Source organism: Mobula birostris, chromosome 6 (assembly GCF_030028105.1).
Source record: "Mobula birostris isolate sMobBir1 chromosome 6, sMobBir1.hap1, whole genome shotgun sequence".
Taxonomy (NCBI): Eukaryota; Metazoa; Chordata; class Chondrichthyes; order Myliobatiformes; family Myliobatidae; genus Mobula; species Mobula birostris.
This window is the reverse complement of record NC_092375.1, coordinates 45,255,169-45,399,347: the sequence shown is the minus strand read 5'-3', so window position 1 is coordinate 45,399,347 and position 144,179 is coordinate 45,255,169. Positions and strand designations below refer to the sequence as shown.

The 144,179-nt window shown below is 42.7% G+C and overlaps 2 protein-coding genes and 1 pseudogene across 3 annotated transcripts; 1 reads left to right on the top strand and 2 right to left on the bottom strand.

Moving 5' to 3' along the window:
- Positions 1-45,660: 45,660 nt before the first annotated feature.
- On the bottom strand, positions 45,661-86,101 carry LOC140199012 (peroxidasin homolog). 2 transcript variants are annotated; one of them, XM_072260388.1, is made up of 7 exons: positions 85,801-86,101; positions 66,860-67,165; positions 63,823-64,095; positions 59,639-59,740; positions 54,860-54,931; positions 50,529-50,565; positions 45,661-46,319 (listed from the first exon to the last, which is right to left on the bottom strand). In XM_072260388.1, exons 1-7 carry the CDS (start codon positions 85,838-85,840, stop codon positions 46,316-46,318), a joined length of 834 nt encoding a protein of 277 aa, XP_072116489.1. In that variant the 5' UTR covers positions 85,841-86,101; the 3' UTR covers positions 45,661-46,315. The 2 variants fall into 2 exon arrangements, with proteins under 2 accessions (XP_072116489.1, XP_072116488.1); XM_072260387.1 differs by having other exon boundaries at positions 50,533-50,565; positions 85,801-86,100.
- A 5,809-nt stretch (positions 86,102-91,910) lies between these two features.
- LOC140199771 (T-cell surface antigen CD2-like) lies at positions 91,911-109,024 on the top strand. Its single transcript, XM_072262258.1, has 6 exons — positions 91,911-91,985; positions 94,573-94,678; positions 94,785-95,102; positions 99,006-99,269; positions 104,642-104,760; positions 106,925-109,024. Exons 2-6 carry the CDS (start codon positions 94,621-94,623, stop codon positions 106,934-106,936), a joined length of 771 nt encoding a protein of 256 aa, XP_072118359.1. The 5' UTR covers positions 91,911-91,985; positions 94,573-94,620; the 3' UTR covers positions 106,937-109,024.
- Positions 109,025-140,876: 31,852 nt separating this feature from the next.
- Positions 140,877-142,985, bottom strand: LOC140198683 (piggyBac transposable element-derived protein 4-like; annotated as a pseudogene).
- Positions 142,986-144,179: the final 1,194 nt, after the last annotated feature.

Genomic DNA, 144,179 nt, shown 5'->3' with positions numbered 1-144,179 from the left:
CAATTAAACCATAGCACTCCAGCCTTGTCTATTTGAATCTAAAGCCCTAAGGAAAACTCTCTTTGTCTGAAGCATGGTCTCCTTTGACTTCCTGAAGAACTGTTTTTGAGTGACACTGGCTATTATAATGGGTGACTCTATTACATTGGTGGCATTTCACTTCTTGTGCTGGACAGAGCACTTTAATGTGAAATGGAGACTTGCCACTTCTCCTGTAGTTGGAGATTTTACCTGCTCTTTGTTTTCTTTGAGTTGAGCTGTACTGTCCTCTCTTTCTGTAGTCCTTCTGACTGAACCTTATTTCCTCTCACATGTCACATTTTGTATTCCTGTTAAATATTCTTTGAATTTGTCCTGCACTTTGTACTCCTTTTTCTAGCTGTCGGTCCTAATCTGCCCGTGATGTCATCTGCTGTGTCACTCATGCAGTATATCAATGTGCTTACCCGATGCTCTTCTGAAGCTTGAGATTGGTGGCAACCCTAAATCCCTCAAAGTGTCTGAGCCATCTTTCAAAGTCTCTTACAACCAAAGTCCCCTGGTTTAGAAAAATCAAGTATCCCAGGGTGCTTTATTAGGGAAGTAGATATAGGTACTGCAGTTATTTGCTCCATTTTCCTATTTGTTTACTGATTGTTTTAATTATTAGGACTACAAATATCTTCTTTTCTCTCCATGAGCGTTTGACTGACTTGCCTGCTCTGTCTGTGTTTCTGCGTACTTCTCCAGGCTAGCGGCCCACATATTATTATAATGCATCCTCTTTTAGGTGCAGTTTGAAGGCATTGCCTAGCAATCCTGGTCAGATTCTCAGCTCACTTAGCAAACTAGCATAGACAGTATAGGTTGATAGGACATTGGATATTTTTCTTTCTCTTTGGCATGTGTATGCGTGCGTGTGCATCTGTGCGTGTGCGTCTGCATGTTTGCGTGCGTCGATGCGTGTGCCATGTTGGCGGGACGATATCTTTTTCATGCCTTTCACAAGGTGCGAAGCGAGAAAGACTGTGTGGCGCGCCACTCCTCACATAGACGTTTCGCAGTATTTTTCCCTTTTTTATTTTACGAGGTTGAGTTGCAGTCTCGACACTCAGCCTGCCACGGATAGAAAGTGTACTCGGGAGCGGACGCAACTGGGTTTGAAGTCAGGAACCTCCGTTCCAGTGTCCTGCGCTGCTGTCATTGCGCCACAAGCCAGCCCAACTTTGGATATTTTTCATAGATATATACAAACAAGAACAGCCTTACTGTAAGTTCTTTCTTGCTGGGATTCTCACTTGGTCTGTAACACCAATTCATTGACGATCAGCCACTTCTGACACCATGTTGTTTTCATTACTGAGGGAAAGTGCAGAGCACACTAGGACACCAGCATGCAGGATACACAACTGAACTTTATTGATAACACTTCTTGTACAATTTGTGATCTCCTCCCATATGGGAGTGGTATAGGATTAACCAATTAACTACCATAACAGATTCATGCTTGGTTCCCCTCAAACACAATCTCAGAAGGAGGATACAGGACAAACAGCTGAGACAAATTGAAGGCTCCTCAAACAAGGAAGTTCGATGTTTCACTTCAGGACAAGCAGTCCTGGTTAGGCACTACAGAGGCAACAAAATGTGGGTACTTGGAAAGATTAAAGGTAGAACTGGACCACTCTTCTACACAGTGGGGATTGTGTCTGATATCATGTGGAGATGATACATCGATCAGTTGAGGAGAGCAGAGTCAATTGGTAGAGAAGAAAGTTGGCTACTGCTACCAGAACACTTCCGGCAGTCTCAGAGTCAACTCCTATGACCACCACAGAGGAGGCTCCAGAACCTGAGATTGTTTCACAGCCACAAGTCTCACCTGCAAAGCAGAGTGATTCCCCCTTGTCAAGAAAGACACTATCCCACAAGAGTAAGAAATCATCCACGGCAATTAAATCTTTAGTCCTAAATGGGACATTTTAAAATAAACTATGCTGTGTATGTCAGTAAATTAGTTGTATTATAGAGTATACTATGTATATAGTGGAGATGTTAGACCCACATTTGCAGACTCCCGTGTCTTCCCTAGATTAGTTTAATGCTTTAAAGTTACAAAACATAACATTTTTCAGTAGTTCCAGTCATGCCACTTATTGGTTAACTGTGTTACCAGCAGTTTCATCTGAAGTGAGCCTCCATTATATAAAGGCAGCCTGCCCCTTTTAAAAGGGAGGTATGTTGTGGCCGGAGAAACCATTCTGGAACCCAATCTGATCAGGAAGGCATGCAAGAAGGAAAAGTGAAGGGAAGAGAAATGCTCGTGGTTTCACCTGCTGAATAGAGGCTTGGCACAGAGGCACGGAGGAGGAGGGTTGGCTTGACTCCATGAGAAGTTGGGCAGATGCTGACCTATGCTCAGAAAGTAGGAGATAATTATTATTGGTAATAACTCAATACCAGAAGTTCTGAGAACTTAGGAGCAGCCCCACATGAGAGGAATGAGATGACCCTACCAAGAAGACGGTGAAGTGAAATGCAACTAAAAATGGGAAAATATCAGCAGTCATTGTTTATACATTTTTTACGTTAGATTTGTCCTCCTGCTTTAGGGACTGATCTGTTCCCATAATCCGAGTTTGTGTTATGAATTCTGTGGTCACTTCTGTTCCACACGCATAACTATTTTGGTGTTACTGCGCCTGAGAGTTTAAGTGCTTTGTCTCCATAACACTACTGTCTCTGAGTTAGGTCTGGTTCATTTCCACACACTGTATTAAGCTGCTGCTCCCGTGCAATAAACTACTTACTTAATTTGACTGAAATGTTTGCAATCTCCTGTCATCAAGCATCAACCGGAAGTATTCCATTTCTAACAATTACAGAATTGTACAAACTTCCTTGGCAGTTAGCTCTCTACTTCTGTATCAGTTCATCTAAACATCAAAGACATTTGGTCTCAAAGATTGAGGGGTAATTTGTTTTGCTTTTGAAATTATCACAGGAATAGATAAAGAAAAACTATTTTCTCTTGTGTGAGTATCCAAAGGCCACAGCTTTACATCAGAGAGTAAGGATATGCTCCTTCACACAGAGGGTAACGGAAATCTAGAATTCTCTTCTCCAGAATGTTGCTGAGGCTTACCCGGCAGAAAGTTCAAAACTGTGATTTTTAGGATAATGCGAAGTATGGCAGAATCATTGTTTAGATAGAGTTAAAACCTTAGATAACCGATGATCCCATCGAGAAAGTTTCAAATATTTCTTATGGAATACATATTCTGCAATGTTTATAGAATGTAATAGTGCATATATCTGGCGTAAAATTACTCTCCCCATTGTTATTAGACTAAAATACATCTTGTTTAGAAGCTTCTGTGCCCTATAGTTATTACCCCAGTTTAATGAAAGTCCACTCAGGATACTTTACAACTGATGGCTTCAGTGGCAGCTCAAAATGGCACAGGCAGCAAAATCTGTTGAGAAATCTGCTTGTCATAGTACTCCAGGGGAATCTATGTGATTATAAGGGAAATGCCAGGGAGATAATGGGGACAAGCTCCCTCTACCTATTAAATACTGAGGAGATAATGGGGACAAACTCTCACTACCTATTAAATTCCAAGGAGATAATGGGGACAACTTCTCACTATCTATTAAATGCCGGGGAGATAATTGGAACAAGCTCCCACTATCTATTAAATACTGAGGAGATAATGGGGACAACTTCTCACTACCTATTAAATGCCAGGGGAGATAATGGGGACAAACTCCCACTATCTATTAAATGCCAAGGAGATAATGGGGACAACTTCTCACCATCTATTAAATGCCAGGGAGATAATGGGGACAAGCTCCCACTACCTATTAATTGCCGGGGAGATAATGGGGACAAGCTCCCACTATCTATTAAATGCCAAGGAGATAATGGGGACAACTTCTCACTATCTATTAAATGCCGGGGGAGATAATGGGGACAAGCTCCCACTATCTACTAAATACTGAGGAGATAATGGGGACAAGCTCTCACTATCTATTAAATGCCGGGGGAGATAATGGGGACAAGCTCCCACTATCTATTAAATGCTGGGGAGATAATGGGGACAAACTCTCACTATCTATTACATGCTCCCAATGGTGTGTGCCTCAAATAGCCTCTGACAAACAAATCCAACTCCTGGCGTTCATTTGTGATTTAGCTATTAAGCCCATTGGAACCATTTCTATTGACAGGAGAAAAGGCAAAGTTGGGTTCCTGGTGCCTTAAAACCAGTTGCTTCAGGCAGATGGGGCTTGTCAGTTCATCAAGGAGAAGGAAAACTCTGATCTCAAACCTCCGCTGCCTTGCAGCCATACCTACTCATGGGGAAGGTTTCAGGAGTAAGCCCCAAGGAAAAATCAGGAGCTGGAGTCCCTAAAGCAGTCCTATGTTGAGCTCAACACTGTCTAACAACTCCTGTGATGCTGTTGGTGCCAAACAGTACTGGTCTCGGCCATTCCTTTGTATTCATCAGCTGCGTGGAGAAGGACAGCCTGCTGCATGGGCAACAGCTTGCTCTCTGTATCATACTAGCCTGGTTTGCTTGCGTACTGGCACACCAACTTGCAGGAATTGTGTACAGGACATACCGTGTTGGGTACGGATTGGACACTCCCAAGTCCAAATGGGAAACACCTGAGAAGGTAGAGGAGAATAACAGAGCTAAGATCCCGTGGGACTTACAGATACAGACTGATAAGCAGGCACTGGCCAACCAAGCAGACATAGTAGTACTGGACAAGGAACAGAAAAAAGCAATAGTAATACATGTGGCAATCCTGAATGACAGTAACATCAAGAAGAAAGAATATGAGAAGTTGGAGAAATACCTGGGCTTGAAAGAGCAGATAGAAAGAATGTGAAGGTTAAAGCCAGCGTAATGCCAGTGGTGATAGGAGCACCTGCAGCTGTGACACCTGGCTGGAAGAGTGGCTCCAACAAATCCCAGGAACAGCATCTGAGATCCTGTTCCAGAAGCGTGAACTACTAGGAACAGCAAGGATACTGTACCAAACCCTTAAGCTTCCAGGACTCTGGTAGAGGACCCAAGTGAGAGTAAAATGCACGTACATACCACCCATAAGGGGTGAGAAAAGAAAATATATATACAGTATATATACACATATATACACATGATGTATGCTATACAGTACAACTACTATATGGACACCCACAGTAAATATTAAATCGTCTCATTCAGGCCTAAACATTTAATCGCTGTTGGGGCTTTCTTACTATTGTGGGAGAGCATCTTTTCTGACAAGGGGGAATTACTCTGCTTGGCAAGTGAGACGTGGCTGTCAAGCAATCTCAGGTAGGGTCTCATGTCCCCTCCATGGTGGTTGTTGGAGTTGACCCTGAGACTGCAAGAAGTAGTTCTGACAGCTCTAGACACCTTTCTTCTGAATGTGTTGGCATCCCAAACAGTGCATGGCAAACATCACTGGATGGTATGGATCACGATGTGTGAGTACAGTGCCTGATGTTACCACTTCCTTTACATTCTGGAAAGCCACCTCACACTTCTTTGTCCATTGCCATTTCTTGCCAATCTGTAGTAATTAGTTGAAGGGGTGGAGCATGGAAACCAAGTTTGGCAGGAAACTGTTATAGTAATTGACAAATCCTAAAAAAGACCGCAAATATGACACATCCTTTGGGCTGGGGTGGGGCATCCACTATGGCTTGAATTTTCTCAGCATGCTTGTGTAAATCTTGCATGTCAATGTTGTGACCAAAGTAAGTGATGCTTGGTTTAAAGAATTTCCTCTTGTTGCGTCACACTCTGAGCAAATAATCTTCTAATCTTTTGAAAACTGTCTTGAGATTTTGGAGCTGTTCCTTGTCATCCTTACCAGTAACAATGATGTAATCCAGGTAACACTGAGTTTCTGGGCTGTCCTGCAGTACCTGGTCCATAGCTTTTTGCCAGAGTGCAGGTGCAGATGCTACTCCAAAAATAAGCCTAATATAGTGATAAAGCCCTTCGTGAGTGTTTAAGGTGAGAAACCCTTTGGACATTTCTTCCATCTATACCTCTCAGTAGTCCTCAGCTAAGTCGACTTTGCTGTAGTGTTTCCCTCCGGAAAGGTTTGCAAAGGTATCCTCTATCCTGGGCAGAGGGTATTGATCTACTTTCAGTAATGGGTTGATGGTGATCTTAAAATCACTACAGATTCTGACAAACCATTCGTCTTGGCTACTGGGACCACTGGTGTTGCTCATTTAACCTTGGAAATAATTTCTTTGGCTTCCATGTGATCTAGCTCACTAGCTACTTTATCATGGATGGTATAAAGGACTGGATGGCTTTGTAAAATTTGGGTGTGGCATTTTCGTTTAATGCTATTTTACCCTTAAGTTTTGAGTTTTCTGATTCTTTCCTTGAACACTGCTGTGGCATCATCCAGTACCTTTCTTAATTAGCTTTCAGTGGACTCTATTGCAGGAATTGTGGCAAATAAATGGTGGATGGACCTCCAGTCAAGTTGTAGTTGTCTCAGCCACTCATGACCCCACTATGCCGGTCCTCCTGTTTTTACCAAATACAAGCCCAATGTGGTATAGCATGCAGATTAGTGCTCTATTTGAAATTACAACTTGACTTTTTATCTTTATCTCTTCACTGTGCAGTCCATTTATTTACTTTTTATCTTTATCTCTTCACTGTGCAGTCCAAAATGCTCTTTGTCTGTATCCTACTTTGTGGCATTTTCTGTAAGTTTCACCTTTAAATCTGCTTTGGTCAATGAATTGGTCTGCATTGGTGTATGTGAGCCCCTGCCACAAGAGTACTATGATTTGTTCGGCCAGGCCAATTTCAGTTTATATGTTGCAATTTTGTTCATGCTCACTTTCATTCCTGACTGCAACTCAGTTGTGCCTCTGTCAGCTGTTTCCATTGATACAGCTATTTCAACAGCTTTTTTAAATGTAAGTTGTGCTTCAGTTAGGAGCCGTTTTAGTATGCATTCTTGTAAGATTTCACAAAGTAAGCGATCTCTCAGTATATTACTGAACTGGCAATGCTCAGACAATCTCTGCAATTCAGCCACATACACTGAAATGGCCTCCCTTTCATTTTGATTCCGCTTTTGAAACCTAAAGCATTCTCCAATCAATAAAGGTTCAGTTCTAAATAGTCCTGCATTATTTTCACGATATCAGCAAAACTCATTTCAGTTGGTCTGGTGGGAGCAGTCAAACCTCTAAGCAAACTGGATATTTCCACCCAATACATTAAGCAAAACTGCTACAGTTTTCCCCCGCCATCTGAAGGTAGAGTATTCCTATGAAACGGTTTGTAAGCCGGAATGTCATAAAGTGAAGAATCAATTACCATTTATTTATATGGGAAAAATTTGTGAGCATTTGCAGACCCGAAAAATAACCTACAAAATCATGCCAAATAACACATAAAACCTAAAATAACAGTAACATAGAGTAAAAGCAGGAATGACATGATAAATACACAGCCTATATAAAGTAGAAATACTTTTCTACAATCATTGCTGCACTGTCCACCGTAGTGAAAATCTCATGCAAGCGCTCTCGGCAGAAACACTCTCTCCAGTAACCTATGAAGCTGCCAAATCATACCAAATAACACATAAAAATACACAGCCTATATAAAGTAGAAATAATGTATGTACAGTGTGGTATCACTTACCGGAATCAGGAAGACAATGCCGAGCACACTGATGATGGTGTGTTAGGCTGAGTCGTCGGAGGGTGGGGTGGTGCAGTGGTCCCCAACCTCCAGGCCACCGACTGATAGCAATCCGCAAAGCATGCAGTGGTGTAGCGGTAGGCGGGACGCACCCAGTACCTCTTTAAGAAAAAAGCTGAAATAAACAAGCTAATTAATTAGGTGCTGCCCGGCATGTAAATGTCAGCCCAGATCAGAGGCGACGCAATTGGCAATCGCTTCTTCGCAGCAATGTATCAGAGGTTGGGGACCACTGGGGTGTCATCTCATCGTTGTCTGTTTCCATCGGGGCAGGCAGGTCATTTGCTTTTATGTCTGCCTGCCTCGATGTCGAAGGTCGAGGTTCGTCGTCTGCTGTGGCTGATGTGGAAGGCTTGAAAAATGACAGTATGCTTGACTGCTTAGCCTCGTGCATTTTTCTATCATACAGTTCTTTGTGAGCACACAAACCATCCTGCAAATATGCCCTAAACCTACGTAACCTTTCAAAATTAAAGTCGTACTTTTCTGCAATCATTGCATCGAAAATCTCACGCATTTGGTTCACGTTCAGTTCCTGGACAAATTCACTTTCGGTCCGTTTGCTACTGCATTCGGTCTCGATTGTTATCCTTTCCTCTTCCAATTACATCAGCTCTTCATCTATCAGTTCTTGGTCATGGGATGCGAAAACCTCTTCAACATCATCTTCGTCAACTTCCACAAGCCAAACTCACTTTGTCCTTACTTCATTCACCACGATCGAAACGCTTAATTATGTCTAGTTTTACACTAAGTGCAACACCCTTACGAGCTCTTTTAGGCTTTTCCAATACCTTGGAACTCATCTTGGTACCGGATGCTCAAAATAAATCGACATAAAGCAAGATGCTCACAGGCATGTGTTTAAACAATGCCGGCTAGAATGCAGTTCCAGGGGAGCAGCTTGGCTGCTCAGGGCGCGCGCTGCCTTTTTTCATAACAGTGAAAACATCTTCTGTTAGCGAAAACAAGTAAATAATGTAGGTCTTTCGTAACAGCAAGGTTTCATAAAGTGAGCGTTCAAAAAGCGGGGGACACCTGTACTTATCATTGGCTATTCCATTGGCTTTAAAATACTGCTCAATTTGCTCAGTAAACATGTTTCAATTATTGTTTGTGCAATTGAATGCATCTATCTTTCAGGTGTCGCCAGCCATTCTTTTAACTCAATGTCTCTGTCTCTTGTGAAGAAACATGTGCTACACTGTTTTTTTAAAAAAAAATGAACGTCTTGCTGTGTTTTTTTAAACTCAAATGTCTTACTGTGTTTTTGTTATCTAGAACATCTTGCCGCACTTCAACAGGTAGGTAGTTGACTTGGCCTCATTCAACAATTCCTTGTTGCTACTTTTCTGTTTTGTAAACCCAAAATATAAAAACTAATTTAAAAAAACACAGAGCAGGGAGATATCTCATGGATACTCATTTTTAATGTCATGATGGCCGTTCACGTACTTTTACATATAACCTGTAATGAATTATTTAAATGAACAAGAATACTTAATCAAACAATATACTTATAATACTACTCAAATACCACTGAAATGTTACATACACAACAGCTTGTATAATGGCTTTCATTCACTTAGATTTCCAGAAGGCATTTGATAAGGTGGTGCATAAGAGACTTATCCATAAGATAAGGATGCATAGAGATGGGGGTAATGTATTAGTATGGATAGAGTTTGGTTAACTAATAGAAAGCAGAGAGTTGGAATACATGAGTGTTACTCTGGTTGGCAATCAATGGTGAGCAGTGTGCCACAGGGGTTGGTGCTGAGCCCATAACTGTTCACGATATACATTAACGATCTGGAAGAGGGGACTGGGTGTAGTGTATCTAAGTTTTCTGATGATACTAAACTGAGTGCAAAAGAAGATATGGAGATTCTTCAGAGAGATATAGATAGGTTAAGTGAGTGGGCAAGTGTTTGGCAGATGAGTAAAATGTTGGTAAATGCGAGGTCATCCACTTTGAAAGGAAATATGTAAGAGCAGATTATTAATTAAATGGTAAAAATTGCATCATGCTGCTGTGCAGAGGGACTTGGGAGTGTTTGTGCATGAATCACAAAAGGTTGGTCTGCAGGTGCATCAAGAAGGCAAATGAGATATTGGCTTTCATTGCCAGAGGGATTGAATTTAAAAGCAGGGAGGTTATGCTGCAACTGTACAGGGTATTGGTGAGGCCGCACTTGGAGTACTGCATGCAGCTCTGGTCTCCTTACTTGAAGAAGGATATACTGGCTTTGGAGGCAGTGCAGAGGAATTCACCAGGTTGATTCCAGAGACGGGGGGTTAGACTATGTGGAATGATTGAGTCGCCTGGGACTGTACTCGCTGGAATTCAGAAGAATGAGAGGAGATCTTATAGAAAAATATAAAATTATGAGATAAGATAGAGGCAGGAAAGTTGTTTTCACTGAGAGGTGAGACTAGAACTAGGGGACATAGCCTCAAGATTCGAGGGAGTAGATTTAGGATGAATTTGAGGAGGAAATGCTTTTCCCAGAGGGTGGTGAATCTGTGGAGTTCTCTGCCTAATGAAGCAGTGGAGACTACTTCAGTAAATATACTTAAGATTAAATTAGATAGATTTTTGCATAGTAGGGGAATTAAGGGTTATGTGGAAAAGGCAGGTAGGTGGCGATGAGTCCATGGCCAGATCAGCCATGATCTTATTGATGGCCCAGATGGCCTACTCCTGCTCCTATTTTTAATGTTCTTATGTTCTTTCAGTAAAATGATTGGCAGGAATGCTAACATATTTTATGCTTTGCCAGTTGCACATATAACAGTAGCCTACATTTAAAAGGTGAATTCTAAAGCTCTGAACAATGAACTTTGCCAGCATTATGTGACTGCTAGTGACATGAATTGATATTCCAGCAATTGTTCATTTCACATTTCTTTATGTTCGTATTCAAGTACGGTTCATTCAAAATGAGTGAACACCACGCAACAGCAGTCTGAATCAAAGCACAAGGCAATAGATGAGCCCTGATGTTCTAGTGTAACACTAAGGAAAGAACAGACTTCTCAGCAAATATTAAAAATGAGTTTGTCCATTACCAAAGCTGCTGCACTTGCCCACAATTTATTCTGCATGGCAGTGAAGCCTCCTGGAGCCTCTGTGTGAGGCAACAGGACTTCAAGGTCATGCTGCTGACTGAAGGCAAGTGGACAGTAATGTAGATCTAAAGACTTCATCGGCTGATTGGTCCTAATTCTGCTCCTGCAACTTATGATCTTATGATAGCTTGTGGTTGTGTTATTATCATCCAGTAACACCTATGTGCACTGTGATGAAGTGCTTTGAGAAGTTGGTGATAAAGCATATCAACTCTTGCCTGAGGAGTGACTTCGATCCACTCCAATTTGCCTACCATCACAAAAGGTCAACAGAAGATGGCATTTCATTGGCTCTTCATTCAACCCTGGAACATCTGGGCAGTGAAGGTGCATACATCAGGATGCTCTTCACTGACTACGGCTCTGCATTCAACACTATCATCCCCTCAAAACTAACCAATATGCTTCAGGACTTAGGCCTCAGTATCCCTACAAATGGATCCACAATTTCCTCGCTTGCAGACCCCAGTCAGTTCGGATTTGAGCAGCGGTGAGAAGGTGTAGCTCACTCAGGTTTGCCGATTGAGTACATAAGGCAGTGACACGTGGTCATTTGGTGTTTTGAGCAGTAGCCAATCAGGGATTGGGATTGATTGGCAAGAACAAATTAAAGTAAGGCAGGGGCAAGCAGAGTGACCTTTGTTGGAGAGAGCTTTGTTAGAGTGGGGTTTTGAGGCTTTAGCTCTTCGAGACTTCAACGAGGAGGTGTTTGAGTAAGAGAAGGTGAAAAGCTGCAGGTAGATTCCTCCCCCCCCCCCCAGTTTATTTATTGCTTTTCATTTTTACATTTGCTCAGTTAGAACAGTAGGGATTCCAGGAAGCATAGTTGAATGCGGTTCTTGCAGGATGTGGGAAGGCAGGGAGACCTCCAGTGTCCCTGACAATGACACTTGCGAGAAGTGCATCCAGTTGCAGCTTCTAGCACTCCGTGTTAAGGAAGTGGAAGAACTCCAGATCATTCAGGAGGCTGAGGGGCTGATAGATAGGACATATAGAGAGAAGGTTACACCCAAGGTGCAGGACACAGGCGACTGGGTGACAGTCAGGAAGGGGAAAGTGAGTAAACAGACAGTGCAGAGTACTCCTGTGGCCATCCCCCTCAACAACAGGTATATCACTTTGGATACTGTTGGCCAAACAGAGGAAAGTCACAGCAGTCAGGTTTCTGGCACTAGTCTAGCTCCGTGATTCAGAAGGGAAGGGGCGGGAGGGGGGGTTGAAGAGGCGAGCTGTGGTGATAGGGGATTTATTAGTTAGGGGAACAGAAAGGAGGCTCTGTGAATGAGAATGAGATTCCTGGATGGTATGTTGCCTCCCCAGTGCCAAGGTCAGAGACATCTCAGATTAAGTCCTCAGGAATCTTAAGTGGGAGGGTGAAAAGATAGAGTTCATGGTCCATGTAGGTACCAATCACATAGGTAGGAGGAATGACGAGGTCCTGCAAAGTGAGTTCAGGGAGATAGGTGCTAAGTTAAAGGGCAGGACATCCAGGGTTGTGATCTCAGGATTGCTACCCATGCCATTTGCTGGTGAGGCCAGAAATAGGAAGATTATACAGTTTATCACATAGCTAACAAGTTGATGTAGGAGGAAGTGAATCAGATTTTTGGATCATGGTCTCTCTTCCAGGAAAGGTGGGACCTGTACAGAAGAGTTGGTTTTCTCCTGAACTGAAGGGGGACTAATATCCTAGAGGGAGGATTTGCTAGTGCTACATGGAGGAGTTTAAACTAGAGTTGCAAGGGGATGGGAACCAGCGTGCCAGAACAGATAATGGAGAGTTTGTGGGGACAGATGTTGTTAAGGCCTCAGAAAAAGTCAGGAATCAAAAGGTGCAGCCAGTGTCCTGAACCACGTATATTTCAATGCAAGAAGTATCGTAGGAAAGGCAGATGAGCTCAGGGCATGGATCAACACATGGAATTATGACATTGTAGCCATTAGTGAGACTTGGTTGTGGAAAAGGCAGGACTGACAACTCAGTATTCTGGGGCTCCATAGTTTTCGACGAGAAAGAATAGGAGGGATTAAAAAAGATGTGTGGTTGTCCTAACAGATAAGGTGAAAGATAATCCTGAGGGTTTCTACAGATATGTTAAGAGCAAAAGAATTGTAAGGGACAAAATTGGTTCTCTGGAAGACCAGAATGGTAATCCATGAGTGGAGGTGGGGGAGAGTCTTAAATAAATCAGTATTAGTAAATGGACATAGAGTCTACAGAAGTGAAGCAAAGTACCATTGACGTTATGGACCCTGTACAGATTTCAGGGGAGGAGGTGTTTGCTGCTTTGAGGCAAATTATGGTGGATAAATCCCCAGGGCCTTACAAGATGTTCCCTTAGACCTTATGAGAGGCAAGTGCAGAAATTGCAGGGACCCTAGAAGAGATATTTAATCATTCTTAGTGAAAGGTGAGGGACTGGAGGATAGGATAGCTAATGTTGTTCTGCTGTTTAAGAAAGGCTCTAAAAATAAACCAGGAAATTATAGGCCGGTGAGTCTGACATCAGCTGTGGGAAAGTTATTGAAAGCTATTCTACGGGACCAGATGTATGAGTATTTGGATAGACATGGACAGATTAGGGATAGTCAGCGTGGCTTCATGTGTAGTAGGTCACGTCTAACCAATCTTACAGAGTTTTTCAAGGAAGTTACCAGGAAAGTGGATGAAGACAAGGCTGTGGATGTTGCCTGCATGGACTTTAGCAAGGCATTTGGCAAGGTCCCGCATAGGAAGTTGGTCAAGAAAGTTCAGTCACTCGGCATTCAAGATAAGGTCGTAAATTGGATTAGACATTGGCTTTGTGGGAGAAGCCAGAGAGTGGCAGTAGATGGTTGTCTTTCTTACTGGAGGCCTGTGACTAGTGGAGTGCTGCAGGGATTGGTGCTGGGCCCGTTGTAGTCTGTCATCTATATCGACGATCAGGATGATAATGTGGTTAACTGGATCTGTAAATTTGCAGATGACACCAAGAATGGGGGGGGTGGGGCGGGGGATGGTAGTGGACAGTGAGGAGAACAACCAGGATTTGCGGTGGGATTTGGACCAACTGTAAAAAGATGGGCTGAAAAATGGCAGATGGAGTTTACTGTAGGCAAGTGGTAGGGGTTGCACTTCGGTAGAACCAACCAGTGGTGCATGCAAGCTTGATTTCAACACTGAAGAGAAGTTTGGATAGGTAAATGGATAGTAGGGATATGAGGGGCATGGTTCCTCATTCTGACTGTTCTGCTGTTTAAGGCTCTATAAATAAACCAGGAAATTATAGGCTGGTATAGGTTGTGGGAAAGTTATTGAAAGCTATTCAAGGGACCAGATATGTGACTATTTGGGTATGAGTGACTTATTCTGATGGGGTCGATGGAAGTAAGCAGGTTAAATGATTCGGCATGGACTAGATGAGCTGGGCCTGTTTCTGTGCTTACTTTTATATGACTCTGTGACTCTAACATCTCCTCCACAATAGCCATCAGCACTATTCCATATTTACAACGCTTTCTTTAAATGACACACCACAATTCCAAATCTACAATGCTTCCTTTGAACACACCACTTTCACAATTCCCTCCTTCGCATATTGAAGATTAAAACTAAAATGCAACTCTGAACAGATATGGATATGGATTTCAGCAAGGCAGTTGATAAGGTACCCCATGCAAGGCTTATTGAGAAAGTAAGGAGGCATTGGATCCAAGGAGACATTGCTTTGTGGATCCAGAATTGGCTTGCCCACAGAAGGCAAAGAGTGGTTGTAGACGGGTCATGTTCTGCATGGAGGCCAGTGACCAGTGGCGTGCCTCAGGGATCTGTTCCAGGACCCCTTCTCTTCGTGTTTTTTATAAATGGTCTGGATGAAGGAGTTGAGAGATGGGTTAGTAAATTTGCTGATGACACAAAGGTCGGGGGTGTAGCGAATAGTGAGGAGGGCTGTCAGAGGTTACAACGGGACATTGATAGGATGCAAAACTGGGTTGAAAAGCGACAGATGGAGTTCAACCCAAATAAGTATGAGGTGGTTCATTTTGAGAGGTCAAATATGATGACAGAATAGAATATTAATGGTAAGACTCTTGGCAGTGTGGAGAATCAGGGGGATCTTGGGGTCCGTCCATGGGACACTCAAAGCTGCAACTCAGCTTGACTCTGTGGTTAAGAAGGCATATGGTGTATTGGCCTTCATCAACCGTGGGACTGAGTTTAAGAGCTGAGAGGTAATGTTGCAGCTGTATAGGACCCTGGTTAGACCCCACTTGGAGTACTGTGCTCAGTTCTGGTCACCTCACTACAGGAAGGATATGGAAACTATAGAAGTGGTGCAGAGGAGATTTACAAGGATTTTGACTGGATTGGGGAGATTGCCTTATGAGAATAGGATGGGTGAACTTGGCCTTTTCTCCTTCGAGTGATGGAGGATGAGAGGTGACCTGATAGAGGTGTATAAGATGATGAGAGGCATTGACCGTGTGGATAGTCAGGGCTGAAATGGCTAACACGAGAGGGCACAGTTTTAAGGCGCTTGGAAGTAGGTACAGAGGAGATGTTAGGAATAAGTTTTTTATGCAGAGAGTGGTAAGTGCATGGAATGGGCTGCTGGCGACAGGGTGGAGGCGAACACGATAGGGTCTTTTAAGAGACTCCTGGATAGGTACGTGGAGCTTAGAAAAATAGAGGGCTATGGGTAACCCGGGGCAATATCTAAAGTAAGTATATGTTCAGCACAACATTGTGGACCAAAGGGTCTGTATTGTGATGTAGGTTTTTCTATGTTTCTATCTTCAGATCTGAAGGTTGGTCACCGAAGTCAATATTCACTTAGTGCCATAACGCAAGAAAACGCCCTAAAAGTCCCTCCTCTTGGCTCTCCTGGCCAAAATAAATTTGTACCAGGAAAAGGCCAACCTTAAGGAGGACCTAGTCAAACAGGGCCGCAGAGATGTTCTGCTTCAGAACCCTCCCAATTACTCTATGTGCATCTATATCTATCCTAATGGCTACCTACAAAATGCAAAGCAGAGAGATTGTTCCAGAAATTTGAGCCACGGTCTTTAGAAATGTAGCTTCATTTGTATGCCTGTTGGCTCTTTCTCTGCTGGCTGATTGCAGCTTTGTCACATTGCCTGTCTTCATCCCTTCATTCTCTGGTTGCTAAAACTCTTCTCCTTCCAGGGGCACCAGCAAAGTAAGTGCATCAGGCTCACAGGCCCTCTCATCGATGTACAGGAAGGGGTTTGGGTGTTCTCTGTTTGAGTGACTGCAAGGACCTCTCTCCAGTGGCACCCCTTCTGAACTGTCCAGTCGATCACTGGCCTGACTGCTGAAAGGGCCCAGCTCATTTGTATTCACTCCCCATTCAGACTGGGGGTGACTGCCTTCAGATGCCGTGTGCAATCTTTCTCAGTCTACCATGCCATCAAAGTTGTGGAATCTGATGTCTCTGTTCTAACTTAAATCACTCCCCATCTATTTCCCCAATATCTTTTCTATTCTATGCTATTTGGCTAATCATCTGCCTTCAGCAACCAGTCTTCATTACAGAGTACCGTTACCATTACACTTTAACAGTTTATTCACGGGGTTCTGTCATGCTCTCAGTGTCCTCTGCCTTCGTGTTTGCTGTGGGTCTGCTTCCATCAGCTGTGGTCAGGTCTGGTGTGGCTGGCTGGTGTTCTTCTCTCAGGTTCTCGTAATTACATGGTTACTGGGTACACTTGATCTCCCACTCTGTCTGTGGGGGCAACAAGAACGTGAGTCATATGGTTTAATCGGAGTCTAGTGTTTCCCCTGGCTGTCTCGTTGAGTCTGCACACAGGCCCAAGTGTCATTTGTTAAAACTACCATCTGTGGTCCTGTCCATCTGGGAGCAAAGCCTGCCCTTTCAGACAGTACCTTCACCGTGACTTGCTCACCCGGCTGTGGGAGGACTATCTCCTTTTCCTCTGGCTCTCTCTGATCACCAATGTGCTGCTTGGTCCTTCAACACTTTAAGTTAGTTACAAAAGGTCTTTCATATGCTGTGTCATTCTATCGCTGTAAGAACCAGGCTGTCCGTAACCTGTATACCCCATAAAAGAGTTGCATTGCTTGCCCTGTCAATAATTCGTAGGGACCTAGCGTGCCATTTGGGATTTCTGGTAATATATCAACCCATGTCTTTCCTGTCTCAGTTATAGTTTAAGCAAAGACATTCTTGATTGTTTAGTCATCCTTTCCACCATTCCTGAACTCTGAGGGTGGTAGGTTATGTGGAACCTTTCGCGAATCCTTAATGGTGGAGATATTTCTTTCATCACTTTCCTTGTGAAATGTGTTCCCTGATCCAAGTCTTCCTTGTCATGTACCCTGTGACGGGTTAAAGAACCAGCAGAAATAGAAAGCACCTTGGAGTCTGGTATTGCTGTTAACTAATGCTATTTATTAGTAACTATTATATTATATAATGTATATAATATCATATATATGTATATCTGTGTGGAAATATAGAAACCAAGCTTCTTCAAGCCTCGGGGTAAATGGATACAGTCTTGTGGTGATAAGTAAAGTCCAGTTCAGTTTGTGGTATTGAGTTGAGTAGTGATGGAGAGAGAGGGTGTCTAGTTCTTCAGGTGAGCTGATGCCGTCGATCTTCCCATTGTCCTCCAAAACTTCCGAGTTAGCCAGACTTGACCAACTTAAGAGCACCGTCTTCAAGTGATAGTCTACCAACCCCGGCAAGGGTTAATCACATAGGTAGACTTCGTAGGGTCGCTCTTTCACGCACTAATAATCACAGATCGATACCTCATAATCAATCCACAGTCCCACACTCATGGGCACCTAAACAGGGTAGTGGTAACTTCACCACACCTTAGTGCGTCTGTGTGTCCTGTGAAACAAGCAATTACGCTGGTTTAAATACTGTTGTGCTGAACACCAGCTGTCCATCCAGTAGCTCCTCCCTTCTCTCTCTGTAGGAAATCAGAAGCTGCCAGTGTCCTTGCAGAAGTGTAAACATGCTGCAGAGAAACCATAACACCATCTCAAAGCAGTCTTTGCCTCTCTCTCTCTTAATAACAAGGTGCTTGTATTGAATAACTCTCTCTCTCTCTTTTTAAAAGCACAGTTCATAGGGATAATTCAAGATCCTGTCACAACTTAGACTGGGGTTCCCCACCTTGGGAGGATTTCCTAAACTCGAATCTGTCCAGTAATGCTGGTGGTGTAGTCCCTTGTTGGGAATGCCTTGACCCACCGGTTGAAGTGATCTATAATTACTAGCTAGTGATTTCTCCTCCCGTTTTCCCAGGGTCCCCTGGGCTGTGGCTGGTTTGCCAGCTGTAGCTTTATGCCCTTGTCAACATCACAATGGCAGTATAATTTATCAACATCCCTGCCCATCCGTGGCCAGCACCAGTCCTGCTGGAGGGTCATGATCATACTCTGCTCTCTTGGTACATCACATCACGATACAACTCCAGTCATATCTGCCTAATACATAGTAGGGCCACAGCGACTCCATCCTGGGTCCAGCTCCCAACTGATCCTCCTTTGCTCCCTTTCTCCTTCCCTTCTGTCTCCACCCCTTCATATAATTTTACTAAACTGGCTTCAGTCGTTTCTTCCTACACACTTGCAATCTCAATTGCCTCTTGTTCCTCTGCTGCCTTCTTCACACTGATGCCTGCCCACTCATTTCCTTTCTGCTCCTTACTCTCCCCTTTCTGGTGAGCTTTTCCTTTAATCACTGACACCTCTGCAGCCAGACTCTCTGCTTCCAGCAGTAGTTGTATTAGGTGCCTGTGCTGAATACCTGCCCCTGTTGAGGTTACAAATCCTCGTCGTGCCAATGCCTTCAGGTAATCATGCCCCACCCCGAAGGCAACTGGCTGACTGTATATATATTTACTAGACTGCCATCCATATAAAAATCACCCCCGCTTCCCTTTCCAGAGGTGTCTCCTTCACACTGTTATCTTCTTCCTGTTCTATTTCCATTTGGCACTCGCGTGCCTCCCCCCGTTAGGATGGTGTTCACAGGATTCATTCCAGTGTCCCTAACTATGGTTACTGTCTTGTGAGTAGCTGTCCATGCGTCAGTTTTTATAGGGTTTATGTAGGCTCCACTCTATTTTAACTGGGTTTATCGTTACTCGACCACAACCTTGCTTGTGTCTCGCCCACACTGCTGGGAACTGTTAACAAGGTAACTGATACACTGTCCTGGCTCCAGTCTCTGATGACCGGGATGGCTGCGGCTATGCTTGCTGACTACGTTGTGTACTCTGCTGGTTGTACGTGTTCGCTGACCCTGGCTTCCCATATTATTTCTCCCTTTCCTGAATCTATAATGGTCCCTGCTTCCCTTAGAACATCTATTCCAAGGACAGTACCCTACTTACCTGGACTGAGCCAGAAACTGGAAATTGCACCCCGCCGATTTTGAGTATCTGCAACTCCCTTTTTTTCTTCATTGCTTTTCCTCCTACAGCCGGAATACAAGTAGCCTGTCCGCTTGTTGGCAAGGGTAGGTCAGTTATTGATACAGGTGCCCCTGCATCAACTAACATATCGCATTGCCGTCAGCCCCCCCAACCCGACAATGCTGTTGTGTACATCCGTGGGTCACCAGCGCCAGCAGTGGGAGCCGCCGTCACCGAATTTTCTAACGTAGAAGCCGTCTTCACCAGCTGTATGATCTGATCGGCAGTCAGTTTGGTCAGACTGGGTACAGACAGAGTGAGCGATTGCGTGTCTGCATGACCAGGGCCGGATTTTAGGCAGGGCTAGGCTGGGCTGCAGCCCAGGGGCCTGAGCTGTAGAGGGGCCCAAATTAGGGAGCTATCATCATGGCGGACAAAAAAAGTACGAGAGTGGAGCACAGAAAAGAAAAAAGAGACAAGAAAAAGAGGACCGTGAGAAAGAAGCATTAAAAAAGACATTGAAATTGACAGAATTTTTTAAACCTGTTCTCAATGATGCAGCAGTACCATCGCTCTTGTCACAGTCTGAGACCGGTGGACAAATGGAGACTTGTTCAACAGCTAGCGTTAGCTCCAGCGTTAGCACAGGACCACCGTCCTTGCCACAGTCAGCAGCTAACGTTGAAGAGGCAGAGAGCATGACTTTGGGATTCCCAACTACAGAGGCCTCCGAACAACCAGGTCGGGCCGCCATTAATGTTAACGTTACTGCTACTGAGGATCCTTACAGCACTGATCCTGCTTGCCGGGGAAAGGAAATGTTAGATGATTTGGTCCAAGCATATTGGGCTAAGAAAGGGCCGGAGTCCTGCCAGAGTAATGATGTGGATATCAAAGCTTTGGAATGAGTATACAAACAGCAGAGATGTTTTTTCTCCAATTTCACTTCAAACTCAGGCTCATAAATGGTGAGTACGTATCAAGTCAATGGCTCTTATATTCCCCTCCCACCGGCTATGTGTTTTGTTTTGCACACTGCATCTTCAGTGATGGTAACTGTCAGTCCATCTTCGAAACTGGCTTTAGCAACTGGAAACATGCCGCTGAGCGCATAGGAGAGCATGAAAATAGCAAACACCGCAGGAAAACGATACTGACCTACGTTACACTAGCGTCTGACAGCAGAAGAATAGATACAGAACTGCAAAAACAGTTCGAGTCAAAGTGCGTCTACTGGACCGACGTATTGAGAAGAGTGTTGGTGGTAGTGAAGTTTTTGGTCGAGAGGGGACTGGCTATCCGAGGCTCCAGTGACATATTTAGCAGGCCTGATAACGGCAACTACATAGGCTCAGATCCACAAAGGGACAGGACAGGCTGAGTCATCTTACTCTGATGTCACTTGAAAGTGATCTTGTTCGGAAACTGGACTTTAGTGATCTGATCAAGGATTTTGCTGCGAAGAAATCCAGAAGAACTAGGCTTTGATTTTGAAAAACAAGCATCTGACTTTGTAAATGTCTAGGCTTGTGTGTCAGTGCTGTTCCTGTTTTTGTGGCAATAGGCTAATAGTTGACTGTTTACAAACTTATGAAGTAATAAGTGGTCTTTACTCTGCAAGCCACACAGCACGGCAATAGGTTAGTATGTGCTAGATCTCATTTTTCAAAAAGATTATTGGAGTATTGTCAAGTTTCCTAGTTTGCCATAGTGCCATCTCTCTTGGCCTTTTTGTCTCTCATTTCCATCTTATTTTCTCAGAACACACGGTTGAGAAAAATACCTAGATAAAAATGCTTTGGCATTGTTTGAGAAATAAGGCCTATGGTATGTGCAGCAATAGCTAAATAAAGATTTAAGATTGGGTACATCATACTTTGTCTCCCTCATAACTTTACTAAGCCAACTAAGCCTAGGTCAATTTTTGAGTGCTTTAGATGCTGTCCTTCAAACTAGGAATCTGCATTACTTTCTGTCCTCCCTCTTAAGGCCTGTAAGTTTATAGCCTACGTATTGTACTAAACCAATGTCTTGGTCCACAGCTTTGATATTTAGACCAGTACGACCTTTGCTCTTGTTCTTGCCTTTTTTTTGCTTGGTACAGCAGCCTCTTACGGTGTCGGCAGGGGCCTCTCAGGGCCTCCAGCCCAGGGGCCCTGGCCACACTAAATCCGGCCCTGGCCATGACTTTCACATATTTTTCTTTCCTCTTTTTTGGACACTGCCTCCAACCATGTCCCAATCAGCCACAGCTGTAGTGTATCAGCTCATTCATTGTTTTATGCCTGGTCCAGCAGTCCTTTGCTTACTGCCCTGATTGCTGGCACACACAGCAAACCCCCTGTGACGTTACAGCAGCTACTTTACTTTCTTTGACCTGTCTCACTGGCCCATGAAACTATTGCAGAATAGGTCAACCCCACCGCTATCCCTAAGTCTAAAACTTGGACCCTGAAACCATAAGAAATAGGAGCTGAATTAGGCCATTCAGCCCATCGAGTCTGCTCCGCCATTCCATCATAACTGATCTTGTATCCCACTCAATCCCATACATCTGCCTTCTAGCCATACCCTTTGGTCCTGACTGATCAAGAAGTGATCAGGAAACTTCTGCCTTAAATATACGCACGGAGTTGGCCTCCACCGCAGTCTGTGGCAGAACATTCCACAGATTTACTACTCTCTGGATTAAAAAAATCATCCTCACCTCTGTTCTAAAAGGTCACCCCCCAATTTTGCTGTGCTCTCTAGTTCTGGATATCCCCACCATAGGAAACATCCTCTCCACATCCACCCTATCTAGTCCTTTCAACATTCAGAAGGTTTCAATGAGATCGCCCAACATTCTCCTAAATTCCAGTGAGTACAGGCCCAAAGCTGCCAAACGTTCCTCATATGTTAACACCTTCATTCCCAGAATCATTCTCGTGAACCTATTCTGTACTCCCCAATGACAACATATCCTTTCTGAGATATGGGGCCCACAACTGTTGACAATACTCCAAGTGCGGACTGACTAGTGTCTTATAAAGGTTCAATATTATCTCCTTGCTTTTATATTCTACTCCCCTTGAAATAAATGCCAACTTTGCATTTGCCTTCACTTACAGACTCAACCTGTAAATTAACCTTCTGGGGTGCACGAGGGCTGCACTGCAGCTCTGATGTTTGAACCTTCTCCCCATTTAGATAATAGTCCGCACTATTGTTCCTTTTACCAAAATGCATTATCATACATTTCCCAACACTGTATTCCATCTGCCATTTTTTGCCCATTCTTCAAATTTGTCTAAGTCCTCATGACTGAGTGTTCTCATAATCTAAGTCCTGCTGCAATTGCATTGCTTTCTTAGTGCTACCCACTTAGAAACATAGAAACATAGAAAATAGGTGCAGGAGTAGGCCATTTGGCCCTTCGAGCCTGCACCGCCATTTATTATGATCATGGCTGATCATCCAACTCAGAACCCCGCCCCAGCCTTCCCTCCATACCCCCTGACCCCCATAGCCACAAGGGCCATATCTAACTCCCTCTTAAGTATAGCCAATGAACTGGCCTCAACCGTTTCCTGTGGCAGGGAATTCCACAGATTCACCACTCTCTGTGTGAAGAAGTTTTTCCTAATCTCGGTCCTAAAAGGCTTCCCCTTTATCCTCAAACTGTGACCCCTCGTTCTGGACTTCCCCAACATCGGGAACAATCTTCCTGCATCTAGCCTGTCCAATCCCTTTAGGATCTTATACGTTTCAATCAGATCCCCCCTCAATCTTCTAAATTCCAACGAGTACAAGCCCAGTTCATCCAGTCTTTCATCATATGAAAGTCCTGCCATCCCAGGAATCAATCTGGTGAACCTTCTTTGTACTCCCTCTATGGCAAGGATGTCTTTCCTCAGATTAGGGGACCAAAACTGCACACAATACTCCAGGTGTGGTCTCACCAAGGCCTTGTACAACTGCAGTAGTACCTCCCTGCTCCTGTACTCGAATCCTCTCGTTATAAATGCCAGCATACCATTCGCCTTTTTCACCGCCTGCTGTACCTGCATGCCCACTTTCAATGACTGGTGTATAATGACACCCAGGTCTCGTTGCACCTCCCCTTTTCCTAATCGGCCACCATTCAGATAATAATCTGTTTTCCTATTTTTGCCACCAAAGTGGATAACTTCACATTTATCCACATTAAATTGCATCTGCTATGAATTTGCCCACTCACCCAACCTATCCAAGTCACCCTGCATCCTCTTAGCATCCTCCTCACAGCTAACACTGCCACCCAGCTTCGTGTCATCCGCAAACTTGGAGATGCTGCATTTAATTCCCTCATCCAAGTCATTAATATATATTGTAAACAACTGGGGTCCCAGCACTGAGCCTTGCGGTACCCCACTAGTCACCGCCTGCCATTCTGAAAAGGTCCCGTTTATTCCCACTCTTTGCTTCCTGTCTGCTAACCAACTCTCCACCTACACCAATACCTTACCCCCAATACCGTGTGCTTTAAGTTTGCACACTAATCTCCTGTGTGGGACCTTGTCAAAAGCCTTCTGAAAATCCAAATATACCACATCCACTGGTTCTCCCCTATCCACTCTACTAGTTACATCCTCAAAAAATTCTATGAGATTCGTCAGACATGATTTTCCTTTCACAAATCCATGCTGACTTTGTCCGATCATTTCACCGCTTTCCAAATGTGCTGTTATCACATCCTTGATAACTGACTCCAGCAGTTTCCTCACCACCGACGTTAGGCTAACCGGTCTATAATTCCCCGGTTTCTCTCTCCCTCCTTTTTTAAAAAGTGGAGTTACATTAGCCACCCTCCAATCCTCAGGAACTAATCCAGAATCTAACGAGTTTTGAAAAATTATCACTAATGCATCCACTATTTCTTGGGCTACTCCCTTAAGCACCCTGGGATGCAGACCATCTGGCCCTGGGGATTTATCTGCCTTCAATCCCTTCAATTTACCTAACATCACTTCCCTACTAACATGTATTTCGCTCAGTTCCTCCATCTCACTGGACCCTCTGTCCCCTACTATTTCTGGAAGATTATTTATGTCCTCCCTAGTGAAGACAGAACCAAAGTAATTATTCAATTGGTCTGCCATGTCCTTGCTCCCCATAACCAATTCACCTGTTTCTGTCTGCAGGGGACCTACATTTGTCTTTACCAGTCTTTTCCTTTTTACATATCTATAAAAGCTTTTACAGTCCGTTTTTATGTTCCCTGCCAGTTTTCTCTCATAATCTTTTTTCCCCTTCCTAATTAAGCCCTTTGTTCTCCTCTGCTGAACTCTGAATTTCTCCCAGTCCTCAGGTGAGCCACTTTCTCTGGCTAATTTGTATGCTTCTTCTTTGGAATTGATACTATCCCTAATTTCTCTTGTCAGCCACGGGTGCACTACCTTCCTTGATTTATTCTTTTTACTTCTCCACCTATCTTCGTATCATCCACAAACTTTGCCATAAAGCCATCAACTCCATTATCTAAATCACTGACAAACAATGTGAAAAGCACTGGTCCCAATACTGACCCAAGGAACTTCACTAGTCACTGGCAGCCAACCAGAAAAGGCCCATTTATTCCCACTCGCTGCCTCCTGCCTGTCAGCCATTCCTCAATCCATGCCGGTGTCTTTCCTGTAACGCCATAGGATCTTATCTTGTTAAGCAGCCTCATGTGAGGCTCCTTATCAAAAGCCTTCTGAAAATCCAAGTAAATGACATCCACTGTCTCTCCTTTGACACCCTGCTTGTTACTACCTCAAAGAACACTAACAGATTTGTCAGGCAAGATTTCCCTTTACAGAAACCATGCTGACTTTGACTTATTTTACCATTAGTCTCCATGTACCTCAAAACCTCAGCCTTAATAATAGACTCCAACACTTCCCCAACCACTGAGGGTTAGGCTAAATGACTTATAATTTCCTTTCTTTTGCTTCCTCCTTTCTTAAAGAGTGGAATGACAACTTCCTCATAGACTGAGCTCAGGCCTTCCTTCAGCATTTTCAGGAAAACTGGGTCGTCCCTCCCTGGATTACCCAACCTGGAATACTCTTCATATGTTTGATATCTACGTTCTGCATAAACCATGGCTGTCTCATCAGCTCTTGAATCACTGCCATTATCATTCCCCAGTTACTCCCTCCTCCCCCATTCACTGCCTCACTTCCTCTTTAAAAGAATGAAATTTTTCTTCATTGCTGGTGTTGCTGGTAGTTGCCTATGTACCATCCCGCACCCACTGGGCCATACTGTCCCACATATTCCTTGGACACTTGCTTTTACCAGCATTGGTATATTTTTATGGTGCATTTGGTGAATTTCAAGCACTTCCTTGTGCTTGTGCCAGAATTCTGAATTCCCACATGTGACCTTATGTGAGGGCAACTCTGACAAAATACTCTGTTTTTCCCCGGGGGGTGAAGGGCTTATGAATAGTCGTAATCAGGGTCAAGGGCTGGCTCGGGTCATCAGGGTTCTCAACCTGATGCTGCCTGACATCAATAAGTGCCATCCTGACAGATATACCGAAGTAAAACCTCTCCCTGAAATATCTCCACACTAATTCACAGATAACACAAAACATACATAACAGATGCAAGTTAAACAGTGCACCCTAAAACCGTAGAGGATGTACTCTGTAACCTGCCACTTATGTGCGGCTAAACTCATGTTGCCTGCTGTATTCCATTGCATCACACTCACAAAACATGTATGCTGAAATGCAGCTCCCAGAATGAGTTCACATGTCTCGACTGGCGTCCTGAACCTTCAGTAACAACCCTTCGCAACTGGTAGCTCTGTCTCACCAAATTAACACACAAAGTTTCGTCTCTTACATAAACACACATGCACGCACACACACTGCTTTTACATCTATCTATCAGTTCAGCTCTCTGTGTTCATGATACCTCATGCTCCCGTGTACCACTGACCCGAACAGGTCCAAGTGTGAGTGCTAATTTTAACAATACTCACCCACTTAGAAATGCTAAGATTGCTGGCCACATGATGGATCACCAGAAGGTATCCCACTCTTTGACACCAAATGCTGCGCAAATGAAGTCGCTGTAGGGAAGTACTGGTGGATATGAAGCAGACTCTTTAATCAACAAAACAAGATACAGCAAGCCTCATTTTAAGACCTTTTCTGGAAAAGGTCTGCTTGGCCCAGCCTTACACAACACTTTATGTGGTAAAGATCAAAGAAAAATTCAGGACAATTGAAACAAATCCATATTTACAATGCTTCCTTTGAACACATCACTTTCACACCTCTCTCCTTCACACCAATACTACAGACATCCAAATGCACACGAACAATGAATTTAAGTCTGTGTTGTCTGGTCTTCCACTTAACTGTGGTGTCTTCAAATTAACTTGGTTCAAGGTTCTTCGGAGCCTATTGTTCAGAGTTGCATTTTAGATTTAATCTTCAATGCCTATTCAGATCTGAAGGTTGGTCACTGAAGCTTTATGTCCTAACCCCAAAAATGCCCTAACACTGTGTGCACAGTTATTTGGATCCAAGTATTTTTTTCAGGGATATATAATTGCATTTATTTTAACAATCTGAAACATTCAACTTATTCAACCAGTTGCAACTGTTGCCGTGTTAGAAGAGTGTAAGTGCTTAGCTTTTCATTCCTTTCTTTATTTCACAGATTACTTCCCACTTCATCTGATCGCGAAACTGGTTTTTGAGGATCTCTTTGAAAGATATCCAAATGTATGCCATACTCGATTGAAAACTTGTATTTTTAATGAAATTTGATTTGTTATATGCAGCTGGATATGTTGAAATATGATCAGAAATATTTCATTCGGTGCATGTAATTGTTTTCACTCTTACAACAATTTTCTGAATAGTCAAATCCTCACCAACAATTGCCATGAACAAACTTGATACGGTCAATGTAAATCAAGACCTTCATTGTCCCAGCTAGTATAAAGGTAATCTTTATGTCTTGGAGGAAGTACTGACGCAAATTCGCTACCACAGCTAAAACTAAAGCAGTCTAAATGGACTTTCATACAGCCTAAGGTGGTGACTTCAAATGCGAAGGTAGATACAAAAAACTGAAACCTGTCAAAGGCAAGCTAATATTGTTAGGAGACGACTTCAGAACTTGTTCCTTTTCTAGGAGTGATTGAATATTATTTTTGGTTCTTGCCCAGGAGTAGTTCACTGAAACAACTTGAAGTAGGGCAAGTTGCATTTGTCATAAAGGACTGACTCGTGCAGTTTTAAGGCTTTTGTTACTTTCATTACAGTGCTGGGTTATTGACTGCTTCACGAGTTCACAGCGATACAATGAATGGAGCACAATTAGCATGCAATTCTTCCAGTTGTGGGAGCTGTGCTGTTGTCAGACATGTTTTGGAAGATAAGGAGCAAGCTACATTATTCTTTTTGTTTTCCAAAATTAAATTAACTACATGCAATTTGAGAAGGGAGATCTTTTACTTTCTTGCAATTGTTTGTGGTCTGAATAAGTAATATCAGTTATGTTCATATTGACAATTCTCCACCATTTAAACACAACAGTGGTCCAGGAGATGAACTAGGTTGCATCTCAGATTATGAGAGGTAAGGGAGGCTATTTAATTTTTTCCGCTTTGTAGAGATATCTAAAGTAAGAGAGTATAATTTTATGGCAAGAGGAAGGAGTTGAGAGAAAGGTTTTAGTTTTGATTTTGACATTCGTACACAATTGGTTAGCATTTTGCACATTTTGTCTGTGACTACATGGGTTTCAGTCAGGTACTCCTGATTTCCTCCTACATGCCAATTGTGCTGATTAATTGGCTATTGTAAATTATCCCTAATAAACATGAGTGGTTGAAGAACAGGAGAAGTAAACGGGCATGTGAGAATGTGTAGGTTATTCAGAGAATGGGATTGCTGGGACTCATATAAGAAAACATGACATTTTGAATATATAGTAAAGTCCAACAATGGCAGCTTGCAAGGTGTGCTTTTACAGAATGAATATGATTAACTACAGTTGGTCAAAGTAAAACGTAGCAGCTGATATTCAGACCAGATGAGATGCGGAATGCCACAGTAAAAAGTGGTAGGGGTTGAGTTTGTGGAAGTGTCTGGATGGGAGTTGACAGTCTACTCCTGTCCCATGAGAAAGAGAAAATTTTAATCAGCCTTGTGAATCACATCCTCTAGAATCCCCTAGGGGATTCCCAAGGGGCCATCCCCTAGAATCACATTGAGAAGACATACAAAGCAAAGCACTAATTTTCTCAGCCAACAATTTAAGGCTGGGTTGCCGGGGGGTGGGGTGGGGTGATGAAGAGAAACAAAAAGTTGACCTAAAGTATCTCAAATTATGAGAGGCAGAGATAGGGAGGATATTTAATCTTTCTTGCCCCTTTGTAAAGATATTTAAAATAATAGAGCATAGTTTTGTGTTGAAAGGTAGGAGCTGAGGGAAAGGCTTTATTTTTACAGACTGGGTAATAACTAGAACTTGCTGCCAGAGGAAGTGGTGGAATCTGATACGATCACTACGTTTAAGAAGCAGACATTTTAATAGACAAGGCATGCTGCAGCTAAGATCTCCAAGCTGCCACCGTAATATAATTTCCCACCTTATACTAACCTTCTGCTGTCGGTCTGTTTCAGTCTTCGGTTTTTCCTTACCTGAATGTCTGTGTACAAATTCCAATTATTCATAAAGACAAGAGTTTCGGCAGATGCTGGAACTTTTGAGCACACACACACAAAATGCTGGCCTGAATCACCTCTATAAATGCTGCCTGACAAGCTGAGTTCCTCTAGCATTTTATGTGTATGGTTTGACCCGGCTGGTGGCGCAGTGGTATCAGTGCTGGACTTCGGGACGAAAGGTCCTGAGTTTGAATCCAGCCGGCTCCCCTGCACGCTTTCCATCCGTGCTGGGTTACGAGTTAGTGATCTCTTTGGAAACTCACCCGGCAGAAGGCAATGGCAAACCACTGCTGTAACATACACAATTCCCCATTACGTGGAGGGAAATCATCTACTAACTGAAGAAACTCTGGATGCAACGTACTTTTCCTTTCCTTTAACTGTTGGGGGTTGTGTGGTCACAGATTCCTTTAGTATTGACATTCCTCTTCTACTTGAATTGGCATATATTATTTGTAGGGGTAACAGGACAGCTTGTCCATTCATTCAGGCTCCACTCGAGCCCCCACCAAATCTGCTAGAAGTCTTGGGCTAATGGAGATTACATTGACTGGCTGTGGCAAATCCTTCCAAATAGGCCAAATCACTTTCATCAAGGAGCTTGATATCGTTTCCGCCAGTAGATCTGAACATCTTGGATCTTTTTCTGTTCCTCTGAGACGTCTGCTCAGAGGTATCACGACTGGAGGTACCTGCATAAGTGCAGTTGCTGCTCAGAAACTGATGTTGCTTTGCTTTAAATTTCTTCAGCCTTTAAGATTTAAAAAATTCTACGGTTGTAGAATTTTACGGTTAAAAAATTGTACGGTTGTACCAGGATGTCTCTGAGCGGGTGCATGACATCCTGGTACGAGGGGGAAAGCAACCAGAAGTCGTGATACATGTTGGGACCAATGACATAGGCAGGAAAAGGGATGAGGTCCTGAAGTGTGAGTTTCAGGAATTGGGCAGCAGTCTGAAGAACAGGACCTCAAGGGTGGCGTTCTCAGGATTGCTGTCAGTGCTACATGATAGTGATGGTAAGAATTGGAGGAGATGGCAGTTGAATGCATGGCTGAGGAGTTGGTGCAGGGGGCAAGGTTTTAGATTTTTGGATCATTGGGATTTCTTCTGGGGAAGATGGGACCTGTACAGATTGGATGGGTTGCACCTGAACTCGAGGGGGAGCAATATCCTTGCAGGTAGGTTTGCTAGCATGGTTCAGGAGGGTTTAAACTAATTTGCAAGGGGAATGGGACCCGGAACGATAGAGCAGTGGAAGAAGTGCATGGAGTAAAGCCAGATCTAACATATAAAGAGGCTTTGAGGAAAGAGAAGCAGAATAAACAGTGTAAAGGTAGTAAGGTAGAAGGGCTAAGGTGCGTGTACTTCAATGCAAGAAGCATCAGGAACAAAGGTGATGAACTGAGAGCTTGGATACATACATGGAATTATGATGTAGTGGCCATTACAGAGACTTGGCTGGCACCAGGGCACGAATGGATTCTCAATATTCCTGGATTTCAGTGCTTTAAAAGGGATGGGGAGGAAGGGGAGGAGGGGTGGCATTACTGGTCAGGGATACTATTACAGCTACAGAAAGGGTGGGTAATGTAGCAGGATCCTCTTTTGGGTCAGTATGGGTGGAAGTCAGGAACAAGAAGGGAGCAGTTACTCTATTGGGAGTATTCTATAGGCCCCCCGGTAGCAGCAGAGATACCGAGGAGCAGATTGGGAAGCAGATTTTGGATAGGTGCAAAAATAACAGTGTTGTTATCATGGGTGACTTTAACTTCCCTAATATTGATTGGCACCTGATTAGTTCCAAGCGTTTAGATGGGGCAGAGTTTGTTAAGTGTGTCCAGGATGGGTTCCTGTCACAGTATGTGGACAGGCCGACTAGGGGGAATGCCATATTAGATCTAGTATTTGGTAACGAACCGGGTCAGGTCACAGATCTCTCAGTGGGTGAGCATCTGGGGGACAGTAACCACTGCTCCCTGGCCTTTGGCATTATTATGGAAAAGGATAGAATCAGAGAGGACAGGAAAATTTTGGATTGGGGAATGGCAAATTATGAGGCTATAAGGCTAGAACTTGCGGGTGTGAATTGGGATGATGTTTTTGCAGGGAAATGTACTATGGACATGTGGTCGATGTTTAGGGATCTCTTGCAGGATGTTAGGGATAAATTTGTCCCAGTGAGGAAGATAAAGAATGGTAGGGTGAAGGAACCATGGGTGACAAGTGAGGTGGAAAATCTAGTCAGGTAGAAGAAGGTACCATACATGAGGTTTAGAAAGCAAGGATCAGATGGGTCTATTGAGGAATATAGGGTAGCAAGAAAGGAGCTTAAGAAGGGGCTGAGAAGAGCAAGAAGGATCAGTTCTGGGACCCCTACTTTTCATGATTTTTATTAACGACCTGGATGTGGGGGTAGAAGGGTGGGTTAGCAAGTTTGCAGATGACACAAAGGTTGGTAGTGTTGTAGATAGTGTAGAGAATTATCAAAGATTGCAGAGAGACATTGATAGGATGCAGAAGTGGGCTGAGAAGTGGCAGATGGAGTTCAACTCGGAGAAGTGTGAGGTGGTACACTTTGGAAGGACAAACTCCAAGGCAGAGTACAAAGTAAATGGCAGGATACTTGGAAGTGTGGAGGAGCAGAGAGATCTGGGGGTACATGTCCACAGATCCCTGAAAGTTGCCTCACAGGTAGATAGTGTAGTTAAGAAAGCTTATGGAATGTTAGTTTTCATAAGTCGAGGGATAGAGTTTAAGAGTTGCGATGTAATGATGCAGCTCTATAAAACTCTGGTTAGGCCACACTTGGAGTACTGTGTCCCGTTCTGGTCACCTCACTATAGGAAGGATGTGGAAGCATTGGAAAGGGTACAGAGGAGATTTACCAGGATGCTGCCTGGTTTAGAGAGTATAGATTATGATCAGAGATTAAGGGAGCTAGGGCTTTACTCTTTGGAGAGAAGGAGGATGAGAGGAGACATGATAGAGATGTACAAGATATTAAGAGAAATAGATAGAGTGGCTAGCCAGCGCCTCTTCCCCAGGGCACCACTGCTCAATACAAGAGGACATGGTTTTAAGGTAAGGGGTGGGAAGTTCAAGAGGGATATTAGATGAAGGTTTTTTACTCAGAGAGTGGTTGGTGCGTGGAATGCACTGCCTGAGTCAGTGGTGGAGACAGATACACTAGTGAAATTTAAGAGACTACTAGACAGGTATATGGAGGAATTTAAGGTGGGGGGGTTATATGGGAGGCAGGGTTTGAGGGTTGGCACAATATTGTGGGCCGAAGGGCCTGTACTGTGCTATACTATTCTAAGTTTTATGTTCTATGTTCTATACACTGAGCATAATTTTTTTTTAAATAATGGAGGAAGATTTGGGCAACCAGAAGAATTGTGGGCAGTTTCCCAGCCAGATCCTTCTCTAAGCCTGACCTTTCACCTGCACTGATAATGTCAGCTGGGGACTGGAGCCAAAATTGCTCCAGTTGCTAACTTTCAGTACAAAAAAACAAATTGCCAAGACAAAACAATGGCGAATAAAGTTGGGAAAGAAAAAACTGGTTATAATGAACATTTTCCAGAAGGATATGTAACAGTTACCAGTTTCTTTTGCACAGGTGATATCCAATGTCTTCAGTGGGAGTATTAGCAAGGTACAACATTAACCCAGTTATGCCAGCTCAAGGACCTACATATCTAGGGATCCAATTTGAACTTTTAAAATTTCTTTATCAGAAAAAGATCTGCTGATGCAAAAACTCTGTCTAGATTATACTACTGCACTTACATAGGCACAGAGGTATTTTTGCTCCTTCATGCCAATTAATACAGAATTGTTTATAATCTATGATTGCATTCTGTTCCGTTGGGCTTTGCCTTAGGAAGCTGCCCAGTATTCAGAAAGAGGAGATTTTCATCTCATACACCAGATTCAAGAAATGAAGGATTACTATTCACTGATGGTTCCACCCAATCCCTTGATGATAGTATTCCTCATGTAACTGAAAATAATTTGTTGCAACGTTAACTTAATCTTCAAAGGTTTAGACTGCATAACAACAGGATAGTGGAGCAACGTCTTGTTGGAAGAACTTAGGGGGTCGAGCAGCATTGCAGGGAAGGCAAAAATGGTTTTTGGGCTGAACCTCTGCATTAGGACTGAAAATGCAGAGTTAAATCACAAACAGAAGAGATTCTGCAGATGCTGAAACACTACGCTACCTCTCTACTTTTTGTCTCTCTTTGCACTACTTATTGAACTTATTTATACATATATGTATTTCTCATTCTAAGTTATTGTTTTTTACTTCAAAATAACAAATTTCATGACATATGCCACTGATATCGTATCCGTTAAATAGGGGCTGTGGACAATTCTGATTTGATGGAGATGGACGTGAAAGCACAGAGGAACATCTGGATAAATTTCTGAAATGCTCGTTCGCTGCTGTCGTTATTGCACGGTCGGGAATCTTCCGGCGGGAAGGCCTCAAAATCCCTGGCCTTGCCTGCTGTTGGTGACCGAGATTGAGGTCGATTCGTTCAGACAGAGATGGCACTCAGTACTCGGTGTCGGAGAGCTGATTTCGATGCTCGAAGTTTTCGAATGACTCAGAGTCGGACTGTGGTCGGGCATGGCAGGGAGAGTTTTTCTTCCTTCTCCCGTCTGCGTGAGATGTGGGACATTTGAGAGACTTTGAACTTTTTATTGTGCTCATGGACTGTTCTTCATCAAGTTATGGTATTGTTGCACTGTTGTAACTATTTGTATAATTATGTGGTTTTGTCAGTTTTTTCAGTCTTGGTCTGTCCTGTGTTTTGTGATATCACATCGGAGGAAATAATGTATCATTTCTTAATGCATGCATTACTAAATGACAATAAAAGAGGACTGTGTGTCTTCACAATCATATTAAAACATATTCTGATTCTGAAATCTTGAGCAACTTACACACAAAATGTTGGAGGAATTCAGCAAGTCAGGCAGCAACTGTGGAGGGAAATAAGCAGTCGACATCTCACGCTGATCCCCTTCATCAGGACTGATGAGTTCCTCCAACATTTGTGTGTTGTTTGAGTGGAGAGGCAAGACAGCCAGCATAGACAGGACTCAACGGAATTGGTGGAGTGAAGAGGTGTGTAGGTGCTGAAATGGAAATGAAAGACTCTGACAGGTAAATGATAGATGGAGGCAGACAATGAGAGAAAGAGGAAAAAGAAAAACAAAACAACAACAGATAAAAAAACACACACACACTCAAAATGCTGGAGGAACTCAGCAGGTCAGGCAGCATCGATGGAAAAAAATAAACAGTTGACATTTCGTGCTTCAGGACCTGAAAAGAAGGGGGAAGACGCCAGAATAAAATGGTGGGAGGACGTGAAGGATGAAAGCTAGAAGGTGATAGGTGAAGCCAGTTGGGTGGGAAGGGTAAAGGTTTCGAGAGAAAGGAGTCTGATAGGAGAGGAGAATAGACCATAGGAGAAAGGGAATGAGGAGGAGGTGAGAGGCCAGAGTGAAGAATGGAAAAAGGGGGGGTAGGGAAAATTTTTTACTGGAAGGAGAAATTGATATTCATGCCATCAGATTGGAAGCTACTCAGATGGAATATAAGATGTTGCTCTTCACCCTGAGGGTTGCCTCATTATGGCACAAGAAGAGACCATGGACCGACAATGTTGGAATGGGAATAGGAATTGGAATTAAAATGTTTGGCCACTGGGAAGGTCCGCTCTTGGCAGACAGAGCAGAGTTTCTCGATGAAGCCATCCCCCAACTTACGATGTAGAGGAAGCCATATCGAGAGCACCAGACACAATCGACAACCTTAGCAATTTTGCAGGTGAAGTGTTGCCTCATCAGGAACACGGAATTGAGGTGAGGGAGGAGGTGAAAGGGCAGGTGTAGTGCTTTGGCTGTTTTCAGGATTAAGTGCCGGGAAGGAGATTAGTGGGAAGGACGAATAGACCAGGGAAACATGGAGGGAGCAATCCCTGTGGAAAGCGGAGGGGGGAAGATAAAGATATGTTTTGTGGTAGGATCCCTTTGGAGATGGTGGAAGCTGCAGAGAATGATGTGTTGGATGTGGAGGCTCATGGAGTGGTAGGCAAGGACAAGAGGAGCTCTACCACTGTTAAGGAAGCGGGAAAATATTATGAGCATGGATGTTTGGGCAATGGAGAGAAGCAGATGAGGACAGAATCAATGGTGCAGGAAGGGAAATCCCGTTCTTTAAAGAAGGAGGAAATCTCTGATGTTACGGAAAGAAAAGCCTCATCCTGGGAACAGATGCTGTGGAGATGAAGGAATTGAGAAAAGTGAATAGGATTTTTATGGGATACAGGGTCGGAAGAGGTATAGGCTATAAGACCATAAGGTATAGGAGCAGAATTAGTCCATTTAGCCCACGGCCGACCTATTTTCACTGTCTGCCCCAATCTCCTGTCCTCTCCCCATATCCCTTCATCCCTGACCAATCAAGAATCTATCGACTTCTGCCTTAAATATGAGTGAAGGCTTGGCCTCCACATTCGCCTGTGACAATGAATGCACCACTCTCTGGCTGAAGAAATTCCTCCTCATCTCTGTTCTGAAAGGACGCCCCTCTATTCTGAGAATTTGTGCTTTGGTCACAGCCTCTCCCACCATAGGAAACATCCTCTCCACATCCACTCTATCGAGGACTTTCAACATTTGATAGGTTTCAATTAGGTCACCCCTCATTCTTCTGAATTCCAGTGAAAACAGGCCAGAGCTGTCAAACACTCTTCATATGACAAGCTGTTCAATCCTGGAATCATTTTTGTGAGCCTCCTTTGAACCCTCTCTGGTGTCAGCATATCCCAAAACTGCTCACAATACCCCAAGTGAGGCCTCACTAGTGCTTTATAAATCCTCAACATTACATCCTTGCTTTAATATTCTAGTTCTCTGGAAATGAATGCTAACATCGCATTAGACTTCCTCACCACTGATTCAACCTGCAAATTAACCTTTAGGGAATCCTGCACAAGCACATCCGTTTTTTTTTTGTATTTTCTCTGGATTTAGAAAAAGGTTAACCCTTTCATTTCTTCTGCCAATGACCATACACTTCCTGACACTGTGTTCCATCTGCCCATTTCTTTGCCATTCTCCTAATCTGTCTAAGACCACCTGTAGCCTCCCTGCTTCCTCAAAACTATCTGCCTCTCCCTTATCTTCATATCATTCTCAAACTTCGCAGCAAAGCCATCAATTCCATAATCCAAGTCATTGACATATAATGTAAAATGAACAGGTCCCAACACGGACCCCTGTGGAACACCACTAGTCACCTGCAGCCAACCAGAAAAGGCTCCCTTCATTCCCACTCTTTGCCTCTTGCCATTCAGCCAATGTTCAATCCATGCTAGTATGGTCAAAATGACCGTGGAACCGGTTATTGGAGGCAAAGTTGATGAAATTGGCAAGCTCGGCATGGGTGCATGAAGCAGCACCAATGCAGTTGTCAAATGTAGTGGAGGAAGAGTTGGAGAGTAATACCGGAGAAGCCTTGGAACATGAACCGTTCTACATAGCCAATGAAATGGTAGGCATATCTGGGGCCCATATGGGTGTCCATGGCTACACTTCAAGATGGGAAGAAACGGGAGGAGCTGAAGGGAAAAGTTGCTGAGGGTTCAGACCAGTTCTGCCAGACTGAGGAGGATGGTGGTGGAGGGGAACTGGTTGGTACTTTTATTGAGAAAGAAGCGAGGAGCTTTAAGGTCTTCTTGATGGGGATACAAGTGTACAGGGACTGAACATCTATGGTGAAATTGAAGCGGTCAGGGCCAGGGAACTTAATGTTAGTGAGGAGATCTACAGCGTATGGTGTGTTGTGAATGTAGGTGGGAAGGGACTGAACCAAGGGGGTAAGAATGGAGATGAGGTATGAGGATATGAGTTCAGTGCGGTAGGAGCAAGCAGAGACAGTAGGCCTACCTGGATAGTCCTTTGTGGCTCTTGGGTAGGAGGTAGACATGGTGAGGGAACTATGAGTTTGGTGGAAGATTTGATGAGGTCAGTGATGGTGTCAGAGACAGTCTGTTGATGATCCAGTGGGGTCCTCTTCAAGGGTTAGGTACAAGGAGCTGTCCGAATGTTGCCCCCTGGCCTTAGAAGCTAAAGGTCAGTCCACCATATAACAGTACCCCGTTTGTCTGCAGGTTTGATGGTAAGATTAGGATTAGTGCAGAGAGAGTGGACGACAGTGTGTTCAGAGGGGGTAAGGTTCGAGGAGGAGAGAGGAGTGCTGAAGTTGAGCCAGTAGTTATCTTGTCAGCAATTCAAGGGGAGAACATCCAGAGTAGGCAGAGAACCAGAGCAGGGTGCACCAGATGAAGCAAGGGAGCGGGAGGGCAGTGTGAAGATCGGAGACAGCTGCTGGAACAAGATAAGCAGGATTGCCAGCACTGGATTCTGATAAGTAAAAAGAAATGATCATGGGAGGCATTAGAGAAGATAACTTTTATAAGTTTGTTTTTATTTCCTTCTCCCTCCCCCATCTATCCCTATGTCCTTCTTTGTATCTTCTCACTGTGCTGGCACGCATCTGAGAACTTGAGCTGTAGCCTAACGAAAGTGAGATAATAACACTGAGGCATCGAGGTTGCAATACTGTCTGCTTTGCCATCTTGGATCCACCAGTGAATGACCAGAAATTCCCCACAACAAAATGCATGATGTGAAGCCAAGCTATTGTCTACTGTCCTGTTCATAACCTTTGATCTCTTTGGGCTTCAGAGGACAAAATAATACAAATAATAGAATAAAACAAACATAAGGTTAAATGATCCATTCTGTTTCTCTCACCACGTGCATGTCAGGCATTTCAGAATTTTCTTTGTATTATTCCAAAGGGCTCACAATTTGTGATTTTTTAAATTGCTTTTTATTCAAAAATAATCTTTGTATGAGCTATCACAAAATGCTGGAGGAACTCAGCAAGTTAGGCAGCATCCGTGGAAACGATCAGTCAACGTTCAGGGCCGGAACCCTTCGTCAGGACTGTAGGGGGAAGGGGCAGAGGCCCTATAAAGAAGGTTGGGGGAGGGTGGGAAGGAGAAGGCTGGTAGGTTCCAGGTGAAAAACCAGTAAGGGGAAAGATAAAGAGGTGGGGGAAGGGAGGCAGGGAGGTGATAGGCAGGAAAGGTGAAGAAGGAATAGGGGAAAGCACAATGGGTAGTAGAAGGAGGCAGAACCATGAGGGAGGTTTATAGGCAGCTGGGGGAGGGGGAAGAGTGACATAGGGATAGGGGAAGGGAGGGGGAGGGAATTACCGGAAGTTGGAGAATTCTATGTTCATACCAAGGGACTGGAGACTACCTAGACAGTATATGAGGTGTTGCTCCTCCAACCTGAGTTTAGCCTCATCATGGCAGTAGAGGAGGCCATGTATGGACATATCTGAATGGGAATGGGAAGCAGAGTTGAAGTGAGTGGCTACCGGGAGAAACATAGAATTCTCCAACTTCCAGTAATTCCCTCCCCCTCCCTTCCCCTATATCTATTTCACTCTGTCCCCTCCCCCAGCTGCCTATAAACCTCCCTCATGGTTCTGCCTCCTTCTACTACCCATTGTGTCTTCCCCTATTCCTTCTTCACCTTTCCTGCCTATCACCACCCTGCTTCCCCTCCCCCCCCTTTATCTTTCCCCTTACTGGTTTTTCACCTGGAACCTACCAGCCTTCTCCTTCCCACCCTCCCCCAACCTTCCTTATAGGGCCTCTGCCTGTTCTGGCCCGAAACGTTGACTAGTCGTTTCCACGGATGCTGCTCGACCTGCTGAGCTCCTCCAGCGTTTTGTGAGTGTTACTTTGACCCCAGCATCTGCAAATTATTTTGCCTTTGTATGAGCTCATCTTAAGCAAAAAACATCTGGAAATTGTAAATTAAGACAAGGAAGGCTGGAAACATTCCAGAGCACATTCAGTATCTTTGAAGAACATAAATGAGTTTTCTACCCATAAGGCTGTCAACAGAGTGCCCACACCCAAAATGTCAACTCAACAAATAAGCTAATATTTATAACGGTTCTGCTTTAACATAAACACCATATGAACACATTTTTCAAAAAGCATGGATGGTGTCAGTCCTCTTGAGAGTTGTTTGCATTTCACTCATCAAGGACAGGGAGGATATTCCATCATACAGTTAATGTGTACACCTTAAAATATCAATGCAGCCTCTGTTAAAATGACACTTAGTTTTTTATAGTGCTACCTCTTGCAGGAAAGCTTGTCGGTCGTTTGTGGTGACTAATGTTTCAAAAGTCATACATGTGACTCTTAAAGTTATGAGTGCAATCCCCTGGTTTCATTCTATTCAACATGAATCTTATTAGAAGCGAAGTACAATACTACAGAGAAAAAGATGGTGGGTGTGGGAGGGAGTACTTTGTTGTGATAGTACTAGTCTTGGCTAAGGGACTTGGATTTCACAAGTAAAAACTGCACTTCATTACTGAACATTAAATTTATTTATTTTATGTAAACTGTAGAAACATAGAAAACCTACAGCACAATACAGGCCCCTCGGCCCACAAAAGCAGTGCCGAACATGTCCTTACCTGAGAAATTACCTAGGGTCACCCATAGCCCTCTATTTTTCTAAGCTCCGTGTACCTATCCAGGAGTCTCTTAAAAAACCCTATTGTATCTGCCTCCACCACCGTTGCTGGCAGCCCATTCCACGCACTGACCACTCTCTGCGTAAAAAACTTACCCCTGATATCTTCTCTGTACCTACTTCCTAGCACCTTAAAACTGTGCCCTCTTGAGCTAGCCGTTTCAGCCCTGGGAAAGACCCTCTGACTATCCACACGATCAGTGCCTCTCATTATCTTATATACCTCTATCAGGTCACCTCTCATCCTCCGTCACTCCAAGGAAAAAAGGCCAAGTTCACTCAACCTATTCTCATAAGGCATGCTCCCCAATCCAGGCAACATCCTTGTAAATCTCCTGTGCACCCTTTCTATGGTTTCCACATCCTTCCTGTAGTGAGGTGACCAGAACTGAGCACAGTACTCCAAGTGGGGTCTGACCAGGGTGCTATATAGCTGCAATGAAATTACCTCTCAGCTCCTAAACTCAATCCTACGATTGATGAAGGCCAATGCACCGTATGCTTTCTTAACCACAGAGTCAACCTGCGCAGCAGCTTTGAGTGTCCTGTGGACTCGGACCCCAAGATCCCTCTGATCTTCCACATTGCCAAGAGTCTTACCATTAATACCATATTCTGCCATCATATTTGACCTACCAAAATGAACCACCTCACACTTATCTGGGTTGAACTCCATCTACCACTTCTCAGCCCAGTTTTGCATCCTATCAATGTCCTGCTGTAACCTCTGACAGCCCTCCACACTATCCACAATGCCCTCAACATTTGTGTCATCATCCACAACACCTCCAACTTCTGTGTCATCAAAGACTGTCTTGCGAGTAAGATGAAAGTCTACTTTATATCCTGACTAGTCAATACATGCATCACTACTATGGAGTCCAGCTCTCTCCAGAATCGGACCCAGAAGACTGAGAGGTTGTTTCCCATTATAACTAGTGCACAGTTGTTTCTTATTTCAGAAAAGTTTTGTAAATGGTTCGTCCATCGTCGTCGATGAAGACCTCGACACCATTAGTCGCTTTGAGACTGGATGCAGTGTGTCCGAAGATGACTGGTCAGGCCAATTCGGGCACGGAACGTCCTGACACATGTTGGGCAGACATGTGTAGGCACTGCAGTTGCTGCACTGGTGGGTCTGGACTTGCGCAGCTCGCGCTTATGTTGTGCTTCAGCAATGCGCCTTGCTTCGTAAGCTTGACAGCCCTTGTGGATGAGGCCGCGCCAGGTAGGGCGGTTTTGTGTCAGCATTTCCCAGGAGGTCGTGTCTATGTCAAATGACTTCAGGGAGACCTTTAATGTGTCTTTGTAATGTTTCTTCTGCCCTCCATGTGAGCGTCTTCCAGCAGAGAGTTCCCCAAAAAGGAGCTGCTTCGGGATGTGCTCGTCTGGCACGCAGATGACATGACCTGCCCACTGGGTCTGTACTCTCATCAGCAGTGTGTGGACTGATGGTAGACTTGCTCTAGAGAGAACTTCAGTGTCTGGTACTTTATCTTGGTTTTGTAGTTGTTCCCCCAATTACAAGTTGTGTTCATTAAAAGATTCCTAGAGCAATATATCATGGAGTCAGTCCCTTTAATCCAACTCATCTGTACTGACCAAGATGCTGCATGAGTGTAACTCCCAATGGCCCATGTCCCTCTACACCAGGGGTTCTGAACCTTTTTTATGCCATGGGCCCCTACCATTAACTGAGAGGCCTGTGTACTCCAGGGTGCCCAAGTACTTTAAGGGCATTTTAGTTGCACCTGCCTCAACCACTTCCTCTGGTAGTTCGTTGCACATTCCCACCAACCCCTCTGCGTGTGCATGAGGGGGAGGATGGCAACGTCCCTCAGATTCCCCTTAAATCTTCTCTTTTGCTTAAACATATAGCCTTTACTTTTAAACTCCTGACTATCAACCCCATCTATGCCCACCATAATTTTATGACTCTCCTAGGAGGTCAACCCTTGTCCACCTCCAGGCTAGGGAAAACAGTTCCAGCCTTTCTAATCGCTCCTCATAACCAAAGCTCACTGGTCCAGGCAATATCCTTGAGGATCTTTTCTGCACTTCTACTTGCTTAACCACATGCTTCACACTACATGGTAATGCTCTGCCTGCTATGACCAACATTTTGTACAACTGGAACTTGATATCCTAACTAGTACTCATTGCTGTCAAAGCAAGCATGCCATATCCCTTCTTTACCACCCCGCCAACTAACTGCAACAATGTGCCTGTTCCCCTCATTCTGTCTGTTCAAAAACACTTCCCAGGGTACTGCCATCTACTCTGTAGGTCCTGGCCTGTTTAGCTTCCCAGAAAGTACCACTTTGCACTTGTCTGAATTGGTCTATCTGCCATTCCTTTGCTCATTTTCGCAGTAGGTTAACATCCTGTAGTAACTTCAATCAATCTTTATCCCGAAGGGTCCTGGCCTGAAATGTTGCGTGTTCATTCTGTTTCCTGGGTGCTGCCTGACCTGCTGAACCCCTCTACCATTTTGTGTGTGTTGTTCAAGATTTCCAGCGTCTGCAGAGTATCCTGTGTTTAACCTTTACCACTACTGTACTACCAATTTTGAAATCGTCTGCAAAGTTACTAATTGTACATTCTCATTCAAATCATTAATATATACGATATGCAACTGGGCACCCAGCACCGATCCTTTTGACACATCACTGGTCACAAGCCTTGACTAGAAAAGCCATCTACCTCCTATCATTAATCCAATTGGTTAGCTCACCTTAGATCCCATGTGTTTTAACCTTCACAACCAGCCTACCATGCATTGAAGACTCAAGATTGTTTGATGTTATTTCCAGCACACAAGTGTAAAGGAAAATGAAATAATTGTTACTCTGGGTCTGATGCAGCGCAAAGAAAAAATCACAATAAGGTATTAATAAAAACCACAATAAATACATAAGATAGATTGTATGTCTATGAAGTGACGCTAGGCACAGGAGTCTGTACTGATGGGAAATGATGAAGTACTGGTGGTTGGGGAGTGGGTTAGTGGGTGGAGGTGTTGATCAGCTTTAACGCTTGAGGAAAGTAACTTTTTGGTTCTATTGGTCCTGGTGTGGATGCAATGAAGCCTCCTCCCTGATGGGAGTTGAACAAACAGGTTGACCAAGGTAGGTGGGATCCTTCATGATGTTACTGGCCCTTTTCTGTATATATGTTGTGTTCATGATGGTGCCAGTGATACATAGGCAGTCTTGACTATCTGTTATAGAGCCTTCATGTTCATTGCAATGTAGTTTCCATACCATGCAGAGATGCAGCATGTTAGGATGCTCTCTACTGCACATGAAAGGCCTTGCAAAAGTCCACTGTAGATGACGATTACCGTCCTGCCTTTATCAATCCTCTTGGTCACCCCTTCGAAGAAAAAACTCTGTCAAATGTGTGAGATGCAGTTTTCCACTCAAAAAACCGAGGTGGCCCCGCAGACTCCTCAGCCACTTGCTCAGTTTTATTTTCTAAAAGGAGGTCAAACCCCTTCTCATGTGCTGGCATCTACAGGTTGCTTCAGAAAACCCTCCATAGACACACACACACACACAAATAAATTCTCCACCATCCATTCGCTAAGGCAGTCCAATCAATGATTATGGAAGTTAAAATCACCCACTATTATTCCTACACCTAGCTGCAATTTCTCCAGTTAATCCTCCAAATCCCAGAATTGGAGGATGAGGTTGGGTGGGGGGGGGGGGGGCTGTACTATAATACCATCAAAATGGTATTATAAATTCTGAATTTTACCTCCATAACCTCTCTAGAGAGTGATGTCCTTCCTCATTGACATCACACCTCCACCTTTATCACAATGGCAACTTTTGTAAGGCTGGAACATTGAGCTGTCAGTCCTGGTCAGGCCTCAACCTATATCACAATTCCATGTGCTCTTAGTCATCTTCTTTGCCTTTTAGGCAAAGTTGCCTATGAGACTGTCCAGCCACTGCCTGTTGGACTTGCTTGTTTTAACCTCAGCATTTGCTTCAATTTTCTCATCGATGACACTACTGGAGTTCCAGGCCCCTGCCAGACTAGTTACAACCTTCTTGAACAGCCCTAGCAAATCCCCCCCTTCACCCCACCCCACCGTGATATTGGCTCTCATTCAGTTAGGTACAACCTTGTCGCTCTTTTACTGGTCACCTATGCCCTAGAAGCAATGCTAATGGACCAGGAATCTTAAGTCACTTGTGCCTGCACTAGCTCTTATGCATTCCGTTCATTTCCCCATCCTCTCATTCTTTACCCTTACTAGCATTTTGACATGAGAAGGAATTGTGAGATTACAACCCTGTTTATCTTGTTACCATTGCTTATTCTGCCATCTTGTGCTGAATTCGGAGTCATTTAACCAATCAGATAAACTATTGCCTGCCTTTATAGGTTTTGATAGGTGGGTCGAAGGGGTCAGTAATTAACAAGTTGTAATAAAAGAAACCAAGATTGGCAAGCACAAGGTATTTATTTAATATTATCCCACCAAGGCTACAAGATAAAACAAGTATTTCGAGTTCTAGTCATACAGTACAGCAACAAGCTGTTTTTGCTCACCATGTACATAATCATTTACCCACTTAGACCAATTCCATTTGCCTGCATTGGGACTATATCCCATACCTTGCCTATTTAGGTGTATTTCTAAATGACCCTGAAACACAGGGCGTCTATCTGACTCCACTACTTTCTCTGGCAGTGAGTTGAAGACATCATCGGTTTAAAAAAATCTCTTTCAAATCTTCTTTAAAACTCCTTCCTCTTACCTCAAACCTCAGCCTTCTTGTTTTTGATATCCCTGCCATCTATCCTATTTTTGCCTTTTATCTTGTACATCTGTATTGCCTCAACCCAGACCAGCAGGCCACGTGATGACCAGTTAAATGTACAAGTCCAGCCCATTTGATTTATTGCAATACTCTAAATGCAGCCCAACCAGTGAGTTGTAGAGTGGCAACATAATGTTCCAGCCCTTGCATTCTATGCCAAAATCCTAAACACCTATGCCTTCATCATCCTTTTAATATGTAGATACTTTAAGAAAACAATGGATTTAGACTCCTAGGACTTTCTGTTCCTCAGCATTTTATAAAACTCCCATAGCAACTTATTTTCTGCATCATAAATTATCAGCTGCTTTTCATAGTTTTATTTCATGTCATTGGGTCATGTTGACAATGATTGCAAAGGAGTTAAGATTTTTCTCATTGTCATAAAAGTATGCGTCAACCTTTCCATTTTCTTCAACACCTGTCAAATTCTTCAGATTTTCCCTTTTACACAATCTGTCATCATCCCAATTCCACCCTGAACTTTAAATTCCTGGCAGTGTGAGTTAGGAGTAGGTAACAGTATATGGAAGTGCACAACGCAGATTGGCAATTTTCTATAATTACTCAGTTTGCTTTAATCACTTCCTTTGGATTATTTTTATCATCTGCATATGTAAACAAAGATATTCATTACTGTTTGAGCTCCAATCTCTATTCAACGTTTGTATAATTTTTGATTTCAATTTAAAAATATTTTAAACAATCATTGCAAATAGTCTGTCTAGTTTTCTCTTTAAAATAAATCAATGCAAGGCCATTAGCTCAGCCAATGAAATCTATGCCAGCTCTCAGTACAACCTCAATTTCCTATAACATTTTCTTCCCATGTTCCCTTCAGCATGTCCCAGTCACCAACACACCAAAGGCAATTTACAATATTCAATTGCCTCTGAACTCTCACTTGTGGGACACGGAAGTGAACCCACGGTCACAGAGAGAATATGCAAACTCCCTAGAGATGGCACTGGAGGTCAAAACTGATGACAGGTTGCTAGAACAATGCAGCTCGACAAGCTGTGCCATATGCTCTTAATTCTATGAATCCCTTGTGCATTTTCACCTTTTTGTTTTAAGAAAAGATCTTAAGTACTACGACAAGTGAAGCTACTCTATTCAGTGGACATTGAAAATAATAAAAAACACACACACACAATCAAGCTACATATTCATACAAGATGCATTTTTAAAAAACCATGTAAAATGCAGTTTATCTTGATTACTACACAATTATAAATTGAAATAAGCCACATTGGCACAGCCAGAAATCTAAAATTACCACAACTCTAGACAATTGAGCAATACATTTTGAGTGTTAAATTTCTGGCTTTTAAACTTAAATAATTTAGAAGCACAGTGAGTATCTGTGGATAAAAAAAACTTTAACAATATCTGAAATTGATGTTATTTCATGATGGAGAACAAACTTGCTCATTTACAAATAAAATGAAGACTGAAATTAAATATTTGTTCTTTCAATAATACATCATTAGCATTCAAGCCTGCACATACCTTTAGCTCTTGTTATAGCAGTTAGAAATATACAGCAAGTGTAATTAACAGAGTACCACTGTCAAGTGGCATCACATGACGGCTGCTAGAATAAAAATATTCCAGAAGCACAAGTTCAAGCAGCATCTGTGCAATACAAAAAGGTGAATATTTGGCCTGAAGTGTTCTTTTGCAGAACTGTTGATTAAAATCTTTTAAATGTTAAAATCTTCAAGAGATCCTTTCTCCCAATTAGGCATTCTCTTTGTGCTGCTCAAGATTAAGTGCAAAACATGATCTTCTCTTTTCAACCTTTGGAACGTCAAATATCTTTTCTGACTTTAGGTTCACCTGTATATAGACACACATAAGCAATAATCCATATTAAATACAGTAAAATAAAACATGACTATTAAATATCCAAGACAAAATAAATCAATGATAGATGTGAAGATGGAAATTAACTCTGGGAAGGATGACTTGACAAAGTTTTCTCCTATGTTTTGAAAAAGATTTGTAGCTACACCATCTGAGTGACAATTTTCCCATGTATTTAAATATGAATAACATGATAATCTAGCTGTCAATTAGTCGCAGGAGTAAGTGAACAAAAATTAGCAAAACTAACATTAATCACTGGGATCCAATTTGATGAAGAGAAAAATGGATCCAAGTAGAGTACGTTCAACTTAAAAGTAATTCTTAAAACAAGGAAGCAGATCTAGCTAAAGGGAATTTGTACATTAGATTAAATAATCTGCCATTTGTGATTTAAAGGGGATCTCTTGGATAGCCACAACAGATGCATTCCAGCATGACAGAGATACTAAGGGTGAGATACGAAGATCCATCATCTATATTTAACTGAAATTGTTAAAGATGGCACTAAATTTTAAAGTGTATAGTTGCACAAAGATTGTTGATAGGTCAAGAGATGAGAAACAATACAAAAGCCAGCAGACAATAACTAATGGAATACTAAGGAGGAAAAAAAAAGTCAGAGAAGGTAGATGGAAATACAAAAACAGATTCAATAAATGGAAAGAGCCTGCGGAATTAATAGCAAAAATAAAATAAGGTGGTAGATGAATTAAACAAGTATTTTGCAATGGTTTTGAATATAGACAATACAAATAACTTTTCAGATAGAGTGGGTGTAGGTTAGAAGTTGGGAGAAAAACTCTAGAGAAACAGAATACCAGGGAAGTAGTACTAAGGAAGTTGTTGAGGCTGCAGTCTGACGTCTCCAGATGCTGAGAACATCACCCTTGTTTTAAAAGAATCCTAGGTTTTAATAGAAGTGACTGGTGAGAAGTTTGATACATTGCTTGTAATTTATGAAATCTGAGTCCCATTAGATAAGAGAAAAACAAACCAAGGGAAGAAAACAGAGCAGTACAAGTCACTTAACATCTGTCACAGCAAAAACATTATAAGTCATTAAAGTCAGAGATGAACAGCATAGAAACAGGTTCTTAAACCCGCCACATCTATACAAATGATCCTGCCTAGCTATACTAATCCCATTATCTGCATTAAATTTGTATCCTACTTTCTTGTGCCACCTATTTGGAGGTTCTTACATTTTGTTTTTGTTTCCATCTCTACTACGTCCTCTGGCAATTCACTCCTGATAACAACTACACTTTGTGTGAAAGATTTGCTTAGCCCCACAAAGGAAACTTAACACCAAGTTATTTGATAAGTAATCACACCAAATGTTATTGTGGAAAATATGGGCATGGTGTGGAAAAAAAAACATGAAATAGATAAAAGCACTTAAGGCCAGGCAGATCTCGTCAGGTCTCAGCCTGAAACATCCACTGTACCTCTTCCTATAGATGCTGCCTGGCCTGCTGCGTTCACCAGCAACTTTTATGTGTGTTGCTTGAAATTCCAGCATCTGCAGATTTCCTTGTGAAAAGCATTTAAGGTTTGGTTGCTAAATTTGCTGATGATAAAATGTTCATAGGAAAATAATAATGGAAGCAGGAGGAGGATACATTTAAGAAAAGCTCTGTCAAATGTGGGAAACTGTGACATTATCCGTTCTGGTAGGAAAAAATAAAAATGGATTATAATCTAAATGATGAAAGATTGCAGAGCTTGGAGTACAGGTACATGATTCATACAAGTCTAGTAGTGGATACAGCAGGTAATTAGAGGAGCATTATTAATTATTGCTCAGGGAATTGAATGCAAAGAAGAGAGATTATGCAATATGTTGATGAAATGATATTTAGCGTAATCTGAACAGAAGTGGTCTCCTTAATCAAGGAATGATAATGTGTAGGAAGGTTCAGTGGATTGATTTCTCAGTCTTTTGAGGAAAGCTTGAGCATATTACATTCTTACCCGCTGGATTTTAAAAGAGCATGGAGTGAGTCTTGACAGGGTAGATTGGAGAGGCTAATTCCCCTCGTAACAGAATCTTGAAGTGGACATCACTGTTTATAAATAAAGAATTGCCTAGTTAAGACAGACAAGCTACAATTGCTTCTGAAGATTGTGGGACTTCAGTTCCATTGGCTGTGGCAAAAGAGTGCTCCAGAGTCTTCTAACATTTAACACAGAGAGAATAGATTCTTGATAAATGAGAGAGGTGATAAATAGTGGATGGATGGAAAGAGATACCACCAGATCTCCCATGACACCTTAAATGGTAGAAATAAATGTTCGAAGGGTTGAATCATCTACTACTGCTCCTAATACAGTATGTAGGCTTGTGTGCCTGTTGAATTATCTTCGTTTTTCCTATCATGTTAAGATCGGTCACTGCCCAAGTTGAGATCAATGAGCACATTTTTATATCTTCAATATTTCAGTTTTTAAAAAAACTCGAATTAAAAATGAGCTCAGCCTTTAGATTTCTACAAATTAACCAAACATAAAATTCACCAATGGCATTTCATATCTCCAAGTCTATTGCCAAAGACTTCCATAAATCTAATTTCTAGAGGCTTGGTAAAGTGAGCAGCAGTTGAAACTAACCGCCCTTGAGGGCACCAATTCTTATCATTTCTTCAAAAAGTTTTGCTGTTGTGACATTTCTACCTCAGCCAGATATCGATTACCTGATGGATGTGCTGAAAAAAACTATCTTCATTTTATCAAGGGTCTCTGAATGCATCCCCAGAATTTTCTTTTCTGTTTCAATCTTAAAATATACTGGAACTTTGCATCATTCAAGAAATGAAAAAGAAGAAAAATAAGCAGCCCTTTACCCTGAATCAATTTGGTCCCAAAGAGTTGTCTATGTTAATGCTAGCAGTAATCTCACCACCCTAATAATAAGCTTTGGAAATTAAATGTGGTTGCTGGGGAGTTGGGTGTGGAGAATTATATTAGAAAAAAAACTTTAGAACACAGTGAAACTGTTTCCTTTGGAAAGTGGGCCACTAATCAGCAGGCTTAGTTTGAAAAAAAAAGAGACTAAGATGATATAGTGAGAAAAGCAGATCACCACACCCTATTTCAGCCCAAATTAACTGGTAAGACCTAGCATTGACAATTTTAAAGTGTGAAGTAGATTCCACTGGAACTTATGAGGCAAATTGACACATATTAGAAAGGAGGATAACTTTGCAGAATAAAAAAAACACCATTCGAGATCAACACAAATTCAGACTGAATCCCATTTTGTGTTAGAAGATGCTTTGGTGGATATAGAACACCAGATATCAGTTAAGTCCACATCACCACATCCGTCGAATATTCATATTCATAAATTTCTATCCTTGCTGGTTCAGTATACTGTTTTGGAAGCCAATCATTAAAAAGAATTGGAATCTGCAGTTACTGTGGGATGTGAAGAAATGCTTGCCTTCATTTGGCAGGGTTATGAGCCAAGAGTTGAGATATCATCTGACAATTGTACAAGATATTGGTGAGACTGCACTTGGAGTTCTGGTTGCCTAGTTACAAGAAGGATGCAATTAAGCTGGAAAGGGTATAGTAAAGTTTCCTAATGACGTTCATGGGACTGAAGGTCTTGAGTTATAAGGAGAGACTGAGTAGGTTGGGACTTATTCCCCATGGAGTGTAGAAAGCTGAGAGGTAACTTGATAGAATTTTCTCAAATCATGAGTACTGATAGGGTAGATTAGTCAGTCATTTTCCCAGGACATGGCAGTTCAGAACTAGAGGATACAGGCAAGGTGAGAGGGGAAGGATTTAAAAGGGACCGGAGGAGGAACTTTATCTGCTCAAGGCTGTTGGTATATAGAATGAGTTGCCAGAGGAAATAGTAGAAACTGACACAATTACAAAATTTAAAAGACACTTGGACAAGTACATGGATAAGAAAGATTTAGAGAGATATGGGTCAATGCAGGCAAATGGGACTACCTCAAATAAACAACTTGGTTAACTTGGATAAGCTGGGCCAAAGAGCCTGTACTGTATAAATCTGGCCGTAGCACACTCTCCTGATGGATTACACTTTGCTTCTTCTCTACCTTCTAAATGCATAAAATTATAAAAGAATCTTAACATAAAAAGGAATGTCAAGAAGTAGAATTTTCATAATTCTAGCTGCAGCTACTAAAAATTGTAACTTACTCACTTGATGGTGAAGGCTTTGTTTCTACTCCATCTCCTGCACAAATAAAATTTATAAAAATGCATTATCACAAAATGCAAAAAAAATTATGACTACAAACTTGGCTAAAATTGCTTTATTATTGCCACATGTACTTATGTACAGTGGAAAAACTGCACCAAGTGAAAAACTTGCATATCATTCATAAAGATCAATTCATTGTACAGAGCATCGAGGTATGACAAAGATAAAAAAAACAATACAATCGGCCCTCCGTATCTGCTGGTTCCGCATCTGCGGATTCAACCAACTGCGTATCAGGAAAACCCGGAAGTTCTCTCTCCAGCACTCGTTGTTTGAGCATTGTTCGCCTCGCGTCTCGTTCGGTCGCTACTTGTGTCGTGTGCACCCTTTGTTCCTGTGAAATATTGGCTCCTAAAAAGCAATTAACCAACCGTGGATTGAAAATACTGTACAAGTAGCCCCGCTATCCGAAAGTAGGGGGTTCCTATGAAACCTTTCGTAAGCCGAAATGGCGTAAAGTGGAGAAGCAATTACTATTAATTTATATGGGAAAAATTTTTTGAACGTTCCCAGACCCAAAAAATAACCTACCAAATCATACCAAATAACACATAAAACCTAAAATAACACTAATATATAGTAAAAGCAGGAATGATCTGCTACTAGCAGAACCAATAGTAACATCAGCAGCTTTCAAGATTCTTTCTCTCTGCTTGTAAATAGTACGAATGGTGAACGCATGCACAATGTCTTTATTTCATTCACCACGATCAAAACGCTTAATTACGTCCAGTTTTACACTAAGTGTTACACCCTTACGAGCTCTCTTAGGCTTTTCTGATACCTTAGGACACACCTTGCTAATGAATGCACAAAATAAATCGAAGTAAAGACCTCTCGCTGCTCGGAGTGCACGCTGCCTCTATAACGGCTCGCTGCAAAACAAATGCTGAACGCTATTTCCACTTTTCATAACACCCTTACGAGCTCTCTTAGGCTTTTATACAAGGGACTTGAGCATCTGTGAATTTTGGTATCCGCGTGATGTCCAGGAACCAATCCCCCGTGGATATGGAGGGCCGACTGTACAGAATAAAGTGTAACAGCTATAGAGGAAATTCAGATAGACAATAAGATACAAGATCATAAGACTGGGGTGAATTTACTTTATGATTTGAAAATCCATTGATGGACAGCAAGCAAAATAGGAGCAAATAGATTTATCAGGATGGCAAGAATCAGTGCCTGGATATGCAGAAATAAGTGCTTGTACACCAGCTCTTTAGCATGTACATCACAGATTTAGAGGAATGAATTGAATGCAGTAAGACATAAGAGATAGGAGCAGAAGTAGGCCATTTGGTCCATTGTGCCAGCTCTGTCATTCCATCACAGCTGATTTATTATCCTTCTGAACCCCTATTCTCCTGCCTTCTTCCTGTAACCTTTGACACCATGACTAATCAAGAACCTTTCAACCTCTGCTTTAAATATACCCAATTACTTAGTATCCACAGCTGCCTATGGCAACGAATTCCATAGGTTCACCACCCTCTGGCTAAAGAACCTCCTCTTCATCTCTGATCTAAATGGATATCCCTCTATTCTGAGGCTGTGCCCCCAGTCCTAGACTCACCCAATACAGGAAACATCCTATCCACATCCATTCTATCTAGGCCTTTCAATATTCGATAGGCTTCAATGAAATCTCCCTCACTCTTCTAAATCTTCAGTGAATATATGCCATCAAATACTCTAGATACGTTAACCCTTTTAAGAGAATGTTTCCAGGAATGAATCTCCTTTGGATACCTACCAACGCCAACACATCTTTTCTTAGATAAGGATTATTATCTATTCACAGCACTCCAAGTCTGATCAATGCCTTATAAAACTTCAGTATTACATCCTTATTTTTAATATTCCCATCCTCTCCAAATGAATGCAAACATTGCATGCCTCCCTTACCACCCACTTAACCTGCAAGTTAACATTTACAGAATCCTGCACCAAGTCTCCCAAGTCCATTTAGAAAATAGTCTACACCATTATTACTTCTCTCAAAGTGCATGACGATACACTTCCCCACACTACACTCCATCTTCCATTTTGTCCATTCTCCTAATCTGTCTAAGTCCTTCTGCAGAGTCCCTGCTTCCTCAACACCTCCTGCCCCTTCCACTTATCTTCGCATCATCCGTAAACTTGGCCACAAGGCAATCAATTTCAACATCCAAATCACTGACATATAATGTGAAAAGAAGTGGTACCAACACTGACCTCTGCGAAACGCCACTAGTAACTGCCAGCCAATTAGAAAACTTTTAAAAAATATTTATTCCCACCCTTTGCCTCTTGCAATCCAGTTTCGTGATAAGCTGACTCCGTGTTATCAGTAAAGCACAAGTTTACTAATGACATGAAACCAGCTGGGACTATAAATTATGAGGATAAATGCTAACAGGATTTAAGACACAAACAAGAGAAAATCTGCAGATGCTGGAAATCCGAGCAACACACACAAAATGCTTGAGGAACTCAGGAGGCTGGGCAGCATCTCTGGAAAACTGTGCAGTCGACGTTTTGGGCCGAAACCCCTCGGCAGGACTAGAGATAAAAAGACGAGGGGTAGATAAAAAGGTGGGGGGAGGGGGAAGAGAAACAGAAGGTGATAGATGAAACCTGGAGAGGGAAGGATGAAGTAAAGAGCTGGGAAGTTGATTGGTGAAAGAGACAGAAAGCCATGGTTGAAAGAAAAGGGGGCAGGAGCAGCAGAGGGAGGCGATGGGTGGGCAAGGAGATAAGATGAGAGAGGGAAAAGGGGAAGGAAAGGTGCAGGATTTCCCCTTTAAAACATGGGTTTTAAGACAATTTAGATACATTCAGTGAATGCACTGAATCCGCTATAAACTTAATCAATGTGAAAAAAAATGTGAAATTATTCTCCCTCCCAAAAAGCAGGATAGTATTCACATGATGATAAATTGGGAAATTACAATAAATTGCTACAGAAGCTCCAGTGCACAGGATTGAAAAAAATGCAGTGGTTTGGAGACGCAGCCAGCTCCCTACAGGTGCAAGCTTCTCCACCATCAAGGACATCTTCAAATAGTACCTCAGGAATGCAGCAATCATCGTTAAGGACCCTGACAATCTACAACATCCTCTTCTCATTACTACCATCGGGGAGGAGGTACAGGAGCCTGAGAATGCACACTCAACATTTTAGGAACAGCTTCTTCCCCTCCACCATCAGATTTCTGAATGATCCATGAACAATTCTACTATCTTTTTGTATTACTTATTAATTTTATATATTTCTTATTGTAATCTTTAGTAATTTCAATTTATATATTTTGCAAAATTCCAGTCCAGCAAGCTGTGCTGCCCAGCAACCTTCCAGTCCAGCAAGCCTAATCATAGGACAATTTATAATTACCAATTAACCTACCAACCAATACGGCTTTGTACTGTGGGAGGAAACTGGAGCACCCGGAGGAAACACACACAGACACGGGGAGAACATTCAGATTCCTTCCAGGCGGCATCCAAACTGAACTGCAAATTCCGATGTCATAAGCTATAATAGCTTCATGCACACCATTGTGCTGCCGCAGGGCTCTATTACAAAGCACTGCTGTTGCAAAACAAATTTCAGAATGGATGTCAGTGATAATAAAACTAACTCTGAGGAAAAAAAAATACACCAATCAGCTTGTACACCTTATAATCCTTGTACACCAATCACCAAAAGCAAACATGCATTTACAGCAAGCAGTTAAATCATCCTGGCCTTTATTACAAGTGGTTCTGAGTACAGGAGCAAGGATAAATTCCTACAATTATATTAGGCCTTGGTAGACTACATCTGGAGTATTGTGTGCACTTTAGTCTCTTTGCCAAGGATATACTTGATGTATAGAGAGTGCCACAATGGCTCACCAGATTGATTGCTCAGATTGGAACACTAACATTTGAGGAGAGATGGTGTTGAGTCAGTCTATACTTACTAGTGTTTAGTTAAAAAAAAGGGTGGGGAGGATGAAGGAGGAGAGTTTTTAAGTGAGGAGGTTCCTCTCTCAGAAGATGACAAACCTGTGGAATTATTTCCCCCCCCCCCAAAAAAAAAACAACAAACAGATTTTAAGGAGAATGATTTTTGGACACAGAATGGTTCAAGGTAGACGAAAGAGAAAAGAACTATGGCATTGAAAGAGATAATTAGCCACAATCATACTGAACTCCAGAGATGGTTTGAAAGGCTGAATGGCCTACACCCTCTCCCACTTTTCTATGTTTCTACTGAAATTCTATCATGGCATGTTACCTTCTGGCAATTCAATGCTTCGATCTTCTACGTTCGTTACTTCGTATCTACGAACGGTATTTTGCACATTCCCTGAGGAAAAAAAAAGAGGAGATAGGTTTTCAACAGATCGATTGTAATATTTCAAATGGAGTTACTGACTGATGTCGGCTAACGTAATATGCAATAGTGACATTTACTAATCTTGGATTGTAACAGTCCACTACTTAACAGATGGTGAAGCACTCCACCATGAATGGCAGGGTAATATTAACTGGTACGCTACTAAGAAAAGTAATCTTGAACAAATGAGGTTATGTGTTTCATTTTCTTCACTGGAAGGAATTGTGATTTTGGCAGGGTTATATATCTTAACCACTCCTCTGAAATCTGCTTCTTTTGTGATTTTCGTGTTTTACAATTTTCTAACATTTTCTTCACCTTTCCCAATGGGGTTCTCAAACATGAACTTTAATGTTATTGGTAAGACAATTACATTTAACTCAAATTTTCACAATAAAAGCTTAATGAATGGATGGTCGTGTTGTCTACATGATATTAATGTGTACGTGGTCATCTTAAACTAGTGCTCTACAAACAAAGCTCAGCAGGTCAGGCAGCTGGATTCAGATTGGAGACCTGTGACCACTGATGTGGTGCAGGATGCCTGTTGTCTATCATATGTATTATTGATTTGAATGAAGAAGTAGGTGGCACAATTAATAAATTTGCAGATGACGCCAAAATTGAGAGTACAATGAACAGTGAAGAAGCTTGTCTAAGAATATAATCATGATTCTGGGCAACTGGGAAAATAGACCATGGTAAGGCAGATGGAATTTAACTCTGACATCAGAATTTAACAACTTTGTTGTCATAAATGTTGGGCAAAAAGGGCCTGTTTTTGAGCTGTAGGACTTTGACAAATGTGAAGTGATGCTGCTTGGAAGATATTCCAAACTCGGATATATAGAGTAAACAACAGGGTCCTGAGTAGGACTATTGAACAGAGACACCTAGGGTAAAAATATATTATCCTTGAAAGTGGCAAAAAAGTTTTGAAGAAATTATTTGGCAGGGTGAACTTCATTGATCAAGGCACTAGGTACAGGAGTTAAGATGTCATGTTGCGACTCCACAAAATCCCAAGGAGTATTGCACGCAGTCTGGCTTTGGAGCCAATAGGAAGAATGCTATTAAATTTAAAAGGATACAGAATAGATTCATAAGCCTGTTACCAGGACTGGAAGGCTTGTATTTCAAGGAAGTTGGATAGGCTGATACAATTTTCCCTGGAATATAGGAGGGTGACCTTTTATAGCGTCGTATAAAAATCATGAGGGTTATGGACAGGGTGAATGGTTAGAATCTTTACGCTGGGGTCTGGGGAGTCTAAAGCTAGTGGCATAAATGTATGGTTAACAGGAAAGATTTAAACATGACCCGAGGGGCAAGTTTTTCCCCACAGAAGCTTTCGGGTATATGGAATGAGCTGCAGATTCCACACGCAGTCAGTGAAATTACAGTGTTCAGAAAGTATTTAGATAGATATATGGATTGGAATGGTTCACGAGACATGGGTTAAGCACAGGCAGGTGGAGCTTAACTTTACAAAGCCATTTGGTTGGCATTGCTGTGTTGGGCTGAAGGGCCCATTCCTGTGCTGTGCATAGAAGAGAGCTTAGAAGAGGAATAAAAAGGGGAAAAAATGTTGCTACTAGAAATTAAAAGAGGGAGAGCTATGAAGGTCAGGGATGGTGTGCTTAAGATTAATATTATGATCACAAATACCACTGGTGGTTGCGGATGAATAGTGCCCTGCAACTTTTAATTAACTTTCAAAATGGGTCTACAGTCTATTACTATTAAAAACACACACAGAAGGATAGTTTTACATGAACCACATGTTATTTAAATTTCGTAAGTGGAAGGAAGTGCTAGGAATTATTCTGCAGCAGAATCCGTTGCATTGGGAATTGATCATTGCTTTGGCTTCCAGACGAGTCCCTCAGCTAAAATATTCCCTGATCTTAATTAAAATAGTGGAGTAAATTCTTCCCTGTATCTAAGTTACCATTTTCCCCCTTAAGTTTTACAATTGAAGCCAACCAGACAGTACTTTTTTGCTTGGGACCTATTGTTTGTAATTTGAATGCTATATTTCCTTATATAAAAGAGATGACTATATGAGATAGTAAGTGATACATCCTAGATTTCAAATGAATCTACAACATATTTGAAAAAGATCACTTCACTTCAAAAATATTTAAAGGTACCTTTTGTCAGCTCCCCAACTCTGCCTTTACTAACTCAGAATACCTGTTCCAGAATCTTTCAGAAAATTGAATTATAGCAATTAGCAAACTTATTCATTGATTTAACATTGAAGTGTCACCTTGAGTTTTCTATCAAATAAAAGTTATTTTAAAAATGCACCTCAAAGTAAAGCAAATTGTTACTTCTATATATCCAACAAAGTACCATTGTATTTCTAGGCCAATCATCCAGCAAAGCTCAGATTCTGTTTTTAAATGAATTTTCACAACAAACATGCTTTGCAACGCACAGAAAATTCTGGAGGAGCTCAGCAGGTCAGGAAGCATCTATGGAAATGAATAAACAGTTGACATTTTGGGCCGAGAAACTTCTTCGGGATGAAAAGGGGGAGGACGCCAAAATAAAAAGGTGGGGGGAGGGGAAGTTGGACCAGCTAGGAAGTGATAGGTGAATCCAGGAGGGTGGGAAAGGTAGAGGGCTGGAGAAGAACGAGTTTGACAGGAGAGGCATGGACCAAAAGAAGGCGAGGTACCGGGGAAGATAATAGGCAGGAAGCCAGAGTGGAGAATAGAAGAAGACAGAATGGAGGGGGGGGGGGAAATGATTTATGCTATCAGGCTGGAGGCTATCTGGATGGAATATGAGGTCTTGCTCTTCCATCCTGAGAGAGGACTCATAGTGGCAAAAGAGGAGGCCATAGACCGACATGTTGGTATAGGAATGGGGTAGGAATTAAAATGGTTGGCCACTGGGAATTCCGCTTTTGGCAGATAGAGCAGAGGCACTCAACAAAGTGGTCCCCCAATTTATATCGGGTCTTACCAATGTAGAGGAGGTCGTATAGGGAGCACTGGATACAATAACAACCCTAACAGATTTGCAGGTGAAATGTTGCCTCACCTGGAAGGACTGTTTGGCCCCTGAATGGAGGCAAGAGAGGAGGTATATGAGCAGGTGTAGCATATCTATCACTTGCAGGAATATGTGCCAGGAGGGAGATTAGTTGGGAGAGATGAATGGACAAGGGAATCACAGAGTGAGTGATCCCTGTGAAAAGCAGAGGGTGGGGGAGGTAAAGATGTCTTTGGTGGTGTGATCCTATTGCAGATGGCAGAAGCTGCGGAGAAGATGATGTGCTGGATGCAGAGGCTTGTGAGTGGTAGGTGAACTCAAGAGGAACTCTATCCCTGTTAAGGTGGCAGGAAGATGTGGTAAGCCTGGATGTCCAGGAAATGGAGATGTGGTTGAGGGCAGCAATAAAGATGGAGGAAAGGAAACCTGTTCTTTGAAGGAGGACATTGCTGATGACCTGGAAGGGAAAGCCTCATTCTGGGAACAGATGTTTCAGAGGTGAAGGAACTGAAAAAAAAGGAATAGCATTTTAAAGGAGAGAGGGTTGAAGAGGTATAGTCAAGACAAGTATGGGAATCAGTAGATTTATAGAAGATGTTGGTAGACAGTTTGCCTCCACAGATGGAGACAGGGAGATCGAGAAAAGGGAGAGAGGCGTCAGAAATGGACCAGGTGGCAGGATGGAAGTTGGGAGCAAAATTGATGAAATTGATGAGCTCAGCATCGGTGCATGAAGCAGGAACAATGCAGTCATCAACGGAGTGCAGGAAGAGCTGGGGAGCATTGTTAGAACAATTTTTGGGTTTAGCACATTTACATTTAGCAAATGATTTTGGCTCCCAGTCTTCACATCTGAATATATATTGCGGATTTAATTTGGAAAGCAGCTCTGAACAATGAGTTCCTAAAAGTCGTGAATCTCAGACCAGAAAATGCTGAAAAAATGTTCATCTGGATGTCTTTGGTGTGCATGTGAACATGGAGGTGTGAAGTTTCTATGTAGTTTCACAGAAAGCATTGTCCATACTTTGTAAATAAGGACTTGTCCTTTGATGTTTAGCACATAAAATACCAAGTCCCACATTGGCCCAGCGAGACCTTTTGACTGAAAGCGTCTCCATGATGCCTGCTGTACCTTGTTTTGTTGAACAAAGAAGCTGCTTTATATCCACCAGTGCTTTTCTCTGGTCACTAGATTCATGCACAATGCAGTCATCAATGTAGCACAGGAAGAGTTGGGGAACTTCACCGGTGAAGGCTCAGAACATGAGACTACTCTACATAGCCAATAAAATGGCAGGCATAGCTGGGGCCCATGCGGGTGCCCATGGCTACCCCTCGAGTCTGGAGAAAGTAGGAGGAGCCAAAGGAGAAATTGTTGATGGTGAGGACCAATTCTGCCAGACAAGAGGAAGGTGGTGATTGAGGGGAACTGTTTGGGTGTTTTGTTGAGAAATAAGTGGAGAGCCTTAAGTCCTTCCCAAAGTGCAAAGGGACTGGACATCCATGGTGAAAATGAGGATGTCAAGGCCAGGAAATTGAAAGTTGTTGAGGAGACTGAGAGCATACAAAGTGTTGCAAATACGTTCCACTGGTATAGCATTAAAGACTATTAGTTTTATCACAAGTAACATTAATTTAGACAAAGGAGTAGTGAAGGTGGATACCTACCATTTTTTCTCTTATACCAGTAGAAAGCGAAAGCAACAATCATGGCGCTGGCTACAAAAACCACTACAAGTGCAATCAGAGCGACATGCCCTCGACTATTTCCTAAAAAAGAAAAATATTTGAACCATCTTTCACAATTGGATGAATTTAATCAGAAGTACAGTGCATTCTGGTTAATTGGTCCATCAATTAATCAGGGCAGCTGCTTATTTGGGACAATTCTTAAAGAAAAAAAACTAATTGAGAAAATAGATGGGATTCCATTTGCTGATTTGGGACACTGTGCCACGTAAGTGCGATGGGAGACTGTTGCAAAACTGTTTCTAACTAGTGTCAGTCACATGAATTTCTCTGGCTATTAGAAAGTACACCATGCTTGGAGTGAAGAGCTTTTAAACATCGTCAGTTATGTGTGTTTATGTTCAAAAAGCAATGATTTTTGTCTCTGATAATTGGCGAGAAATAAGCAGTGATCAATTTAGAATAGCTCTGTTCTTTGCAGTTTCATGCTTTCAGGCTTGGTGATGCCAGAAGCGGCGGGACTGAAGTGGAACGATTTCACTATTTCAACAAATTAGGAACTATTAAGTATTTGAAGGTATTGACAATCGACAAAACAGAGATTTGGAGGATACACTCATCAAAAGCATTATATGAAGGCCATCCATTATCTACACTGATTTTGTTCTTTTACAGTCAATTAAAAGAATACAGCAGGGTGTTAGCTGTATTCAACAAAGACAGTGAAACCTGTGCGGAAGAGTTTTTGAAGTGGAAAAGCTGTTGCACTGGGACAGTTCCACTCCCTCCACTTTGGAAGTTCAGGTCTAGTGGCACAAGTAATCATCACAAACTGAGGTTTTCCTTGGTTGCAGTGGATGGCCAGGACTTCTTTGTGCCTTCTCTTTCCATGAAGTATTGTAGAATCACCTTCTTAACCGTTGGATCTCACTGTTTATCTCACCTGCCCAGTCCGCCAGAGCGCACTTCACGTGCCAGGACAGAGATGGCCCTATTTAACCAGGATATGAGGCTCGCGAGCTACCCTCACCTGGCTTAACCTGTCTGTTGAAGCAGTGTACTGGGATGTGATAAACGTCACATGCAAACGGCCACTTGGAGCCACAGGTGAGAGATGAGTGTCTGGTGGGACCCCAAAGGTGAGTGAGCTGCCCCGGAATGGACGCATCAAGCCTGCTCACCAGAGGTTCCCCCCACCCCTCCCCGGACACCCCATAAATGTGCTGTGTTCAATGGATGAATTCCTCTGTCGATAACAATTACAAATTAGCATACGGTTTTATAGTACTATATTGGTAGTGTTCTAATTTGTTCTGTATTTCCTTTAAATACATAATTTTTTACTTAGCTAAAGGGTAGTTTGTCTTTTTTTATACCTTTTTAACTATTTCCACGAATCTTCGGCTAAGTGGGGCAACCGCTAAATTGGGCCAAAATGTATTGGTCCCGATGTGTCCCAGTTAACCAGAATCCACTATTATTTTATCTGAACTTGTAATGATTTAGCAAGATGTAATGGTGCACTGAATTATATGCAGATTAGCAATGATAACAAGATGATACTTAGATGATACAATTGATCATCTGTGTGAACTAAGTTGATCTCAACCCAGGTACCAGTGGAATCAATTTCTATGTCTGCCTTCAATAGCATGTTTATCAGGCTAGAACTCTGATCAGATACTAGATGTAGTGACACAAAAATAACGAGTCTAAGAATCAACCGCTTGATGAGTTACACAGCAGTGAAACAGGCCCTTTGGCTCAACTTATCCATGGATAAGAAAGGTTCAATGCCTTTTAAACACTATCATTGTATCTGCTTGTACAACTTCTGGCAGATCATTCCACGTACCTACAACCCTCTGAATGGAAAACGTTGCCCCTTGGGTCCCCTTTAAACCTCTCCTCTCTCACCTTAAACTCATAACCCCTAGCTTTTGACTTCCCTACCCTGGGAGAAAGACTGACAATCCACCTTACCTATTTCCATCCACGGTCCTGAGATTGAGAAATCTGATTGTGTAACCATTCTATTTAATTAGGTTTCCATTTACACATGTCAGAAAGGACATGTCTAATTTACGCATGTCTAATCTTCCTTCGTGCAACACTCAGAAATGTTCCCCAGCTTCAATATTGAAAGGCTAAATTTGAGATTTCCTCCAGATTCCTGACCAGAAGAGAAAAATTCTACCTTATGTGTTCTTCTTAATTATATACAAATTACTTCAACTTACATTTCAGAAAACAATTCAAGTTTGCCTAATATCATCTCGTAATAATTTAATCAATGAAATTGAAAATCATCCCACTAAGTCTATCCTACACTCCTCTAAAGACCTATATATTTAAAAACATGCTGACCAGAACTAACGGCTTCCAAATGTGGGTCCCACGAAACTTTATGCATCTTTCTGCTCTTCGGGACAGACCAGAACTCCATTAACCACTGACTTGCTTGTTTTTGCCACACTGTTCAAAACTTTGGGTGCATGGAAGTTCAAATTTCAGTGGTCCTCCTTGCATCACCGAGAAAAAAAAAATTCTGTTCTGCCCTTACTTCCAATGTGGGTATGTTCCGACTTGTCCATGTTAAAATCCATTTGCTATTGTCTTCTTCATTCACTTAATGTATTAATACCTTGATATGATAATACTCCATCTAAACTATCTCAATACTATTCCATGGGATACTTTCTTGTTACTTGGCTTACTTGGTGGTATCCAATCACAAACAAGAGAAGATCTGCGGGTGCTGGAAATCTGAGCAAAACACAAAATGCTGGAGGAACTCAGCAGGTCAGGTAGCATCTATGGAAAGAGTATAGTCAATGTTTCCGGCCAAAACCCTTCGACAGGACTGGAGAGAAAAAGCTGAGGAGTAGATTTAAAAGGTGGGGGGGGGGGGTGGAGAGGAGAGAGAAACATAAGGTAATAGATGAAACCTGTAGAGGGAAAGGATGAAGTAAAGAGCTGGGAAGCTGATTGGTGGAAGAATTCTGCTCTCAGGATGGGGCTTTTCATTCTAGAATGAAGGAAATGTCTTCTTTTTTCAAAGAAAGGGGCTTCCCCTCCTCCACCATCAATGCTGCCCTCAACATTTCATGTACATCTGCTCTTACCCCATCCACCCACCACCCTACCAGGTTCCTCGTCCTCACCCACCACTACATCAGCCACTGCATCCAGCAAATAATTCTCTGTAACTTCTGCCATCTCCAACAGGATCCCACCACCAAGCATATCTTTCCCCCCCCTGACCCCCACATTCTGCTTTCCGCAGGGATCACTCCGTGTCCACTCCCTAGTCCATTCATCCCTCCTCACTAATCTCCCTCCTAGCACTTATCCTCACTAATCTCCCGCTTAACACTTATCCTGCCCCTACACCTCCTCCCTCACTACCATTTAGGGCCCTAAACAGTCCTTCTAGGTGAGGTGACACTTCATCTGTTGAGGTCATAAACTGTGTCCGGTGCTCCCGGTGTGGTCTCCTGTATATCAGTGAGACCTGACATAGATTGGGAGACTGCTTCACCAAGCACTCTGTCGGCCAGAAGAAGTGGGATCTCCCAGTGGCCACCCATTTTAATTCCACTTCCCATTCTGATATTTCCATCCATGGCACCCTCTACTGCTGTGATGAGCCCACACTTAAGTTAGAGGAACAACACCTTATATTCTGTCTGGGTAGCCTCCAACCTGATGGCATGAACATCGATTTCTCAAACTTCCAGTAATGCCCCTCCACCCCCACCATTTCACCATTTCCCATCCCCTTTTCCCTCTCTCACCTTATCTCCTTGCCCACCCATCACCTCACTCTGGTGTTCCTCCCCACCCCACCCCCACCCTTTTCTTTCTTCCATGGCCTTCTGTCTTTCATCAAACAACCTAGCTCTTTACTTCATCCCTCCCCCCTCCAGGTTTCATCTATCCCCTCCCCCTACTTTTTAAATCTACTCCTTGGCTTTTTTCTCCAGTCCTGCCTCCTGTGAACTAAAATAGTTGTGTTGATTACAATATAGCCATGTAGCAATACTGAAAGTTTCTGTGGATGTCACACTGCTTCCATGTTAAAGAAAGTGCACAGGTAACAAAAGCATATATGAACTCGTGCATTTTTAAGTTCTACAAATATTTTCTCAGAATAATCTTACCTCTACTATAGCATTTTTCTATGTTAATAGGGTCACTCTGAGCCCGATCTTCGTGTTTTTTCACAATGCAGGCATATTCACCAGAAGATCCTTTAGGGTTTAATATTGTTAACCATTTGTTTTCAAGAGTTAAATCAAAATTATCATCTTGCCCTACAGCCTTGCCTTGATGTAGCCATTGAATTGTAGCTGATAGACTGTCTTCGAATTTGCATTCCAGGTGAATACTTGTGCCATTTGCAGTACAGTTAATTGTTGGTTGCAAAAGTGGTGCTACAATTGGAAGAAAATATTTGAGAAAATATTGAATCACCACATTAAGTCTTCTTCTAAACTACTGGTAACAATAATTCTCAAATATTACATATCTTGAATGAGTTATTTATGACAATACCCACAAAGAATTATCACCACCACATTAATATATCATCTTAGTATATTGCCAAAAGAATGAAAAAAAATTATATTAGTATCCTTAGCAGATAGATGATTTAAGCATAATAAATTTTAAACTTTGCGAATAACACAAAAATAGGGGATGCTTTAAACAGTAAAAGCATAAAACTCTTCATAGAAACACCAACTTGGCAAAATGCAAATGAAAGTTCAACAAGAGAAAATCTGCAGATGCTGGAAATCCCAGTCAGTCAGTCAGTCTCCCTCACTCACACAAAAAAAAATGCTGGAGGAACTCAGCAGGCCAGGCAGCATCTGTTGAAAAGTATACACAGTCGACTTTTCGGGCTGAGTCCTTTCATCAGAACTGGAAAAAGGGGGAGGGGTAACCTAAAGAGTTGGGAAGTCGATTGATGAAAGAGATAGAGAGCTGGAGAAGGGGAAAGAGGAGGAGCAGAAGGAAGCTAAGGAGATACGATGAGAGGGACATAGGAATGGGGAATGGTGAAGGGTGGGGGGTGGAAGCAAATACTAGAAGTTTGAGAAATCGATGTTCATGCCATCAGAATACAAGGTGTTGCTCCTCCAGTCTGAGTGTGGCAGCAGAGGAACCCATGAACTAACATGGGTAGAATTAAAATGGGTGGCCACCAGGAGATCCTGCTTTTTCTGGCAGTGGAGCATAGGTGCTCAACGAAGGCATTTCCCAATCTACGTCGGGTTTCCCCAAGGCCACACCAGGAGCACCGGATACAGTAGATGAGCCCAGACTCACAGGCGAAGTGCTGCTTCATCTGGAAGGACTGTTCTGGGTCCTCAATGGTAGTGAGGGAGGAGGTGCAGGGCAGGTTAGGCACCTGCTCTCCTTGTTCAGAAGTGCATTGATTGCACATTATTCAGCAGCATTTACAACTCCTTAGGAAATGAAGCAGCTCACATTTCAGTGCACCGAGACCTAGACAATATGTAGGCCTGGACTGACAAGCGACAAAATTTGGATAATAACAAGCTGCAACAAGATAAAATCCAAATCCACAACTTCCACCAGATAATAGAGCCAGGCAGCAAAAGTACCGGAACCCCACCACCTGGAAGATGCTCTCCAAGCCAGACACAATTCTGACTTAGAAATAGATCACTGTTCCTTCACCGCTGCTGGGTTGAAATCTGAACAATACCCTAAAAGTCCTAACCATCAGGGTGATAATGGCTGATACACACTAGCCTCAACCCTCCTGTGCTAGTTCACCATAACCCTCAATTCCTTGATGTTTATCTACCTCTATCTTAGATGTGGGTAATGACCTCCACCACCCTTGAGGTCAAAAAATTTCAGAGATTAACTTAGTTTTAAATAATTTGGGCCTTTATTTTGTAACTAAGCTCCCTTGTTTGTGACTTTCCCTCTAGAGGAAATATCTCAAGATCTTCCCTGCCAAGCCCACTTAAGGTCTTGTATGTTTGCATTAGGTCACACTCCATTCTACCAAAGACCAAGGAGTACAAATCTAAACCACCTAGTCTCTTGATAGATCAACGCCTTCATGCCAAGAATTAGCTGAGTGAATCTCCACCGGGCTGGCTCCAGTGCCACTATACCTGCTTCCTTAAGCTAAGGGGAGCAAAACTCTGCACAATAATTCAGGTGAAGATTCAATCCCACCCTGTACAAATACAAGGAAGTGTTACTCTTCTTAAATTTTACCCTCTTTGCAATAAAAGACCAACATGCCATTTGTCTTCTTGACTACTTGTTGGATATATCTGCTAACTTTGTGATTCATGTCTCGGTGCCTCTGAACTTCACTCATTTGCATTGTCTCTCCATGTTGATAATAATACACCATTTGATTTTTCTTACCAGAGTGCATGGCCTTACACTTCCACACATTAAACTCCATAGAAACTTGAGGGTTTCCCCACGTTTTTGCTCCACCTTCCTTTCCTATCAGATTCTATCATCTATAGCCTTCTCTTTCTTCCACCTACCACTTCCTAGCCTCTGTCGTGATTTCAACTCTTCCGTCTTCCATCTGCCCATCATCCCTCCTCACCTGGATCCACCTATTGCTTGCCAAATTTCTGCCCTATCGCCTGCCTCTTAATACTCATTAACTCCCCTCTACTCTTTTGGTCACGATTGAAGATCTTGATCTGAAATGTCCAATGTCCATTTTCCTCCAAAGATGCTGTCTGAGTTTCACCATCAGTTTGCTTTTTGGTCCAGATTTCAGCATCAGGTCTCTCATCTACATGCTACTGTGCTTGCTGTGACAGGCTCTCATCCATTCTACAAACAACTTTCACTGCGTATGATGTGCCTAGGACCTGTTATATGCAGCTGTTATCTCCAGCAACTAGAACGATAAAAGCAGTAGGGGCATGAGAAGACAAAGTCCCAAGTTCTTCAAATGACACATCATTCTAACGAGAAAATATATCACTCTTCCTCATCATTGGAAGATCAAAGTCTTGGAACTCTGTACTCGACAGCACTGCAAGATCATCTTCATCATAAAGACTCACTCTCAAAGGCAATCAGCTTGTCCACATTGCATAAATGAATTATATCATTGTGAGAACACCTTAAAGAAATTTAATTAGAATGCAATAATATATTAAGACAACACAAATTACTCACCGCTTACAACGAGTATGAAACTTTCTTCAGTAGTGAAACCATTCTGATTTATGAAAGAAATTCTGTAAATCCCTGAATCAGTCTGTTGCAAATTCTGGATCTCTATGGTATCCACTGTTAGCTTAGTTCTTCTAGTAAAATTTCCAAAATACAATACATTTTTGCCAGCTTCCCATTCAAGAATCTTGTTGCCTTTAAACGTGCATAAAATTTCTTCTAGATTTGGAGGTCTTTTGAAAGAAATAGATACACTATTGCCCTCCAATCGATAAAATGTTGTAATGTTTGAAGACTTGCACACGGAAACTGGAGAATAAAAAAAAGAGACTTACTAAACATGATAAATCGGCGGAGCAAGCACTAAAGCAACAATTTCCTGAAAACTATAGATATATTTGCATCTTGGCCCTGGATGTCCTTGAGATTTGCTTGCTCACCGATAGCCACAAAACAGAAACCTGAAAGAACCCAATTAAAAGGAAAAAAAAATTTAAAATAAAAAACCAACACTCGATGCAAAAGAGAAAGAAAAAAATGCAAATCATATAAACAATTAAAGCAAACAACAGCATTCCGAACCAAAATTGAATAATCAGATCTGAACCCTGGAGCAGTCTGGAGTAGGCCCACAGCCTCGCTTATCAGTTCATCACATTAGCAGGCACAGAGCACAGCTGGGGCAGTCTTCACAGCCTCAGCACCATGGAGATGGCCTTGCGCAGAACGAACAAGATTCGGCTCTCATCCCGACTGACACCCCGTCTTTTCAGTCTATCTGGGCCGGCATTCAGATTGACCCAACAACGGAACAGCAAAAGGCCCCGTGCCCTGGAGTGCATTAACATCATGGAGAGAGGGTGATAACTGCTCGTCTCCGATACGGGCTGGTGTTTAAATTGTCTAAAGCTCGCACTAGGACACGGACACTGGGCACCGGGCCTAGCCCACGCAGCCCAGTGACTCACTCTGGGTCCAGGTTTTGTTTTTCAGCCCAAAGCCACTCTCAAGCTCTTCAAATCAGCTCGGTGTCCAAAGCAATCCAACCCTGCTCCTGGGCCAGTTAAATGCGTATCGGAACTTCTCTGCCCAGGCCTCAACAACTTCTTTTGGCACCCAGAACAATCCAACCTCGCTCCCAGGTCGGCTGTACAGGCATCAGAACTCCAACTGCAACGATTCTGCAGCAAACCATCTTGGCTCATCCTCAGAACTCACCTCGCCATCGCTCGCCCCTTCACTGTTTGTGGCTAAATTTAACGTAATTTACCACAGAAAAGGTATTTTTAGTGATGCTTTTAAATCAGATTTCTTCTCCCAGAAGCTGTCACACTCATTCAGTTGGTAGCACCACCTTAACCAGGAGCCATGGAAGTATGTACAATTATAAGAGGCATAGACAAGGAAATTGTCTTTTTCCTCCAGGGTGAAAAGGTCAAACATCGGTGGCCATATTTTTAAGTTAAGACCATTCAGAACAAAACAGTGTGCAACATTTATAACATACATTCCAATTACTCTTTCCGAACCTTGTATATCATAATAAAATATTTTCTAATTCTAAAAACTTCCAGTGAGTATAGGCTAATTTTACTCACACTCTTATCAGAGGGCAACACATTCACCCAAAGAATCAATCTTGCAAACCTTCTGTAGTGACATATTTCCTTAGGTACAGAGACAACAACACATACAGTAGAGCAATGCAGTTGCACTAAATTCCTATACAGTCACAGGATGGCTTCTAAATGATCCATATTCCTGCTTGCTTGCTGAAAACTGTTTATTTTCTGTACTTCATGGACACTTGTATTGACAAACCTCATTATAACTGGACAGTTGGCAGGCCGGAGAGATTTGCAATTAGGTTTTGTTATTACAGATTCTGTGAATTCTAAGAAATGTTGTTTGTAGATTACCTGCTACATTTCATCAATATTCAATATAGCTGGAATGAGGAGTTGCTGGAGAACAGAACCAAGCAAAAGGAGGAGAGTGCAGCATTCAAAAACATATCAGTGATTAAAACAGCAAATGTATTAGGACAACAAGCATGGGAAACAGTAACCCGGACTGCTACAATTGATTAGTTTTACTTCATGGTAAATTACAATCAGGAGTGCGAGATGGGTTTCTGTTTGTGATACCTAAATAAGTCAATTTACAAGCAACTCAATTTTTAATTCAAAAATAATTACATTCTTTTCTATTGCCAAATCGAAGTGTTCTTAAATACCATCTACTGTATGCAATTTTTTTGAGGATATTAGATCAACAACAAATGGATGTGTCCACGACACAGGTATTATGAATTACAAAACCCCTAAAATACACAACAAACACTTTTCAGAATACAAGAGCTGCTTAAAGCATTTTTATGAACCCAAATCTATTTACAATGAATGAAAAGGAGTAATAGTACTGAATGTTTTGAAATATGTCAATTTTATTTGTCTTGTTTATCTCAGAAAGAATAGGTTTGGAACAGAAATTCTTATTGGTCAACATACAAATGATTTCTTACTTATAGAGTCTTACCAAATTCAAATTTTATGCAAGTCAGTACAACTAATATTAAAATACAGTGTATTGAAAAAAGGCAACAAAATATTGTTAAATCCTTTATTTTGTTCCCATCCTTGTGGTATATGCAACATCAGAAAATAGCAACCTGCACCAAGTCTCCAATAGTGGTGAGCACAACAGTATGACAGCACCAGTGACCCAGGTTCAATTCCTGCCACTGTCTGTAGGGGATGTATGTTCTTCCTGTGACCACGAGGGCTTCCTCGGAGTGCCCTGGTCTCCGTATTCTGAAGACATACAGGCAGGTTACAAAGTTTATTAGTCACATGGGTGTAATTGGGCAGTGTGGGCTTTTTGAGCCAAAGGACCTGTTACCGTGTTGTATCTCTAAAATAATAAAGAAATGATGCACTTAAAGAAAGCTTTTTTCCCCCTATGCCAACAAATTTAAATGACATCTGAATAATAACCCTCAAACCTCTACACCGCTAATTACTTTGTTTATGGCAAGTACATTTCTAAAAGCTCGTGATGATTTAGCCGTACAACACATTCAGGGTTTGCTGCAAGCCTCAATTTTAAAAGATCATAGTGAACATAACCCTGTAAGTCCCCAAGTTTCACTCTTCAAAGATGCCCTCACCACCACTCACTGACACAAACCTGTTGTTGCACTACTTTATTTTAATTTAACTATTTAGTTAATATACGAAGATATATATAATTATTGTAATTCAGATTTTTTTCTGTATTTATCATGTATTGCATTGTACTGCTGCTGCAAAGTTAACAAATTTCATGACATATGCCGGTGATATTAAACCCAATTCTGATTCCTACTGTTCCACTTAAGTAACATTAGGCTCTTCAAAATCTTCCTAATGTTTAATTGGAGGAAAATTCTCTTCACCTAGGCCCACCATAGTAAACCAGAGGACAGACAGGGAGAGGTCAGAATAATAGATTATATTGAATGTCATGAAGTTGAGCAGATCAACGAAGGTTAACACATAATAAAACCAGTTACACAGGATATTGATGAATAGGATAATCTGGGAGAGAAAATGTTCAAGAATCTTGCAGAAGAAATCAAGATGAGATGACCGGGTGGGCTTCCTATGAAAGATTAACGTTGGTGATTTTTTAGATAAAATCTATCAATTATAAACACGAGATTCTGCAAATGCTAGAAAACTTGAACAACACACACACACACACAAAATGCTGGAGGAATTCAGCAAGTCAGGCAGCACCTATGGAGGGGAATAAACAGTTGACGTGTCAGGCTGAGACCCTTCATCACAACTGAAAAGGGGAAGAAGCCAAATTAAGGGGAACTGATTAGGTCTGGAATCCAAAAAGAAGTGGAGAGCTTTGAGACCTTCCTGATGGGGGATGGAAGTATATAGGGACTGGACATCCATGGTGAATCTAAAGCGGTGAGGGCCAGGGAACTTAAAATCATTGAAAAGTTTAAGAGCATGAGAAGTGTCACGAACGTAGGTTGGAAGGGATTGAACAAGGGGGGATAGAACCGTGTTGAGGTATGCAGAAATGAGTTTGGTGGGGCAGGAGCAAGCTGAGACAATAGGTCTGCCAGGACAGGCAGGTTTGTGGATCTTGGGTAGGAGGTAGAAACGGGAAGTGCGAGGTGTGTTCGTAGCAGTGGATGGGAGATCCCCTGAGCAGATAAAGTCAGTGATGGTGTAGGAGACAATGGCCTGGTGCTCCTTAGTGGGGTCACGATCGAGGGGTAAATAAGAGGAGGTATCCGCGAGTTGTCGCTGTGCCTCGGCAAGGTAGAGGTCAGTACACCAGACTACAACAGCACCCCCCCCCCCCCCCCTATCGGCAGGTTTAATAGTAAGGTTCGGATTAGTTATTTATATACACACATTCTTTCTCTCTCTCTCATTTTTCTCCGTCTGTCCCTCTGACTATACCCCTTGCCCATCCTCTGGGTCCCCCTCTCCCCCTTGTCTTTCTCCCTGGGCCTCCTGTCCCATGATCCTTTCATATCCCTATTGCCAATCACCTGGCCAGCTCTTGGCTCCATCCCTCCCCCTCCTGTCTTCTCCTATCATTTTGGATCTCCCACTCCCCCTCCCACTTTCAAATCTCTTACTAGCTCTTCCTTCAGTTAGTCCTGATGAAGGGTCTCGGCCTGAAACATCGACTGTACCTCTTCCTAGAGATGCTGCCTGGCCTGCTGCGTTCACCAGCAACTTTGATGTGTGTTGCATGAATTTTCAGAATCTGCAGAATTCCTCGTGTTTAAGCAGAATACAGGTAGTATTGTTCCTCAAGGATTACTATGACGAGAATGGCAATAAATTCCAAGTAAACAGATGTGCTGCTAAATATTTAAAACAGAAAAATATGAAGTGGTACATTTTGACCAAAAGAAAAAAGAGGATATGGACTGAATGATATAGTTCTAAACGTTACACAGGAACAGAGGGGAGGAACAAAATGGAGCAAAGTATAGTTAAGATCCAGAATTTTCTGCATCTATAGAGGAAGAAACAGAATCAGTATCTTTGAAAAGGGCAATGGACTTCAGAAAAGAAATGTTATAGAGTTATCCAAAAAAGATGGAGAATGGGACTATATGTTGAAAGCAGGCATAACTCAAATAGGCCAAAAGGTCTCACTGAAATGCATAATCTTAAAATAGAAATGGATTAACATCTCAAAACAAAATTGTGCAGTTATGAGTAAAGGAAAAGGATAGCCCTTTCAATACAACAGAACAAGTGGACTTTTACTTGCTTGAGAACACAGCATGGAAAAATTTACTCAGAACATCACAACTCCTGGAATGAGGGAGGCAAAAATATGTAGTGCTTAGAGAAAGTTACCATTTAAGTTTTCTGACCCAAATGAAAGCACGAGTCATATACTACTTTTACTTGTAGTTTAATCTATAATAAACTTTTTCGCAATTCCCAAAAGAGGATTGTTTGTCAGTGTTCACCGTTGATTGATAAGTTAACCATTCGTTTCACTGGCTACATTAGTATAATGTAAAAAAATTCACAGGATAGCTGGGATATACAGAAAAAAAAGACTAACAAAGCTGTGTCTATGACAGAAAGCATGATTCTGAGATACACCCCGCGGATGCGCTGGGACACATCATCAGTGATGTAACCTGGGGTCGTCGGGTGTTTCGGGTCTTTCATCATACACCCTCGCCCAGGCAACCCAGCCGGGGTTGATCACACCCCAGCTTGTGTCCCAGCAGCATTGACCCACGGATCACCCCTCCTGATCCACAGCCATCTGGAGGCTCTCTCAGCGGCCTCTGTGATGGTCCTGATAGCTTTCCTCTTGCCAGCCTCAGTGATGCCAAGTAGAGTGTAGACTCTGCAGAGTGAGCGGCCGGCAGAACCCCTGCACCCCACTTCGATAGGCTCGCAGCGAGCCCTCCAGCCTTGCCTCCAGCACTGCTCCACCAGCTCCTGGTACTTGGCCCGCTTCCACTCATTTGCCTCCTCGATGCGGTCCTCCCAGGGAACTGTCAACTTGATGAGGACAACCTGCTTCGAGGACACTGAAGAAAGGACCACATCCGGCCTCAGTGAAGTTGTTGCTATTTGGTCGGGAAACTTCAGCTGCCTCCTCAGGTCAACTTGAAGCAGCCAATCTGCTGCGGTGCTAAGCAGGCCCGATGATGACGCTGGTCTGGGCTGATGTAGGGGCCGTGCTCCGGCTCTGATGAAGGAGATGTTCTTCCTCTGACCACTCTGTTTGCTGGTGGTCATGGCCATCGCAGTGCTCTCTGCCACTGCCTTCAGCACCTGGTCATGACACCACCGATAGTGACCTTCCCCCAAGGCTTTAGGGCAGCTGCTAAGGATGTGCTCCAGTGATCCTCTTCCTGGACAGAGAGGACAGGCTGGTGTATCGCCCTTGCCCCAGACATGGAGGTTTGCAGGGCTTGGCAAGATATCATAAGACAGCCTGGTTCATAAATTTAATGCGCTGGGGTTCTGCCTGCCAGATGTCAGACCAGGAGATTTTCCGCTCCAGCTCATCTTCCCACCTTGTCCATGCTCCCTACGGCTGCATGCCCACCATCCTGCTACTTCTCTTCAACGCCAGCCCGCACTTTCTCCAGGACTCGTTGCCATCTGTCTTTGCCTCTGGCCTTGTCATAGCGAGGTTGTGAAACTGAGCCCAGCCCCGCTCGCCCAGTTGACACTGTCCCCACTAGAGCCCTGTGCCTCAACCGGGACTCTGCTACCATCAGCCCTTCCTGTGCCTTCCACTTCCTGCCCATCCGTACCTGGAATCCCTGTACTGCAGCACCTCTCTTGTGCTGGAAACCCTGAAATCCTCATCAAGGCTGCTGAAGGAAAGTCGCAGCTTATTGCACCTTCCGTACAGTGCTGCACTGCTCAGACTACGAGGTAGGCCCAGCCACCTCCAAAGGTAGCTACTGACCTCGCTCTCCAGCAACTCCACAGTTGTCACAGGCACCTCGTATACCAGTAGCGGCCATAGGGTTCGGGGTAGGATGCCATGCTGGTAAATCCATGCTTTGAACCTTCCAGGTAGGCCTGACTTGTCCACTGTGGTGAGCCAGCTCTCAAGCTCCTTGGAAGTTGATCGGACGGCAGCTGCATCTCTGAGGCTACAGTTGAAGACCTTCCCCAAGCTCTTGACTGGCTTCTCGGTGATAGATGGAATTGTAGTGCCATCCAAGGTAAAACAAAACTTGTCCACCACTTTGCCCTTCTTCAACACCATGGACCTGGATTTAGCTGGTTTGAAGCTCCTCCTTGCCCATGCGATGAGCTTTTCCAGGCCCTGGAGGATCCGCCTGCTGCCAGGAACTGATGGTGTCGTGACAATGACATCATTCATACAGGCTCTGATCGGGGGCTGCCGAACACCAGATCTCTACACTCTGCCTCAGCTGCCTTGACTACCATATTCATGCAAAGGCAAAGAGAATAACAGAGATTGTACACCCAGTTATAATCCCCTTCTCCAGCCTATGCCAGCCTGATGTCATAGCTCCAGAAGTGACTCTTAGTCTGAAGTTCCCTGTAGTAGTTCATGATGAGGTCCTTGATCTGTCTGGGAACATGGTGTTGGTCCAGTGTAAACTCCACCAGTTTGTGGGTATTGACCCATACACATTGGCGAGATCTAGCCAAATCATGACCAGGTCTCTCTCCCCCATGTGTGCCTCCCTGATCAGCTGGGTGACTATTCCAGTGTGTTCCAGGCATCCAGGCACTCCAGGAATTCCACCCTTCTGCACTGAAGGGTTGATGTAAGTGTTCTTGAGGAGAAAGTCTGTCATCTGGTGGGACAAGACACTAAAGAAGATTTTCTCTTCCACACTAAGCAGTGAGATAGATCTAAACTGCTCCAGGTTCGACAGATTTTCCTCCTTGGCTCTCCAGACCCTCTCTGCGTACCTCCACTGGTCTGCCACTATCCCCCTGTGCCAGATCACTTGCAGGATCTTCCAAAGAATTTTGAGAAGCTCTGGGCTGTGCTTGTACACGTTGTAGGGTACTCCACTGGGTCCTGGCGCAGAACTGGCTCTGGCTGAAGACACAACCTCCTGGACTTCCTTCCAGGTGGGCTCCCTCACATCGAACTCCACTATGGGGAGTGGTTGGCTTGTAAGGGCTCTGTGAAGGCCCAGCTCTTGCTCCCTTGCAGGGTCACTCAGGATGTTATGAAGGAAATGGTCTATCTCTTCTTTAGAGCACACAAGGCGGCCGCTGCGTTTCTGCCCTAGGAGCTGTTTTGTAAAACCAAACGGATTGGCTATGAAGGCAGTTTCCTTCCTGGCTCTTTCTCTCCCTCGCTTCCTGTGCCATTCTGCTCTGCGCAGGGTCATTAGCTTCTTCCTGCAGATGTTCCGGAGCTCAGTCAGGGGAGGTTTCTCCTCCGTTGCTACCTTGAACTGCTGTGCCAGGGACTGGAACTCTTGGTACAGTTGGTGGATCTGGGTTGCCCTGCGGTTCATAGCGTATTGGGATCTGGTGGTCTTTCCCTCCTCCATTCCAAACCTCTCTGCGGCAAAGCTGACAATGATGGTGGTCATTGTCTGAAGTCGTCTGTCAGCACCTCCCTTGGCTGCCAACTCTATGATCCTTGCTACATCCCCATCGAACTGGAGCCACTCTTTCTTGTTGCTGGTTGGGGGCCACTTGATCCGGCGCTGTTGAACTATGTTGCTTGGGACAGAAGCTTCTGGCACCCGGAGGTTCTGGGCTCTGTGGGGTGACTCCAGGCCGGGCTCTTCCCACGTCTCACCAGGCGTAAATCCTGTGCGCTGCAAAGCATTCTCCTGGTCCAAGCACTTCATTCTGGCCTGATGGATCTTTAGGCCATGCTTGTTCTTACAAACCTTGCCGCAAATGCATCTCTCACTCTTCGTCAATAATCCATTTGCCTTGGTCAGTTGTTATTAGGTCCGTCCTATTGGGGTGCTCATTCTCCCCCCCCCCCCCCCGGGCTCCCCTGGGGGTGTCTTTCACTGGGTTTATCTGTAGCTTTCTTGGGTTCTTCTTCACAGAAGATGCAGGTTGGGCTGCTCCCCATCCCTGCCCCGCCTGCCGTCTTTCTGAGCTGTCAACTGTTTCTCCAGTCATCACCAATCTATTCTTGGTGGTCACCCAGCCTGTTCCTGGGAGTCACTGGCTCAGCCAGCTTGTGTGATCAAGGGGATAAACAGAAGTTCCAAGTAAGACAAAACTTTACAGTTACGATGAAAAATCTACTTCTACAATATTTAAGTTTTGTACAGAAAGTGGAGACACAGGTAAACAGGGTGATGACGACTTGCCGTCATCAGTCAGGGCACTGAATATAGGAGCCGGGACAAAACGTGCAGCATGGTGCCCTATTATGGTCACCCAGCATTAGGAAGGACGTCATTAAGCTGGAAAGGGTGCAGAAAAGATTCAGGGGCTGCTACCAGAATTGGAAGGCTTGGGTTATATGGACAGTATGGAGCTTTTTACCATGGGACATGGGAGGTGACCTTACATAAGATCATAAGGGGCAAAGATGAGGAGAGTGGTCAGTTATTTTCCCAGTTGAAAATTAGCAGACATAGGTTTAAGGTGACAGGTGAAAGATTTTAAAAGGACTTAAGGATTAACTTTTTCCCTATACAGAGCATAGTATATAGTATATGGACCTAGCTGCTAGAGAAAGCTTTAGCAACAGGTACAAATACAACATTTAAAAGATATTTAGACAGGTACATGGATTAAAATGGTTCAAAGGATATGGGCCAAACAAAGGCAAATGTGACCAGGTGAGGTAGAGAACTTGACTGGCATGGATGAGATGGGCAGAAGGTACTTGTTTCATATAGCTCTGTGACTATTCATTGTCTATTGGCATGTGATATTACAATCCCAGCAAGAAATGAGCTATGTAAGATGATGTGCAGCATATTAAGATGTAAAATAAAGCAATGGCAACACCACCTACTTACATTCCATCGTTACATAGCAAAACTATCCCAAACATCACACATATTATCACAGAAAACAAAAGAAAACTTCAGCCAAGTTTTGAGCAAGCAGTTCAGTCTGAGGCAGAAAAGGCAAAAAAGGAAGCTCCTGACCCAAGGCAAGGCAATGGAGCAATTAATTGAAAATCAAAGCAAAACTAAGTTGGCTTGAAATTTGAAATAAAACTAGAAATTGCTGAAAACATGCATTATGTCAGGGTACATTAGGAAAAGGAAAAAATATTGTCATTGTTTCAGATAAAACACCCTTCCTCAGATCTAGAAACACAAGAAGAGAAGTTAGTTTTAAGTTGGTGAGAGGGTGAGAGAGGGACAGATAAGACAAAGTACCAGAGGCTGTAACATTACCAGACAGAAGTGGAGGTTCTTCTTTCAACTCTCTCTGGTAATGTGCTTTGCATGTCTGTATGAAAGGCTGTCTAATTCTGCTCTATGATTATTTGTGATATTACTGAAGCCTTTTTCCCTCTCCCCAGAGATACCACCTGATCTGCTGAGTATTTCTTTTTGGTGTCAGGTTTAGCAACAACTCTGACCTGCAATTCACAGGTTAAACCCTTTGTTTGCTTTCTCACTTCCAAAGGCCCTCATTAACGATTAACCAGCTTGCTCTGTTAACTCCAGCCCCATCCCAGAGATATTCTTTTTGTTTTGTCCACTTTTTACCCTCTCAGTAACATAATACCAATTTGCTTTTGCACTCACTGATTCTGACAAATGGTCTTTTATTTGAAATACTAACTCTATTTTTCTTTCCATAAAACACTATCGGGTGTTTCCATAAAACACCTCTCTGGGAAGACTAAAGGAGGAGGGGTATTCTTCATGATCAACAATGCTTGGTGTGACCCCCGGAATGTGCATGCCCTCAAATCCTTTTGTTCCTCAGACCTGGAGTACCTGGTGCTGCTGTGCAGACCCTACTGGCTGCCTAGGGAGTTCACAGCTGTTATCATCACAGCAGTGTACATTCCACCGCAGGCCGATACTGACCTGGCTCTCAAGGAACTGTACGAGACCATCACCCGGAGGCTGCCTACATTGTCGCTGGTGACTTTAATTGAGTGTTGTTGACGAAAGTCTCTCCGAAGTTTTGTCAGCACATCCAGGTGAGCACTCATGGAGATAAGACACTTGACCACTGTTACACTCCCTTCCGCAACACTTACAAAGCTCCCCTTCGCCCAGCTTTTGGAAAATCAGACCACTTTTCGATCCTGGTTTTGCCGACGTACAGGCAGAAGCTGAAGCAAGACGCGGCCATAGTTCAAACTGTCCACTGCTGGTCCGACCAGTCGGCCTCCATGCTGCAGGACTGCTTCAATGACATCGTCTGGAATGTCTTCCATGATGAGGATGTCTACGAGTTCATGGATGGAGTCACGTGCTTCATCTGGAAGTGCCTTGACAATGTTGTCCCCCAGAAGTCGGTCAGGGTCGTCCCGAACCAGAAACCCTGGATCAATAGTTCCGTGCGAGCAGCACTTACCGCGCGACATAGAGCTTATGCCGCTGGCAATAAGCAGGAGCTCAAGAAAAGCAGCTACGATCTGCACAAAGCTATCATGGCTGCGAAACAACAATACAGGGACAAGATTGAGCCAAGATTCATAACGAATAGCACACGTGACTTTTGGCGAGGGTTGCATATCATCGCAGACTTCAAAGCCAAACGTAGTGGTGCCGCCAACATCACGGCCTCTCTCCCAGATGAGCTCAATTGCTTTTACACTCAGTTCAATGTCACTAACTCTGAGCCTCCGAGGAAAGCCACCACTACAACCAGCAACCTGGTCATCTCTGAGGCTGAGAGATGTTTCCAACGAGTGGACAGTCGCAAGGCTGCGGGACCGAACCGTATGACATGTGTCTTTTACAAAGACAGGTGCGAGTACGCAGGATATGTGCAGCACCACTGGCAGGTGTTTACAGATATTTTTAATCTCTCCCTGTCCCAGTGTAGAGTGCCTTCCTGCTTCAAAACATCCACCAAATGTCCCTGTACCAAAAAAGACCAAGTTAATATTACTCCCTAAGGGGAGTAAGGGGAGGCCATGGCTGACAAGGGAAGCAAGTAAGTATAAAAATAGTATAAAAATAAAAGAGAAGAAGTATAGCATAACAAAGATGAGTGGGAAGCCGGAGAATTGGGAAACTTTTAAAGAGCAACAGAAAGTAACTAAAAAGGCAATACGCGGAGAAAAAATGAGGTACGAAGGTAAACTAGCCAAGAATATAAAGGAGGATAGTAAAAGCTTCTTTAGGTATGTGAAAAGGAAAAAAATAGTTAAGACCAAAATTGGGCCCTTGAAGACAGAAGTGGGTGAATTTATTATGGGGAACAAGGAAATGGCAGAAGAGTTGAACAGGTACTTTGGATCTGTCTTCACTAGGGAAGACACAAACAATCTCCCAGATGTAATAGTGGCCAAAGGACCTAGGGTAATGGATGAATTGAAGGAAATTTATATTAGGCAGGAAATGGTGTTGGATAGGCTGTTGGGTCTGAAGGCTGATAAGTCCCCGGGACCTGATGGTCTGCATTCCAGGGTACTTAAGGTGAGGCTTTAGAAATCGTGGATGCATTGGTAATCATTTTCCAATGTTCTATAGATTCAGGATCAGTTCCTGTGGATTGGAGGGTGGCTAATGTTGTCCCTCTCTTCAAGAAGGGAGGAAGAGAGAAAACAGGGAATTATAGACCGGTCAGCTTGACGTCGGTGGTGGGAAAGATGCTGGAGTCAATTATAAAAGACGGAATTACGACACATCTGGATAACAGTAACAGGATCGGTCCTAGTCAGCATGGATTTACGAAGGGGAAATCGTGCTTGACTAATCGTCTGGAATTTTTTGAGGATGTAACTACGAAAATGGACAAGGGAGAGCCAGTGGATGTAGTGTACCTGGATTTTCAGAAAGCCTTTGATAAAGTCCCACATAGGAGATTAGTGGGCAAAATTAAGGCACATGGTATTGGGGGCAGAGTACTGTCATGGATTGAAAATTGGTTGGCTGACAGAAAACAAAGAGCAGCGATTAACGGGTCCCTTTTGGAATGGCAGGCAGTGACCAGTGGGGTACCGCAGCTGTTTACAATATATATTAATGATTTAGATGAGGGAATTAAAATAACATTAGCAAATTTGCCGATGACACAAAGCTGGGTGGCAGTGTGAAATGTGAGGAGGATGTTATGAGAATACAGGGTGACTTGGACAGGCTGGGTGAGTGGGCAGATGCATGGCAGATGCAGTTTAATGTGGTTAAATGTGAGGTTATCCACTTTGGTGGTTAAGAATGGGAAGGCAGATTATTATCTAAATGGAGTCAAGTTAGGAAAAGGGGAAGCACAACGAGATCTAGGTGTTCTTGTACATCAGTCACTGAAAGCAAGCATGCAAGTACAGCAGGCAGTGAAGAAAGCTAATGGCATGCTGGCCTTCATAACAAGGGGAATTGAGTATAAGAGCAAAGAGGTCCTTCTGTAACTGTACAGGACCCTGGTGAGACCACACCTGGAGTACTGTGTGCAGTTTTGGTCTCCAAATTTGAGGAAGGACATTCTTGCTATTGAGGGAGTGCAGCGTAGGTTCACGAGGTTAATTCCTGGGATGGCAGGACTGTCATATGTTGAAAGATTGGAGCGACTGGGCTTGTATACTCTGGAATTTAGAAGGCTGAGAGGGGATCTTATTGAAACATATAAGATTATTAAGGGATTGGACATGCTGGAGGCAGGAAGCATGTTCCCGCTGATGGGTGAGTCCAGAACCAGAGCCCACAGTTTAAGAATAAGGGGTAGGCCATTTAGAACAGAGTTGAGGAATAACTTTTTCACCCAGAGAGTGGTAGATATATGGAATGCTCTGCCCCAGAAGGCTGTGGTGGCCAAGTCTCTGGATGCTTTCGAGAAAGAGATGGATAGAGCTCTTAAAGATAGCGGAATCAAAGGTTATGGGGATAAGACAGGAACTGGATACTGATTGTGGATGATCAGCCATGATCACAGTGAATGGCAGTTCTGGCTTGAAGGGCCAAATGGCCTACTCCTGCACCTATTGTCTAATATGCTTGAATGACTGGCATCCTGTCGCACTCACCTCAATAATAAGCAAATGCTTTGAGACGCTGCTCAAGGATTACATCTTCAGCTTGCTACCACCCAAACTGGACCCCGCTACAATTCACTTACCGACACAACTGACTGACAGATGACTCAATAGCCAAAGCTCTACACACTCCCGTTCTTACACATCTGGAGAAGAAGGATGCTTATGTGAGAATGCTGTTCTTGGATTACAGTTCAGCATTCAACACCGTAATTCCATCCAGGCTTGATAGGAAGATCAGAGACCTCAGCCTTGTGCAGCTGGATCCTGGACTTCCTGTCAGATCGCCAGCAGTTGGTAAAAGTGGGCTCCCTCACCTCCATCCCTCTGACTCTCAACACAGTAGCCCCTCAGGGTTGTATACTAAGTCCCTTCCTTTACTCCCTGTATACCCATGACTTTGTCACCAACCACAGCTCCAATCTGCTAACTAAATTTGCCAACAACACTACATTGATTGGCCTAATATCAAACAATAATGAGGTGACCTACAGGGATCTCTCTGACACAGAGGTGTGAAGAAAACAACCTCTCCCTCAATGTCGCAAAAACAAAGGAGCTTGTTGTGGATTACAGAGGAATGGAGACGGGGTAACCCCTATTGACATCAATGGATCTGGGGTTGAGAGGGTAAACAGCTTCAAGTTCCTACGCGTCCACATCACCAAGGACCTCACGTGGTCTGTACACACCAGCTGTGTGGTGAAAAAGGCACAACAGGGCCTCTCTTACTTCAAACGGTTGAGGAAGTTTGGTATGGGCCCCCAAATCCTAAGAACTTTCTACAGGGGCACAACTGAGAGCATCCTGACTGGCTGCATCACTGCCTGGTATGGAAACTGTACCTCCCTTAATCGCAGGATTCTGCAGAGAGTGGAGCGGACAGCCCAGCGCATCTGTAGTGTGAACTTCCCATGATTCAGGACATTTACAAAGACAGGTGTGAAAAAAGGGCCCGAAGGATCATTGGGGACCCGAGTCACCCCAACCACAATCTGGGAAACGGTACCGCAGCATAAAAGCCAGGACCAATAGGCTCCGGGATAGCTTCTTCCACCAGGCCATCAGACTGATTAACTCACGCTGATTTGAGTGTATTTCTATGTTACATTGACTGTTCTATTTATTATAAATTATTATAAATTACTACGATTGCATATTGAGACGGAGATGTAACGTAAAATTTTTACTCATGTATGTGAAGGATGTAAGAAATAAAGTCAGTTCAATTGTAACAGAGCAATTAAATTGAGCACTGAATATAAGACCAGAATTGTACCTTGCAGGTTTATTGGGTAGACTGTAGATAGCAAGAGGCATGGCCACAAAAGGATTTTAAAATCCAGATATTCCTGAACAGGGTAAACAACCAAAGGAACAATAGTTGAACACAGCATTGTAAATAGTGACACAGGCAAAAGAGGCCTGAGTGACCTGAATCAGAAAAGGAAGTAGTCTATGACTCACTGGAATAGTCAAATTTAGAGGAAAGTGGGATGTGAAATAAAGTGTGTATTTCAGGTCGAGGTACCGCCATATCAGCGGACAAGACAAGAATCAAATTTAAGCGATAATTTGAAATACTCAATTTAAAAATTTCAAGTCTGAGGGGTGTAATGTAACCATTACTTATGCTGTTCCTCCAGCCTTGGAGCAATGTAGGAGGCTGAATTCAGAAAGGTTGGCGTGACAATAGACAATAGGTGCAGGAGTAGGCCATTCAGCCCTTCGAGCCAGCACCACCATTCACTGTGATCATGGCTGATCATCCACAATCAGTACCCTTTTCCTGCCTTCTCCCCATATCCCTTCACTCTGCTATCTTTAAGAGCTCTATCTAACTCTTTTTGAATCTAGAGAATTGGCCTCCACTGCCTTCTGAGGCAGAGCATTCCACAGAACCACAACCCTCTGTGTGAAAAAGTTTTTCCTTAACTCCGTTCTAAATTGCCTACCCCTTATTCTTAAACTGTGGCCTCTGTGGTTCTGGACTCCCCCAATATCGGGAACATGTTTCCTGCCTCTAGCGTGTCCAATCCCTTAATAAGTCTCACTGGAATAGTTAAATTTAGAGGAAAGTGGAATTTGAAATAAAGTGCATATTTCAGGTCGAGGTACAACCATATCAGCGGGTAAGACAAGAATCAAATTTAAGTGATAATTTGAAATACTCAATTTAAAAATTTCAAATCTGAGGGGTGTAATGTAACCATTAGTGGGATTGAGAAATAATGTAACCATGGGTGGGATTGAGAAATAACAACGATAAATGCATTTGCCTGAGAAATGACTTGGACCACCACTGTCACAACAGGTCAAAAGCAGATGCCATTTCATTGGCTCTTCACCTAATCCTGGAACATCTAGACAGTGAAGAGACATACATCAGGATGTCCTTCATTGCCCACACTTCAGCATTAAAAACTATCATCCCCTAAAAAGCTAATCAATAAGCTTCTAGTCCTGGGTCTCAATACCACCTTGTGCAACTGTATCCTCAATTTCTTCACAACATTTCCTCCACAATCTCCCTCAGCACAGGTGCACCACAAGGCTGTGTGCTTAGCCCCCTACTTTATGCTTATGACTGTGAGGCAAAGCACAGCTCCAATGTCATATTTAAGTTTGCTGATGACATCACGGTCACCAGTCGAATCAAAGGTGGTGATGAATCAGCAATATAGGAGGGAGATTGAAAATCTGGCTGAGTAGTGCCACAACAGCCTCTCACTTCAATGTCAGCAAGACCAAGATGATTACTGACTTCAGGAGGATGAAACCGGAGGTCCATGTGCCAGTGATCATTGGAAGAATCAAAGGTGGAGAGGGTGAGCAACTTTAAATTCTTTGGTGCTATTATTTCAGAGGATCTATCATGGATCAAGTCCATAAAGTGCTATTATGAAGAAAACACAGCAGCACCTCTGCACTCTTAGAAGTTAATGAAGATTTGGCATGATATCTAAAACTTTGACAGACTTCTATAGATGTGTGGTGGAGAGAATATTGACAGGTTGCATCATGGCCTGGTACTGAAACACCAATGCCCTTAGCCTACAAAAAGTAGTGGGCCATTTTAGCAGAAGTAATACCCTCCCACCATTGAGCACATACTGTCTCAAGAAAACAGCATCCATCAAGGACCCCCACCATTCAGGCCATGCTCTCTTCTCATTGCTGCCATCAGGAAGGAGATACAGGAGCTCCAGGACCCTCCCTACCAGGTTCAGGAACAATTAGTACCTCTTAACCATCAGGCTCTTGAACCAGAGTGGATAACTTCACTCAACCCATCAAATAAATTGTTCCCACAACCTACTCACTTTCAAGGCCTCTTCATCTCATGCCATTAATATTTATTGCTTATTTATTTTTTCTCTTTCTTTTTGTATTTGGACAGTTTGTTGTTTTTTTCCGCTTTGGTTGTTGTCTGTCCTGTTGGGTGCAGTCTTCTATTGTGTTTCTTGTATTTACTATGATCGTCCACAAGAAAATGAATCTCAGGGTTGTATATGGTGACATATATATACTTTGGTAATAAATTTACTTTGAACTTTGAAAAGAGTAGGAGTCAGAATCACCTTGTGGACTGAACAAAGGTGTCCTACGAAGTAGTCACCCAATCTGCCTTTGGTAATCCCACTATAGAAGAAGAAGAATAGCCCTTAACTCGGCAGTGGAGTTATCGGGGCACTGTCATAACAGTGTTTCCGTAGCAAGCTATTCTTGTTTTTATGAGGCTGAGTTCCTAGCTCGATGCTCAACCTGACTTGGATTCGAACTCGGGAACTTTCGCCCGAGTCCGGCGCTGATATTATTGAGCCACCAAGCGGGACCATTTTTACCACTAGAGAAGAAAATGTATCATCAAGACAATGCAATACATTACACGGGAAGAAGTAAATTGCTGATTTAATGGGAAGGAACATTTCCTCCCACTTGTGACTTCCATTTGTCTTTTCCTGCCCCACTTTGCAACAACTCCACACCATAACAAACATGTGCCCCCTTCACCAACATCGCCTGCTATTCTTAAAGATGATGACACAGACAGGCAGGCTTTTTGACTGTCAGCTCCATACGGACACCCTGTTCCTCAGGAACCCTGCTGCTTATTACATTACAGGCCCTTCAGCCCACAATGTTGTGCCGACCATATAACCTAATCAAGAAACCGCCTAGAATTTCCCTAGCACATAGCCCTCTATTTTCCTAAGCTCCATGCACCTATCTAAATATCTCTTTAAAAAACCCTATTGTATCTTCTCCCTGTCTTGTCACCCTCATGTCTTCCTATTTGTCCCACTCCTCTCATCTGCCTCTCTCATCTCACTACCACACTCTCCCACCTGCCCACTATTGATCACTGCACTTTGTCACTGGCTGCCCATTCCCAGCCACAGCCCTCACCCCACCACTTGCTGTCCTACTCCCAGCCACCGTCTGCAGCCCCACGCCGACTCCCAGCCACCCGTCTTCGGCCCGACGCCGACTCTCAACTGCTCTCGCCTGCGCACTCCCGACCACAAACTGCCTGTCCGTCATCCGACCACCGCCCCTTCCTTCCTTCCACCCGTTCGTTCCCAGCTACTGCCCTGTACCTCTCCCACTGCCGCCTACCCTCTCCCGGCTTATGTCCCACTCCCGCCTGCCTCTCCCCTCTCCCTCCCTCCCAGCATTGCGGCCCGCGCCCATCCTGTATGCTAGCTGGGCTGCCGCTTGTGCGCCGTCCATCCTGAGCTTCAGCTGTTCCCCGCACCTTGAGCGACACCAACGCATTCCTGACTTACCCGCGCAGAGAAGGAAAACCGCAGTCGCAACCTTCCACATTGTCTGACCGCTGAGGCCCAAAGCCCGAGGCCGCGGCGCTGGGTGGAGGCCGCGCTCTTACCAGGAGTCAGAGCCCAGCGGAATATTTCGATGGGCGCGTATGCAAAGGAACTCGAACTGCTACTGTGGGCTGCAGTGGATTACTTCTGCGGAACCCACTCATTTCCTGCCACTGTACTTTGGTAAAACCTCGCCCTTCCCGGCGTTTTAAGAGGATCCAGACACTCCTCTTTTCAATCTCCTCCCCTCAACTGTCAGTGCTGTGGAACTGCTGCATTATTTTAATATCCAGCTAATCTTTAATCATAATACTGTGTTCAGTTTACTTCTTTTGTATCTGGAATTTCAACTTCCTCTTTTTCAAATATATCACCACCTACTATGATAGAGACTTGGCAAGTTCTCAGAATCAGGTTTAATATTATGAAAGTTTGTTCCCTTTGCAGCAGTAATACAATGCAAAGCATAATAATAGGAAAATATGAATTACAGTAAGTATAAATATATGTAACCAGGTGACAGTTGAATATCATTTGTTTGTTGTTAAAGTGCACTCAAAGTCTCAGAAAGGCAGCGTCCATTATTAAGGACCTCCAGCACCTAGGGGCATACCCTTTTCTCACTGTTACCATCAGGTAGGAGGTACAGAAGCCTTGAAGGCACACACTCAGCGATTCAGGAACACCTTCTTCCCTTCTGCCATCCAATTCCTAAATGTACATTGAACCCTTGAACACGACCTCACTTTTTAAATACATATTATTTCTGTTTTTGCACAATTTTTAATCTATTCAATATAAGTATACTGTGATTGATTTAGTTATTATTATTTTTACTCTTCTAGATTATGTATTGCATTGAACTGCTGCTGCAAAGTTAATAAATGTCACGTCACATGCTGGTGCTAATAAGCCTGATTCTGATTTGTGTATTCACCTTGGTAATACTAAAATAACTGGCTGCCCGTGCCTTTAAGAGAAAACGGTGATGTCATTTTACATGTGGAGTAGAACAAAGAGTTCTAGTAGGGACGACATTCGAATGTTTTTCCCAGGTTTGGTGAGGAAAGGTTGACAATATTTGATAACATCCATGGAAGTTGGTTTGTACTTGTTTGTAATAGCCTAATTGTAAAGCCCTTAATCAACCTATTAGCATAGTCTTTTTAGTAATTCAACTACAAGGCAATATATTGTAAAAGTTTTTGTAAAAGTTTGTCTTTCTTTATTGTTTCATGACCAAATGTGTATGTAACAGAGCAATGTGACTGTGTTCACGTAGTGTGAGTGAGGAGAACTCATTTCAAGGTAAACACGAGAAAATTTCAAAGTGTTCGGAAGTTAAGCACGTGTGTGCCAAATGTGAGTATATCTCTTAGTTAAGATGAAATGTATTTATCCATATTTTCGATTATGTGTACCGGGTTGGTGGGATTTTTACATTATTTGTATTGTTTTTTAGAATTGCCACTACCGTATGGTTTTGTATATGTTGTTTTATTTTTTTTCCATACTGTATGCGTAACAAGGATCTGGTCCGAAGTTGAGCTGAGAGTGTAACAGCGTGAACTGTGTTTTTTAAAATTTGTTTTGTTATTTTTATTTTAATACCTTCTTTCTGCAATAAAACATCTAAAACAGATAAAGGAATTTAAGACCCGAAAAAGTATTTGTTGTTCTGCGTGTGTATTTTTCCCAGGCTACAAAATATATTAAATAGCTAAATTAAATAAGTAGTGCAAAAATAGAAATAAAAAAGTAGTGAGGTAGTGTTCATGGGTTCAATGCCCACTCAGAAATCGGATGGTATCCGCCCTGCTCTGCTGGGGGAGAAGCTGACAGCGATGCAGGTGGATGCTTCCCTGGTGTCATGGATTCTTGATTACCTGACTGGCAGACCACAGTACGTGTGCTTGCAACACTGTGCGTCCGACAGAGTGATCGGCAGCACTGGGGCTCCACAGGGGACTGTCTTGTCTCCCTTTCTCTTCACCATTTACATCTCGGACTTCAACTACTGCACAGAGTCTTGTCATCTTCAGAAGTTTTCGGATGACTCTGCCATAGTTGGATGCATCAGCAAGGGAGATGAGGCTGAGAACAGGGCTATGGTAGGAAACTTTGTCACATGGTGTGAGCAACATTATCTGCAGCTTAATGTGAAAAAGACTAAGGAGCTGGTGGTAGACCTGAGGAGAGCTAAGGTACCGGTGACCCCTGTTTCCATCCAGGGGGTCAGTGTGGACATGGTGGAGGATTACAAATACCTGGGGACACGAATTGACAATTGGTCAAAGAACACTGAGGCTGTCTACAAGAAGGGACAGAGCCGTCTCTATTTCCTGAGGAGACTGAGGTCCTTTAACATCTGCCGGATGATGCTGAGGATGTCCTACGAGTCTGTGGTGGCCAGTGCTATCATGTTTGCTGTTGTGTGCTGGGGCAGCAGGCTGAGGGTAGCAGACAGCAACAGAATCAACAAACTCATTTGTAAGGCCAGTGATGTTGTGGCGATGGAACTGGACTCTCTCACAGAGGTGTCTGAAAAGAGGATGCTGTCCAAGTTGCATGCCATCTTGGTCAATGTCTCCCATCCACTACATAATGTACTGGGTGGGCACAGGAGTACATTCAGCCAGAGACTCATTCCACCGAGATGCAACACAGAGCGTCATAGGAAGTCATTCCTGCCTGTGGCCATCAAACTTTACAACTCCTCCCTTGGAGGGTCAGACACCCTGAGCCAATAGGCTGGTCCTGGACTTATTTCATAATTTACATATTACTATTTAACTATTTATGGTTCTATTACTATTTATTATTTATGGTGCAACTGTAACAAAGACCAATTTCCCCCGGGATCAATAAAGTATGACTATGACTATGACTATGGAAGAAGCTGTTCCTGAATTGTTGAGTGTGTGCCTTCCTGCTTCTGTATCTCCTTCCTGATGGTAACAATAAGAACAAGGCATGACCTGGGTGATAGTCCTTAATGATGGATGCCACCTTTTAGAAGCATCGCTCCTTGAAGATGTCCTGGGTATTATGGAGACTGGTGCCCATGATGGAACTGACTAAATTTACAACTCTGTGCAGTTGGTTTCAGGCCTGTGCAGTATCCCTCTCCCATGATGCAATCAGTTAGAATGTCCGCCGTGGTACACCGGTAGAAATTTGCAAGTGTTTTTGGTGACGTACGAGATCTCCACAAACTCCAAATGCTGCCGTGCCTTTTTCGCTGCATCGCTATGTTGGGTCCAGATTGGACCCTCAGAGATATCAACACCCAGCAACTTGAAATTGCTCACTCCTTTCACTTCTGATCCCTCTATGAGGACTGGTGTGTGTTCCCTCATCTTAACCTTTCCAAAGTCCACAATCTGTTTTTTGGTTTTACTGACACTGAGTGCAAGGTTGTTGCTGTGACATCACTCAACTAGCTGATGTATCTCATCACTATCTGAGATTCTGCCATCAATGGTTGTATCAACTGAAAATTTATAGATGGGATTTGCCTAGTCACACAATCATGGGTGTAGAGCAGTAGGCACACTTCCCTGAGGTGCACCAGTGTTGATTATCAGCAAGGTGGAGATCCTCACAGATTATGGTCTACCGGTTAGGAAGTCGAGGATTCAGTTGCAGAGAGAGGTACAGAGGCCCAGGTTCTGCAGCATTTTGATCAGAACTGTAGGAATGATTGTGCTAAACGCTGAGTTGGAATCAATACCATAAACAACTTTCTGACATAGGCATTTATATTGTCCAGGTGATCCAAGGTTGTGTGAAGAGCCAATGATATCCACCATAGGTCTGTTGATGATGGGTAAACTGTAGTGGGTCCAGGTGCTTTCTGAGACAGGAATTAATTCTAGCCATAAGCAACCTCTCATCACCGTAGATGTGAGTGCTACTAGACAATAGTTGTTAAGGCAGCTCACACTGCTCATCTTGGCATTGGTATAATTGTTGCCCTTTTGAAGCGGGGGGATCTTCTGCCTGTAGCAACGAGAGATTGAAAATGTCTTTGAACACTCCCGCCAGTTGGTTAGCACAGGTTTTCAGAGACCTTCCAGATTCTCCATTGAGGCCTGTGGCCTTGTGAGGATTCACCCTCTTGAAAGACAGCCTGATGTTGGCCTCTGAGGGTAGAAGTCATAGGATCATTGGGTGCTGCAGGGATCTTCATAGCTGTAGTTTTATTCTCCCTGTCAAAGTGAGCATAAAAGGAGTTGAACTTCTCTGAGAGTAAAGCATTGCTGCCATTCATGGTGTTAGGTTTCACTTTGTAGGAAGTAATGGCCTGCAAACTCTGCCAGAGCTGACGTGTATCCGATTTCCCCTGCAACCTCATTGAGAATTGTTCCTTAGCTCTTGAAATGGCCCTCTGTAAGTCATACCCGGTTTTGCTGTACAGAGCTGCATCATCAGACTTGAATGCCACAGATGTAGTCCCCAGCAGACTACGAAACTCCTGGCTCATCCACAACTTTTCATCTTGGTGTGTACTGTAAGTTCTCCAAAGCACAGAAGGCACAGACCTTAAGCAATATGTTTCATCTGTCACTGGCTACATCTGTAAGTGTGTTGCTACGTCAAGAGTGTTCATCCTATGGCTCAACCAGAAGCCCTGGCTGAACACAGAGGCGCACTCCCTACTAAAAGTCTGGGACACTACCTTCAAATCTGGAGTCAGCACGGTTTTCAGAGCAGCCAGGGCAAACCTCATCCTAGGCATCAAGAAGGCAATGATCACCTACGCACAAATGATTCAGGAACACCTGTTGCTAATGATCCCCAGCGTGTGTGGCTGGGCATTAAGGACATTACTGACTATGCAAGGGCAAACAGGGTCAGCTGAATCAGTGACATCTTCCTCCTTCACACTCGAAACAACTCTTATGCATGCTGTGAGTCATGCAACATAACACCAGCCACGAAAGCTACACCCCTCTTGGGTGAGCAGCCACCATCTTTAACAGCAGGAGACGTGAGAAGCACTCTGCAGGGTGTCAACCTGCCGTAAAACTGACAGGCTAGACAACATCACAGGCCAAGTACTCAGGGAGTGTGCACACCAGTTCACTGACGTCTTCACAGATATTGTCAACATTTCACTCATCCAGGCTATTGTCCCCACATGCTTCAAACCAGCCACTGTCATTCCTGTACCAAATAACTACGCCTTCAGAACTAAGCAACCATCGCTCAACGATACTGATGTCAATCAACATGAAGTGCTACCCTGGACACTCAACAATATACTAACGAACAGAAACACTCTACAACAGCTGTTATTGCATCTGTCATGCACCTGGCCCTGACACACCTCGAAAATGAGGACACTTATGCCAGAATGCTGTGTCTAGATTTCAGTTCGGCATTCAACACTGTTGTCCCATAGACGTTGTGGACAAACTGCTACTCCTGGGTTTAAGTACACCACTGTGCAACTGGGTGTTGGACTTCCTAATGAACTGACCTCGGATAGTCAGAATGTCAACCACACCTCCCTCCCCATCATCCTTAACACAAGTGCCCCCCAAGGCTGTGTGCTAAGCCCATCTCTCTACACTGTTCTCACATATGACTGCACAGCCAAACACCCAAAAAATCACATTGCCAAGTTCACCGACAACACAATGGTGGTGGGACTCATTCCCAACAATGACGAGATGGCATACAGAGAATAGGAGGAAGAGCTAGAGGCCTACTGCCAGGCAAATAACCTCTTCCTCGTTGTCAACAAGACAAAAGGAGATGGTTATCGACTTCAGGAGAACTCGCACCACTCACTCCCCTCTTTACATCAATGGCACAACTGTGGAAACTATGAAACAGTTCAATCTCCTGAGAGTGCACATCTCGCAAAACCTGTCATGGTCCCAGAACTCATTCTACCAATCAGGAAAGCTCACCAATGCCTCTGTTTTCTGATGAGGCTGAAGAGAGCTGGACTATGCATATCTGTACTTAACTTCCTTCCACATATGCGCAGGAAAGAGAATCCAAACATGTTGCATCACTACATCGTATGGAAACTGTGCTGTGGCAGACGGGAAGGATCTACAACAAGTAGTCAAAACTGTCCAATACATCACTGGTGCCAGCCTGCCTGCCATCAAGAATATGTTTGCAGAAAGGTGTGTTTTTTGGATCTGGAGTAACATTTATTTAATTCTCCTCCACACTCTTGAATCTTGAGTTATGGAGAAAGGTTGGGCGGGTCGGGTGATTGCACAACCTTTTTCCCAGGGTTAGGGAATCAAGTACCAGGTTTAAGGTGAGATGGGGAGATACACCAGGGACCTGAGAGCAACTGCTACAGAAATTATTGCATTTTGCACCATGTATGTTGTTTTCACCTGTTGCTCTGAATTTGGCCATTTCTATTCTATATTGCTCATTCCAATCATCCTGTGGGCTTTCAATGACCTCTTTCTCATATATAGTTCATCAAAATGAATTTCCAACTAATGCTCTGGATGTCTTTTTCTAGATGGAGGACATTTCTTTCTCATTTACTCAAATTACCATTTAACGTAGTTGTGACATTGTAGCAATGTAGGAACATAAAGTCATAAGGACTAGAAACTGAAATAGGCTGGTCAGCCTTTCATGCCTACATGAAATTTATTAAGATCCTAGCCGTTCATCACCCTCAATGCCATTTCCCTGCATTAGACCCTTTGTGTATACACTGAGCGAATAAACCTCTTTTAGCTTCTTAGCCAGTAAATTCTAAACATTCTCTAGCTTCTTGAGTGAAAGCATTTAATTTCCTTTCATCTTCTTTCTGCTTGACTGATTCATTTTTGAGATTGTGACACCCTTCTTTCAGTCTGGGTGAACATCAACTCTACATCCACTGTGTCAAGCCCCTTAAGGATTTTATACATTTCAATAAGACCACATTTCATTTTAATTGAGAGCTGGTTAGCCTAATCTCTCTTTATGCAATAAACCGAGCATCCTACAAATGTAATGAATTTTCACTCCTTTCTCCTAAGGCATGTACATCAATCCTTAGCCAGGGAGACAAAGTCTTAAATAGTATTCCAGAAATGGGACTACTGGGATCCTATAGAATTAGAGCCAGAGGTCTCTATCTTGTACTCAAGTGCTTGAACCGTGTACGTTCCTTGACATGTCTTTGCCTCTCATTTTACTGCAGTTGGCAAATGAAGATTTCAAGTTTGGTTCTGGATAACTAAGCAGACTTGCGTGTCTGTGGCACTCTCTCAGAGTTGCCTCTACATCAAGCCACAGTCCCAGGCTAGACTCTCAGATTCCACATGTAATCTAATCTTTGATGACAGAATCCTGTAAATCTGCAAAACTATAGTTACTGTATCTACTAATACTCTCTGCAACTTTAAGAAAATACTGGAAGATCCTTCCTGGTCAAGATTGCATGTAAAGCACTGTTTCAGGTCCTTGTTGCTTTTCTTACATAGGATGCTTTGAGCTTGAAATTCATTTAATATATTACCTGGAGTATTGTGTGCAGTTTTGGTCCCCTAATCTGAGGAAAAACATCCTTGCCATAGAGGGAGTACAAAGAAGGTTCACCAGATTGATTCCTGGGATGGTAGGACTTTCATATGATGAAAGACTGGATTGACTAGGCTTATACTCGTTGGAATTTAGAAGATTGAGGGGGGATCTTATTGAAACATATAAAATCCTAAAGGGATTGGACAGGCTAGATGCAGGAAGATTGTTCCCAGTGTTGGGGAAGTCCAGAACGAGGGGTCACAGTCTGAGGATAAAGGGGAAGCCTTTTAGGACCGAGATTAGAAAAAACTTCTTCACACAGAGAGTGGTGAATCTGTGGAATTCTCTGCCACAGGAAACAGTTGAGGCCAGTTCATTGGCTATATTTAAGAGGGAGTTAGATATGGCCCTTGTGGCTAAAGGGATTAGGGGGTATGGGGGGAAGGCTGGTACAGGGCTCTGAGTTGGATGATCAGCCATGATCATACTGAATGGCAGTGCAGGCTCGAAGGGCCGAATGGCCTACTCCTGCACGTATTTTCTATGTTTCTATGTTTCCATATTCTCTAATATCTTATTCAAGAATTTATGGTATGGTACAATTATTTCCCATTTGTTACTAATGACTAATTTATTAATCTACTGAGGGTTATCTGTCACTATCAGCTAGGTGCATTGTGTGAACTCCTTCCATTCTTTGGAAAAATTACTTCCTGGGAAATGCAGTAGTTTGGGCAGATGAACTGAATCAAATAATCACTGCTTCTCTGCATATATCCATGTACTATCTCAATTGTGAAGGATCACATCTAGCATTCAGTATTCTGATACGTGCCTAGAGCAAACTTTTCATAGGTTCATTAACCAACATCTTTGATACCAGATATTTGTGGATGCTGTTTGACCTTTGATTTTGTAAGGAACATCACTGCATTCAGATCATCTGGAAAAATAATTTAAAGTTTAGAAAGATCACATCTTGAATCATTGCAGAGACACGGTGGCAGTTCTGTGGATATTCTTTCCAGCTGAAACTATTTTAGACAATATTTATGTGGAGATCTTGAGATTAAGATTGTTTTTCCTTCAAAATATGCTATGCTAACCTCTAATTAGAGCAAATCTGGTATCAGAATACAAATTGACCCTTGTTTGTTATCCCACCCTTCCTTCCTGTCAAATTCCTGAGAAACTTCCCAGTGTTCTTACATTTGTTGTACTTTTTCCCTTAAGATCGCTAACCAAGACTGGGTGCTGACCAGACAGTTAAAATCTGTCAGGATGGTTTCCAATGGGATATTTTCACAATTTTGCTTCTTTCTGTTGATGGCTGTGTCTGGTAAGATAAACTGACCTGAAAGTTCTTTATAGATAAAAAAGAATGTTTCATATATGTTTCATAATTATTTTAAAATCAGTAGCTTTCATTTTCTTTTCTTTTGCAGAATGGTATCTTACAGAAAGCAATAACTGTGAGGTGAATGTTGATAGAGAACTTGGGGATTCAGTTCTGTTAGACGTTCTGAATCTAAACTCCAGTACCAATCATTCTGTTTATTGGCTTAAAGGACAGCACCAGATCGCACGATACAAAAATGCTCCTAAGTTGTATGGTCAATCTCGCAGGAGAGTAAACATTTTTCAAAATGGTTCTCTGAGCATTATCTCCACATCAAAATCTGATGAAGGAAAATACATAGTGAACGTATTTGACGAAAAGGGAATACAGACATTAAGTCAAGACATTATATTACGTTTATTTGGTAAGTCTATGTCTTTTAAACTTTACTTAATTGAACCCATTCTAAAATTCTGAATAGTTCCCTTAGGTAAAAGAATTGCTTCATTATGTGCACAAATTATGATATGGAAATTAAGTTAAGGTGTTATAATTTGGTGCTCCTGTGATAAAACCAAGTTCTGAAATTCAGGAAGTGCCTTAAGAATGGGAACATAATTCATGATATTTGACTGTTGCTGCATTTTGCCCTTCCGAATATTGGATAAGGCCATAACACATCACAGCAGAATCAGGCCATTGAGTCTGGTCTGCTATGAATTTCATCATGGTTTACTTATGATCCTTCTCAACCCCATTCTCTTGCTTTCTCTCTGTAACCTTTGGTGCCCTTACTAATCAAAAACCTATCAACCTCCCATTCAAATATACCCAGTGACTTGGCCTCCACGACTAAGGATAAAGTGGAGTTGATGTTCAGCATTAATACAGAGGAGTATTGTTATGCTCGTTTCTAAGGCTTTAAACAAAAAGGAATTCCACACTATCTGTAGGTATTTCTCACATTATACAGGTTGACAGGATTATTTTCTCACTGACATTGTATTAATCCTTAAATATTAATGACGGAGCTGAGTGAGGCAGTAGGCATTAAAACACTCCACCAAGGTAACAGGAAAGAACCGTACAATTGGAAATCTCTCAGTCTTGGGTGGTATTGGAAAGCCATCCATTTTATTCCAACTTGATTTTTTTCTGCTACTATTGATTTAGACCCGGCTGGTGGCATAGTGCCGGACTTCGTGACGATAGTTCCGGAGTTCAAATCCAGCCGGCTCCCCTGCACACTTTCCATCTGTGCTGGGTTATGAGCTGGTGATCTCTTTGGAAAGTCACCCAGCAGAAGGCAATGGCAAACCACTGCTGTAACTTGCCTCGTACGCGGTTCCCCACTACATCGGAGAGGCGTGGAGGGAAATCACCTGCTAACCGGAGAAACTCTGGATGCGACGTACCTTTCCTTTCCTATTAATTTAGTTCCAAGGGCTCTTGTTAAGAAGGAACTTCTAATTACCTAAAAGTGGACAGGAACAGAAACCCAATTTTGTATCCCAGACCCACCAATGTGAGAAGTTTAGTGGAACTTAGACAAAGGGCCAAGCTGCATAAAGAGTTATTAATGGGATGTGGACATTATGATGTTGTCATGTACCCCGTGACGGGGGTAAAGAACCAGCAGAAATAGAAAACACTTTGGAGTCTCGTATTGCTATAAACTAATAATATTTATTAGTAACCACGCCATACAGTAATATAAATGTAGATAAGTCAAACAGGTTAGCAATGATTATATATAAAAGTAAGTGTGGAATATATATGTATGAAAAAACCAAGCTTCTTTAAGTCTAGGGGTAAAAAGATACAGTCTTACGATGTTGAGTAAAGTTCAGTTCGTGGTATTTAGTTGAGTAGTGATGGAGAGAGAGAGAGAGAGAGAGAGAGAGAGAGAGAGAGAGAGAGAGGGAGAGAGAGAGAGAGTGAGTTGAGTCTTCAGGTGAGCTGATGCCGTCGATCTTCTCGTCGTCCTCCGAAATCCTTTACAAGTCACTGACTGTGACTTTAACCGGGGGACCGGTCTTCTGTGGTGGAGCTATCACCCAGGCGAGGGTGGACACATAGACAACTCCCCACCAGTCAACCCCTTCTTCACCGATGGAATAGCAATTTGGATCGATCCGCCTGATCGATCCGCCGAAACCCACTTTCTCTGTGGGCACAACAATGTTCATTCAGTGTCCAGATCATGTGTCCTGAGGTCTGGATCATCTGACCTCCTATTTATTTCACCAGGCTGAGCATCACCCGTCACTCAAAGAGTCCCTCCTTCCTTTGTCTGTAAAGGAGCGCACAAACAGGCCACAAGTCCTTGAAGAAATATCAACAATCTGCCTTTGGTCACCATAGCAACCTTTGAGCTGCTTGGTGCTGTCTCCAACTCCAAACTCAGTAAAAATCCAAAGTTACTTCCAATGCCTTAAAGTGATAGTCCAACTGTTAATCTTCATCTCTCTCTCTCTCTCTTTTCCAAAAGCAACTTATTGGTGGTAAATAACTCTGTCTCTCTCTCCTTTCCAAACAAACTATCAATGATAAATGTCTCTCTCGGTCTCTCTTCAATCAGTTAATAGGGGCACTCCTGGATCCCCTCATAATGTCAATATAAATGATAACAGATTAATCGGTGATATATCATGCAAAATAAGGAGACTACAGGCTAGAATTTTTGGTATGTCTTTAACTGTGTGTTAAAGCTGTGCTGCATGGACGGCCTATGCCAACTTGACAGGCGGACCTCAGCCTGTGATATTCTACTGTGCACAACTCTGAAGGCATCATGCAAGTTGGAATAGCCCTGTCATACACAAATACAGATAGTGTGCTTTCCTTCATATCACTGCGCACAGTGGAGATGATGGAGCAAAACTACTGCAGATGGTTTGTCATAGAGTAGGCAAAAGATGATCAATAGTACAAAGAGAGGAGTTTGCACTAGTGGGTAAAAGACTGGAGAGGGAGTGCCAGGAAGTTAGAAGAAGAGCCTCTTTTGTTTTTTTTGGTGTGGGACAGCCAAATGACAAAGTACAAGATTCACATTTGGCAGTTATAATCAGTGGACAGTCCTAAACTGCTGTCATTTTTTCCCAGAGGCCAGAAAATGCAGGGCCACAGATTTAAAGCTTGGGTGTTTTTGATTCAGTAGTAACATGTTTTTGCAAGTCCCTTCAATATAGAAACAAATGTCCCAAGATGTTTCCAAAAAGCTAATGAGATAAGCTGGCTATATCAGGAGAGTTAACCAAAAGCTCAATTAAAGAAATATGTTTAAGGAAGAGGAAGACTGAACAATAAACAATCACTGACAGGTATTCCAAAGCCAGTTGTTGTGTTAGGAAAAAGAGTTATTAAGTAAACATGACGAAGTGTTGGATTGGAAAAACTTATGGGGAAATTCTTACAGAATTATTTGCCATGCCAATCAGGGACTTGTGCTTAAATTACTTTGTGACTGTATTGTGCTTATCACAACTATATGTGCTGTGTGATATAATAACTGTATGTGCTGTGTGTGATTCTGTGTACTGTGTTTTGCACCTTGGCCACAGAGGAATGATGTTTTGTTTGGCTCTATACAAGTGTATGGTTGAATGACAATAAACTTGAACTTGGCAAGGCCATGAAGGAATTTATAATACCATGTCCAATTTCTAGATTTTTGAAAGATAAAGACCTCAGTGAAGGAAATAAAAAAAAGTGTGTCAATTAAATTCATAGATGTTATTGGGATAGAGTTAAATGTTATATATAAACTTAAAACAGGCATTAAACTGAAAAAAGTACTAAACCAAATATTGCTTGTTGGAACTTTTTTGTCAGGAACGATACTGAATACTTTGTTGATCAAGGCCATTTAGATTGTTGAATTATATGGTTTATATAGGAAAACCAGTTGTAGAAATAAATAATGTGGGCTTTTTAAACTGTGAAAGGCATGCATGAAGTGTGATAAAACCTGAACTTGGAAAGGTAGTTCATAACTAGCAAGTGTATGCAGAATCAGATTTATTATTACTGTCATGAAATTTGTCATTTTGCCTTTGCAGTACAGTGCAAAGACAAAGTTATTGTAAGTTATGAAATAAATAAGTATTACATAATAAGGAACAATGAAGTAGTGTTCATGGGTTCATGAATTGTTAAGAAATCTATATTCTCATAATGTAAAGGTATAGATGAATTTCCCAGTCTGATGTCATTCCCAGTACTGTAATGGAATACTGATTATTGTAAAAATTTAAAACCAAGTCTTATTCTATAATTGCACAAAAATGAAGTTGGATAATATTTTCAAACTTTTATTTCCTTTTAGAGAAACTTTCAACACCAATAATGGAAGTCGATTGTGTAAATGAGCAAAACATGCATATATCATGCGAAGTTCATAAAGGAATACCAGTTTCATTCTACTTGAATGACCAACCGCTGACTAAGCATAACACTTCATTTTCAAATGGTGGGAAAAAAGCTACACTGAAGAACTTCACCTCATTTTACAACAATAGAACATTCTTCTGTAAGGTTGAAAACCCAATCAGTGAAAGGCAATCAACTCCAAGCCAACTCCACTGTGCAGGCAAGTGCAAATTAACGTTGAATAATGTACCTGTGGAAAATTTAAAACAAATAAGCCTATTTAAATTGAATTTAAATCAGTAATGAGAAATTAGGGTCATCAGTGGCAATGAGAATAAATACCTTCTTTGAAATTGAAGGCTAGCAATTAAAACCAACTCACATCTGAAAACTACAGTAGCATAATGGTTAGCACAATTGCTTTACAGTGTCAGTGGTTACCGTCTGGGGTTCAATTCCCCCTGCTGCCTGTAAGTAGTTTATACGTTCTCCCTGTGACTGTGTGGGTTTCTCCCGGCTGCTCCAGTTTCCTCCCACATTCCAAAGACATGGTTTGGGAGGGTGAGTTGTGGGCATGCTGTGTTGTTGTCGGAAGTGTGACAACAGCTGGAGGCTGCCCAGCAGTCCTCACTGATTTGATGCAAACAACGCATTTCATTGTCTGTTTAGATGTGATGTACATGTGTCAAATAAAGCTGATCTTTAAAAATAATCTCAAGATATTGGCTTTGTGTAAGAAATGGTGGCAGAACAAGTGTATTGGAAGTTATGTAGGAAATACTGAATTGTGAAACAGTTTTTCATTTGTTAATCTAGATTTTTCACGCAGAAGTTATTATGCCAAAAATTCTCAATTTTGCTGTTATTGTCTCATTAGCAACCCAATAACAGCTGAATGTGCACTGTGAGAAGTACAGACAGAGTCCATAAAGGGGAGGCTGGTTTCTGTGACAAGCTGAGCTGTGTCCACAGCTCACTACAGTTTCTCTCAGTAGCAGGCAGAGTAGTTGCCATACCAAGCCAAGATGCATCTGGACAGAGTGCTTTCTGTGGTGCCAAAGATAAAAAATTAGTGAAGCTCAAAGGGAACATGGCAAATTTCTTTCGCCTCCTGAGGAGAGGCACTGGTGAGCTTTCTTGACAATGGCCTCTATGTAGTTGGACCATGACAAGCAGTTGGTGATCTTCACTCATAGGAACTTAAAGTTCTCAGCCTCAGGACCATTGATGCAAACAGGAGCAGGTTCACATCCCCCTTCCTAAAGCCAATGACCAGCTTGTCTGTTTTGCTGCCGTGCAGAGAAAGGTTGCTGCCACTAGGGTCTCTTATCTCCTCCCTGTACTCCAACTCAGCGTTATTTGAGATGCAGCTCACTACAATGGTATCTTCTGCAAACTTGTAAATGAAGTTAGAGCAGAATCTGTCCACGTAGTCATCAGAGTATAGAAAGTGAAGTAGAGGGCTGAGGACTCGGCCTTGTTTGACACCAGTGTTGAGGATAAGAGTGACAAAGGTGTCACTGCCTATCCTTGCTGTTGGTCAGGAAGTCACAGATACAGTTGGAAAGGGTCCCAAGTCTCCATTTCTCCCTATTTGATGATGAATAAAAAGGGGGAGGGGTGACTTTGCAAAAGTCGATTGCTGGGAAAGTTGTGCTTTCTAGTATTTAAGTCTGGGCAGAAGCAGGTTACTTGTACAGCAATGCCATTTTCTCTTGGAATTCTTGCTATTTGGGAAATACTTTTATGTCCTTCCCATTATCTCCCCCATATGGATAACTTTGAAAACAAGTCTTTTACTTGTTCGGTGTATCTGTGGATAGTTGAGAGTAGCTCAGTTGATTGTTGTCATCAAACCTGAGTACAATGATGTGTGGCATGACGTCACCTTTCAAGTGATTTCAAAGGAATGAGATATCCTTTGTAATAGAGGTCCAAGAAAACCTGGCTGGCCTAATGAAAACTGATCTTAAGGATCAGAAAGCATTAGGATAACCTAAGTAATATCTTCTTCAATTATGCTGTTATGGCTTTTGTGAATCTGATAATGCATGGCACAGTATCCTACGTTTGTAGGCAAACTGCAGTTTATGTAGATTGAAAAAGGAAGATATAGAAAAATCAACCAGCAATACCCACAAAAATCCGGATTTTCTTCTTTGGTTATGCTGTGAGATTCCAAAAATATTCATTTTAGGCTCAAAGAATTGGCAAGCTAAATATATAGCTCAAATATTTAGAAATTATCCCAAATGTGACCAGCCACATTTTATTTAATTCAGTATATACCTCCCTTGTACTTATTTTTCTGAAGAAAGATATTGTATATATAAATAGAAAATACCAGATCTATTCACAGACGTCAATGGCTGCTGTCGTATTGTCAGAATTCGAATGCTGATACGGAAGGATTTTGTACTTGGCTATCCCTGATTCTTCTAAAAGCTGTTGACGCCTTCTAAAATCTGCATAAACTGACTTGGGCATTTTTGTGATAATCTGTAAAATAACATAGAAATGCAGATGTATTCTGTGGATTCCCCTGTTGTTGATGTTTACCAGAGATATTTTTTTCAGAAAATCCCCTTATCTCGATCAGGTGCTTTTTACATTAATGGCCAAATGGGTGTAATGTGAAAGTGGAGAAACAAATGAACTGAAAAACGTTCTAGCTACAAACGAATAAGCACAAACCCATGATGAAACCTGAAAACAAAAGTGAATTTCGAGAGAAATACTGGAGCGTAATGCAGTGATAAACTCCTTTGCTAATCTCCATAAATTATAGATTTTCCAGAATGGTTTGGCATGTGTTATCAGATAAGCAAAGTTTACACTAATGTATAATTGAAGAAGAAATTGTTTAGAATACCTTACTGCCTTGTAGATCTGACGATCAGCAGTTATAGGGCTAGCTAGACTCCCTTGGGAGTTAAAAAGGATGTTGACTCATATCTTTGGAAACTTTTGAGAGGTATATTTTACCACTACATGAAGGTTTTAGGCAATGCCTGTTTAATCTCCACCTCGATTTTAGAAGCACCCTGTATGGAAAAATAGGTATTGTTAATTTTAAATGTTATTATATAGGAAAGTTGTAAGATTGGCTAAAATGACAGCCAGCTTAGAAGAGTCGATTCGACTATATCATTGAGTATGCCAGACAGATTGGTAGTTTTTTTTCTTCCCTGCTTGCTTCTGGCTTCCAATTTTTAGAACCATCTTAAAGGCAAGACTTGACTTTTTTCCTGTCCAATAGGTAAGTATTAATCTTGATATTGAAGTAAGAGTTCTCCAGTAGCAAATGGAAGACCTTCCCTGAACTTGTTTAAAGTGGATATTCCAAGCCATTACATTTTGAGTTATAGATTCACAGAATCAAACAGCACAGAAACATTTTATTCGATCCACTGTCTGCATCAATCATCAAATGCTTAATTACACTCATCTCATTTAATTCTCCCGACATTCCCTTCAACCTCCCCCACTCCCCTACAGACTAGAGACAACTTTCAATGCCCAATTAATCCACCAGCTCTTATGTGTACTTTCAGTGGCTTCTGATTATCCAATACTAGAGGGTATTTTCCCATCTCACTTTCCATTTTCTTTTGTCACGTACCCTGTGACAGGTTAAAGATCCAGCAGAAATAGAAAACACTTCGGAGTCCAGTATTGCTATTAACTAATGGTATTTATTAGTAACTATGCAATACAGTAACATAAATGCAGATATATAAAACAGGTTAGCAATGATTTTATATATATATATATATATATATATAATGTGTGTGTGTGTGTGTGTGTGTGTGTGTGTGTGTGTGTGTGTGTGTGTGTGTCTGTGTGTGTGTGTCTGTGTGTAAATATATGAAAACCAAGCTTCTTCAAGTCTAGGGGTAAATAGATAGTCTTACAATGATGAGTAAAGTTCAGTTCAGTTCGTGGTATTGGGTTGAGTAGTGAAAGAGAGAGAGGGAGAGAGGGAGAGATTTGAGTCTTCAGGTGAACTGACACCGTCGATCTTCCCGTTGTCCTCCAAAATCCTTTAGAAGTCACCGACTGTGACCACAACAAAGGGGACCGTTCTTCTGTGGTGGAATTATCAACCCAAGCGAGGGTTGGACACATGAATAACTCCCCACCGGTCACACCCTTTTCACACTGCAAGAGCCACTGATCGATCCTCCAAAACCCACCTTTTCTGTGGGCACAACAATGCTCATTCAGTGTCCAAAACCATGTGTCTGTAGGTCTAATAGCTGACCTTCTATTTATCTCACCATGCTGAATACCGACTGTCCATCAAACAGCCCCTCTCTTCTCTCTCTGTAGGAACTTAGAAGCTGCCAGTGTCCTTGCAAAGTGTAAACAAGCTGCAGCAAAACCATAACACCATCTCAAAGCAGTCTTCGCCTCTCTCTCTCTTAATAACAAGGTGTCTGGAGTTGAACAACTCTCTCTCTCTTTTTCAAAAGTACAGTTCATAGGGGTAATTCAGGACCCCGTCACACTTTAAACACATGAAGAACCCAAAAGAAACTCATTTATTCACAGGGAGAACATGCAAAGATGGTATTGGAAGTGAAGATTGAAGACAGGTCACTGGAGCTCTGAGGCAGCAGTTCCTACAGTTGTGCCACTCTGTTGCCATGACACAGTTTCACAACACCGACCACCTTTCAATGGATTATTCACACAAAGTGAATTATTGAATAAAAATGTATGGATTAATAAATAAGTTATTTTTCAAATTCAATAGCCAAGAATTTCCTTAAAATGATTTATACATACCTATTGCACAATTTAAAAACATGTCTTTATCTGAAATGAATGGGATGGTGGTTGATGCATTTAAAATGAAAATTAAGGTAATTTTAAAAAATCAAATTTAAGTTCTTTGTTCTTTTCACCGCTGGATTTCTGAGAGCTTCTTTCTTCAGAAACATAGAAGTGTATGGAACAGAAATGGACTTTTGATCCATTTCAACCTCCTTGATTGTGATGCATATCTATACTAATCCCATTTGTCCACATTAGGCTGTATCCCTCTACTTCTCTCCTATTCAAGTACCTATACAAATGTCTTTGGAGTTGGAGTTGTATCTGCCTCTACCACCTTGTTTAGCAGCTTTTTCCAGATAACCACCACCTTCTGTATGTAAAAAAAACTTACCTCTCAGATCTTCTTTAAATTCCTCCTTTTACTGTACTTTAAACATGTGTCCTCTAGATTCCTCTGACACAGGGAAAAGAGTCTATCAATCCAGTTACTGGTGTTCATCCTTTCTAGATCTCTAAGCCTCCTAAATTCCAGTAAGAATAAACCCAACCTATCCAATCTCATTTTATATTACAGCTCTACATTCCAGGCAACATCCTAGTGAATGCCTTCTGCACTCTCCCTATTGTTATCACACCCTTTCTGTGATGATCACATATGTACCTAATATTCTAAGCAATAGTTTGTATGGCTAGGAAGGGAGAAGGCATTTCACTGATGTTTCAATGATAAGTCATTTATGGCTTTACACAGTATGTATTTGAATTCATGTATCTCATCGTTCTGAAGTCTCTTTACTTCTTTACGTATAGCTTCAATGCCAGCTTATCTCTACGTTATCTTCATCGCATTGGGAGTGATTGCACTGGTTATTTTTTTTAGACTACTTTATTGCTGCATCAGTAAAACGAACAACTGCAATTTAAAGAAGGTGAGTTTATGATTAAGTTTTAAAACCATGGAGTCGAAATTAAGCGTAATGTAATGCTTGGACATTTCAAACATAAAATGAATTTGGACAGTTACAATTGATATCTTGGTGGGGATGGGCCTTAAAAAACAAGATGCTAATAAATTGTCACTCAATGTATTGACAGTGGGTTGTTTTTAATATATATGACTTGGGTCAATGATAATTTTTGCTCAGTAAGTTTTGTAGAATATGCATAATATGTTTTGACTTTTATTTGAACATTTAAACGTTGATCAATATGACCACCTAATTGTAGCTCTGGTACATGGCTGACCTCTGACCCTGCCTCAGCTGATATTGTTGGTTATCTTTACACTTTCCATTGTTCTACTAGCCAGACATTTAGAATAGGATTTCTCATATGTCTTGCCTTTGGTCCTCCTTTTGCATCTTCTTAGGTGTCTTTCCAGATTGAAGGTGACTTGCTTCATCTCTGGTTCAGTGGGTTCTAATAAGGCCAATGTGAGAACTATAGATTCTTCCATACATGGGTGGGTTCCTTGTGTGGTGGTGTGTTCTTTCTGTCACTTAGTTCTGAGGGCTCTGAATGGCCTTAGCATTCCCAATAGTATTCTGAATGCTCCTTCTGCACTTTGAACTGTCATGGATCAGGGGCTCCCAGGAGCCAGTGAAAATGTTGCACTTCTTTAATCATTTACATATGATAAACCCCATAATCACAAGCTCCTGTCTGATACACTAGCTCCTGATTATCATTTTTGGGTGAAGTTCCTTCACAGTCTGAATGGCTATAAATTTAATTAAGTCTTTATTTTTTTCGGACTACCTGACCGAAGACTGAACTTAAGCACTATAAATCACTTTGGTGATCGACACACAAAAGCACACTAGAGAAACTCGATGGGTCTGGCTGCATCTGTGGAGGGAAATAGGTTTTCTTTGTTTTTGTTTCAGACTTCCAGCATCTGCAGTCTCTTGTGACTTCAGAGATCGGTTATGGGTAAAATGGTGGCATTTACGCAGCTGGACCAGGCACTTCCACATGATCCAAATATGATTATTTCCTCACAGTACTGGGTACCAATGACATCAGTAGCCTTACATTGTGCATTTCGACACCATGCAAGATTAAATAGGTCACTCTGGACCAGAAAACAATAATTATAGGCCAGTTAAAAACATAAAGTGTACAACAGGCTATATTCTTCATAAACAGTAGGTGCCATTGAAAAAGCCATTTAACTGACAAGTAAATACTTGATAAGGTAGCTATAAATCTCCTGGGATCTGCTCAATACACATTGCAAAGTTTAAGTCCATACTCAAAATGATAATGTAAATATTAAGAAAATATGTAATGTTTGGCTCAGTGTTTATTGTACAGGTGGCTAGATGTGACAGCAAACAGCAGGAGGAGACACAGAAGGGCATAGTTGTGAAGACCTGCTCCCTCACAGGTGCCCGGTTCCCAATGGTGATAGTTGCTTTAAGGGCCAACAGTCTTTTCTTGGTGCAGCAATTCCAATAAAACTGCTCCCATTCGAACTCATGAAGTTCATGACTTAGCCACTGTTTTGTGATTTAAAAAAACACACACACACACACACACACGTATACACACACACACACACACTCAGTCACTGTGTCACACTTGTATTATTTCCACAAGAGAATATACAGTGATAAAAATACTCTTATTCCCTGGGTTGATCATTTTTACCTCAGTATGGAACAGGCAAAGCCAAACCCAAGCTCAATTGTGGCATTTTTAGAAGATGTGATTGTCACAGTGGTGTAACCATCCTTCCAAGTCTACAAATCCCTGCGAGCCTGCTGGAGAAGTTGAAACCCAGTGTGTGCAGGTCCAAGTCCGTGTACACTGGAGGCCTGTCCTGGGATTAATGGACGTGGGTAGGAGGGAGGAATGGGGCTTGATTTTCTTACTTGTGTCCAATGTTGTAATGTCAAGCTTTGGAGGCATGCTATGTTGGCAGCAGAATGTTGACGATCCTTGTGGGCTACCCTCGGGTGTGTTGGTTAGAAACACAAATAAAGCATTTCACTCTTATGTTTTCATGGACACAAGACAAATAAACTTGGATCTTTAATCATGAATCTTAATCTTGTAACAAAAATTTTATTTTACCTGCTTTTTTTACAGCTGAGAATCTGAAGACTATCATTAGAAGTAACAATGAAAATAAAATTGGAACAATGCAACAAGGAGAACAGCAAAGCAATGAATCACTTGAATGTGAAACAACCAACAAGGTTTTGAAGTACTTGGCTGGCTGCCACCCATTCTTTGCAAAATTAATCACAGACAATAATTGAAAGCATGTTCTTTACAAATGAATAGTAACTTTTCTCACTAAAAATTGATCCTTTTTCCACACCGCCAAAATAATGCACTTGCCAGGCCTATGCTAGCTTGTAAAAGCACAATGTGTGTGTATGGGGGGGGCATCTGTTAGTCTCGCGAGACCACGGATCTGCGCCTGGATGTATACTATCAATCTCTCGCGTGAGTGAGAGTGAGTGACATCACCTCCTTAAGTGATCTTAGATCAGCTTAACTGATCTGAGGACAGCAACAGCTGTCCAATGAACTAATAAGTAGAAGTGTAGAGTGGATCTGACAGAGTTCATAACTTTATTGCGTGGGTGCTATGGTAATTGGGGGCGCTGTTTCACTAGATCACTGGAGAAACAAGCTGTATTCAAAACTATACAGAGAAAGCAAAGCAGCTGCAATTTGTATGTGAAATTTCAGTTAATTTCTTGGTGGTGCTACGCTGGTGCTATTGCAATTTCTGCTGGGGCTATAGCCCCAGCTAGCACCACCTTAGGGCTGCCCCTGGTGATTTAAGAGACAAATTAAAATCTTTGCATACTGTACATAATCATGATTTCATTATTGCAGAAATTGTTGAAGTTATTGAAGACTTTCTATGAGGGCGTGTCAATACATTTCCTTGAGATGACTTCACTAATTTCTATTGCCTGATTTTATTTTGCATCCATTTTGTTGCTGCTCCAGCCTCAAGTCAAATGTTTCCTTCTCCTTTTCCCCTTCTCTTGATCATTATTAGATCTTCTTTTCCCCCTTCAAATCAACCAATTGTCCCTTTTATAACACAAACACGAGGAAATCTGCAGATGCTGGAAATTTGACGAAGAGTCTCAGCCCGAAACGTCGACTGTACCTCTTCCTATAGATGCTGCCTGGCCTGCTGCGTTCACCAGCATTTTTTATGTGTGTTGCTTGTCCCTCTTATCATTTCTCTTGATTGTCAGCTTTGCTCCTCCCAGCTGCTATCCCAACCGTCACCACTTCGCTATTTTCCCTGCTATTGCTCAGTTTCGGATCCTATTATGCTAAACTCAGTTCTACCTTCTTTGTTCTTATTGGCATTCTCTTAAAATCACATTGTTACATTCTTTGCTGCAAACTTACAAACAGCAGCCTCATATTTTCTCTCCACTCATCAACCACCATCAACAAATCACTACCCCCTAGGATTCTGCATGTAGATTTACTCACTGTCTCTAGATTTACATATCGAATACTTGATCACTTATCAGCAAGTACTTGCCATCCATGGCCAGGAGGATGATTTCACTGCTGTAATAATTTTTATGAAAACTTGGGTTGTGGATTGTGACATCTTTCCATTTATCACAAACTTGACAGCATCTTGAGTACACCTACCATAAGTTACTAGCGTAGTGGTGTACACTTGTTGCACAATATACTTCCACTTCTCTATACTGAGAATAACTTGCCTGGTTCCACTTTCTTCCTTTTTCCTGCAGAGATTTCCAAGATACAGTATATCATTCTGAATTTCACACTGAAGTATACTTCCTTTTTCCATTGCACTCCCTCTTTATTCAGAAAGTTCCTATTATCAATTTAATTCTCCATTTGAAATTACCTCTACCCCATTTCCTGCTCTCAATTATAAATGCAAGGTGTCACTTAAATCCACTGACACTCACAAAATGCTGGAGGAACTCAGCAGGCCAGGCAGCATTTATGGAAAAGAGTACAGTTGACATTTTGGGCAGAGACCCTTCTGCAGGACTGGAGAAATAAAGATCAGGAGTAGATTTAAAAGATGGGGGAAGGGTTGAGAGAAACACAAGGTGAAAGGTGAAACCAGGAGTGGGAGGGGATGAAGTAAAGAGTTGAGAATTTAATTGGTGAAACTGGGCTGGAGAAGGGAGAATGTAACAGGAGAGAATACAGGACCATGGAAGAAAGAAAAGCGGGGGGGGGGAGCACCAGGGGGAGGCAATGGGCAGGTAAGGAGATCAGGTGAGCAAGGAAAAAGGGAATGGGGAAGGAGGAAAGGGGGGGGGTTGTGGGTGTTGCTTGGATTTCCAGCACCTGCAATTTTTCTCATTTGTGACTTAAATCAACTGTATCTCTTTCAAAATCTACCCATTCTCTCTTTTCTCAGACTAATCCACCACTGAGATTTTCCTTATTCTGGACATCTTACTTCTGATACCTTGCTATCTCACATTACGTTGAACAGGTCTGGGGGGGGCGGGAACGGGGGAAGAGATGGGTAATTCCTCTATTCCAGATAGAGGTGCATCAGTACCTGTAGGAAGAGGAGTTACTTAGGGGAAGTACTAAAACCATCACACCCATAGGTGAACGTCTTTTTGAAGACAGTATTATTCTCCATGTTTCCTTGTCAGTTGACTTATTCAGAAAGAGCAGCAATTTGTTTGTGTTAGCAAACCGATTGGAAGTGTTAGATTCCAGTGACAATGGCTGTGCTTGGTATTTCCATCATAGCCTTGACTTTTGCTGCAAATGGTTTGAACTGATCTTTGATGATGTAATGAACCGTGAAGGACACCTTCAGCTGGTATTTTAGCTTCTGCAATTTCTCTCTGCATCTGCTCAGTTATAATCTCTCTCTCTCTCTCTCTCTCTTTTTCCAACAGTCTGTCTTCCAAAGAATAAATTCATTCTGAAATAAGAAATTCTGCAGATGCTGGGAATCCATGCAACACGCACAAGATGCTGGAGGAACTCAGCAGGCCAGGCAGCATCTAAGGGAAAGAGTACAGCCAATGTTTCGGGCTGAAACTCTTCAGAAGGACTGAGGGGTCTTGGCCCGAAACGTCGACTGTTTTCTCTTCTATAGATGCTGCCTGGCCTGTTGAGTTCCTCCAGCATTTTGTGTGTGTTGGTTAAGTAAATTCATTCTGATCTTTGCAACAAAAAAACCTTCAAGCCCCCGAGCCCCTATTCCAGCCTTAAATGAAACTCTTGGGGTACATCATCAATCGGCAAAGACAGTCTCAGCCACCAGTCACCAGTCACCTGGGGGGGGGGGGGGGGGGAGGATGGTAATTGAAGTTATTTTGAAACAAACTCATTGTCAATCTCTACATGGCAGTTGATACAATGATGGTTTTTGCTGTAGTCCGATGTTTTGTTTTCTTTATTGGATAATCATTCCACTTAGTCACTTTTCCAAAACATACTGTATGGTATCAAACAGATTTTCTGCTGGTCTGGCTTTTACACTCATCAAGCTTGATACCCACAGTAGGAGTGTCTAGCCATGTGATGACCTCTGACTTCATCAGGTTTTCAAACTCAGCATTCAGTTTGCCTGTGAGAGCTATTATTGGAGCAAATCTTGAAGCATGTACTTACAGCGGCTTCTGATTATCCAGTACTAGAAGGTATTTTCCCATCTCACTTTCCATTTTATTTAAACACGTCTGCAAATTAACCCAGCAGTTGCTACTTACTGACTCAGAACTTGCAACCACAGAAGCCTGCAATTTTATTATGTTCTCTGTCTACAACATTAGTTCCATTTGCTGGACCAAAAGACCACCAAGGAATGGCAGCTTGTTTTTGACTAGTGGTACCATAGCTCTGTGGTAGCGTATTTTTAGCCCTTGTTTTGTGCCTTCAATATCCCTTGCAAATTTCTTGCCAATTACATGTAGTACAAATGCCCCCTCTTCTTTCTACTTGTGTAGTAAAAGGGATCTGCTTTGAAACTTTAGCCTCCTGTGCTCTTCTGTGTTCAATGTCCCAACATTTACCTTTAAAACATAGAAGACCTACAGCACAATACAGGCCCTGCGGCCCACAAAGTTGTGCCGAACTTGTCCCTACCTTAGAGCCTACTCCAGGCTGCTCTGTGGTTCAGATCTAAAAAGGATGTATTTTGGTTCAGAATGTTGCTTGCTTCTATTGTTTGCATGATTTGTTTTTTTTTCCTCTTTCTCTGCGCACTGGGGTTTGGTCTCTTTTTTAAATTGGGTTCTTTCAGGTTTCTTGCTTTGTAAGCCAACAAATATCAAGGTTGTATAAATTATACATTCTTCGATAATAAATGTACTTTGAATTTTTGAATTGTATTCTGTGTCAGTTGTCTCCCAGAAAGTGTAATTAGCTGGTCTGACATTGTGAACTGTCTTGTCCCTGTGTTAGTATCCTTCTGCTTATTACTAATTTTTTGCCACTGCACTGAGATGAAAAATTATTCATCATTTTGCACGTATGACGTCCTTTACCACAAAATGGGCCGTTGCTTCTGCCATGTATACCATTCCATGCAATATTTGCATACATTGAACTGCTGTTATTCTTTCCTTTTGTGTTTCTGTTTGACTGCACATACAGAATTTTGTCATCTACCATCTAACTCATTAACTTTGCCTTTAGGTTACTCAAGTTCTAAAATATCTTGCCACCATTAAGTCTGTTCTTCTCGGCATTTGTTACATTAATTGTGCATCTTGAATTTTCAGCTACCATGCCAGCACAGCAACTCACAGTGAACCTTTCATATCTAATGACACCTGATGGCACACAACCATATTACTCAGATCATGGGAGATTTGACAGGAAGGATGTTAACTAGTATCAGTTGTCAGAAGATCTTTCACTTGCATATATTGGGTGTAAAGGCTATCCTCTTGTATGTTTCAGTGTGTAAGTGAACAAATGCCGAGAGCTCAGCCGTTAAAACGTGCTCAGCTACTGAGGCATGACTGACTGAGAGTTGCTGTGGTGGATGGAACAATTTCTCTTAGCTCTGGAGATTAGTTCCATTTCCATGAAAAGAACTTTGGAAGAAACTTACAACTTCATGGGAAGAAGGATTCAAGGAAGTGTCCAGACAATTAGAAAACATTGTCTGACATTTGTCTTTACTGATATTAGCTCACTTTAGGGTTACCATTTGCAGTCCATCAAGAAGCAAACATAAAATGAAGAAGCAACACACACAAAATGCTGGAGGAACTCAGCAGGCCAGGCAGGATCTATGGAAAAGAGTAAACAGTTGACGTTTCGGGCTGAGACCCTTCATCAGGACTTGGGGAAAAAGATGACGTCCGTGTAGAAAGGTGGGTGGAGGGGAGGAAAGTGATAGGTGAAAGTGGGAGGGGGGAGGGGTGAAGTAAAGAGCTAAGAAGCTGGTAAAAGAAATAAAAGGCTGGAGGAAGGAGAGAGGGTAGAATGCCTTGAAAGAATGGGAAGGGGGAAGAGCACCAAAGGGAGGTAATGAGATGAGGTAAGAGAGGGAAATAGGAATGGTGGGGGGGGGGGGGCGCAATTACCAGAAGTTTGAGAAAGCGATGTTCATGCCAACAGGTTGAGGCTACCCAAACAGAATACAAGGTGTTGCTCCTCCAACCTGAGTGTGGCCTCATCGTGGCTGTAGAGGAGGTCATGGTCAGACATGTCATAATGGGAATGGGAAGCAGAATTGAAGTGGGTGGCTACCAGGAAATCCCACATTTTCTGACATAGGTGCTTGGCGAAATGGTCTCCCAGTCTACGCCGGTCTTCACCGATATACAGGAGGCTGCACTGGTTACAGTAGATGACCCCAACAGACTCACAGGTGAAGTGTCGCCTCACCTGGAAGGACTGTTTGGGGCCCTGAATGGGAGTGAGGGAGGAGGTGTGGGGGCAAGAAGATGTATTTCGGTAGGCAGCTTAACTTGAGGAGGGCGTTCTATAGTCTTTCTTGATTGATGGAATCAAAAGAATGGGTGAGATTGATACAGGCTGTGTGCAGGATTGGTGCTGCTCTTTCCATTTCTCTTGGAGTTGTTAAAATCACAGTTAATATCATGTCCACTGTGCCTCTAGGGAAGGAATCCAAGCTGTGATATAAAGACACAGACCACAGCATGCCACATTCCCCTATCATCTGCAGCCCCTCCCCGCACTTTTATGTACTTGTTGTCTCGGAAACAATTTAATTGTCCATGTTACTGTAAAGGAAGTTAGTTTTCTTAGCGAGTTTATTCAGGTAACTTATGCGCACATTGTGTGTGGTTTTACCAATTTAGCAGCAACCTTAGACTCAGTGATGTTTAGTAATTAGAACTGGTAGTAGCAGGTGGCACAGAGTGAAAAACCCATACGCATACACTCAGAACATTAGGGAGATTTGAATTGAATGATATCAGCACAATTTCATTTGCATGTGTGAGTTTAGGCTCAAGTTTAATTGTCATTCAACCATGAATGACAACCAAATGGAACACTTTGGGACCACAGTGCAACAGCAGAAAGCACGTATACAGTGCCTATAAAAAATATTCACCCCTTGGAAGTTTTCATGTTTTATTGAATCACAGTAGATTTAATTTGGCTTTTTTGACACTGATCAACAGAAAAGACTCTTCTGTGTCAAAGTGAAAACAAATTTCTCCTAATTGTTCTAAATCTATTACAATTATCAAACACAAAATAATTGGTTGTTTAATTACTCACTCCCTTCAAGTCAATATTTAGTAGATGCACTTTTGGCGGCAATTACAACCTTGAGTCTGTGTGGACAGGACTGTTAGCAGCTTTGCACATCTGGACTCCGCAATTTTTCCCCATTCTTCTTTATAAAACTGTTCAAGCTCTGTCAGATTGCAAGGGGATCATAAGTGAACAGCCCTTTCCAAATCCAGCCACAAATTCTCAGTTGGATTGAGGTCTGGATTCTGACTAGAGTTGGTTTTACTTTGTTGATTTTAAGCCATTCCTGAGTAGCTTTGACTTTATGCTTGGGGTCATTATCTTACTGGAAAACAAATCTCCCACGATGCAGTTCTCCTGCAGACTGCATCAGGTTTTCTTCCAGGATTTCCCTGTATTTTGCTGCATTCATTTTACCCTCTACCTTCACAAGCCTTCCATGGCCTGCTGCAGTGAAGCATCCCCACAGCATGATGCAGCCACCACCATGCTTCACAGTAGGGATGGTGTGTTTTTGATGATGTGCAGTGTTTAGCCTGATGGCCAAAAAAGCTCAATTTTGCTTTCATCAGACCATAGAACCTCCTTCTAGCTGACTTCAGAGTCTCCCACGTGCCTTCCGGCAAACCCTAGCTGAGATTTTGTGTGAGTTTTTATCCCCCACAGCAGCTTTCTCTTTGTCACTCTCCCATAAAGCTGCAACTGGTGAAGCACCCTGGCAAGAGTTGTTGAATGCGCAGTCTCTCCCATCTCAGCTACTGTAGATTGTAACTACTTCAGCTGCAATAGGTCTTTTGGTGGCCTTCCTCACTAGTCCTCTTCTCATATGGTCACTCAGCTTTTGAGGTTGGGCTGCACTAGGCAGATTTACAGCTGTGCCACATTCTTTCCATTTCTTGATGATTAACTTAACTGTACTCCAAGGCGTATGCAGTGATTCAGAAATTTTGTTGAATTCATCTCCTGACTTGTGCCTTTACAATAACCTTTTTGCAGAGTTACTTGGAGTGTTCTTTTGTCTTTATAGTGTAGTTTTTGCCAGGACACTGACTCACCAGCAGCTGGGCCTTCCAGATGCATGTGTATTTCTACTACAAACAATTGAAACACTTTTTAACTGCACACAGGTCAGAATCAGGTTTATTATCACTGGCATTGTGTGAACTCGATCTCCATTTAACTCATTATATGATTTCGAAAACCAATTGGCTGCACCGGTGACGATTTGGTATGTCACAGGGGCGAATTATTTTGTATTTTATATTTGGAATTAATTTAGATCACTTTGTAGAGTTCTGTTTTCACTTTGACGTGAAAGATTCTATCTGTTGAACGATATCAAAAAAGCCAAATTACATCCACTGTGATTCAGTGTTGTAAAACAATAAAACATAAATTTCCGGGGCGGGGGGGAATACTTTTTATAGGCAATGCAGGCGCATATAAGTTATCAGTGAAATGTGTTGAAGGAGTTTGTGTGTGTTTGGGTACAGTTTCAATGCATGGTACATATAGAGTCGTAGAACGCTACAGCACAGAAAGAGACCCTTGAGCCATCTAGTCCTGATGAAGGGTCTCCAACATGCCAACTGTTTATTCACTTCCATAGATGGTGCCTGGCCTGCTGAGCTTCTCCAGCACTTTGTTTGTGTTGCTCAGTGGAAAAAGCTGGCTTACATTTACCTTCATCAAATCTCCCCTCATTCTTCTATGCCCTAGAGAGTGAAGTCCTAACCTATTGAACCTGACCCTTTCGCTCAGGTCTTCAAGTCCTGGCAACATACTTATAAATTTTCTCTGCACTCCTTCAATCTTATTCACATCTTTCCTGTTGTTAGGTGACCAGAACTGCACATAATGCTCCAAATTAGGCCTCACCAACATCTTGAACAGCTTCAACATAACATCCTAACTCCTGTATTCTATCTTCGATTTATGAAGGCCAATATGCCAAAAGCTTTCTTTACAACTCAATCTACTTGTGATGCCTCTTTCAAAGAATTATGGATCTGCATTTCCAGATCTCTCTGTTCTATCACACTCCTCAGTGTCCTACGGTCTAAATTAGGCACTGTTCACTGTGTCAATCTTGCCCTGGTTTGTCCTCCCAAAGTGAAATACCCCACATTTGTCTGTATAAAATTCTATCTACCATTTTCACCCCATTTTTCTGGCTGGTCCAGATGTACAGTACGTACATACAAGATGTTCAGTGAAGGGAAATAAAAAATTCCACAGAACAATGATGAAGACAAAGTGTCACATGCCTTTGGTAACAGATGAGGATCACTATTAAAAATATCCTTACATCTGTCGATGCTTTCCTCTAGTGGTATTTCTGAGCTTCTGATGCTACAGACCCTGCAAGGCAATGCGGCCCTTACATTATTAAACTCCATCTTCTCGGTCCTGAAGAAGGTTCTTGGCCCGAATCATCAACTGTTTATTAATTTCCATAGATGCTGCCTGACCTTATCCTTGATCTCTCCAGCAAAAAGGAAACAGACTGCCACACCCCTCATCATTTCATTTCCTCCTATCAAATGTTCCCTCGGCTTTATTTTCTTAAAATAAAACATTCTCATGGTCTCTCTTATCTATCCCGGTAATGATAGTCCCTTATCACAGGAATGTTTACTTGAACGTCTCCAGTGCCTTTACGTTGTCTCTATAATCTGGCAATCAGAATTGAACACAATATTCTATTTTTTTAAAAAAATCAACATTCAGTGTGGAATAGGCCTTTCCGGCCCTTCAAGCTGTGCTGCCCAGCAACCCCCAATTTAACCCTAGCCTAATCACAGAACAATTTACGGTGGCCAATTAATCTACCAGCCCATACCTCTTTGGATTGTAGGAGGAAACCGGAGCACCCAAAGGAAACCAGGAGAAATTTCTACCAGTGTTTCATCAAGATTCAGAATAACCTACCCATTTTTAAATTGCACATTTGTTGATGAAATTCAGAATTAAGAATGCCTTATCAACCACTATCAATCAGGCCTATCACTTTTATTGATTTGTGTACACAAATACTCACAGATTTCAATACTACATGCCTTTTTGAACAGCTGTTCTATGTTGTCTCTCTTTATCTGTCCTCCCAAAATGCATCAATGCACATTTGTCCACATTAAACTTCATCAGCCATGATTTGCATTTACAATCCATCACCAGATCTTTTTAGTTCACAACACCACCAAAACTTGAGTCATCTTCACATTCAGAAATTGTGGTTTGCAACCACAAGTCTAAGGCTCATTCATGTAGAATTAAAAAAAAACAGCAATGGCCCCTACAACAGTCCCTGGGGAATCCCACCATTCAGTTTTCTCCAGCTGAAGAAAACAGTTTGCCACAGCAACAACCACAAAATGTTGGAGCAACTCAGCAGGTCAGGTAGCATCTATGAAGAGGAATAAACAGTCAGTGTTTTGGGTCAAGACCTTACATTAGGACTGGTGAGGAAGGGTGGGGAAGGGGGGGGAGGGGCAATTTCTTTTTATACTTACCTCAGTTGCATCTTGTCTGGGACTGGTAATGCAATGAGCACTCCGGGCCTGTGGGGGGAGCCAAAGACTGTTTTGCCCCCAGGTTTTTAAGATTACCTTAATTAGCTAATTGTTGCTTAACTTGTATTTTAATTGCTTAACCTTGTGAAGTTTATTTTGATAGACTCCGGGCTTCTGGGTGACCTGTACTATTTAGGCGGATGATCCTTTTGCTTATCACAGGGTCCTAGTTTTGGAGCATGTTTCATATTGCAGTGTCGCTCAGTTGAGCCACCCAATGTTGTGTTGGAATTCCAATGTATAAACTGTCTGCTGTCTCTACATGGAATCCGTCTTTCCTCTGCACTTGGGTTTCATCATTACCAGTAAACACCATGGCAAGTGAAGTACATACTTGGAGTTCAGCCAACTGTTCTAATAGCCCAAAAAGGAATTAGAAAAGTTGGCTGGACTCCAAGTAGGTACAATACTTAATGGATAACTGTATTGTTATAATTATTTAATGTATCTAGTGTCACGATTATCTCCCCCTTCACTGTTACTTTAGAACCTCTCATCACCATATGAAATTCTGCCAACAATAGCTGTGTTGTCAGCAAATTTATTGAGAGCATTTGAACGGTGCCTAGCCACACCATGTAGAGAGATTGGAGCAGTCCCCTTGATTATCAGCGACGTGGAGATGTTATTTCTGATCTGCGCAGATTGTGGTCTTCCAGGGAGGAAGTTAAGGATCCGGTTGCAGAGGGACGTACAGAGGCCCAGGATCTGGAGGTTTGGAGTTTAGTGCCTCAGGATACTAAAATCTACACTGATTTTCTTACATAACTGGAACATCACCCACTACACACTGCCAAGGACTAACTACGTACCAAATACATATGACTAATGTCCAGTCCTTCCAAAGCTATTTGGGATTTCTATAAATCACTCCGCAGAGTTCACCAATAAACATATCTGGAGCACAACACTACAGACCTCCTTAATTGTGGTTTCTCCAGCAAATATAGCCAGACAATAAATAAAATACACATGAAAATATATAAAGAATCATGAATTCAATTTAACTCAGTGAGAGATTAAAGCTGATGGAAGGTTCACTTTAGTGAAATGCATAATTTTCACATCACATGGGGGTTAGATGATGAATTTATCTGGTAACTTCCTTCACTCAACAGACTGTTAATATAGATCCACACCTCCTTTGGTCTTTCCTGCTGTACAAACACCCATAAAATTCCCTGGAATGCCAATTGTTAACCTATTAGATACTGAAAATAATTCATGTTTTTGGATATATAGTATAGTAAGTGAAAGAATGGTTGCACTTCCCACTCTGATAAGACATTAAAAACCCTAAAGCCCCGCAGAAGGAAAAAAGATTTCCACTGTTGTCCTGCACAAAATTCTTCTCTCACCAACATCAGCTGTGCCTTAAGATTTCTCTCAACTTTATTTCAAATAAGTAACATATTGATAAGTAGAAAATGCCAGAAACACTCAGAATGTCAGGTAACATCGGGAAGAGAACAAGAGCTAATGTAATAGTTTCTCCTTCCATAGCTGCTGCTTGGACAGTGTTTCTGGGAGATTCTGCTTTTGTTTCAGATGTCCAGCATCTGCAGTATTTGATTACCATGGTGGTAGCGCCCCTTTCTTTAGAGATTGCTATGACAAGTAGAAAATAAAAGTTAGAACTACCTTTAACTCCAAATCCTACAGATGCTGAGCTTTTCATACATACAGATGAGCAGAAGAGATAAAAATTCTTGTGCCCTTGGAAACAAAGGCTTGATCATGGCCAGTTCACACTGCAGAAGGATTTAGCAGGGCTGAAAAACTGGAATTGCAGATGAATATTGGAGCAATTCCAGGTTCAAGGTATGGCAAGGTACTGCATTCTCACTCACTGAACCAGAAAAAGAGAAATCATTGCAAGCATTCAACTGTTCAGGTAGCTTCTTCAAAGAGAAAAAGAACTGAAATTGAAACTCCTGACGAAGGGTCTCGGCCTGAAACGTCGACTGCACCTCTTCCTACAGATGCTGCCTGGCCTGCTGCGTTCACCAGCAACTTTGATGTGTGTTGCTTGAAATTGCAATTTGATTACTTTAATCCAGTTCTCACTAGTATTGAAGCCTAATGCTTTTGCAATCCAAAGTTTCTTCAGACATCGAGAATGAAGCACAAAGCTTGCTGCTTACAGCCATTTTATTAAGTGTTACAAGAACAAAGAATAGACAAGGAACTAGGAACCGAGAGAACAAGGAAATGACAAAGAATAAAAACAGTCATGGTTGTCTCATACTCATACTAAGGGCAACAAAATTCCATCGATAACAATTAATCTATAAAATAGCCAGATTCAAGCAATGTGATACCTGCTGTAGAAAACTAAAAAGCTTCTAGAAAAATACAAAAGCAACTGTACTGTAATTGCTGGAAAATTCAGTGAGCAATTACAAGAATATACAATAAAAACATGAGCATAGAGAAGTTATAAGGAAAATTACAAGAAAAAAAACAATTCAACACCTAATGCAACACTTGACAGATGAATTCTGCTTTTCCCCATCATGGATGCTGCCCGGCCTGCTGAATATTTCCAGCAATTCTTGTCCTTATTTCTCTTCTGTTGTAATTTTATTTTGTGCTCATTCACTGATGAGGCCAGCTCTGACAGTGTTTACTTATCCACCATAACCTTAACCCATAAAGCCTGCTCCTGTTGAATCTTCCTCCAAGCTGATAATAGAGAGATCATACAGCATGGAAACTGATCCTTCACATTGACCACTCAAACACCCATTTACATTTATCCTATTTTGGCCTTCCCATTTTCCCCGTTGACTCCTTCCAGCTTCCATTACTCACCAGCAGTTGACATGCAATTCATGTTGGCCAATTGACCTAGAAACCTACACATCTTTGGAGGAAACCCACATGGTCACACGGAAAATGTGCAAACTCCACAGTAGACAGCGTTGGAAGTTGGGACTGAACCCAGATCACTAAATGTCAGGCAGCAAAGTGCAACCAGACTGTGGTTGTTTAGCATATATCTTGGCATCAGCTCTAACAGCTCCTGCTTGCAGACATGTTATGGCATCTTCCCTCTCTCCTCATAGCAACACAATTCTTACCTCAACTGACACATTGTACTTGTCAGCTATTGAAGTGATCACATGTCTTTTGTGGGACAGTTTGCTGCCTTGACAAGCTGTGAGGAAACGTATTCCCTTTGATATAGCTTACAAAGTTTGAGCAAGCTGCGCTCTGCATACCATCACTGTCCAACTCATTGCAAGACAAATTAGCCTAACTAGAGAGTGATGGTATGTAATACACAGCATGCTTAAACATTGTAAACCATATCAGTAGGAATCTGAATCTGATTCTGATTCCCCATCCTAAAAGAATCCATTAATTGCTTCAATATCTACTTTGGAAAGAGCACTGGATGCTGTGGGGCCTGGCCAGTTTGGTTCTCAAGGTCCCAGGCGACTGGAGCAAGGATCTAGGAGGATGGAATAAGGAGCTGAGGGTCAATCTCAGTTTCATAAGAACATAAGAAATAGGAGCAGGAGTAGGCCACCTGGCCCATCAAGCCTGTTTCACCATTCAATAAGATCATGGCTGATCTGGTCATGGATTCATCTCCACCGACCTGCCTTTTCCCCATAACCAAATTCCCCTACTATGCAAAAATCTATCCAACCTTGCCTTAAATATATTTACTGAGGTAGTCTCCACTGTTTCATTGGGCAGAGAATTCCACAGATTCACTGCCCTCAGGGAAAAGCAGTTTCTCCTCATCTCTGTCCTAAATCTACTCCCCCGAATCTTGAGGCTCTGTCCCTTAGTTCTAGCCTCACCTGCCAGTGGAAACAACTTTCCTGCCTCTGTCTTATCTATCCCTTTCATAATTTTATATGTTTCTGTAAGATCTCCTGTCATTCTTCTGCATTCCAGTGAGCGCAGTCCCAGGGGACTCAATCTCTCCTCAATAGTCTCACCCCCCTCATCTCTAGAATCAAACAGGTGAACCTCCTCTTCACCACCTCCAAAGCCAGTACATAATTCCTCAAGTAAGGAAACCAGAGTAACACCCATGCATACCAACTCTCTGCTTTCTATGAGTTACCCAATCCTCTATCCGTGCTAATACATCACTCCCAACTCTATGCATCCTTATCTTATAGACAAGTCTTTTATGTGGCATCTTATTGAATGCCTTCTGGAAATCCAAGTAACATCTACCTCTTCCCCTCTATCCACTGTGCTCATTATATCCTTAAAGAAATCCAGTAAGTTTGTCAAACAGGACCTGCTTTTGCTGAATCCATCCTGCATCTGCCTGATGGATCTATTTCTTTCCAGATGCCTTGCTATTTCTTCTTTAATGATAGCTTCAAGCATTTTCCCAACTACAGAAGATAAACTAAATGGCCTATAGTTACTTGCCTTTTGCCTATATCCTTTTTTGAACAGTGGTGTGACACTCGCTGTCTTTCAATCTACCAGAACCTGCCTAGAATCCGGAGAATTTTGGTAAGTCTCCACTAAAGCCTCTACTATAACCTCTGCCATTTCTTTCAGCACCATGAGATGCATTCCATCAGGACCAGGGAACTTATCTATCTTCAGGCCCACAAGTTTGCTCAGCACTACCTCTTTATTGCATTGAGGTCTATAACATCTCTCTTTGGCATGTTAGACACGTCCTCCACCGTGAAGACCTACACAAAACAGTCATTCAAAGCCTCTGCCATTTCCTCATTACCTCCTTGTCCTTCAAGAGACTTATGTTTGCTTTAGCCACCCTTTCCGCTTTATATAATTATAAAAACCGTTACTATCCGCTTTTATATTTTGTGCTAGTTTATTTTCATAATCTAGCTTCCTTTTTTTTTCTGCTCGCTTAGTGCTTCTTTGTTGCTTTTTAAAGTTTTCCCAGTCTTCCAGTTTCCCACTACTCTTGGCGACTTTTTATACATGAGCTTTTAGTTCAATGCCTTCTTTTATTTCCTTACTTATCCATGGCTGGCTCTCCCCACCCTTACTGTCCTTGCTTTTAACTGGAATATACTTTTGTTGAGCACCATGAAAAAAATCTCTGAAAATGTTCCACTGTTCCTCAACTGTCCCACCATACAGCCTATGTTCCCAGTCAACGTTAGCCAAATCCTCTTTCATCCCATTCTATTATCCACTCCTTTGTTTAGGAATAATACACTGGTTTTAGATCAAACTACTGGATCCTCCATTTGTATGAGAAACTCAATCATACTGTGATCACTCTTTCCAAGTGGATCCCCAACTACAAGATCCCTAATCTTACCTATCTCATTGCACAGGACCAGATCTAAGATAGCACATTCCCTTGTAGGTTCAATTACATGTTGTTCAAGAAAGCCATCATAGATGCATTCTATGAAGTTCTCCTCAAGACTGCCTTGACCAGCTTGATTCATCCAACCTATGTGGAAGTTAAAGACCCCGTGATAACTACTGTTCTATTCTTACGTGCCTCAAATATTTCAGTTTATTGCCCGTGTCACTGTAATCTTATTATTTGGTGGCTAATAGACAACTTCCACCAGTGATTTTTTCCCTTTACTGTTCCAAATCTCTACCCAGATGGATTTCAGTATTCTGCTCTTTTGATCTTATATCGTCTCTGGCTATTGCCCTGATCTCCTCTTTAATTAAGAGTACTACCCCTCCCCCCTTACCTTCCTGCCTATCCTTCTGTATTACCTGATATCCCTGGATATTTAATTCCCAATCCTCTCCACTCCGCAACCACATTTCTGTAATGGCCACTAAATCATATGCCTTTGTACTGATTTGTGTCACAAGTTCACTGACCTTGTTTCATATACTAAGGGGCATTCAAATAAAGTGCCCTTACACTCATTGCACCTTTAAAATGTAGTTACCTCTGTCTCTTTCGTACTTGACTTTTCTGCACTCCACCCTTACTTTTCTCTTTTTGTATCTTTTGCTTTTACTTTATCTAAACTTTTCTCTTTTACTTTATCCATACTTCTCCAATCTATTGAACCCACCCCCTTTCTATTTAGTTTAAAGCCCTATCCACAACCCTAGTTATGCGATTCACTAGGATCCAGGTCCCTTCATGGTTCAGGTGGAGCCTGTCTCAATGGAACAGCTCCCTCCTTCCCCAATACTGGAGCCAATTTCCCATGAATTCAAACCCACTTCTCTTACACCAATCCTTGAGCCGCGCATTCAACTCTCTAATCTTCTTGAGCCTGTGCCAATTTACATGTGGCTCAGGTAGTAATTCAGAGATTACCACCTTTTTGGTTCTTCTTTTTAATTTAGTCCCTAGCTGCTCAAATTCCCTCAGCAGAACCTGTTTCCTCATTCTACCTATGTTGTTGGAGCCCACATGGACCACGACAACTGGATCTTTCCCCTCCCACTGCAAATTCCTCTGCAGGTCAGATAAGATGTCCTGAACCTGGGCACCAAGCAGGCAACACAGCCTTTGGGACCCTCTATCCTCATGACAGAGAACTCTGTCTATTCCCTGACTCTACTATCCCCAATTTCTCTTCTCCCCCGCCCGCTTGAATGGCTCCCTGCACTACGGTGCCACAGTTAGGTTGCTCATCCTTCCTACAGCCTCCACTCTCGGGGAGTAAGAATCTCAGACCTGCTGGACAAGCTCAAGGGCTGAGGCTCCTCCAGCACTGTCTCTTGGATCCCACTGTCCGGCCCACTTGCCGTCACACCCTCCTGTCCCTGACCACAGACCTCAGGAGGCAGTTACTCTAATGTGTGTGACTACCTCCTGAAACAGAGATTCCAGGTAACTCTCCCCTCCCTGATGTGCCACAGTGTTTGAAGCTCAGGTTCCAGGTCATCAACTTTGAGCCCGAGTTCCTCGAGCAGCCAACACTTGCTGCAGATGTGATCACCAGGAACCACAATGGAGTCCACCAGCTCCCACATCAGTCAGCAGCAGCACATCACCTGATCCTGCATCATCCCTACTTTATTTAATTAGCAATAATTAAGTAATTTTTAAAATTTAACTACTACAAAAGCCTTACCTGCTACTTACCTGTGCATCATCGCTGAAGCCTCTTGAGCTAAACCCTCAAGTTCCCACTCCTACACTGGTCCACTCACACAATGGCCACTCTGCTTTGACCCTGCTTTACTTCATTTGCTCCTGCTAATGAATTGCCAATCGATTGGTCTGCCGCTAATGCTGGATCGATCTGTTGTGACAGGACAGCCACCTTAGTGTTCTTGGAGATGGGTTGATAGGAGATGGAGTTGAATTGTTTGACGAAAAGGGCCCAGCAAGTCTGACATGGGTTGATTTGGTGGGTCTGTTGAACGGATACAAGTTTCTGGACTTGAGCAGCTCCCTGTCTCCTACTCCTCAACAGTGCTGTGCGGAGTTGAACTTGCACGAGAAGACAGCACAAGGGTGTGTCTGTCAGTCCAGTCCTCGCCAGGAAAGGATTGCCCTGGCGCTCTTGTCAGATGCATCCACCCCTACCGCAGGAGGTTTAGATGATCGAGACTGGGAGCAGTGGTGAAGTAACTCTTGAGCTCCTCAAAAGTGTGGTCCGTGACAGCAGACCAAGAGTTAGGTAACTTGGTGAAGGAGGTGAGAGGAGCAGTGATTCGGCTGTAGTTTCTGATGAACAGGCAGTAGAAATTGGAGAAGACCAAGAAGTGCTGTAGTTGTTTGAGGGAGCGTCGTCAGGGCCAATGATGCCATACACTTTCTCTGGGTCCATAGTTATGCCTTGGGGTGAAAGGACATAACCCAGGAAGGAAATGACTGGGACATGGAGCTCACATTTTTCTAACTTGCTATTGCAATTGATTTTTGAGGAGACACTGAAGGAATGATCGGATGTGACTGATATGGTCTTGGGGATCCTTGGAGAAATTGAGCTGGACAAACACACATGTGTAACATGTCTCAGAAGATTTCGTTGATGAAGGCTTGAAAAACTTCTGGACTGTGGGAAAATTTGAAACGGATCAGAAAGTATTTGTAGTGGCCAGTGGGTTCATCCCCACTGGTCGAAATGGATCAGGTTGTATGTACTCCCTAGATCCAGTTTAATGAACATGTAGGCCCTGCGGAGTGTTTCAGATATGTTATTCATCAAGGAGAGAGGGTAATGGTTCTTCATGGTGAAGACAAGGTCATGAATGCAGGAGCAAGGGTAATCCAAGAGAGGGATGTTGGCTGAGTCGATCACAAGGGATTGAATAGACTTACGGTGCTCTCGGATGCTCATGTGCACAGGCCGCATAGATGCTCCAACCATCCCAGATACAAAGGGGCGTCCGTCTATGGCTGTGATGCAGGAGCTGAGAGAGTTAGGCTTGGTAGGGAGTGCAAACTGCACACACAGAGTCCAGACAAGACAGTTGCCTGCTTCGCCAGAATCTACTGGAGCCTCTGTGTCCTCAGAGTCACCGGAGTGTAGAGGAGAAGAGAAAGAGTCATTAAGGGAATGAGAGGCTGGGGGGAGCTTACCAGATGGAAGGCCCTCCTCTCTACCTGGTGATGCTGTTTCCTGGACACAGTGGGCATTTGATGCGCGAGTGATTGGCGGCTCCACAGTAAGCACACAAGTTGTTTCTCCACAGATACACACGTTCTTTGGGGGGGGTGGGGGGAATGTTAGATGAGCTCTCCCTAACTGAAGGTGTTCATGAGGGTCCTGCAGCCTAAAATGGTTCTGGGAATGGAAGTGGGATTCTGACTGATGACCTGGAGGGTCATTCCATAAGACACTTGTCAATTTGGAGGGTCAGAGTGAAGAGGCTTTCAAGATCAGTGGGCATTTCCCAGGCAGATATTTTGTCTTTCAAGCGTTCTGGGATGCCATGGGGGTAATGGGCCAGCAGCACTTCTGCAGTCCAGCCATACTCTGCCACAAGGGCCCCGAATTCCACAGGGTGAGCTTTGGCGTAGGCAAAGTATTCAATCCGTTGCTCCCCTTCAACTTCCCGGATGGTCAGAAACATGGCACACCACAACAAAGAATCTCATATTTATCGCAAACGATGGTTTTGTTGTCCCAGGTCAGAGTACTCCCAGTCGAGACAGAGACAACAAAGGCAATCTTGGCTTAATGTGTCAAACATAGATGGCTGGAGTTCAAAGCGCAAAACAAAAAATAGGACAGGAAACTATGGCATCGGGTTTGAGACCTCTTGAAGTATTCAGGCACCAGAATCCAGGGCTCAGAGGCAGGAGGTTGACTGTTGTGGGTTTGCTGTACCGAGGCAGTGTCACAGTGGTGGGGGCATTGGGAGCAAGGGTGGACCCAAATGCGAGACACATCTTGTGAGGTTACTTAGATTTAGTTTATTGTTCGATACCAGGAGAGCAAGGCAGGAGCAGGAAATAGCGAACAGGACGAGGACTCAGGACTACGACTAGGCTGGAACCAAGGGTCTGGGCTTGGACTCGGAATCAGCTCCCAGAACTAAAGGAGACATGAAGAGGCTAGGGTATGGACTCCGAGCCAGAGACTGGGCAAGGACCCAGTACCTGGGTTTTGCCTCTGGCTCGGACCCCAGAACCAGGCAAGGACATGACATGGGCTAGAAGAGGAGGAACATGGGAACACAGAGCCTCGGTCTCGGGAGAGCAGGTACACGGAACCATGGACACATACACAGAACACAGAGTTGGGACCCCCCCCCCTTGGGTACAGGACATAGGGCCGGGACTCACACACAGAACAGAGAGCCGGGACCCCTCCTTGGGTACAGGACATAGGGCTGGGGCTCATGACCCTCCGCGGGGCAACGGCAAGACGGCCTGACTTACCCCATGGAGGCGAGGACAAGACAAGACAGAACATGACCTCCCACGGGGCAATGGCAAGACGGCCTGACTTACCCCACAGAGGCGAGGACAAGACACGACAAGACATGACCCCCTGCAGGGCAACGGCAAGAGGGCCTGACTTACCCCACGGAGGCGAGGACAAGACAAGACAAGACATGACTCCCCGCGGAGCAACGGCAAGAGGGCCTGACTTACCCCACGGAGGCGAGGACAAGACAAGACCAACACAAATGAACACCAAACAGTACCTATCTAGCTCCGGTGATGGAACTAGACCGAAGTGCAGGCGGGGGCTGCAGACGAGGGCTAGAGGCGAGAGGGGCAGAGAAGAGATTCAGACAAGGGGGTAGGACAGGAATCACAGACCGCCAGGACCAGGACTTGACTCAGAACTGGGAAGCCGCCAGGGACAGGACTTGACTTGGCGCTTGAATGCCGCCAGAGCCAGGACTTGACTTGGAGCCTCCGGGTAGTGGCGAGCTCTCGACTCGGCCCAGGAACAGTAGACAGCGGTTCTTGATTCCCTCCGGCGGGTTAACTGATGAACCCACCTCGGTGAGGAAACTTTGCAGGCTTGCTTTGGCGAGGTAACTTGACAGGGTTGCTCCGGTGAGGAAAGGCGAATTACCAGCACTCGCTTCGGCAGAGACTAGGCTTCCTCCCGGCCAGATGACTTCGGCACACCGTACCTTGGATGACTTTGCAGACGCTCCCGCGCCGAATGGCTGAAAGCCGGAGAATATAAACTACCGGTTCAGCCGAGTGTTAATTGCCTCTAATCACCAAAGTCGAGGGACACGGGAAAACAGGGAATCAACGGTCCGGATCGTAACATAAACAAGGTAAATTTAAAGGGACCCCGATCCAGACCATGACAGGCAGAGAGTTGGAAGAGAGTTGTGAGCAGATAGTGTGAATGGTTTCCTGCTGCCTCTGGATCGTATGCTCATGTTGATGGAAGACTTCCCTTAGGTAAGCATTCTCTGCTAGGTTAATCATTGTTCACTCATCCTGTCAGGTAACATAGAGGAAGCTTCAGCCAAAAGCAAAGCCAAGGAGATGATTTAGCAGTAAGCAACACCTTACTAATAAACTGCAAAATAACATTCATGAAAGGCCACAAAACAAGAGAGACCAGACACTAGACACAACAGACAACAAGGTAACTGAGGGGTACGAGCAACTGTTGAGGCTGGTTGGTTTGATGAGTGGATGAGAGCTGGGTTTAAAAAGGCTGTAGGTGTTGAGTTGGAAATGAGTGGCAGGTGACTCCTGTTGGCTGGCTGGAACCTGGGACGAGACTGCATGTGCAGGTCTGATGCCTGTACCTCTTTCCTGATGTCGGCAGTGAGAAGAGAGCACAGCCTGGATGGTGAGAACCCTTACAAGGGAGGACTTCAATCCAGACTAATAATTTGGGGCATGAAACTTTGACTACCCAGTGTCTTCTTAGCTAATATACAATCGCTGGAGTACAAGAGCTCTTCTTCTGCTGTCTCCCTCTCCGTTGCCTACGTCTTTGGCAAGGACTCTTCAGCCTGCACTGATGACCATTTCTCCCATCTTCAACCCTCCTCCCCTTCCTGGACACCCCGCTCTGGTCTTCTGCCTGCGCTGGATTTTTTTTTCTTAAACTCCTAACTGCCTGGACTATACCTCTTCCCACCATGTCACTTGTAAAAATGCCATCCCTTTTCTCGGGTCCTCCATCTCTGCCACATCTGCTCACAGGATGAGACTTTTCATTCCAGAACTAATGAGATGTCCTCCTCCTTCAAAGAAAGGGGCATCTCTTTCTCCACCATCTACACTACCCTCACCCTCATCTCTTCCACTTTACATGTCTGCCCCCATCCCATCCTCTCACTGCCACACCAGGGCACCTCTTGTTCTCACTTACTACACCTCTAGACTCTGTGTCTAGCATACAGTTATCCACAACTTCCACCTTCTCCAATGGGATCCCACCACCAAGCACATCTTTCCTCCCTCCACTTTCTGCTTTCGGCAGGGTTTTATTCCCTATGCAGCTCCCTTGTCCACACATCCCTCCCAACTGATCTCCTGCCTGGCCCTTATCTTTGCAAGTGGAACAGGTGCTACACCTGCTCCGAACACCTCCTCTCTCACTACCATTCAGGGCCCCAAAGAGTCCTTCCAGGTGAGGTGATACTTCACCTGCAAGTCTATTGGGGTTATCTACTGTATTCAGAGCTCCTGATGCGGCCTCATGTATATTGATCATGTCACGAACCCCGTGACGGGAATAAAGAACCAGCAGAGATGGAGAACACTTTGGAGTCCAGTATTGCTATAAACTAATAATATTTATTAGTAACTACGCAATACAGTATTATAAATGTAGATAAATCAAACAGGTTAGCAATAATTATATATATATGTAAGTATATCAGTAAGTGTGGAAATATATGTATGAAAAACCAAGCTTCTTTCAGTCTAGGGGTAAAAGATACAGTCTTACGATGATGAGTAAAGTTCAGTTCAGTTCAGTTCATGGTATTTAGTTGAGTAGTGATGGAGAGAGAGAGAGAGAGAGAGAGATAAGTCTTCAGGTGAGCTGACACTGTCGATCTTCTCGTTGTCCTTCGAAATCCTTTAAAAGTCACCAACTGTGATTTTAACAAAGGGGACCGAGGGTGGACACATGGACAACTCCCCACCAGTCAACCCTTTTCCTCTTTCCACTGCAAGAGCGATGGATCGATCCGCCTGATTGATCCTCCAAAACCCACTTTTCCTGCGGGCACAACAATGCTCATTCAGTGTCCAAACATGTGTCTAAGGTCTGTATCATCTGATCTCCTATTTACCTTCCTGTACTGAGCATCAATTGTCATTCAAATAATCTCTCCTTTCTCTCTCTGTGAAAGAAATGCACAAGCAAGCGAACTGTCCTTGAAGAAAGTGTCAACAACCTGCCGGAAATCATAACATCGAGTGTCCATTAAATTGCACAGCCTTCGGTCAACGTAGCAACTTACGAGCTGCTCGGTGCTGTCTCCAACTCCAGCAGAAATTCAGAAGTTAACCAGGTCTTTCTTGTGCCTTGAAGTGACAGTCCATCCATTAATCATCTCTCTCTCTTTTACGAACAAGCTATCGATGTTAGATAACTCTCTCTCTCTCTTTTCAAAAGCACAGTTAATAGGAGTACTTCAGGATCCCCTCACGATGAGACCTGACGCAGATTGTGAGACCACTTAGCCGAGCACCTACACTCCGTCCACCAGAAAAAAGTGTGAACCCATTTCAATTCCACTTCCAATTCCCATTCCAACTCCGGCATGTCAGTCCACAGCCTCCTCTGCTGCTGCGATGAGCCAACACTCAGGTTGGGGAGCAACACCTTTCACTGTGCCAGAGGGAGGGTGACGGGCAGGTGAGAAGATAAGCTGAGAGAGAAACAGGAATAAGGAATGACGGGGGTGGGGGGGAGGTTGTTGGAGAATTTAAAAAGTCTTGTTGCACTCTTGTTCTGCCAAGCTGGAATATCTAATAATTAAGTGCTGTCCATTCTAATTACCGAGGGAATCTGGGTAACCTCCAACCTGATGGCATGAAAATCAATTTCTCAAACTTTCGGTAATTGCCACCCTCCCCCCCCAACCCCATCACTATTCCCTCTCCCCCACCTTATTTCCGTACCTGCCCATCAGCTCCCTCTAGTGCTCCTCCCCTTCTCTTTTTTCCATCATCTTCTATCCTGTCCTATCAGATTCCGCCTCCTCCTGCTCTTTTTCTCTTTCACCAATTCCCCGCTCTTTAGTTCATCCCTCCCCCTTTCCCTGTTTCACCTATCACCTGCCACCATGTACTACTCCCTTCTTTCCCCCCATCTTCTTACTCCAGCTTCTCCCCTTCCTTTCCAGTCCTGCTGGAGGATCTTGGCTTGAAACATCAACACTTTACTCTTTTCCAGAGATGCTGCCTGGCCTGCTGAGTTCCTAAAGCATTTTGTGTGTGTTGCTTTGGATCTCCAGCATCTGCTGATTTTCTTGTGTTTGTAACAAGATAGAGGACCCAAGGGCAAGATCACTGTATTAGGGGGAAAATGAGAGGTTGCTCTGTTCTCTGTTACACTGAGACATGGCTCACTCTAGCCATGCCAGATAGAGAAATTACACCCAAATGGTTCTTGATCTACAGTATGGATCAATCTGCAGAGCATTCAGTGAAGGCAAAAAAGTGGAAGGAGTCTGTACTTCATGATAAACTCTTTATAGCGTTCAGACATAGCAGTCTCATCTCATTCTTCTCCTGCCGATCTGGAACATATCTAGTAATTAAGTGCAATCCAGTCTATTTACTGAGGGAGTAATCCTCCAAGATCCTGACTGTAGTTCACATTCCATAAAATGCAAATGTTAAGCAAACACTTGATGTATTGAGTGTGTATTTAGCAAACAAGACACAGAGTACCCCAATGCCTTTTGTGTCATTTCTGGGGTCTTCGCTCAGGCTTGCTTGAAGAGATCTCAGCCCAAATATCATTAACTTATAAACTGCAGCATCAGCGGGTCCCAACGCACAATCAGGAATGCCAACTATTTCAGGAAATCTGAATTTCAAGCTGTCTTCCTGCTTCCAGCATACAGGCAGAGGCTAAAGTGTAAGGTACCAAAGGTAAGGACAAAGAGGTGAATGCAGGACATAGAGAAGTGGCTACAGGATTATTTTGGGTCAGTGGACTGAGTCACGTTCAGGAGCAGAGGATCTGAAGGAATTCACTTCAGTTATCAAAGACTTTATGAAGACGCTTGTGGATGAGTATGTACCCACAAAAATCATAGTCTTCTTTAACCTCCACAAGCCACAATCGACTGTGGTCTAGGTCAGTGGCGTTCAGGTTTGGTGGCCAAGGAAAGTACAAGTGGTCCAGATGAAATTTGTGGAAAGCCGTCTCACATGCGATGTGGCAACTCCAGACCAAACTTGAATTACTGAATTCACAGAAGCATGCTTGACAGTTGTGACAGGGCTTGAATGTTATCACCTCCTACAAAGTAAAGCAAAGCCAGCTATGTGACACAAGTTTTCACTCCCAAATGAGCTTAATGTCTTTTATGGAGGCACTTTCAAAAACTCCTGACAACCCTACGGTTTCATAGCCTCAGGAACCGGGGGAGTAGATTTAGGATGAAGATGAGGAGGAATTGCTTTTCCCAGAGTGGTTTATCTGCGGAATTCTCTGCCCAGTGAAGCAGTGGAGGCTACCTCAGTAGATGTATTTAAGACAAGGTTGGATAGACTTTTGCAGAGTAGGGGAATTAAAGGTTAAGGGTTATCTCTGAGGCCAACGTGAGAGATCCTTCAGGAGGGTGAGCCTACAAAAAGCATCTGTCCCTATGTTGTGTCTGGCCGAATACTGAAAACCTCTGCTAAGAACAGACTGTGGTGGTTATTGACATCTTTAACTTCCTCCTTCAGCAGTCTGAGTTACCCATCTGCTTCAAACAGGCTTCAATCATACTGGTGCCCAGGCAGAATGTGATAACCTGCCTCACTGACTATCATTAGTAGTGCTTACATCCTCTGAGATGAAGGGCTTTGAAAGGTTGGTCATGAAGTATACCAACTCTAGTCTGAGGAGCGACTTGGATCCGCTTCAACTTGCCTACCATCACGACAGGTCAACAGCAGATGCCATTTCATTGGCTCTTCTTCACTGAGCCCTGGAACATCAGGACAGTGAAGATGTATACATCAGGATACTCTTCGTTGACTATAGTTCAGCATTCAATACTATCACCCCCTCAAAATCAATAAGCTTCAAGAAGTAGGCTTCAATACCACTATGTGGAACTGGATCATCAATTTCCTCTCTCGCAGACCCCAGTCTGTTGGGATATGCAACAACATCTCCTCCATAATTACCGTTAGCACAACTGCACCACAAGGCCGTGTGCTTAGTCCCCTGCTCTACTTGCATTATACTTATGACTGTGAGGCTAAGTACAGCTCCAATGCCGTATTTCAATTTGCAAACGACACCACTGTCATTCACCCAATCAACGGCGGTGACCAATCAGCATGTAGGAGTGAGATTGAAAAATCTGGCTGACTTGTGCCACAACAACAATTTCAGCAAAACCAAAGAGCTGATTATTGTCTACAGAGGGAGGAAACTCAAGGACCAGGAGCCAGCCCTCGTCAGCCCATTATAAGTGGAGAGGATCAGCAACTTTAAATTCTTTTGCATTATCATCTAAAGGGAACTGCTCTGGGTCCAGCTCAAAAGTGCCATTATAAGGTCAAGCAGCGCCTCAACTTCCTTTGATGGTTGCAAAGATTCAGCATGTTATTTAAAACTTTGACAAACTTTTATAGATAACGATACTGACTGGTTGCGTCACAGCCTGATATGGAAACATCAATGCCCTTGAAGCGGAACCATATTCAAGGGCATGTCTTTGCTTCTACCCTGACTGATGAGAAAGCTTCAAACTCAAACCTGAATTTGTAATAATCAGCAAATAAAAAAATTGTTGTTTGATTGTTGCCACTTTATTTTGAAGGATGTCAAATCTATTTATTAAACAATGGCTTGATTAGGCCCATATGGGTCAAGCTGAACACAATTTTTTTTTTAAATGTAGTTTTACACACTGGCTGGATGTCAAATTGGTTAGCTGTGTGATGTGTATTGATCATCATTCATGTTCCTGTAGCCTTTTAAGCTTCTATGGAAATCAGAGAAGAAATGTCACCAAATCCCGGTCCATCTGGTCTTGCTTCAGGCTTTGTGAATCGCCATACAGAGAAGCAGATGAAGAGATCAGCTGCAAAGTGCAAAATATTTGATTTAATAAGGATTACTTTTATTACTTAAATCAGATGTGGAAGGAAGCCATGCGGCCCATAGGTCTAAGGCATCTCCGATCAAAGCAGTTCCAACAGTCCCATTCCGCCTCCTTACTTTCTGTAATCTGCAATTTATTCTCCCTCCCTCACGCACTCATCAACTCCTTCCATCCTTTTACCATTAATCTACATCAAGGAGTCATTTACAGTAGCTAATTAATTTAGCAGCAAATCTTTGAGATATAGGAGGAAACTGGAGCAAAGTTACAGGGAGATCATTCAAACTCCACACAGCTAGCATCAGGATCAGGACCAAACACAATTTCTAAGCACTGTGGGCAGTTGCATCAACTGGTGCCATGCACCCCTAATGTTGTTTGTGGACAGAGTGATTCTTTGTGAATCAAGCAAAGATGTTTGCAATCTTGATGTTGGAAGTGTCTTTAAAACTTGCTTCTGAGGCCATGTCACAGTAAATAATAATGACGAAACTTCTGCCGTTAATAATACCTAGCATTTGCTTCTCTGCCATTAATTATTCTGTAAGGCTGTGTGCCTCTGCTCATCGTTTGCTGTGAATACTTGATCACTAAACATGAAAACAGTTAGCAACACTGCTACTGTATCTTCTTGCCCCAAGTTCTGTTAATATCATCCCTCTGCTAACCAATCTCTTCTATTGTTTGATAAATTAACCCCACTCTTTCAAAAATTTCTCTTCCTCCACCATTCCTGTTAACTCTTCCAAAACTGCGCACCTCCAATCATGCCTCTGATGTCAGTCAATCTATGCATTGGTTTCAGTTGCTACTGCTTCAGACACTTACACTTCTTTTAAGTTCCTTTCTACCTCTTAGTCAAAGCTGTTTAAAATCTGTCCCTTTGACATTGTGTTTGGGTCGGCCACCCTAATTTTCACCAAGCTTAAAAGTATGGACCTCCAGGGTTAAGGGCAGCTCCTATCCTTCTGTAATAAGAATCTTGAATGAATCCCTTGTATGACAAACATGATCTTTCAATCTACCTTGTCATGACCCTTGCATCTTACTGCTTACTTGCACTGTACTTTCTTTACCTGTATCTTTAACACTACATTCTGTATTTTGTTAATGTCTTTCCCTCAATTAACTGGTGTTTGGAATATAGTCATAGAATACTGTAGGACAGAAACAGGCCCTTCAGGCCATCTAGTCCATGCTTGAAAATTAAACTGCCTAGTCCCACCAACCTGCCCCCAGACCATAGCTCTCCATACCCCTCCCATCATCTACCTATCCAAATTTCTTTTAAGTGTTGAAATCGAATCCACATCCACCAATTCTCTAGGCAGCTCAGTCCACATTCTCACCATCCTGAGTGAAGTTCCCCGCAAACATTTCACCCCGCCCTCTAGTCTCACCCAACCTCAGAGGAAAAAAGCCTTACATTTACCCTCAATTTTGTATACCATCAAATTTCCCTCATTCTTCTAAATTCTAAGGGAATGAAGTCCTCACCTATTCAGCCTTTCCCTGTAACTCAGCTCCTCAAGTCCTGACAACATCCTTATAAATTTTCTCTGCACTCGTTCAATCTTACTGGCATCTTTCCTGTAGTAAGGTGACCAAAACTGCCTTACCAAGGTCTTATACAAATTCAACATGACATTCCATACTCCTGTACACAGCACTTTGTTTTATGAAGGCCAATGTGCCAAAAGCTTCTTTAGGATAGCTACCTGCGACAACATGTTCAATGAATTATGGATCTGTATTCGCAGATCCCTCTACTGTACTGCACTCCCCTCCCAGTGCCTTACCACTCACCATGCAAATCCTAACCTGGCTGGTCCTCCCAAAGTGAAACACTTCACTTGTCTCTATTAAATTCTACCTGCCATTTTCCAGCCTTTTTACCCTAGCTGGTGCAGATCCTGTTGCAAGCTTTGACAACCTTCTTCACTGTCCACTACAGCCTCAGTCTTGGTGTCATCTACAAATTTTCTGATACAGTTTAGTACATTATCATCCAGATTGCAGCTTAAAGATAATGTGGTAAACTGGATCAGCGGGTACATAATCTGTATGAATAGCATGCAAAATAAAAATTTCACTATCTCAGTAAATGTGGCAATAAGGAACCAATTACAATGACAATTAATGTAGCTCAGTTGTCTGGCTGCTTTGAAGAGGTACTATATGCATAAAAAAATACTCAAGTTGCTGTGCTCTAATTTAGGAAAGGTAAAGCTGGCCCATTACTTTATGTTTTAGAGTAGTTATAGCAAAATACCACTAGGAGGAGCCCTCTGCAAAGGTAAATGTAATTGTAGCAAGGCATGATGGAAAGGAACAATGCATCAGATGATAATATATTCTTGCCTAACTAATGTAAACCTGTACACTGTAGAGAAAGCATAGAAACATAGAAAACCTACAGCACAATACAGGCCCTTCAGCCCACAAAGCCATGTCAAACATGTCCTTACCTTAGAACTACCTAGGCTTACCCATAGCCCTCTATTTTTCTAAGCCCCATGTACCTATCCAGGAGTCTCTTAAAAGACCCTATCATTTCCACCTCCACCACTGTCACCGGCAGCCCATTCCATGCACTCACCACTCTCTGTGTAAAAAACTTACCCCTGACGTCTCCTCTGTACCTGCTTCCAAGCACCTTAAAACTGTGCCCTCTCGTGCTAGCCTTTTCAGCCCTGGGGAAAAGTCTCTGACTATCCACACGATCAATGCCTCTCATCATCTTGTACAACTCTATCAGGTCACTCTCATCCTCCGTCGCTCCAAGGAGAAAAGGCCGAGTTCACTCAACCTGTTTTCATAAGGCATGCTCCCCAATCCAGGCAACATCCTTGTAAATCTCCTCTGCACCCTTTCTATGGTTTCCACATCCTTCCTGTAGTGAGGCGACCAGAAATGAGCGCAGTACTCTAAGTAGGGTCTGACCAGGGTCCTATATAGCTGCAACATTACCTCTCGGCTCTTAAACTCAATTCTACAGTTGATGAAGGCCAATGCACTGTGATTAATGAAAGCAGTTTTAAGCAGTACTTTTTGTTTAAATCCTGAATGTCAAACATTGACCAAAATTCTACAGTGCTTAAAAAAAAGTCTGTGAGTTTAGTAAGAGGGAAGAGTGGCATCATAAACTTAGGTCAAAAAATTCAAGAAACAGATCATCTAAAAGCTCACGAGCACAAAATGCTGGAGGAACTCAGCAGGTCAGGCAGCATCTACTGAAATGAATAAACAGTTAAATTTTCAGGCCGTGACGCTTCTTCAGGACTTGAAAGGAAGGGGAGTAGTTGCCAGAATGAAAAGGTGGGGGGATGGTAAGGAAAAAAGTTAGAAGGTGATAGGTGAAGCCAGGTGAGTGGGAAGGGTAAAGGGCTGGAAAAGGAATCCGACAGGAGAGGAGAGCAGATCATGGAAGAAAGGGGAAAGAGGAGGGGCACCAGGGAAAGGTGATAGGTAGGTGAGCAGGAGAGGCAAGAGGCAAATGTGGAGAATAGAAGGGGGGGAATAAACTACTAAAACAAAATATAACCACCGTTTTCTTTGTAATTGCATCAATATGTTGGGCCTAGTATAATCTTCATGTTGATATCTAGGAACTTGAAACTACTCACCCTTTCCATTGCTGTTCCCTTGGCTTGCCCTTCCTGAAGTACACAATCAGTCCCTTGGTCTCACTGAGTGCAAGGTTGTTGTGTCACCACTCAACCTTCTGACCTATCTCATCCCTCTACACTTCGTCACCATCTGTAATTCTGCCAACAACAGTTGTCACTGGAAAGTTTTAGATGGCATTTGAGCTGTGGTTTGAGCTACACAGTCATGAGTGTGAAGCAGTGAGCTAAGCACACATCCTTAGTGTGTGCTAGCGTTGATAGTCAGCGACGGAGATGTTGCTTCCATCCGCACTGGCTGTGGTCTCCCGATGAGTGAGTCAAGGATCCAGTTGCAGAAGGAGGTACAGAGGCCCCTGTTTTGGAGCTTGTTGATTAGTACTATCAGTAATTCCTCCAAGACAGCAGCAGAAAGTGGCAACTCTTTGCATGCCGCTCCAAAGGAAATACTGGTTAGGACAAGAACAGCTGAAATCAAATGCACCTTGGTTGAAGTTACTCCCTCCAGATTGTTTCCTTCAGTTTTGTGGTGAGAACCATGTCCATTTTGCCACTGAAGGGAAGTACCCAGGTTTGACAGTAGGCTCAGATTAACTTTTTGATTGTGTATATAAAACTGACAATGTCACTTGCGAAAAATTCCAAGTCTTATTCCTTATTATTAGAATGTCGTACAGAGTATTATTAAGTAACTAGGGTAGCTGGTATTCCAAAACACTGAAGTAGCAGCTAAAGTAATTCTAGCCTATAAAATTACAGAAAAAAAAATCATGCACAAGTAGAGTCTGGCCTTGTATTTTAGAAGATCAGCAGCAATGCTTTGCCAATGCATTAATACAATGTTATGTTGAAGTATCAGTTCGTTAAATGAGGAAATGATAACAGCTCACTTTCAATTTCACTTCTGGCCAGAGTTTGCTGAATAGTAGCTCACAGTTTACCTTGACTTGTATTACTGCCGCCACAAGAATTTGTTCCTAATGTCCACATACAAATGGAAATCAGTTTGTTCAGCTCAAGTGAAAAATCTCTTACAGGTATTTCTAAAAGGTAATCTGCTCCGTGTATTTTTCAATACTATCTTTTTCTTTTCTACTTAGATTATTTGCACATAATACAATTACAATCTAGGTATCATTCCCTTAAGTATCATGAGTTTCATTGCTTGAGAGCAATTGTTTCCATAGATATGTAGTTCAAGCTTATCATAGGCAACATGCTAAGCATTCTTTTTTGATTGATGCTCTTCTTTTTTTTGTAATTTTTTATTGAATTTCATCATCAAACATTTCCACAAGATGTATTTCAGACACTGTACATATATATATCATATAATCATATTTGTCACAAATCTCCATATAATACTTATCTGAGGTATACACTTATAGTAAGGAGAGGAAAGAAAGAACAATCGAAAGAAGAAAACTATGTACAGAGTAGGGAGTGATCTTTTTTTTACGACATATTCATTGACTTGTGAGAATAAAATCAGGCCTATGAGGTGTTATGTAGTTAAACCATTTTTTCCAGTATGAATAAAATTGTTCCAACTTATGCTTAACAGATACTGTTATCTTCTCCATTTTGTAAATGTCCATTGTAATTTCCATCCACACATTTAAAGTTGGGCTCTCCTGTGATAACCATTTCCTGGTAAGGGTCTCTTTACCAGCCACCAGCAATACATTCATTAAATATTTATCTCTTTTCAACCATTCTTGAGGTATATACCCAAAATATATGATCTTACTCTCTAAGGGTATTTCACATTTAAAGATGTCTTGCAGGGCATTGTGTATCCCACTCTAATAATCTTTGATAACGGGGCATTCCCAGAAAGTATGATAATGGTTTGCCTTCTGATTTCCACAATTTCTCCAGCAAACAGGGGGGTTACTATCGTAATGGGATTTCTGAGAGGGTGTAATAAAATATCTTATCAAGTTTTGTCACCGGAAATCCCTCCATTTCTGTGAACTGGTACACTTCCATTGATACCTCCATATTATTGTCCAGTCTTCCTTAGATATTATTATCCCTCCTTCCTTCTCCCATTTTGCTTTAATGCATGAAGTCGAATGTGTTTTAAGATTTGACAAACCCTTATACATGCTTGAAATTATTCTACTACCGTTGTCTGAATTGTATGCTTTTCTAAATAGCTCTATCAGACATGTACTTGCCTTGGTTACATTTTTAACCGTCCTATTAACATACTGTCACATCTGTAAATACTGGTAAAGGTGTTGTTTTTCTATTAAGTGTTTCTCTTTGAACATTTCAAAACTGAACAGTGTTCCTTCTTTCATTATATTGCAAATAGCTGTTATTTCTTTAGCTGTCCAGTCCTTAAATCTAGCATCCAGTTTATTCGGCATAAAATCTGAGTCATATGCACAGCTTTTAAGAATTGCAATGTCTCTCTCTAGTTTATATTCTTTTATAATAGTTTTCCATATTTTAAGAGTCCATTTCACCCACAGGTTGTCATGGAAAGAGCATCAATCTTACCTACAAAGTTACATAAATAAGTTTGATGCTCTTTTCATACATACTTCTATGAATGCTCTTGACATGAAGTCAACTGGTTTTCCATAAGGCCCTATGCCATTCCGGATGCATTGCATTGAAAAATTATCTCTTAGGATTATAATGTTTGGGATGTGATGTTAAGCCTTTCTCAGTGCTCCTTCTTGGATTCTCCAAGACATTCTATGCCTGTCCTCGGTAACTGAATGTCTTCACCATTTCTGATGGATGAGGGAATGATTTACTCCACCAATGAGCAACTCCGAACAAACATTAGATCCCTGTCATATATGTAAATATTGGCATCCCCAAAACTGCTTTAACCCTTACATACTAATCATATTCTATACCTTCACAGTATGCTCCGTGTCAATTTTGACCCGGCCCAAGAATCCCCTCATAACAAGTGTCTATACCAAATTTTGAACCACAGATCTATTTAGAATGTATAAATAGCCTATCTGACATTAATAAATGGGTGATTAATCCTTAATTAATGTTTCAGAGAGCAGGGGGAGCATATTTTTTAGGTTTTACACCACTCGTTTATGGAGGTATAACATCTACTATCACACAATATCATGTCCTATTTTACTTAAGACATGGAAACATAACAGCCATAATGATTTAAATATATTTTACTGACGCTGAAAATGGCAAGAACATTCTGGAACTGTGGGGTTTATTATATAACCATTACAACCATCAAACACTGTCCTCACTGTTATATCATAAAAAAAATCCTCATAACTACTATCTAATTATAACTACTAATTCAACATTAACTAACGTTTAACCAACAAACAAAACAAATAATTCCCACCTTCAAATCTCTTACTAGCTCTTCTTTCAGTTAGTCCTGACGAAGGGTCTCGGCCCGAAACGTCGACTGTACCTCTTCCTAGAGATGCTGCCTGACCTGCTGCAGTCACCAGCAATTTTTATGTGTGTAGCTTAAAAAAAATTGCTATTTGCAAACTAGTCTTCGCATTCAAAGCAGTGTTAGAAAATCTTGCGTGTGTGGTGCTTGCATATGTGTTTCCCATATTTGCAGCAAGTTGCCCCTGTTTTGCAGTCCTTTTTTGCAGAGCAGAAGTTGCATCTCCTTTTCTTCTGTCCCCTTGTGTTGGCTTCTTGTGGGACGTGTAGTTGATCAGGGCCAGGTTCAGATCGCTGCACTACCCTTACCAGTGCTGCTGAGGCTGCAGTGCGTGGAAGGTGGTGACGCCTTTGTATAAAAGGAGTCACAAGGGCCTTTCCAAGCTCCTCCAGAAAGAACCTCCTCCAGTTCCTCTTGCTTGCCTTCCAGGTAGTTTTCAGCTCACTCCATATGACAAAGGCAATGAGGGTCGATATGTCAACGATGTTATGGAAAATGGCAAGAGGCCAGCAGGCTGTTCTCGTCTTGCAGCTGCATGTGTCTGTTACTTTGTCAAGGTTGTCCACTCCTCCTTTGTTGGCATTGTAGTCAAGGATGATGGCTGGTTTTCTGCCCCCCTGAGCACTGACCTCTGCAACCTTATGTAATGTGCTCATAAGGATGACATTCTTGTTCTTCTTTTGCATATACCAGACAACTGTGGTGTCATGGGTGAAAGCATTAGTAGAAGACAAGATGTCTCTCCCCCTTGTTACAATCAGAGCAGGTGACAGCTCCAGCTTGTTCCGCCTCACAGTGCCCGCCATTGTGATTTTCTTCTTCAGGAGTGCCTGACCAAGCTCATGAGATGTGAAGAAGTTGTCACAGGTCACGTTGTGTCCTCTTAGCCCTTCTGTCATCTCTAACACGACGCACATGCCTTGTTTTCTCTCTGGGGCTTCGCCAGCTGGCTTCCCAGTATATACCTGCATATTCCAAGTATAACTGGAATGTGCATCACAGGCTGCCCATAACTTTATTCCATATTTTCCTGGCTTGCTAGGCATGTATTGGCGGAAAGGACAGCAACCTGCAAAAACTCAGAAAGGGGAAAAAATCATTTGATATCACAACCAATAGCATGTGTACATTGAAGCAGTGATTAACTAGTCTAACAATAAAAGGGCAGGCATTTATTACCTCTGAAAGGAACCAGTCTTTCATCCGCTGTGACCTCAGGACCAGGGTTGTACTTGAGAGGCAGTGTTTCATCCACTTGTCCCAGACATCCCTGATTGCTGCCAGTTTGTCAGTGGCACACCGCGCAGGTCTTGTCTCACAGTTGTCAAACCTGAGCACCACCAATATGGTACAGAACATTTCCAGGGGCATGGTGGCACAAAACATTGCTCTTCCCGTCTCAACATTCCAAACACTAGGAGCAGCCTCACCTCAGGACCTATACACACCAGCCAGAAGCCCCATGTAGGCACGTTGGGCAGTCACATCCATGGTCTTCCATTTTTGACCATACCATTAATCCCCTCCATGTTTCTCATTTCAATGACAATTTTTTCAATGGCTGGAGGGAGGAAGAGCTGGAAAGTTGATAAGATGTCAGATGCATGGGAAGTAGACAGTCTTTTTTTTTGGCGTGTGCGTCTGTATCAGTGTGTGTGCGTCCGTGCGTGCGCGTCTGCATGCCCTGTTGGCGGGACGATGTCTTTTTCATGCCTTTACAAGGCGTGGAGCAAGACAGAGAGACTGTGTGGCATGCCACTCCTCACACAGACATTTTGCAGTATTTTTCCCTTTATTTTACAGGGTTGAGTTGTGATCTCGACACTCAACCCGGCACGGATGGAAAGCGTACTCGGGAGCGGCCCCGACTGGGTTCGAACCCGGGAACCTCCGCTCCAGACTCCGGCGCTGATGTCATTGCACCACCAGCCTGCTCGGGAAGTAGCCAGTCTTGTGGGTCCTGGAGTCATTTGAATGACATTTCCCGCTGCCACCCTGCCTGCAACCTGATATGGAAGTGAGGACCAACCGATTGTGTTATCCTTGGACATAAATGTCTCCCTCGCTGCCTGCTCCTCTCTCTCAGAGTCATCTTCATCTGAGGGGTTGTAATCAGAGTTTTCCTCCCTGTTGTCCTCCCGCTCTGACACTTCCTCCTCCAAACCACTGTCTGCTTGCTCATCTTGGAAGACCAGAACAATGAGCTCTTGGACACTAAGTCTTGCTGCCATAACCTCAGTCACTGAGATGGCAGTTCAGATACCTTTATAGTCCTATGACTCCTCCAACCCCTCTTTTGATCTGTTGGTTAGCTGGGTGCTTGTGCTTGCAGGTGCAGATCTTGCGACAGTGTCAAGGCCTCTATGACCTCTGTCATGAGAGGTCATTTGACCAGAACGGCCTCAAATGTACAAACATTTGTAGCACCTATACAAAAATATTTGCACTTTAGGAAAAGTCATCAAATTTCGGCTAAAACAAAATGGCAGTCCTGGCGTCTGTTTCGCAGCTGCGGGTGTCAATAGACAGGGGTCAAATTTGACCTGGAATAGCCTTAATGTACAAAAATTTGTAGCACCTGTACGAAAGTATAAAATTTTTAAATATTTTCATTTTTTGCGCATTTTGGGTCACTTTAGGAAAAGTCATCAAATTTCGGCTAAAAGAATGGCACTTAGGGTGCTTTTTCCTGCTGTCAAATGTCAAAACGGGTCAAATTTGGCCCGAATAGTATGCATGGGTTAACTTTGGCTGTATTAGCATTGTCCTTTGACCCACAGCAATAAGTCCAAATAATTAACTTTTACTCATGAACTTTCATTGCATCCTTATTTAGAACAAGCCTATACTAGATGTTTATCATGGCTTTGAAATGATCTTCCAGCTTCCCTCCAAGGTCTACAGGCTCAAATTCATGGGCACCGATTATGATCCCCTGAAGTTCTTCCACTAACTCAAAGAATTGGATCAGGTGAGCTTATTTGAAAGGAAAAGCATGAATGGAAAGTGGGTTGTTTGTAAGTGTGTGATAACAAATGTACAGCAGGAAGTGTGAAGAGTAAACTTGGTGCATTTAGGGAATTTAAAAATGCAAACACGAGAAAATCTGCAGATGCTAGAAATTCGAGCAACACACACAAAATGCTGGTGGAATGCTGGCAGCAGGCCAGGCAGCATCTATAGGAAGAACTACAGTTGACGTTTCGGGCCGAGACCCTTCGTTAGGACTACTTGAAAGAAGAGATAGTAAGAGTAAGGAACCTCGGCTGATAATACATATTTCGGTTGATATAAAGTAGGAAACACACATTGGGTTTGGGGGTCAGGGATACGCGATGGCCATAAGATAAATGATGACCATAAGATAAAGAATACATATAAGAGGGAAATCAGGAGCCAATTAATTCCCAGAAATGTCCTTTGCA

Bases quoted from the DNA above. Each gene is read 5' to 3' on its own strand.
- LOC140199012 (XM_072260387.1), bottom strand. From the start codon at position 85,840: ATGTGGAAGGTTGCGACTGCGGTTTTCCTTCTCTGCGCGG. The intron at 64,096-66,859 runs GTGAGTAATTTG...TTCCAATTGTAG, and splicing joins TTTCATACTCGTTGTAAGCG to CACCACTTTTGCAACCAACA. The intron at 50,566-54,859 runs GTAACATGCCAT...TTATTTGTGCAG, and splicing joins AAGCATTGAATTGCCAGAAG to GAGATGGAGTAGAAACAAAG.
- LOC140199771 (XM_072262258.1), top strand. From the start codon at position 94,621: ATGGTTTCCAATGGGATATTTTCACAATTTTGCTTCTTTCTGTTGATG. The intron at 95,103-99,005 runs GTAAGTCTATGT...ATTTCCTTTTAG, and splicing joins CATTATATTACGTTTATTTG to AGAAACTTTCAACACCAATA. The intron at 99,270-104,641 runs GCAAGTGCAAAT...CTTTACGTATAG, and splicing joins AAGCCAACTCCACTGTGCAG to CTTCAATGCCAGCTTATCTC.